Source organism: Lygodium microphyllum, chromosome 18 (genome assembly GCF_053477565.2).
Source record: "Lygodium microphyllum isolate KBCC chromosome 18, Lygodium_microphyllum_v1.1.10, whole genome shotgun sequence".
Lineage (NCBI taxonomy): Eukaryota > Viridiplantae > Streptophyta > Polypodiopsida > Schizaeales > Lygodiaceae > Lygodium > Lygodium microphyllum.
The window spans coordinates 41,287,566-41,431,744 of record NC_141152.1 but is presented as its reverse complement, the minus strand read 5'-3'; the positions used below and the strand labels follow the sequence as shown (position 1 = coordinate 41,431,744).

The following is a 144,179-nucleotide window of genomic DNA, read 5'->3' as shown; positions in this document are numbered from 1 at the left end:
GGTGCCAGGGGGCTATGGCCATAAATTCCTCGCCTTTTGGGCCTTGCACAAGAGGCTAAAGTGACTCGAGATTGGATCTCGAGGCCCACATACTAGTCTATGGGCGGAATCTTGGATTAGTGATCCCTATGGATTGCTGGATAGCCTTTGGGCGGATTGTGGATAAGCCTACGGGCTGGAATTTTATGTATTTTCAAAGATAAATATGATAACCTGTTAAAAAGGAACTTGTTTGACATTGCTTTTCTATATCAAGTGCTGTGATTACATGAAGGAACCAGTGCCTAACAGGCTAATTAAGGAAGCTGATTGATACATGTCCAACTAAATGTGTTAGGTAATTAAATAACTAAAACAACTTGAGGAAAGTGAGGTGGATGTGGCCATAGGTCCGTCCTACGGATGGGTGGTCCCGGTTGGCTGGGAACTTTTCTCAATCAAGATGGACAGCACGAAGATCGTTCAAAGAACACGAACAACAAGAGCGTTGACCTAGAGTTATAACTGATTCCGATTTATGCTGTTTTAGGGGAACGGAATGGGACTATGCCTTATGGCAGAGAGGTTGAGCTTCGCATTCCTCTCAGTTCCCATTCTCCTTGAACCAAGTGCAGCGTGAATCCGCTTCGGACCTGGCGTTTCTGCGTAAAGTAGTTTGCTCAGATTCGACGCTAGTTGCCGTTAGGAAATGACCAATAGACAAAACCCTAATTCAGGTCGGTCCTAAGTGGGAATGGCCAAAATTCTTTCACTACTACGTGGCAAATGCGGAAAGTCCTAGATCGCAAACCCCATAACATTCCATGGGAGTGCCAGGCGGAGCTTTCTAGACATCCTTTTTGATGGACTGCTAAGACGTGTCCTGAAGATAACAAATGGATACGTTACACAATACTTTCTATATGGGGTCAAAATGATAAGAATTTTATAGGTTATGAAGAGGAATTTTTAGCAACTCTTGATGTTGAGGGAGAGAATTTTGAAGACACCTCTGTAACCTTGCATTATTATATGAATCAGATTGTGAAATATGAAAATGAGGGGATACCTACAGAGGAAGAGTACTTGCAAATTCAATAGAGACTTGGTATTGATAACATGGGGTATGAAGAGAAATTGAAGTCTACATTAGAGGAGAAACCAAAAATTTCAATAAATCTATATGATGATAGTCTTCTTGAAGAAGATGAAAACCCTAAGGTATGAAAGATAATTCTAAGATATCCATTGTGATTTATATTAGAGTATGTTATGCATTAAAGACAAATATTATTGGATATTTATCTATTGACTTTTTATACTATTGTGGTTTATTATGCAGATAGAAATTGAAGATGCAAACAACTTTCTTGGAAGAGCCAAGGACTCAAGGCCATTGAGGCAGTCCTTGGTCATTATATTGGAAGCTTAAATAATCAAACAGTTGCAATTTATCATAGCAGGTTGTCAAGCTCTCCAAGCTTACCAGTAATAGCTTTAAAAGCTATCTCCAAGGTGATTGGATCCCAAGCTTTCAATAGAGGATCAGACAAGATAATTTTGGTAGAGAAGGAAGAAGATGTAAGAGTTTTTGGCTTCATGCCTAGATACCGTGGATCTAGGGCATGATAGTTTGGAGTTATTGCCTCTTATTTGCTCTCCCATGTAGGAGATGCTAAGAATTTGAAGCTCCTTCCAGGCTATAGGAAACAAGATTTCCTAAAATGTAGAGATCTCATTGAGTGGAATGAAACAAAAGATTCCTTTAGAGGATCTAGAGAATTCCCTGAAACTAAAGACTCTTCTATAGTAGAGCCAAACTAAAAGATGATAAGGGTTTCTTGAAACCCATATTTTTCCATCTCTTTGTCTAGTTTGTAACCATTCAAAATATATTTGCTTTGCACAAGAGTTTAAATATCCCTTTTTTCTTCTTTGGGTAACAGTGGATATAGTCCTTGCCAAAGATTATGTATTATATTATGCAATTGTGTCTTTGAGCTTGAATTTGTGCCGAATTTGTTTGTAGAACCATTGAAAGACCTCTAATAAACTGTTTGCTTTGTATATTCCACCTCCATGTCTTGTATGTCTAAAGTATTTTGTTCTTGCTTGATAATGTGATTTTTCCATACCTCGGGTTGACCAAATAGATAGAGATCCATATTTCTTGATAAAATATGGAGCATGGTTGTATAAAATATGCTGCATAGTTAACAAATAGAGAAATTCAATTAGAAAACCCTATATGAGTCAGACAATAAAGAGACGTACATATGCAAACTTATTACCATATTGTGAGTGAAGTGTTGATTACCCCAATCTTCTATCATTGTCTTTTTAAAAAGGTTCAATTGGTTTTTGAAGTCTTTGAGATCATCATCATTCAACTTTGTTTTATCACAATAAAATAATACTTTGTCTAGTGTTTCCTAAACATTGGCTTTTCTATTTTGAGCTTGTCCATTATTAGCATGATTCTTAACTGCATTATGTAGGCACTTCCATTGATTGTATCTAATAGTTGAGCCACCATTCCTAGAGTTTATCTTACCAAGTCTCCTATGAAAGTCTAGGAACCTTTTAGCCTTCACTCCACCAATAGATAGCTTTTTGGGGACACAATTTCTATCCTTAGACTTTTGAAGATCTGGTTCAATAACAACATTACCACCTTGCAAACCAATTGTAGATAAGACTTTTTCAATCTTCGTTATAGCATATGTTCCAGTTGATAATGGCTTCAGCCTCCATGCAAATCATATATAAAGATGAACAATATTTTCAATTATCCTACAAAGCGCATGAAGTGTACAGATATGGACATTCACTAAAGGAATATCTAGGACTGGCTTAAATTGTGGATCCTTGTTGTGCCTAACGGGTGCTCTATTCCAATTTCTTGAGTTCAACTCTATGGCTGAGGACATGCAATATAGGCAAGGAGATCTAGAGTTGGCTCCCTTTGATACATTGTACATACATTTAAGTGTCTTTAAGTCAACACCTATGTGCCACTCAATCTTATAATTCCCAAATCCTTCAACAAATAGCTCTTCTCTTGCTTGTTGTTTCTTAATAACATCAAATATTGGTGTTCAATGAAAAACCCAATACAATATATAAAAATCCTATGTATCTACTTCGAATGCTCCTAGCCACCAGATGTTGTGTTCCGATTGAATACTAAATGACATCGAGTGATTGTAATGATGTGATGAAAGTGCTCTATTCATCAAGGTAATAGAGACCCTCTCTAGTTTTGTACATTTTAGAATCTCACTTTCATCAAGTTTAACCACAAATCTAGTCACTCCTTGTGCCTCTTCTAGTGACAAGTCATAGAATCTAATCATTAAGCATTGTAGGGTAGGCAAGTCGAGGAAAATATTGTTAAATTCATTGAATAAAACTTCAAATTTCTTGCCTTTGAAGCTCGCCTTGATATGGAAAGGCTCACCCAAAATCTCCATTACTTTTTTATTCACTCTCTGTCTAATAGTTCTAATCACAGATGGCCTTGGAAGTATGCAATTACATACTTGTCCTTGTTTCATATTTGACTGTAAAAGCTAGAAAAGTTGTATATAAGCATCTCTACTGATACCAATATTATCTAATGTCTTTTGCACTAATTGAGTATCCAAAGAGAGATCATTTATACATGAATCCAAGCATTGTTTCTTTGCCTTTTTAATTTTCTTCTTCTCCAAAATATCTTTTGATGAAGGAAGAAGATGATGAGATGCTTTCAAAGAATCTCTTTCACTTGCATTCGGTTGAAGAAGAGACCTAAACAAAATCAACATCACAAATCAATATAACTAATTATAAAAAAAGTCATATTTCATATTTTTAAAGTGTAAAAAAATATACCTTGCTGCTTGGATTCTTTTACTACAACCACCTCCTCCTAGTCTAAGACTCTCAATATTTCTAAGAGCCTTTTATCGATTTCAAAGTCCTAAAATAGTTTGCTTTCATTGATAAGATTTGATGCGTTTCTCCAACAAATGAATCCTCTATTGATAGCGTTCTAGCTTCTGCAATAACTCGTTGTTATGTTTTGATAAAAGATGGTTTTCCAATTTGAGACATCCTTTTCTGTAACCAAGTTAAGTGTATAGCCTAAAAACCCATTATAACCATCACTAATGAACCTTAACATTGAAGAGCTATTATAGAAAGGCAAAGTGCTATTTTTGCTAGGATCTTTGAGATATAGCCTGCCATCTAACCAAAGTTCAAGTTTTTTCTTTTCTTCAAACCTGAGTATATGTTTTGTAGAATATGTAATAGTAATGGGTTTTGTTCTCTTCCTTATTGGTTCATACTCATTATCCAACTCAATATGAAGATAATAGAGAGGCCTTTTACTAGAGCTACTGAGATCATTGGATGACTAATCCATAGTTAAGGATGTGATTATAAGATTGGATTGAAAAAGTATGCGGATTAGAAACACGAAGGGAAATGAAGAAGAAACTAGTAAGGATGGAAAAGAAAGAAGAGAGTGAGAATGGAGGGAAGTAATCAAATGTCGAACAAAATTCAAATTGAATATTATTTTTCACTTTCATGGGGATGAGTAAGATCTTCATTATGACAATCATTGTCACCTTTATGGTGGCCTAGCTTTTTAGGTTTGATGTGACCACGAAAATATCACGACAATGATTTATTAATAATTTTTTATATAACTACTTATCAAAATATAAAAAAATTTAAACATCTGAAAAATGATTTTATTTCTTAAAATATTTTCTCTCTCTAGGATTGCTTATAGGGCATTTTTGAGACCTCAAAACTCCTCTAATGCAAGTCCCCAAACATGGCCCTCGCCATGTATAGGTCCATTGAGCAACAGTCTAGGTAGGACGAACCGAAACAACCCATGAGCCCAATCAGAGACAAAGGGCCGAGCTCAAGTGCCCATGTGCCAGAGTTTGTGCCACTTGTAATACAAGAAGACAAGGGTAAAGCCCCAATCACCCCCATTCCCACCCTCCTGACGCCCGCTATCTCCACTCCTAGTTCTACAACCTAGGTGGATGCCAGAAACTTAATAGCTTGGGTTCAGTACTTTGTGAACAAAGAAATGGACCAAGAAGCAAGAGAAGGAACCCCCCTGGTGGTAGGAACCAAAAGGCTGGCTATACCGGCAGACGCCAAGTCGAGGCAAGACCCTAAAAGGCAAAAGGTGGCAAGCTCCACAACCTCCATCCCCGCAATAGAGAGGCCACACGAAGAATATGACGAGTATGTCAAGGAGCTTCTCTCTCAATTAGAGAAAGCAAAGGAGGAGAAAAAAATCGTGGTAGCTGAGCTCAAAGCCAAAAAAGAGGCCATGGCTACATCCCAGTTGGAGAAAACATGCCAAATAGCCATGGCCCAAAGGAAGGTTCACGAGCTGAAGGAGCAGCTACAAGCCAATGACAGATGATTTTTTATGCTGAGAAGTGCTTAAAAATAGCCAAAAAAAATTATTTCAAGAGAAAAATAGACTTCGTCGAAGAAAACGGTTGCAATCAGTACGATTTTAAGCGGCAATGCTCGAAAGTGCTTAAAAGACCCACTAGACAACAGTTGGTGAATTTTCATAAATTTTTGGCATGTCAGACAAGACCCTGGGAGATGCCCGGCAGTGTAGGACTTCAAGACAAACTACTAAAAATTTTCAGACTTCAAATTGGACGTCGGACATGGGAGATAGTCCGGACGGGAGGCTAAGACCCAAGGTCAAGTGGAAATGGACTTTAAAAGTCCCAAAAGTCATGAATTTTGGGGGCTCCCTTTGGGCCCCCTAAATTTTTGGAAATCATGGGTGGTGGGGGGGCGTTTTTTTTCACGCACATGCAGAATGAGGGCACCATGGCCACGTTTGATGGAGAGGGGTGTTGGAGAGCCTAAAAGTAAACCCCCTAACTGATCTCATGCCTGAGATGCACTCTATCTTCGCTCCCTATTGCTTGCTTCCATGCGTGGAATGGCTGCCCGATTGTGGAGATGGAGAGCTAGTCTTTGTCTCTCCTATTTCTCTCTCCCACATAGAGGCACTTCATGTGGCAAGAATCAAGAAGAGAATCGGGAGATGGATGCTTGTCCGGGAGGCACCGGATTGTTCCAAGAGGCTGAGGAGGTTGAAGGTTGAAGATCTATGTTGAAATCCATGGCTGGTGGGTTGATACACACTCCCAATTAAATATTCCAAAAACCCAAAACACGCAAAAAGGCGGTATGCTCTATTTTATGAAAGAATTTTGCTTGTTTTTTATCGTTCATGGTCTAAATGGTGTGCACATGGATTGAAATTTTATTTGAACATTCCTTGCATTATGTTTGAGGGCTGCAATCACTGTTATGTAGAACCCATATTGATTTACAGCAATTATAAATTTTTAAAATCTGAAAAAGCACTAATTTTGATGGAAATTGATAGTTTCTTTGATTTTGAGTGGGAAAAAATGAGTGAAAATGGGATAAAATAAGAAAAAATACTGAGTTTTAGTTCCAATGATAAGTCATTAGTAAAAGACCAAAAAATATCTATTTTTTATTTGAAATAAATAAGAAAAATAGGAAAAACGAGTTTCTTGCGTTTAAAAAAATGAAAAAAAAGATCTATGTATGTGAATGCTTGACGGGGTTAAAACATGAGGTTAAGCCTCAGTTTGGCCCTTGTCCTTTGTATTAAAGTGCGCATTTATTGCTTTTACATACAAAAAAGGGCATAAAAGAACCCTCTACACCTATGCACCACAGCAAAATTTAAACGGTGAGGGGGCGGATGATGTTATACCATAGTTTAAATGCTGAAATAACACAAAGTCTAATTGTTCTCTTTATGCATAACATTTAGGATGTGGTTTATTTAGAAATAATGGATCTAGCAACATGAGGTTCGCCTTGGTGCTAGGTTCTTATAATGAAGCATTGCGTATTAGCGGAAATCCATTAAAGGGGTTGTTTTTGCATGACACATAGGCTTATTTTATACCATAATTATTTGTGCACAATAAGGCATCCACCATTGCATGAATCATACACATGGTATCTATTCCTGGCATGCATAGCAATTGGTTGAATGATAAATGATCCATGCTAGAGAGAATAAGGCACCCAAGTTGTAGGTCTAGACGGTGGGTCCAAGGGGACAAGTAAGTGAGGATTGATACATTCTTGGAATGATATAATATTGGTACCATGAGGGGAGTCTATTTCGTATGTGTTATATGTGTTAGTGATGCATCGAGGGGGCAATCCCCAAGGTGTAGGAGGGTCGCAGTGGGGCCATGGCAATCAGCCAAGGGGTGTCTCCTATGTTGTTCTACATGGTGAATTACACCAAAATGTGTAGGGTCTCCCTTTGAGGAGTCTAGGAAGGTTAAGGGTTGGACTATAAACACGATACAAACGCAAAATGTATATACAATGGCAGGCCAATGTGTCCTATAGATACTCCTGACCACGAGGCCATGGGGTTGTCTTGTGCATGTCAGAGGTCCGACTAGTGTTATAGCCAATGCCAGCCCATTTTAGTGTCAAGATTGTGGGAGAGAAGGAAGGAGTCTCACTTGTAGCTTTCTTGCTTGCACAATGGGGGAATACACACAAGGGTGGAGGCTGAAAACAGTTTTCCTCTTCTTAGTTGTGTAAGCCAAAAGAACTCTCTTACAAAGAAATAGAAGAACCCTATATATGGGTCTCAAACCAAACTCAACTAACTAAGGCGGCATACTAACTGAGCCATGAACTAGAGTAGATAAGGATAGCTATCATGGAGCTATTATTCATGGGCGGTGTACCAACCGCATCTACAACTAACACGTCGGCGACATAAATGCACAACGGTCACCCTGGCATATCATGAGTGGAGCTCGATATCTCAACACTCCCCCTCGAGCTCAATCCCAATTCCTGCACACCAAGCAGGTCTCTGAACTTGTGCAGCTTCTCTGCGCCCAATGCCTTCGTAAATATGTCAGCTACCTGATCCTCTGTACTGACATAAACTAGATCAATAAGACCTAGTAAAACCCTCTCCCGCACATAGTGATAATGCACCTCAATGTGCTTTGTTCTTGCATGATAGACTAGGTTATTTGCCAAGTGTATACTACTCATGTTGTCACAATAAATGACAACTGGTCCATCTGTAGGCTGATGCATATCATAAAGTAGCTTATGCAACCAAGCTACCTCACATGCAGCCATTGCTGCACCCCTGTACTCGGCCTCTGTGCTCGACAAGGCAACTGTAGGCTGTTTCTTGCTACTCCAAGTGACTGCAACACTCCCAAAAGAGAACACATATCCACTGGTAGATCGTCTATCAGAAATGCTACCAGCCCAATCAGCATCAGTGTATCCATGCAACTGTATCTGAACCCCAGTCTCATAAAATAGTCCATACTGCAATGTGGACTTCACATACCCGAATATGCGTCTAGCCGCATCCAAATGCAGTTTTCTTGGAGCCTGCATAAACTGACTTACCAATCCAACAACATAGCTCAAATCTGGCCTGGTAATAGTCATATAAATCAAACTTCCTACTATGCGTCTGTACATAGTAGGGTCTTCCAGAAGCTCACCTGCATCTGCGCTCAGCTTCACATTCTGCTCCAAAGGAACTGAAATAGGCTTACAGCCTGTCATCCCATATTTGGACAGCATGTCCAATCCATACTGCCTCTGCAAGAGCTGTATCCCACTTGGTGATCTAATCACCTCAATGCCCAAGAAATAACGCAGCTCTCCTAAATCCTTCATCTCAAACTTTTGCTTCAATAGCATTTTCACATGAAGGATATCTTTATCACTGTCACCTGTCATAATCAAATCATCAACATAAATGACAAGTAGCATAATACCTTTCTTTGTTTTTCTCACATAAAGTGAGAAATCTACCTTGGAAATCTGAAAGCCAATAGTGACAAGATACTGTCCTATCTTGTCAGACCATGCTCTAGGTGCTTGCTTCAAGCCATACAAGGCTTTCTTCAACCTGCAAACAAACTCAGGATGAACATCATGCACATAACCTGGTGGCTGCTCCATATAGACCTCTTCTTGCAAGTCACCATGCAAGAAGGCATTCTTTACATCCATCTGATGTAAAGACCATTCCTTTGATGCAGCCATAAAGATGACTGCTCTTACGGTTGCCATCCTTGCAACCGGACTGAATGTTTCTTCATAGTCAATGCCATATGTTTGTGCATACCCCTTGACTACTAATCTTGCCTTGTATCTGTTCACAGAACCATCTGCATTGTGCTTCACCTTATAAACCCACTTACAGCCAATTGCATTCTTACCTTTAGGCAAAGGTACCAATTCCCATGTAGCATTTGCTTCCAAGGCATCCATTTCTTCATCCATGGCTTTCTCCCATTTTTCTTTTCCCATGGCTTGCTCAAAAGAAGTGGGTTCTGGTTCCTGTATCACTTTGACCATATATGCATAGTGAATGGTTGTAAATCCATCATATTTTAGCCTATCCACAGGATACCTAGCTCTCGTAGACCTGTGCAAAGTAGGTTCACTCCCAGGTGCTCTCAAAACATCCCTGGTCTTCCTTACTCCATGTGTAACAATAGAAGGAATGCCCAACTCATCATCAATGCTCTGTTCTGAGCCACTGGATTCACCATCCGCATAAGAGTAACCTGCATTCACATCAAACATGGGCTGATCAACCTTCTCTTTTCCTTTTCGTGATACCTGCATACCACTATCTGCATTGCTTTGAGAAGATTCTCCTAATCTCAATCTACCTGTCCATGGTGAAGAATGTGAACCACTACTAGAGGACGCTCCAGGTCCACTAATATTTTGTGACTGCTGCTGTGAATTCTGTGTAGCATTACCATTTTGTGCATCTACATCATCAATCACATTTACTGGTTTATACCAGCTACTCATCTCATCAAAAACAACATCTCTGCTCGATGTAAACTTACGAGTAGAAGGGTTATAGCATCTATACCCTTTTTGCTGCAGAGAGTAACCAATAAAGATGCACTTCTCAGCTTTTGGATCCAACTTGGATCTCAACTCATCTGGCACATGTACATAGGCAATGCAACCAAAAATTTTCAAATGAGAAATATCTGGTTTCCTACCAGTATACCTCTCCTCTGGAGTCACCCCATGTATTGCTGTAGTGGGAGTCCTGTTCATTATATAGACTGCTGTAGCAACTGCTTCAGCCCAATAAAAATCTGGCAGGTCTTTTTCATTGAGCATGGCACGAGATACCTCTCCAATATGCCTGTTTTTCCTTTCTGCAATTCCATTTTGTTGTGGGGTATGACTGCATGAATATTGCTGCTTTATGCCATGCTCCTGCAGGAACCTTGCAAACTCATTTGAGAGGTACTCTCCCCCTCCATCTGACCTTAGGCATTTTATTTGCAGGCCTGTTTCTTTTTCAACCATAGCTTTAAGAGTTTTGAAATGCCCAAAAACTTCACTTTTCTTTTTCATAAAATACACCCAAACTTTTTTGCTATAGTCATCTATAAAACTGACAAAATAATGACAGCCTCAAAGAGATGCAGCTTTAGTAGTCCACACATCAGAGTGGATTAATTCCAATGGCTTCTTACTCTCTTGAACATGTCTAGGAAATGGTTTCCTTGCCTGTTTTCCAAACTGACAGGCTTCACATACCTTATGCATTTCTGCAACCTTGAATTTAGGCAATCCTGCAACAATGTTTTGGGCCTGCATTGATTTAAGTCGCTGTACATTAACATGACCAATGCATTTATGCAAAATATCAATATTTGCAACTACACCGGTCCCATGTGCAAACATTGCTGCACTCAATTCAGGCATGTCTGCCCTTCTTCTTTCCTTTTGCTATCAAGCGACCTTTATTTTTCATATCCTCAACAAAGCATCCATGAGGATTAAATCTGACCCGCAAGCCCTGCTCAACCATTTGACCAACAGAAACCAGATTCTTGGTGATATTCGGGACATGAAATACATCGGACAGGTATTTCTTTTTCCCATCCTGCATAGACAAGGGAATTTTTCCATTCTGCACAATAGGATGTGCAGTATCATCACCAGTCTCCACAAATCCTGGTTTTTCCATTTTCCTTGCATCCTCCATCTATTCTGTATGACCTGTCATGTGGTTTGATGCACCTGAGTCAACATACCATACATCATTGCTTTCTTTTGCACTTGTCACAGAATTGTTCATGTGCTGCACCATGAACAAATGCTCATTTCTGTCATCACCCTATCTACTAGAAGATGCATAATTCCCTTGCAGTTTTCCATTCATGATGTCATTCTACTTTTTATAGCAGTCTTTAGCCATATGACCCATTTTACCATAGTAGTAGCATTCAACATTACTGTTTGCATTTTGACCTCTTTGCCATCCACCACGACCTCTTTGGCTCCCCCTGCCTCTAGAGTTACCACGTCCTCCTCCATAGGACTGGTTTTCTTGAGTTTGCTGCATATTCTGATTTCTACCACGGCCTCCAAATCGGCCTTCTCTACCTCTGCCTCTATCTCTTCCAGCATTTGAGCAGAAGACAGCTTCTTTTGAAGTTCCCCTGAAGAAGTTGCACCACCATTTCTCTGCTCCTCAGAAATTAGAAGAGCAATCAACTCCTCAAAATCAGGAAATCTTTCACGGACGGAAATGGATGTTCAAAACTGTGCATAATCCTTTCCTAGACCATTCAAGGTCACAGAAACTAAATCATCATCTTCCACTGGCGACCCAATGGAAGCAAGTGCATCTGCAATCTTCTTCACCTTCATGTGGTAGTCATTGATGCTCATATTTTCTCTTTGCACATTATGCAACTCTTGCTTGAGCTGCATTTTCCTGGCTTGAGTATTTGTACTATACATTTTTGACAAAGTATCCCATGCCTCCTTTGGCGTACTTGCATCCTGAATATGCACAATCATAGAGTCTGAAATACTGATAGACAGCCAGTACATAACTTTTCTGGCTCTCTCATGCCATGCTTTAAATGCTTGCATTTGTTGTTGATTGGGAACATCAGGAAGAACTGGTTCTTCTTCATTTCCTGCAACAAATTCCCAATATCCTTTTCCCATAAGGGAATTCGTCATTCTAAACTTCCATGCTTGGAAGTTGTTCTTGTCAAGCTTTTCAGTGACAATCTGTGAGAGAGAATCAGATGCCATTACAGAATACTGCAAAAAAATTCTGTCACTGCAAAAAACACAGCTTCACCCTCACAAGGGCAAATTTGCAAAACTGGCGAAAGTGGTATTTGACCACACAGTCACTTCCTAGTGACGATTTTGCATCAACAGGCAACAGGGATGATTCTGTAACTCCCAATGTCTCTGCACACAAGCATACGATGCAATCTCTGTGGTAACTTTTCACCGACCTGTAGAGCAGTGGTCGCAGAGCATAAAATAGGGCCTTTTCCTGAGTGCGTGCAGAAGACTTCCGCCTTCAAAACAGGCCCCGAAATGGCCTCAAATCCAAAAAACATGGTCGCCAAGAGCTAATGCTCTTACCCGCAGCATATACTGCCCTCTTGCTTCACCGCGAAGGGAGTCTCAACCTGAGACAATGCACTCTTGCAATTTCCGGCTGTGCTACCTGCAGAGATCTGCTCCCGAAACAGAAAATGAAAGCAACACTGCTCCTCTTACCAGAACACCGCGAGCTTGGCTTGCTTTCTTGAGCTCCTTACCACGAACAAGGCTCTGATACCATGTCAAGATTGTGGGAGAGAAGGAAGGAGTCTCACTTGTAGCTTTCTTGCTTGCACAATGGGGGAATACACACAAGGGTGGAGGCTGAAAACAGTTTTCCTCTTCTTAGTTGTGTAAGCCAAAAGAACTCTCTTACAAAGAAATAGAAGAACCCTATATATGGGTCTCAAACCAAACTCAACTAACTAAGGTGGCATACTAACTGAGCCACGAAATAGAGTAGATAAGGATAGCTATCATGTAGCTATTATTCATGGGCGGTGTACCAACCGCATCTGCAACTAACACGTCGGTGACATAAATGCACAATGGTCACCTTGGCATATCATGAGTGGAGCTCGATATCTCAACATTTAGGTCCCATTAGCTATGGAAGAGATAGAAGTGGAATGGCAAGTACAATTGAATGAAGAAACGGAGGTCATATGATGCCTACGACAACACAATGAAGAGATTGTGGCATGCTATGAATATCTGCAAGTTGAAATGGAGAAAATCACTAAAGCCATAGAAGAACTAGAGGAGCTAAGGGAGGAAAGAGCTTGCAAGTACAAAAGAGAGGTGGAGAAACTAACCCAAGAGGCTGCCTCAACACAGGAACAACAACAAACACTAAGAACAGAAATGGAAGATCAAAAACCAAAGCAAGAAAGCCATCTTGACATCCATTTGATATAAGTCCAAGTCAAGCTTGGCAACTAAGGCAAAAACCAAGTGAAGGATGGCTATCTTAACCACAAGAGAAAAAAATTCGGCAAAATCAACTCCATGCTCCTGTTTAAAACCCTTAGCAACAAGTCTTGTCTTATAAGTTGGCTTGGGGTGTCCAAGAGTACTCTTCAACTTGTACACCCATTTGCATGGCAGAGCCTTATTGCCACTAGGCAAGGAAACCAAATCCCAAGTCTCATTCTTATGCAAGGAGTCTATCTCAAACTGCATAGCCCTCTCCCAAGAGTGACTGTCACCCCTACACATAGCCTCATCATAAGTAAAAGTCTCTCCTGCATCTGTAACCAAGACACAATGCATCGAGGGTTGAAACCTATCAGGGGGCGTCTATCTCTAGTAGAAGACTGCATTGCAAGCTCTACTGCCTGCTCAACATTCTGTCCAATACCTTGGCCATGAGTACTTGTTGCTACTGCAAGCTATCCAGTTGGTTGTACAGGAGCTCGTGGCTCCTCCTGAAATATAACCCTTCATATCTCCATGACTCTCTCAGATTGCCTATACATCTTGTCTTCTTGGAAGACTACATCATGTCTGCGGATGACTTTCCATACCTGTGGATCCCATAGACAGTAACCCATCTCTCCTGCATCTCCATAGACAAGGAATATGCATTTAACACTCTTAGGATCCAACTTGTTACACTTGTCCTTGGGCACATAGCAAAATGCCTCACATCCAAAGGCACATAAATGCACATAAGAGGAAGGCTATCCTATCCATACCTCCTCTATAACCTGGAAATCAATGGCACTACAAGGTGATCTATTAATGATATGCACGACAGTTGTAATGCCTCAGTCCAAAAGTGTTGGATTAGGCCTGCATGGCTAAGCATACTACAAATATTCTCATGGATGGTCCTATTCATCCACTCAGCTCTACCATTTTGGGGAGGGGTGTAGGGGGCGGTCAACTAATGCTTAATACCCCTGTCATCACATAACCCCCATTATCTTGTTGAGAAGTAAGCATGGGAACTCTCCTTACACTGGAGGAGAGGATAAGGGTAACTAGGTGTAAATGGACTAGAGCATAGGGGAGCAAGGGAAAACCCTAACCCTAACTTCTCCAGTGGCTATATAAATAGCCTAAAGTACACACTCACAATTATGGAGAGTGTACTAGTTGTACCTTGAATAACTAACTAAGAAAGATCTTGTTCTTTTACTTGAGCTCTCTCTCTCTCCCTCTTGTGGACAATCTCTCATGCTTTCAACTATGATTTGCAACATGGTATCAGAGCCATCTCTGATCTTTTAGCTTCCCTCAGCTTCCCTACATCATTAAGTACACATGAGCCTTCATTTTCTACCTCTTACCTCTTGACCACCATATCCCCTACCAGACCCACCTCTGATGGAGAACTTAGGGGAAACAAAGGAGGAGGTTTAAGCTCAAGGTCTATTCTAAGGAACTCTTCCCTAGCTCAAGGCGCAGTAGTCCAACACCACAAATCCCCACATTAGCCACGTAGAAGGATGACATTGTAGCAAACATAGATTCAACACAGTTTTTGCAGGTGGCCTGATACAAGCTAAAGCATGACCTGTAGAAGGTGCAATCAAGGCGGCCACCATAGGGCTTTCATAGCTCCCCTAGTGGAGTATCTCCCTCTAAGAGGGTTTGGAGAAATTCCTCCTGTGGTAGTTGCAATCACTCAAACCCTAACTGTGGGTTTTTGGTAGCCATAGCTAGTGAGCTTCAAGCTCACTTGTTTTCAACTTTTCTCAACCTAGGCATTATCCACAGTTAGTTGCAATCACTCAAACCCTAACTATGGGTTTTTGGTAGCCATATCTAGGGAGCTTCAAGCTCACTCATTTTCAACTTTTCTCAACCTAGGTATTATCCACTGTTAGTTGCAATCACTCAAAACCTAACTATGGGTTTTTGGCAGCCATAGCCAGTGAGCTTCAAGCTCACTCATTTTCAACTTTTCTCAACCTAGGCATTATCCACATTGATTTTCATCACTTAAAAACACTTTTTAAGATTTTTTCCTACCCTATATAGCTTAAAAGCAAAGTTCTTCTCAATCCATGGGCAATTGTAACATGCCCACCTATCGGTTGTCCAGGCATGCTTTTAGCAGTCCATTGACACGATGCCTCCCAGCACTCCCACGGAATGTCACAGGGTTTGTCGCCTAGGGTTTCCTGAGTCCGCCTTGCAACGGAACATCTACGGGCCGAATCCACTAGGATCGACTTGAAATATGGGTTCCCAATGGACAAGGTTTCCTAATAGCATCCTAGCATCAGATTCTAGACATCCTATGTTACGTAGAGATACCCAATCCGAAGCAGATCGATACCGCTTTTGGTTCAAAGAGAATGGGAAACGAGAGGGATGCACCACTCAACCTCTCTGTCCATAGGGCATAGTCCCATTCGAGTCCCCTAAAACAATATGAATTGAGTTTTAATTTAACAATATCTAAAGTTGAATGATAGTAAAACCTTGTGAGAAGCCTCCCAGTTCTCTAGGACCACCCTACCGTAGGACAGACCCATCGGGGGTTCCACCCTTCTACTTCCCTCAGTAGGTGTTCTTTAGTTATTTAATTAGGTCTTATCACATTTATGAGTGACATTTAAAATCAACATCATTAATTAAGCCTTTTAGGGAACATGGCTTATTCACATTATTTATGGCACAGACACGAATACAGAGCAAGCAATCCTTTGACAAAAAAGTTCAAACAAATTCCTTAACTTATTTTCACATTAATCTTTGTCTCCTACACATATAGGAGAAATGATGTATCCCTTTTGTCCAACAAAAGTACCCGGTCCAAATCACATGGCACCATAATTTTTTTAAAATTCAGTATCTAGAATAGGATCTTTCAATGCCCTAGACGTTGGACTCACAATAGTTTACAACTCCGTTCCGGACTAGGCAAGGGGTGTCCAGAGCTCCACTAACCCCAAGCGATCTAGGAGAGACACAACATCCATGGTTGGCCTTTTCACCACTCGACCTTTGGCCCGTGAATCGAGGAGTTCCCTCTTGGGGTAATCCATAGTGCGATCTTAGAGATGGTCCACATGTGCAAAATTCACTCGTAGGTTTCTTGGGGTCAGTGGAGCTCTGGACACCCCTTGCCTAGTCCGAAACGAAGTTGTAAATTGCCATGAGCGCAATGTCTAGGGCATTGGAAGATCCTATTCTAGATATTGGATTTTAAAAAAATTATGGTGCCATGTGATTTGGACTAGGTACTTTTGTTAAATAGAAGGGATACATAATTTTTTGTGTATTGGTAGGAGACAAAAATTAATGTGAAGGTAAGTTAAGGAATTTGTTTGAACTTGTTTGTCAAAGGATTTCTTGCTCTGTATTTGTGTCTATTCTTAAAATTACGTGAACGAACCCTATTCCCTAAAAGGATTAATTAATGAAGCTGATTTTAAATGTCACTCATAAATGTGATAAGACCTAATTAAATAACTAAAGAACACCTACTGAGGGAAGTGGAAGGGCGGAACCCCCGATGGGTCTGTCCTATGGTAGGGTGGTCCTAGAGAACTGGGAGGCTTCTCACAAGGTTTTACCATCATTCAACTTTAGATATTGTTAAATTAGAACTCGATTCATGCCATTTTAGGGGACTCAAATGGGAGTATTCCCTATGGGTAGAGAGGTTGAGTGGTGCATCCCTCTCTTTTCCCATTCTCTTTGAACCAAGTGCAGTATGGATCTGCTTCGGATTGGGTATCTCTGCATAAAGTAGGATGTCCAAAATCCGACTCTAAGATGTTGTCGGAGACCTTGTCCACTAGGAACCCAAATTTTAGGTCAATCCTAGTGGGTTCCACAGACGTTCCATTGCGATGGGAGTGCCGGGTGGCATCACTTAGACTCATTTGGACCACTAAAAGCGTGCTTAGATAGCTGATAATAGGCGGGCATGTTACAATAATATTAAGCTTGTAAAGATTAACCTACATTATGAGTATTAGAATGGGTGTTGGTAAGAGTTCTTCTTAGCACTATTGATGCATTCTATTGATGCTCCATATTGTTTGTTGCTGGTAAATCAAAGATATGAGTGTTATTGTACTCTCCTTTGATTCATCCCATAGCATTGAGTTGATTGATAAGCTATGCTCCACCATGAACTCCTCTAATGGGCCACATTATCAAGAGGAGCCTAAAGTCCAGCCAAAGCTCACCTCATTGAAACCTAGGAAAATAGTAAAGCTTAAATCAAGAGTTGTTCGAAGAATAGGACCTCCAAAATTCTATCTTGAGATATTACATATGTATGATTTTCAAGTCTCTACAGCTTTAAAGTTAGTTTTCATTTGTAGGGATATTAGTCTTGCTGTTTGGTTGTACTTGGCGACCTGTAAAGGACTAGACACTGCCATTGCTCAAGATAATAGGTAAGACCTTCCTATAATGGCCATGACCTACAGATATGTAAGGCCCCAAATTCGCAAGTTCAATGGAAAAGATTTCCATCCTTGGCAAGACCTAGTAAAATATAAAATGATGGAACGAGGTTACTGGCCCTTCATAAAAGGGACCAAAGTTATTGACCCATCCAGTCCTCTTAATATAGAAGATGATAAAAGGACTTAGGCCATCATCATGCTTCATTTGGATGAATCTTTAATTCATCATATTGACCAACTATCCACTGTCAATGAAAAGTAGAATGAGCTTGAAAGGCTCTGTGGGGCTATAGGGAAGAACTCCAAGATCTTTCTAAAGATTGAGTTTTTTAGCTTGGAGTACAAACAGGGAGAAGATCTAAGCAAGTTTATTTCACATATGAAGGGGCTCATGGCACAACTAGCCTCCGTTCAAGCACCAATTCACGATGAAGATGCCATTGCCATCCTTCTAAGGTCTGTGAAGAAGGCCTTTCCGACTCTTGTGACTACCCTAACTAATATCCCGAACCCAGCCTTGGCAAGTACCATCTAGTCATGCGTGGATGAAGAGAAGAAAAATCATATTGAAGGGACTTCAGCATTTACTTCTCGTGAGCAAGTGTTAGTCCATACAGCTTCTACTAAGTACTCATTCTGTTACAAAAAAGGGCATATTGTAAGTAATTTCTAGAAGAAATATCTTGAAAAAATGAAGTGCAATAAATGCAAAAAGACCGAGCATATTGTTGAGATATTTGCAATCACACCTACTTTAGTCCCTTTGTGAGAAGCAGTGAGGGCTCAGGACTAGAATCACATATGCACAGTAGGAGAAAGTACTACCACTCAATTTCTATAAAGTATTGTACTTGCACTCTTTTTCTAATGCAATGATAGTACTCTTTTCTTTCTAGTAAAGTATCATGTCACTATCAATACACAAGATTGTGTTTATGAGTCCAAGTCTCAATCTTGGAACCTAATTCACTTGTGTAACAATTTGTCCTAGTCAGGGTCAATGTCTTCATGAGTTTCTTTTTCCTCTTTCAACCTCCATAGCTTTCGCATATGCCATGCTCTAGATCCCGCATATTTCACATGGTATTAGAGCTCAGTTGAGCATGGCCCAACTCTCCTTTCACTCCTCTTAGCTCCTTTCCATCTCTGCTCTTCTTAGTTTGAGTACTAGACCCTATCTCCAACTTCATTTGCGTTCCTACCTTCAATGAAGCTACCATGGCAGCAATAGCCAGCAGCACCCTGTCAGCTTGAAGCTTTCATAGCTCTCTCCACATGCCAAATCTCTTTGACCTTCGTTCTAGAGAAGTGTTTCTCTACTTCTAGAGCTCCTCCTCCTTAGCACCTCAATCATTGAGATTGGGCAACTATGGCTTCAGTAGCATTGCCTCTTTTCAGAGTTACTACCATAATTGTGTCTATGGTGGATAGCACCTACCTACCTATGTTGGAGCAACCATATCTCATCAACTAGGGGATATCTCTTTAATATTTCTTCTTGAGAGTTGTTCTTCAGGTCAAGGCGTAACTTTTTGGTACAAAAATTAAGGAGATTGATGCACACCATGCCTAGCATTTGCATTTTCCCAAATCTAGGCATGGTTTTGACAACAACCACTTTGAAGGCTTAGATCTCTCAACTCAGGAAAAATGAGTACAAACCCTCTTAGCGGGAGTTAGAACCATTAGTGAGGGTCTTGCATCTCAAAGGGTTTGAGCAAATTTGACCTATGGAGCTCGTGGGAGCTCATTTACCAGTCGCTCGTTGGTCCCTATTTTGACAAGACAGGCATAACCACTTACCTTCAAGCTCATTTTTCCTTCATTTTCTCTCTCCTACCACCTAGAGCAACACACTACCACTCTGATCTATTGTCCTAGCATCAAATCAAGGAGGGGCTGGAAAGATTGAAGAAGGATTGACGACCCTGAACAAAGAAGATTCAAGCTCAACATCAACACAAACATAGTCTCTGCATAGTGTGTTTTCACACTGTCATTACTTGTGTCTCTTGAGACATTGTAATCTGCTCTTCCACTGATAAATATCAAAAATTTGAATTTGATTTGCTACTATTCCCATAATTCTAACATGGAAAAATACTCTCCAACTTCTCACTTCAAAGGAGTCGAGTTTCACACCTGGCAGATCCGCATCAAGTTCATCCTGATGAAGAAGGGCCTCTAGGCCATTACCACTGGAAAAGAAAAGAAGCCTTGTGATGCGGATCTTTCTGTAACTTGGGAAAAGAATGATGATAAGGCCTAGGCCATTATCAAACTGGAGCTAGACGAGAGCTATGTCCACCATGTGGATAACTGTGAGACCTCACAGGATACATGGAAGAGACTTGACACCTTGCTCGGTGCACAGTCTAAATCATCAAAGTATGGTCTCCTGATTGAGTTTTTCAAGCTTGAAATGAAGTCCAACACATCAGTTTCCACACATCTAAATTACATGGAAGGACTTCTAACCCAACTTACAAGAATCAACATTAAAATGAAAGAAGATGTTTGCATCGGTGTTCTACTTAAAAGTTTGCCTCCTGAATATAATAATGTATCAACAACTTTAATCAACATGCCAAATCTTGAACTTATTGATATCTAGGCATCACTGTTAGAAGTGGAAAAGAAGCTAAAAACTAAGGAAGAACCAAGTACCTCTAGAGATGAGCATGCATTATATGTTGGCAACAGGTACAAAGGCAAGAAGGATCAGCTCTTCTAAGACTTCTGCAAAAGGACCGGACACACCGAGAAGTTCTGCCACGCCAGAAAGAGGTCCCAAAAGGCCTATCTAGTTGCAGTCAAAGAAGAAGAAGAAAATGGAGCAAAGGAAGAAGAAGAAGAAGCAGAACACCAGGAGAAGGAAAAACCTCATCAGTCCTTCTATTCAAATATAATTTTTTAGTTTTGTATTTCCTAACCCTAATGCCTCAAACATAAACTTGTAAACTCCTCAGTTATCCTTGTACTATATCTCTGTACACTTTTTGAGGTCCCTGCTATTATAGCCTTTGGATGTCCATCATGTTTGTGGTACCCACACTTAGCCTTTTCTGCAACAACCTCTAGTGTTTTTGCCATGTTTATGGTGTGCCCACACTTCGTAGGTGTTGCTTTCACTAAAGCCTCTACACACTTTGTACTTTTGGTTGTGATTGAGGAGGGGTGTTGAGATATTTTCAATCACACCTACTTTAGTCCCTTTGTGAGAAGCAGTGAGGGCTCAGGACCAGAATCCCATATGCACAGTAGGAGAAAGTACTACCACTCAATTCCTATAAAGCATTGTACTTACACTTTTTTTCTAATGCAATGATAGTAATCTTTTCTTTCGAGTAAAGTGTCATGTCACTATCAATACACAAGATTGTGTTTATGAGTCCAAGTCTCAATCTTGGAACCTAATTCACTTGTGTTACAATTTGTCCTAATCAGGGTCAATGTCTTCATGAGTTTCTTTTTCCTCTTTCAACCTCCATAGCCTCCGCATCTGCCATGCTCTGGATCCCGCATATTTCACACATATCACCAATAAGTAACCTACTGTTCCAGAAGTACCTAAGGAATTGAAGGCCAAATTTGCCTCCCAATCCACAAATGACCGACTCTTTTGAGTCTTGTAACACTCTTTACCTATAACCGTCTTTTGTAGCTTGATTTATAAAGGCATCTCATTGTGGATTAAGGAGGGGCATCCTATCATGCTTTATCCAATGCCACTTGGCATTGAGGGGGGTGTTGATAAGTAAGCATGGGAACTCTCCTTACACTAGAGAGGATAAGGCTATCTAGGTGTAAAAGGAATGGAGGATAAGGGAGCAAGGGAAAACCAAACCCTAACTTCTCTAGAGGCTATATAAACAACCTAAAGTACACACTCATAGTTGAGGAGAGTGTACTAGTTGTACCTTGAACAACTAACTAAGCAAGATCTTGTTCTTGTACTTGAGCTCTCTCTCTTCCTCTTGTGCACAATGTTAAGATAAAGTTGTGGATAAGGATAAAAGTTGGATAAGATAAGGACAAGTCAGTATGTGGAAAAAAGGATCTCATAGATATCCACTTTGTAAATATCTCAGATATTTAGAGATAAGGCTCACCTACCTCATTTAATGTACCTTGTATCTATACAACCACTAGCAATGAAATGCTGAACTGCACTTCACTACCTTTTCTATATTGTCTCTATCTCTATCTCTTATTGTGCACATTATCATCTTATCTTCAAGTTCCTGGTTTTCACTACATGGTATCAGAGCACCAGGTCCTATCTTTCTAGCTTATCATATTCTCCTAAAATTCACAAACTACTCGTCCTTCTTTACTCTCATTCTTCCAATGGCTCTCATTAATGCCACCACTTCCTACAATTGACACATCAAGATCGACAAACTCAATGGCAACAACTATCAAGTGTGGAAGCTAAGGATGGAACTTTACCTATCTCAAGCAAATCTATGGAATATTATCAATGGCAAGGAAGACTACCCTGAACAAGGATGAGCAGATAAGGAAGATTGGATGCAAAGAGATGCAGCCGTGAGAATGGAAATACTTGTCCATTGTGGAGATCATCAAGTACAACTAGTAAGAACAATACCCACTACAAAAGGTATTTGGGAATTCTTCAACAATACATATGAACACACAGATATTGTTTATCAAATGATCATGTTTAGAAAACTATCTACTGCTACTATGCATGAAGATCAATCTACCACTAAGTTCTTAGAACAGTTGCAATCTTTGCTAGATGACACCATAATATCTAGTCTAGTCATCTTAGAAGAATTACAAGCCATGTTTCTACTCTCTTCTTTGCCTCTATCTTGGAGAGCCTTTATTACTACTCAAATTTGCACTGAAAAACTTAAGCTTCAACCACCACTGATCAATAGAATCAAGCAAGAGCAAGTCATGAGAGATACCCTTTCTACTTCCTCAAATCAAGAATCCAAGGCTCTAGTTGTAATTGCTTATAACCCAAAAAATTTTCACAAAAGAGGTCAACACTTTCAACAAAAGCCTAAGTTTTCTTCTTGATCTAACTTCAAAGGGATTCTTGGTAATCCACAACATCAGCCCAACTCTTATCAGTCTTCTCAATCACTATCCTTAACAAGAAACCCTCATTATCATCTATATGTAATGTTTGCAAAAGACAAGGTCATATTGAAAAGGATTGTCGTCAAAAAAATAGATTCAATAAATATCAATCAAAAGGTTAGGCTCACTTTGTTAGCATTGGCAATTATGACATAGAAGATGAACCTGAAACAATCATCAGCCTAGCCACCAGTATTTGGGCAAGTTCATCAAACTCCAAAGAAGAATATACATGGTTTCTAGATTCTCAAGCTACTCATCATATGAATTTTCATAAGGAATGACTAGTCGAATTCAAAGAGATCTCTACTCCACTCCATGTTGCCATGGGGGACAACAACATTCAACAAGGTGAGGGCTACAACACAATTCAAGTGGAGCTTTCCTCCAATCATATAATCAAGGTAGATAGAGCCTATTATGTTCCCAATCTCAAGAAAAATCTCTTAAGTATCAGTGAGCTCACTTCTCAATCCTCTCTAACTGCTCACTTCTATAAAGACCATTGCATCTTACAGTTACTCTCACCCTCTCTCAAACTTACGTGCCCCAAAGAAGGTCGGCTTTATACACTTGGTAATTCACTACTACAACCTTCTTCAAATGCTTCAGCTAACTCTACTTCACTCACAAGTCTACCATAGAATGCTCTCCTATGGCACTCTAGGCTTGGTCATGCCTCTCAGATTATTCTCCAACAACTTATTCACAAACAACTTGTCCACGGCATTCCACCTTCTCTCTCTCAACTTCCATTTTGTCAAGCTTGTGCTCTCAGTAAGGCCACAAATCTTCCTTATCCCAAATCTTACACCATTACGACTCAACCACTTCAATTAGTACACTCAGACATTTGTGGTCCAATAAATCCTATATCTCTCATTGGAGTTCAAGATATATTGTTGTATATTTTCTCACGAGGAAGTCGAAAGTCTTCTCCAAGTTTCAAGAATATAAGGAAGCAATTGAAAATAAGAACGAGTTATGACTCAAAGCTCTGACAACTGAGGAGAATATACTTCAAATGAATTCAAAGATTATTGCAAGGCCTTTGGCATTCAACATGAGCTTACCATACTACATCACCCACAACAAAATGGAGTTACCAAAAGAAAGAATCGTACACTTCTCAATGCTTTGAGAGCTATGCTATCACTAGCTCGTCTGGGAAAATACTATTGGGAGGAAGCAATTGCTACTGCAACATATCTCCAAAATAGGTTGTATTCCAACTCCCTACCAAATAACACTCCTTACGGGTTGTGGTTTGGTCACTCTCCTGACTTATCACATCTTAAAGTCTTTGGATGCATTGCATTTCTAGTCAATCAAGATCACAAATCCAAGTTTTCTCCTAGATCCACACAACTGATCTTTACATGATATGGAGAGCCACATGGTCACAAGGCCTATCGCTTCTATGATCCAACTGATAAAATCTTTATTTATGGCCGTAGTGCCATCTTTTATGAAGAAAATCTTGTGATGAATAACACCAAAACATGTCCATCTCTCACACTTATTCCAGTCATAGAATCTCCAACATTAGATACGCCCTATGTAGATCCAAACTTCACTTCTACAAACTCCTCTCCATCCAGTTCTAGTCACAATCACTCTTCACCACCTTCATCGGCTTCTACTTCTCATACAAAATGTAAATCTCTTAGCATGTGTGAACACCCCTTATCTAAAAGACATTCAAACCTTAAATCTTTGAGTATTACAATGGATAAAGCTTAAAAGGCTGTAGATAATCCATTGGCACATTTTTCGCCAACTCACGACTCCAGGTATACCTCTGAATTCGGCACAGTACAGACGACTGTACCATCATGTTTGACAGCTGCTGCTCACAATAAAAGACAACCATTATCCATGGCTTTGAAGTTGATTGCAGCAGGCCATCACTCAATGCATTTGACGATTGCTACAAATGACAACCATTAGATCCCACCTCTTGCCACACAGCTGGCCCATGCTGCCCCTGCAGATAATGCACAGCAGCAAATACGTCATCATACACAGCTGCCCAATCATGGACCTGCAAACAAGGCCGCAAAGCCACAAGAGCTGAAGGATTCACTTAATGAAGGATAACATGCACCATTAATCAAAAGCAAACAACCAACTATCACTGCCAATATTAGATCCAAATTTGATACTCTTAATACTCCACAATTTGAAAATTCCCAAGGCCATCTATATAAAGGTCAAGCTTTCATTAAAAAATTCTCATTCCCTCATGATCACTTGCCTCTTCTCCATGCTCCTACTCACAACTTAGCCCCATCCACCAATGAAAAAAAACCCTAAAGGTCTGCTCGCATAGCCGCAATGTTGTCGACATCAAGCAATACTTCTCTTATGGCTCTCATTATTACGACTCTACGGCCTCCATCTCCAATTTCTCCATCAATGCCAATTACTCTATTCAGTACATCCAACTCCAATAGTGAAGATGTACAATCACAATCAATTCTGTGCTTTAAGAACTTACATGATCTTCATCTTCAAGCCAACATTCTCTTGGCCAAGCTCGAAACTCACCTCCAATCACTATTCCCAAAGCTCCAATTTGTCCTACTGTTACTCAAGCACTTCAAAGTACTGAAGCATCTCAATGGCAAGCTGCAATGCTTGAAGAATACAAAGCTCTACTTCAAAATAACACTGAAAATTGGTACCCCTTCCTCTTGGAGAGTCTACAATAAGCTGCAAATGGGTACTTTGCAAAAAGCTCAAACCAAACAGCTCCATCGACAAGTACAAAGCTCGACTTGTGGTTCGTGGTTTTGAAGAAGTTGAAGGCCTCCATTACAGAAGTACATTCTCTCCCATACTTTCTTTGTCATCTTTACGGGTATTACTCTCCATGGCAGCTCATTTTAAATTAATTCTTCATCACATTGATGTTAAGACTGCCTTCTTGCATGTCCACTTAGAAGAAAAAAATCTATATGTCTCAACCACCAAACTTTGTTGATCCCAAATATCCTACACACATCTCTCTATTGCATAAAGCTCTTTATGGTTTAAAACAAGCATCTAGGCAATGGTACACTTGTATTCATTCTCACTTACTACACCATGGCTTTCGGAGGCTCGACATAGATCACAACATTTATACTCTTCTTCAAGGAAACATTATCATTATCTTAGGTCTCTATGTTGATGACATTCCTATTATTTCCAACACTCCTCATGCAATGTCCAAAGTCAAATCTATCATATCTTCACAGTTTGCTATAACAGACTATGGTCCTATGCATTATTGTCTTGGCATAGAAATTGAACAATCAACTACATTCATCAAAATGCATTAGCATAGCTACATTATGTCTATTCTCTCCCGTTATTCCATGCTAAAATGTAATCCCATGGTCACTCCACTTGCCCAAAATCTACAATTGAATCCATCCTCCTCCCATTCTCTTTCTATTGATCAAGCTCGTGAAATGGAGACTATTCCTTACATGGAAGCACTTGGATATCTCCGATATCTAATCACTTGTACCCGTCTAGACTTATCTTATGCAGTACACATTCTCTCCAAGGCCATGCATCAACCCACTTATGAACATTGGAAGCAACTCAAACGAGCCTTGTGATATCTAGAGGCAACATCACATGTGGGAATTTGTTTTACAAAAGATAGCAATGATTTTCTCTTACGAGCCTATTCCGATGCAGATTGGGGTGGTGATCTTGCTACCTAAAAATCTCTCACTAGTTTTATCATTACTTTAGCAAGAGGTCCTATCTCTTGGAGTACCAAACAGCAACACTCCGTTGCGCTTTCTAATACTAAAGCCGAATATGTGGCATGCAACATGGCTACCCATGAAATAATTTATTTGTAGAAACTCTTGGAAGACATCAGTTTTGGGTATCAACCTCAGCAAATTCCAATCTTCACCGACAATAAAGCATCAGTCTCTGTCATTCAAGGACCAAAATTAAGCATTAAACTCCGCCATATTGATATGAGATATCATTTTGTACATGATTTAGTTGAAAGTTCACATATCATCCTTCAATATGTACCATCATGTGACAATGCTGCTTATTTCCACACCAAATCAGTTCCTCACTTGAAGCACAAAATTGCCATGCAAATCCTTTGCATGATCTGATCGGGAGGGGAAAAAATTTAGCTGAATTGATGAATTGAATGTTTTTTTTTTAATTTCTCTATAGATACCTATGGAATCCTTTTGAGGGGGGATGTTAAGATAAAGTTGTGGATAAGGATAAAAGTTAGATAAGATAAGGACAATTCAATATGTGGACAAAAGGATCTCATAGATATCCACTTTGTAAATATCTCAGATATTTAGAGATAAGGCTCACCTACCTCATTTAATGTACCTTGTATATATACAACCAGTAGCAATGAAATGCTCAATTGTAGTTCACTACCTTTTCTATATTGTCTCTATCTCTTCTCTTATTGTGCACATTATCCTCTTATCTTCAAGTTCTTGGTTTTCACTACACACAATATCTCATGCTTCCAACTATGATTTGCAACATATCTGTCCATAGGCATTTCAGCCTATGCCCAGACTAGTTTTCTGCCAAAGCAAGCCATCTCTAAGAAACTACCAATACATCAAAATTCTGCTTTATGGGATAAGACCATACTTTACTTAAATAATCATCTATGAAAGTAACAAAATACTTTGTAGCACCCATAGACTGACAAGGCATGGGCCCATAGACATCAGAATGTACTAAAGCTGAGGGCTCACTCATGCGTGACATACCACAATTCTCATGCGTAGACCTAGTTTGCCTACCATAAAGACAATGATCATAAGAATCAAAATGAGAATAGTCAAGGGGCGGTAAGTAGTGCAAGCCAGAAAGCATTTTCATTCCTTTAATAGACATATGCCCCAAATGAGCATACCAAAGAGATATATGAGGTAAAGACCCCATAGACAGAACATGATCAACTGTAGATCTAGAAACAAGTAAGGGGTAGAGGTTGCTAGCCTTGGCACCCCTCATAAGCATAAGCTTGCCATGAGTAATCTTCCGTGTAGAGTCTCCAAAAGATACATGATATCCTGCATCATCAAGTTGTCCAAGTGGACATGAGATTTCGTGTCAATGCAAGTACATGACATACATCATGCATAACAAAACTGTTGACAGAAGGAAGCTGCAGCCTAACATCACCGATGCTGATAATCTCAAGAGACTTGTCATCACCCAAGTGTACAGAACCCGAAACAGGACGGTATGAATGGAACCACTCTCAGCAAGGTGTCACATGAAAGGATGCACCTGAGTCCAAGAGCCAGCACTATGCATACATAGAGTGTATCTCTATCATTTGCAAAGCACTAGATGATGTTGCTGCATGGATATAATCCCCATCACTATCCTCAAGCTGCATAACATTGATCTCTTCAATTTTAACACTTGAATTAGCAGATACTATGCTGCGATCAAAAGACTTTTCCTGTACTTTATCTTTTCCCTTGTCTTTGCACCTTTCATTGTGCAATTCATGACATAGTGGCCTTATGTGGCCTTTCTTCCTACAATGATGACAAGTCTGATTTGCATTTCTCCCATGAGACTTACTGCGCAACTTGCCACATGACTTGGATTGAGATTTCTGTGAATCCTGTCCACGGACATTTTTTTCATTTCCATCATTTCTACCTCTAACTATCAAAGCATGAGACACATGAGAGGCATCCAAATTCTTATGGTTTATCTCTTCTTGTAGAAGAGAGCTCTCAACATTAGATAGCTTCAAAGTAGTGGCAAAAGCACATAAGGCAGTGCGGAATACATCCCAAGACTCATTAAGAGTTCCAAGAAAGAACAACGGAGTGACATCCTCTTTGAAATCAATGTTCTACGAAACCAAGTTCTTAAGAATAACATGAAACTAGCTTAGATGAGTTGAAATGGTCACATTCTCTTTCATGCAAAGATCCATAAGCTGTTTCAACCAATACATTTGACTTGTAGGACTTTGCTTGTCATAGAGGTTCTTGATCTTATCCCAAAGCTGCCAAGCACTCTAAGCTTCCTCAACCACATTGTAATGCACCTATTCAGTGAGAGACAATATAAGGGTGGACTTGCATAACCCATCAAGCTCCATCCATTCGTCATTAGTCATAGTTTCAGGCTACTCTCTACTCAACCTTAGTGGCTTTATCTGCAATTTCTACACAAATACCTACCAAGCTTGGCTCTTCCAATAGGCATAATTCATACCATCAAGCTTAGTGATGTTGAAGATAGCACTATTAGTGGAAGAAGATGCCATATTGCAAGCTGAAACAGTGTAGATAGTTCAAAACTACTTGTTGTAAACTGCAAAAAATGACCAAAAACCACTAAAACCAAGGCAAAATGGCAAGAAACGAGTATTTAATGATGCTACCAATCAAGTACCATCAAAATTACATTTAAAAAATATGATTCAACATAAAAAATACATGAAAATCCATAGATATATGCTTGCTGTAATTTATGACAACAATGTACAATGAGAGCTCATAGTAGGTAAAACCCAATATTCAAAGTCAATCACTAATTGTCAATGCAAAAATAGCATCAACTGGGCATAAACAAGCATGTAACAGTCAAATTGACATGAGCCAATGTAGGAGCTTTCACTCAATCACCAAGACCCATGGACTGCTTACTGCTTCAAGCGTTCCAAGCCAAGCACTAATGGCTACCTCTCACATAGCTGACGCGTCATCCATATCTACGGGTGTAGTGAGCTTACCTCCATGCCGATCGAGTTACCTCCTCTCCCACGCACTCCTGTAGCTCCAAGATCCAAGTGCAAGATTCAAGCAAGCTCCATCCTCAAGCTCTACGATCCAAGCTCCATAGCCACGAGCAAGAGAAGAGAAGAGAAGAGAAGAAGAGAGGAGAAGATGAAGAGCTTCTCCTCCCTGGTCCCTCGCCCTCACACACTCACTCCCTCTTACTCTCACACTCTCACACTCTCACACTCCCTCTCTCAAGCACAAGCTCAAGCAAGAAAGAACAAGAAGAAGAAGAAGAAGAAGAGGAGAGCCACTTTTGGTCACACACAAGAATGAGCTTCTCATCCACTTTTCAACTTTATATACAAAACCCTAAATCCCTTTTGGGCGGTCATCCCCTTATCCCCTTTTTTACATGGCCGGCCATGGCCTAGGCCCTTTTTCCCATTGTCTTTCTATCTTCCTGGCTTCCTTTCCACCGCCAGTCTACATTTACAAATTGCACTGGTGAGAGCCCGGTGCTCCTTAAATTAAATCATGATGCGCTTGCGCTCTTTTACAAAAGTATTGACTTGCACTTTTCCTTGTGCACCTTTTTCCCTTATTTAGGGCTTTTCTGTGCTTCTTGTGTTTCTAGATTTTTCTTGGTGTGCCTTCGTCTTTCATTTCACTTTGCCTTGGCCTTTGTCTTCTGCTTTAGCTTTTTCAGATTTTCCACCTTGTTCGTCTAACGGTTAACATTACCCCCCTCCTAGACGAGTGCCAATCCCATGGCACTCACTGTCGTAGGTAGCAGGCTTTGCCATGCACTGAAGACGTGGGTGAAAGGAACATCGATGGTTGCTGTGGAGGAGTGTTGGTGGTGGTGTGGAGGAAGGTCGTTGGTGGCACGTTGGTGGCCTAGGTGGCTGGTGGTAGGGTTGTTGGAGTTAGTGGTAGGGCTATTCTTTGTTGGGGATTGCACTGATTGCCGACACAAGTGTTGGTTTGTTGGGGATTCTGCACATGACGATTCTTGGCGGGCTTGTAGGAGGATAAAGGATAAGAATTCAGAGTTGAGTGTCGATGAAGAGCGAATGACACTTTTGTTGGAGTCTTCACTACCTGCAATTGAAAACCTCTCATAGGTGGTCTCTCCCTAGGGGTAGTGCAAGTCTTCTCTATCGTGCACAAGACATAGTTCAACTATTTTGGGAGACTGGTCAAACTCTAAGCAAGCTGAGAGTATTATCTTGCACTTGAGGACCCAAACTGTGTATATATTTTGGTGCAGATATTATGTGAGTGCTCGTGCATACTTAGATATTACGTAGTTAGGAGACCACGGGATGGTTTCTTGTAACAATGTGTGGATAAAGAAAAGTTGTCCATGTTGAGAAGAAGTACATGTGAAGGTGTACGAGACATCCTTTGCATTGTGACTGCACGACGTAGCATAATTGAACATAGGGACACCGCACTTTCTGTATAGCTGGGAGCTATTGGACTTGCTTAATGAGGACAATGTACTTTTCATGGCCATTCATGCGGTGCTTACCACAATTGATTGCAATGGTATTAAGGTAGAGTGCAAGAGGGAATCATGCGAATGGGTCAGGGTGATAGGTCTAACCATAGGCAAGACAAGCTCCCTAGATATGTCCTGCCCTTGATGTGCCATGAACAATTGTGGGTGATGCTAAAGGGCTAGGGGACTAGGGATGGAGCCACCCGACCAAGGTCACTGGACATACCTAATTTGAGGACCCCTAGGTGCTGTGTTGTGATCGTGGGTGCTTCGTTTCTTTTCGTTCTTTTCTTTTCTTTTCTTTTCATTTTTCCTTTTCCATTTTTTGTTTCATTTTTTTTCTTGTTCTTTTTTCTTTCTTTCTTTCTTTTTGTTTTTTTTGAACTTGCATGAGTACAACCATTGCAATATGTTGAGGCTATCAGCCTTTCAATGGGTTGGGAAATGTCAAGCTTCGAAGGCTTAGGAAATGGACATTACAGTGATGATTGTGCCTTAGCCTCATTGTTAGAGAAGTAGTTGTTGAGATGGGGAGATACACTTGAGATATTGCAACCCTCTTTGGATCGTGTGACTGTGGTACAACTAGGGTAACAGCTGCCATGAGTGTCTGGTGTAGAGTGTAACCCAGAAAGAAGAAATGGTTAAGATCATGCTTTGGGCCATGCGATGTGGGCACTCGCAAGGGCAATTTTCACTTTCGGCCAGCGTGGCTTTGTCGCAGCTCTTTGTGGGGTTGGCGGTCTTGTGGTGTCTTGGGTATTGAACACTTTCGCACAAAGACCTGTGTCATCCTGCATCCACTTGCCATTTCATGAGAGTACATGCACGGCACATGCCGCAACTATAATAAACCAGTGCAACACAAGGAGACATCACTTATCTAAATTCCATGGTGTTGACTTAAATACTTATCACCTGCGCTTGATTATCTTTTTCTTTTGCTAAAGACGTGAAACATAGTAAATGCAGATATGAAAAGTTTGTACAATTGGGGAACATGTCAGCACATAACCATTTAGAGACAAAAAGTCATGGGCATGTAGCATTTGATAAGCCTTTTACATAACGTGGGGCTACTTTATTTGTACGAGGCAGAGCGAGTCTGGGTGGCCGGGTGACTGAGGCTCTACTGGTGAGGGGCTCCTGTGAGGCTAGGCGGGGAAGATGTCGGTTGGGACCCGGATGGTGTAGTCCCTGGCCGCAACTGTTTCCCGAATGCTTTTAAACAATGAGTCAAATTCCTGCTTGTCCCGAGCTTCCCTCTCCTCTTTTGAGCACCTAGTGCCCGAGCATCTCGTGGGAGCCTGCACAGCTAGTGTTGCCACACCCTGTGTGCTTCCTTGAGCCCTCATCCTCTTGGCTTGGGGGTTTTTGGCCTGCATCCTGGGAGGTGCCATTTAGGACCTCTTTTCAGCGCGTACCTCTTTAGAGTAGGCACGTAGCATTCTGGTGGGGGTGCTAGTGCCTTATGCTCTTTCCGACGGCGGAGAGCTTCCTTGCATGCTAGCTGCACTACGTGGTCTATGGTTGCTACTGTAGGGGGATCTACAAAATACGAACCAAGGATTAGGCCCTAAGGCAGGATAAAACTATTCACATGGAAGGGATTACACAATGGGTTATCAAGCGCATATGACGAGGAGGGGAGAGGTGAGGCATGCAGTGTTTGTTGTAGAGGGATGCCCCCCTGATGATGTTTGTTTTGCCTCCAGCCATTAGCAGATCTTGGCTTATGCTAAGTTGCGTGGACTGGTTGTCATGGAGTGGGGTAGGGCTCATCCTCGGAAGGATAGATCGGAAAGGGGGAAAGGTGTATAGAAGGGGATGGTACCCTATCTACACCATCAGAGATGTTGGTCACGGCTTCATATGGCAGTAATGAGGGTTGCATGCCCTCCACTGGAGGCCAGAATAGTCACACAACTTCTAAATGTGTGGTGAGAGGAGGACCTGAGGAGCTTAGCCTGTCAAACCCAACTCTTCTCCCTGCGCTTGACTATCATTGCTTGTGTGTGTTGATATTGTCTATGCAGGGTCACAAAATTCATTGTTTATTTATGTGCATATTTATGAATCCAAGTCACTTTGTGAGGATAAAAACCAATTGTAGAACTCAGGATTGTACTGGAGTGTGGCACACGCATCTAGTACCCGCGATAGCCTTCTTAATAACATCAGGTATTTTGCAACATCAAGTATCATATTACCTTGTCCGAGTCTACTTGCAACACGTAGCTCCTCCTCAGTGAGAACCTTATCAGCTTGAGAGTTCTCTTGGCTAGTTCCGACTAAGTACACTCGAAAGGAAGTTGGTGCCACATAGGTTGGGTCTCTTTGAGACCGCCATTTGGCCAATCACTCCTCTAAGACTGTCATAATCTAGGCTCCTAGTTCGGCCATTGCAACACTATTTTTAAACCAACATTTTTCAAATTGACTTCGACCCTTTGATTGTTGCTTTAGTTACTCTATCTCTAAGAGATTTGGTTGGCAGAGCACATAATTGAATGTTATAGTTAAGCGTAGTTTCTCGTCAGAGGAGTCGCATGCGTTCATGCAAGAGCCTGTAATAGTGCTCGTCAAGATGTTCTTGCTCTTCCCAGGATAGGGAAAATGGCAAGTATTCTTCAAGCTGATCTTTAGGGAATGCGCCCATGTCTGCCAGGACATAGACGCGTGCGAGCATTGGGCGCTTAGCATCCAACTCAATTAAGCATTTTGCAACACTTATATGTTCAACAAGGGCTTGCTCGGTTGCTATCTCATGTAAGGTTCTAGGAGTTTACCTAGACTTTAGCATAGCTAAGGGCTCAACCCTAGATTCGCAAGATTGGTCAGCGCTAGGATTGCTTATGCTCTTGGGGTTTCCATGTTTCTCCTGAGGCTTTGTTATTGCATCATGGTTCTCCTTGGATGTGACTGGTATAAATTTGTCACCTTGTTGTGACAGCGTTGTATCCACTCTTGATTGGTCAATGCGAGTTCTGTTTGCTGGTGGATTGAGTGTTGCAAGCAACCATTGATGGTAACGGCTTCTTTGATTTTTCAGAGCACACGGATGTGTCTGAGGTTTCATTGCTATTAGGAGAGACATCAATGGGTTCATTGGTGGATGGACTCGATGATTTATTCCTCAGCTCTTCGGCACTCTTGGTTTCAATGTCCTTGGGGTTCACAACCATCTATAACTACTGTTGTTTTCATTGTTTTCTCCTCTTTTTCTTGGTTAATGAAGGTGCATAACTTAACGACTCAAGACCCTGAACTAGGACAGCCGCCGTTGATGTGCTTGGTTGGGCCTCAGCATTCTCTTTCTCTAGTGTGCCTTCATGGGACATAGCCATGGACTACTAAATAGCCTTGCTAGGTTGTGAGGGTACAACTACCTCCCTTTTTGAAGAGTAGAGCTCTTCAGCCAATTCCCTTCTGTTTAACTCCTCTAGCCTAGGCTTTAGGAGCTTTGGAAGTGCTGGAGTTGTCAAGGAAGTTGGTTGCGACACCTCCTCCACAGGTAAACTACTAAGGACACGTTTCGCAAGGGGCATTCTCACAGCCAAGGGCTGCGACTACTGTGATCCCTAATTGGAAGTAGTAGTAGCTAGTTTAGTGGACTTGCTACTATTGGTGGATTGCGGTGTCAAGTCCTTAGGTCGATTGGAAGTGGTAGTGTCTTTTGTTGCCATTAGAGCATTTACTTGTGTATATCGAGCATCAGTGGAGCTAGCCATGGTGGATGGCACATGCATATCCTTAGGTTGAGAGCTAAGGGTGGTGTCATGTCGTGCCTTTTGGACATTTTGAAGCTCAGATGTAGGTAGAGATTGGGATTGAGTAGCCACACTTGACGACTATTGTGCTTCCTGTGTCCATTTAGGGAAAGAGGGTGTAGGAGACTTGGGACTCCTAAGTGGCTTTGACACTGGCTGGGAGATTTGCTCGTGGCTTAGATGGTTTTGCTATTTGCTTTGTTGAGCATTTAACCTTGCCATGAGCAATGTTGTGCCTATGATGCCTGTTATCCTCTTGGGAAATCAAAGGCTTTTTGGGCACTAATGGATTTTGCATATCTTCAACGATTATATATTATATCTGCTTGTCAAGCATGCTAGGTTGAGGATCTATCCTCCGATTGGTCCCATTTGGTTTCTTGATTTTGATCGTGGAGGGGCTCGGTCACTCCACTATTGTTGGCTCGAGACTTGGTTTTTCATTTAGATCTCCTCCTACTCTTCTTTGCTCTTGATACGATCTGGCCTTCAGTCGACAAGGTTGTACTGACCCTCCATCGATGCCTTCGTCTATAAGGCTTGGGGTTCTTTTGGGGTCTTCTATGATATTTGTAAGTCCAAAGCCCATCCTTGGCATTGTCACTTGACCCTCTTGTTTCAGGCATGGCCTCACTCACTAGTTCTCGTTGTCTAACTTGTGCTTGTATCAACTCTTCCAACAAGTCCTTGCTCTCGTTAGTAGGCTTGACTTTTATGTTAGCACCTTCCTTGCCTTTCGCTCGAGGTTCGATGAGGTCACCCTTACTAAAGATTGTGACTATCCTCACACCCGGTAGTGTCAAGTGCATTCTCTATGCTACATAGTCGGCCTCACACTTGGTCGCCCTTTTGAAGGGTCTTCCTAGGAGGGTTTCCTTCCCGCAATTAGCACTATTTGGAGAAACATGAAATAGGATAGGCAAGCTTTCAGTTTCAATTGTCGCAAGGATTTTGCACTTCCCTATGAGTGCTTGTGGGTGTTCCCCATAAAGGGCTAAGAGTTGCATTAGTCGGTGTGAGCTCTGGTTGGCCCAGTAGGGTCCATGATTCATAGGTCAAGATATTAAAATCTACTCCTTCATCAATCAGAGCATCGATAGTGTGCTCTCTTTTTGCGGTGAGTTTGACCCTAAGATAAGCACGCGGTACTATGTCTTCATCTTTCAGGTCTTGGCTCACAAATTTAAGCCTTTTGAAAAATGCCCTTGAGTCCCCAACTGCACGACCAGATGTGAATTCTCCACTGATGTCTTGGATCGCCTATGCAGTGCTATTCAAGGTGCATCTATCATTAGGGCAGTCATATCTAGTCATTCTCACTCTTGTAGCTTAATGTTGTTGCTTTCCACTTTGACCAAATGTAGTCTGAATGCAACACATACGTGTTTTTGCAGTGTGGCCTTTTTGCCCTTTTGTTGGCTAGATTGGCCCATTGAGGTTCTAGGGTCTTTGTTTGTCTCTGTTCGAGTATGGGCTTTTGGTTGCTCTAAATTTCAGTCCAAGGATCAATCTACGATATGGTTTCACCTCTAAATGGTCTCTTGGTCAATTTTAGGGTGTACAGGTTAAAATTTTGACAAATCCAAATTCGGCCCAACAGGTCCGAATTGCAGGGGCTGAATGCCCAATTCGGCCTATTTGAGAGCCGAGTAGAAAGGGTTGAATGTAACTGGTCCGATTGTCAAATTCGGCCAATTCAAGTTTAGTTGTCCGAGGGCTAAGTGACTGAGTGGGCCGCGGGCCGAGTCAAGTGGGCCAAGGGCCAAGTGGTGAATTCGGCCAGGCCGAATGTCAACTTGTCTGAGTGGGGTTGGGCTGAGTCAGCAGGGCCGAGGGCCGAATGGCCGAGTGGTCAGGGGGTCGATTTTGGGACTTGGCCTAGAATCGCGGTCACTCAGACAGGCCAAATGCAACACGATTTTTCATCGGACTTCAAAAAATTTGTCGCGCCGAGCGATGGAGGCCATCCTACTGGTTGAGCAGCTCCAGATCCAACCTACTCATGCAGTGGAAGGTGTGGAATTACTTGGGCTGGGTAAATAACTCTCGGATGGCTAGATCAAAGCGAATCCACTCAATGAAGCTTTCTTCCTTTCTCCTGCTCTCCTGAAACCCTGCAATGCACAATGTGGCCTTTCTTGTACTCTTGGCCCCTTATCACATTGTCCATGCCTGCACTCACCTTAATCTTGCTTCCCTTACTAACATTTAACCCAAAATTTTATTTCTTACCCTTCTTTTCTCTGTTTCAACTTGTTATATAGCAACAAAAAACCCTACTGTTTGCTCCAACATTTTTCTCATATCCTTTCTAAATGCAAGAAAAAACTATAAGGAAAATACATACACTACTCCATCATTCTTTCCCAAGTCCAAAACAACAAAAATCTACTTGCTAAGGACATCGAATACCTCTTCAAATTCCCTCGCTTCCTACCTATCTACCTCAAGCACCGGTTTGGAAAAAACCCTACTTCAATGCTCGATTCGAAGCGCGCAAGCGCTGAAAGCTTGAATCCAATGTGGGAGCTTTCGCTCAACCGTCAAGACCCACGGACTGCTTATTGCTTCAAGCGTTCCAAGCCAAGCACTAATGGCTACCTCTCACATAGCCGACGTGCCATCCATATCTACGGGTGTAGTGAGATTACCTCCATGCTGATCGAGTTACCTCCTCTCCCGTATAGTGCGGTAGCTCCATGATCCAAGTGCAAGCTTCAAGCAAGCTCCATCCTCAAGCTCCATGATCCAAGCTCCATAGCCATGAGCAAGATAAGAGAAGAGAAGAGAAGAGGAAGAGAGAAGAAGATGGGGAGCTTCTCCACCCCGACCCTCGCGCTCACACATTCACTCCCTCACACTCTCACACTCCCTCTCTCAAGCACAAGCTCAAGCAAGCAAGAAGAAGAAGAAGAAGAAGAAGAAGAGGAGGAGGAGGAGAGCCACTTTTGGCCACACACAAGAATGAGCTTCTCATTCACTTTTTAACTTTATATACAAAACCCTAAATCCCTTTTGGGCAGTCATCATCTTATCCCCTTTTTTACATGGCTGGCCGTGGCCTAGGCCATTTTTCCCATTGTCCTTCTATCTTCCTAGCTTCCTTTCCATCACCCGTCTACATTTACAAATTGCACGGGTGAGAGCCCGGCCGGTGCTCCTAAAAGAAAATCATGATGCGCTTGCGCTCTTTTACAAAAGTATTGACTTGCACTTTTCCTTGTGCACCTTTTTCCCTTATTTAGGACTTTTCTGGGCTTCTTGTGTTTCTAGATTTTTCTTGGTGCACCTTCGTCTTCCATTTTACTTTGCCGTGGCCTTTGTATTCTACTTTAGCTTTTCCAGATTTTCCACCTTGTTCATCTAACGGTTAACAGCCAATAACCAAGCATGTCAGACAAAGTCCATCTAAAAAGTCGATACACCCCCAATCAACAAGGAAAAATGTACATACCACTACCAAGATTTGACACACGTCGGTGTCTACTCAGTGAATACAAAGCAGAATCAACCCAAGTACATCGACACATGGACCAAGGCATATCAACCATACATCATCCACAACGAGATCTCAGTCTCAAGTATCCAAAAGCTCAATATGCATAACCCACACTACTCAATGTCTGATAAGCATATAAAGATTCTCCCACTCATACAAAAGCTATAAGTGTCAGGCAAATAAGCTCAAAAAAAGTATGTAAGAGCACCAGTGATGGAGTGTCCAAGATCATACATCAGTAAGACACCGGGAGCATATGAGCAGTCAAGTATCCAATGATAACATCCAATGTCATGAACACAATCCCAATCAATTCCTGATGAGCCAAGGAAATACCAAAATAAGCTCTAGAATATCCAAAGTAAAGCCCAAACAAAGCTCTAGTAGCTTTCAAGTCCAAACAATGTAACTAGAATGTGTAGTTAACATAAGCATTAAGCATTTACCAACGGGTCATACATAGACCATATGTATAAACTCTGTTTCACAAAGCGCACCAGTGTAGACCAATGCCAAGTAAATGCCAACCAATACGGAGCTCAAACTAAAAGGGATGCAATGGTAGTGGAAAATGAGAAGAGGAAGATGCGGGAGAGAAAAGCACACACAATGTAGGTGCTATCCAAAAGTGTGTAGACAGCCATATTGCACTATCATATATATATGAATAAAGAATATGGGCGGTCACTATACATGGGAAACAAGCCCAAGGGCCCTTTACCCCAACAACCTCCCACTAAAAGGCCAATGGTCCAGGGAGTGAAAAAAATAAGAAAAAGGAAAAGAGACAAGGTGAGGAATCATGGCATCTCACCCAACGCCCAATCGGAAAGCAAGCTATGCAATAAGCAGGAACCTCTATACGAAAGAAGAGTCAAGCATCTGTGAGTCCATGGCATCCAGGAGACAAGTGATCCATTATAGTGGAGCAATCCAAGAATGCTTCTCATGAAGCAAGCACAACTCATGAGTGCAAGGCTGTAATGCATAAGCATCAAAGTAGCGCATAGCATCAACGTGGCGCAAAGAAGACAGTTGAGAGCACATAGACTCTCCAAAGTCAATCATAGATGAAGGTCCAGCATCCCAGATACATGTTAGATGGGGTCTCAAGATATTATGCGGCCTCAGTGAAGTGGAAGGCTGACATACAGATGTAGCATCAACCATAAAGCGCACTAAATGTGCATCAAGAGGCTTGAGAGATGTCTGTGTCTCATAAAAGACAATATGACGGCTATGTATAACCTACTGGGCATCCAAACGCCATAACCTATAAGCTTGAAAGTCACCATCTCCATAACCAAGGAGGATACATCTGCGTGACATAGGCATATCTGGCATACATATAAATGCTTGGTAGCCAAACATCCTCAAGTAATCATAGGAGGGTCTCATGCCACTCCATGCCTTGTGTGGTATAATACCATCCAAAGTTAGACATGACATCCTATTAAGCAATTAGACTGCCATCATAAGGGCGTCAGCCCAAAAGCCATAAGATTACCTAGTTATGGTAAGCATAGAAGCAACCTTTACCTGTAGAGTCATGCACATGCCATGAGCAATCCCATAATACCATGGGCATAGGAAATCAATGCCAGATTGCTGACAATAGGAGAAATATGGGAGAGATATCATGACTCTCATAATCCATTTCCAAGCACCTAGGCCTGCAACCGGCATAATCCATAAATCTTTCAAGCATAAATGCAACGTCCTCAATCTGTACCAAGGGAAAATCCCAAACACGGTGGGTAGCATGATCCACAAAGGTCACAAAATGTGAAGCTCCACCAAGTGACAAGGGAGGCATAGGTCCATAAACTGCACAATGGACAAGATCTAGAGAATCATGCCTCTCACAATCACCATGAGCCAAAGGGACTCCACAAGGACCATAAGAACAATCAGGGCAAGCATCAAGGTCTGCATGTGACATGGGAGGCATCAATGAGTCTCTGAACAAGACAAGATCTCCATCTCTCTGTGTGGTGCATATGGCCTAGGCGATAATGCCATAACAATGCATGTGGTATCCGAATAATTGCAACCATAGAATCTTCCACATGAGAGACATGCACTGGGTAATGAGAACCAACTCTAGAACCTCTGGCAAAAACCAAGCATCCACGACATATCTTCCATGACCTATCCTGAAGAGAAATAGAGTAACCTGCATCATGCAACTAATGGATAGACATCAAGCTCTTACCAAGCATAGGAATATGTAATACATCATGGAGAACAAGAGAAGCTCCATCAGGCAAAGCTAGGTGTATGTCCCTTGCACCAACAATAGCATATGTCTGCTCAAGGCCCAAATCAATACATTTTTCAACCTCCCTATAAGAAGAGAACCATGCTCTATGAGGGGTAACATGACAAGATGCCATAGAGTCCAATAGCCAATCTAAGGCGTAGGGCATATCATTGAGCAAGAAAGTTGTAGGGAAACTAGATGATAGGAGTACATGCTCAACTGCATCATCATGGGTAACAACATGTACCTCACCACTAATAAGAGTGGTAACACCCGCTACATCTCCTGTATCTCTAACTCTCTGCTCATGTCGAGTCTGTCTCTGTCTCTACTGCTCTCTAATCCATCTGAAAATTTTTCTTTTAACATGCCCAAGCTTCCCACAATGGAAGCATACATCTGTAGAAGAAGGATCTATAGAAGACGATAAGGAATCCAAGTCATCATGAATAGGGCCATCCATAGCATCCACAGAGCTCAAGGAGCTGAGGGATGTCCCAATAGAGGGAACCTATTCATAAAGATAATCGTCTGCAAGTACATCAATGGTAGAAGCATACTGCAAAGGCTCATGAAGCCTCAACAGATGGGAGGACATAAAGGCATCAACCAAGGATGCAACAGATCCCACATGAAGAAGAGTCATAGCCAACTGTATAACATAACCAACCACAGTATGGTAAAGCATAAGACATCATATCATAAGAGCATACGGTATTCAGCCATGAAATCAGCCCATAACCATATGCATAAGCATAGCTCTGCAATACATAATGCCATTTGGGAAAAGCCAAGTCAACGGCAAGAGGCAAAAAATCATGCAAGAGTCAAGCTCTAGGAAAACCCAAGTATTTGTAACCAATACATAATGCATTGAGGGCTAAAATCTATCTGGTGGATGTCTGTCTCTAGTAGACCATCTCACGGTGGCAGGCTCTGCTACCTGCCCAGCTACCTGTCCAACGCCCTGACCATGAGCATCTACTGCAGCTGTAGGCTATCCAACTGGCTGTGAGGGAGCTCTCGGCTCCTGAAATATGACCTTGCAGATCTCAACAACTCTCTCAAGCTACCTATGCATCTTGTCTTCATGGAAGACTACATCATGACTGCGGATGACTTTCTGCACGCCTGCGGATCCCAGAGACGGTAACCCATCTCGCTTGCATCCCCATAACCAAGGAAAATGCATTTGACACTCTTGGGATCCAACTTACTTCTCTTGTCCCTGGGCACATGGCAAAATGTCTCACATCCAAAGACACGGAGATGTGCATAAGAGGGGGGTTTTCCAGTACATACCTCCTCTGCAACTTGGAGATCCAAACCAGTAGAAGGTGATCTGTTTATGTCATGCACAGTTGTACTAATTGCCTCAGTCCAAAAGCTTTGTGGTAGGCTTGCATGGCTAAGCATACTGCGTACACACTCTGGGATGGTTCTATTCATTCGCTCAGCCAAACTATTCTTGGGGGGGAGGGTGTAGGGGGTGGTCAACTGACGCTTAATACCCCTCTCATCACATAACTGCTCAAAAGCACGTGAGACATACTCACCCCCATTATCTGTCTTGAGGCATTTTAGCCTATACCCAGATTGGTTCTCAACCAATGCAAGCCATCTCTGAAACACAGCCAAGACATCAGATTTCAGCTTAATGGGATAAGCCCAAACTTTCTGTGAAAAATCATCTATGAAAGTAACAAAATACTTTGCACCACCCATAGACTGACAAGGCATGGGCCCACACACATCCAAATGTACCAATGCCAAGGGCTCACTCATGTGTGACCTATCAAACTTCTTATGCGTAGACCTAGTCTGCCTACCATAAAGATAATGCTCACATGAATCAAAACATGCGTAATCAAGGGGCGGTACTGCAAACCAGAAAGCATTTTCATTCCCTTCAAAGACATATGGCCCAAATGAGCATGCCAAAGAGATACATGTGGGATAGAACCCACAAACAAAACATGATCAAGGGAAGAAGCTGATACAATCAAGGGGTAGAGACTGCCAGCCTTGGCACCTCTCGCAATCACAAGTCTGCCATGAGTGATCTTCCATGCAGAGTCTCCAAAAGATACATGATAACCTGTGTCATCAAGCTGTCCAGCTAACATGAGACTGCGTGTCAAAGCAGGTACATGACGTACATCCTGCATAACAAAACTACTGCCAGAAGGAAACTACAACCTAACATCACCAATGCCCACAATATCAAGAGAGCTATCATCACCCAAGCACACAGAACCCAAAATAGTATCGTATGAATGAAACCACTCTTGGCAAGGTGTCACATGAAAGGACGCACTTGAGTCCAAGAGCCAACACTATGCATACATAGAGTGTATCTTTGTCATCTGCGAAGCACTAAAAGAAGCTACGAGGATATACTAGGATATAATCATCATCATCAACATTCTCAGGCTGCATAACATTGATCTCTTCAATTTTAACAGTGGACTTTGCAGGTACTATGCTGCAATCTTGCACTTTGTCTTTTCCCTTATCTTTGTGCCTTTCATTGTGTAATTCATGGCATTGTGGCCTAATATGGCCCTTTTTCTCACAATGGTAACAAGTAACATCTGCATTCCTGCCACGGGATTTGCTATGTGACTTCCCACGAGACTTGGACCGAGATTTTTGAGAATCCCGTCCACGGCCACTACCACTTCCATGCTTTCCATATCCATCATTCTTGCCTCTAACTGTCATAGCATGAGACACACGAGAGGCATCCAAATTCTTACGGTTAACCTCTTCCTGCAGAAGAGCACTCTCAACATCAGATAATTTCAAGGTAGTAGTAGAGGCACATAACGCAGTGCGGAATACATCCCATGACTCATTAAGAGTACCAAGCAAGAAAAGAGGAGTGACATCCTCTGCAAAATTGATGTCGTGCAAAGTCAAGTTCTTGAGTATAGCATGGAATTGGCTCAAGTGAGCAGACATAGTCACATTCTCCTTCATGCGCAGATCCATAAGCTGCTTCAGCCAATATATATAACTTGCTAGGCTTTTCTTGTTATAGAGATTTTTTATCTTTTCCCACAACTATCATGCACTCTATTCTTCCTCAAAGACATTATAGCGAGCCTGTTCTGTGAGAGACAATACAATAGTGGACTTGCATAACTCATCAAGCTCAAGCCATTCCTCATCTAGCAGAGTTGCAGGCGGATGCTCGCTTAACCTCAAAGGTTTAATCTGTGATTTCTGTACCAACACCTGCCAAATCTGGCTCTTCCAATAAGAGTAATTTGTACCATCAAGCTTAGTGATGTTGAAAATAGAATGATCAATGGACGAACTTGCCATAATGCAGGTTGGAAGACTGTAGATAGTTCAAAACTGCTTGTTGTTTACTATAGAAAATGACCAAAAAATCACCAAAATCGAGGAAAAATGGCGAAGAAAGTGAAACCAAAGCTGCTGCCCACCAAGTACTAGTGAAAGTACATAATTTCAGAGTGTTTAGCATGAAAAATCCATGTCATTCCATACATATATGCTTGATGTAATAAATTTTAGATTTCAGTAAAAGAGAGCTAACAGTGCCAAAATCGGATCCCAAGGCAATCAGATACTGCCAAGACCAAAGCCGGCATCATCCGGGCATAGCATAAGCATATAACCATCGATAAGCATGAATCCAACACCCAAACATGTCATACAAACATTTGCCAGTGAGTAGGCACACCCCCAGTCGAGGCAAAGTGTTCCTACCACTACCAAAACTTGACACAAGTAGGTGTCAGTTCACAAAGATACGGATCCAAAACTGAGACTTAGCTCATAAGTATGCATGAACCAAGACATATGATGTATCATCCCAAAGGGTAAGAAGTCCCAAAGTCTCAAGTGTCTGTAATAACTACTCAATAGCATGTAACGGCTCAATGCATAAAAGTACCACTTGCTCAATGCTGATAAGCATTCAAGAATGCTCCCACTGGCACAAAAGTCATATGTACAAGCTCAAGAGTTCAAGCCAAGGCAAGACACAGTGCCAATGACATAAGTCCAAGACAATACATCAATAGTACATCCCAAACGTGTAGGCGGTAGAGCATCCGTAAGCATGTAAGACATCAAATACATCCCAATCCAAAATCTGACAAGCCAAGTAATATCCAAGACTACTCCAGATAATCCAAAATGCATCCAAGGTGGAGCTTCAATGAGCACTCAAGCTCAATGTATGCATAGGGTAATCAACCGTGACATGAGCATCAAGCCGTAGGCAATGGGTATGCATAAACTCAAGAAGCATCACTGTCAAAGCATATACCAATGTCAATAAGTGTGGGCTGAAATAAGCTCAAGCTTTCAAAAGCATCTGGATTCAATGACAAGCTCAAAGTCATCCCTCGATGATCAATACATCATAGCATAACCCAAGACATACATCCGAAACCAATAGGCATATGTCAAAGCATGAAAGATAGCTTCAGCCCAAGAGTATTCAGCATGCATTTACTATTATAAACTGTGTATTTCTAGCCCCAAAATCGGGCCAAAATCATAGCATTACATGTAGCTTCAATCCCCCAATCAATCTGGTTGCAATAGACATCAAACCAGTTATGACAAATGCTCTTGCTACCTTCAATAGGTTAATGGAGGATATCTTTAGGCCCTATTTTGATGACTTTGTACTCGTCTTATTTGACGATACCCTAGTCTACTCCAAACAGGAAGAAGATCATGAACCCCAGCTTCGCATCATCCTTGAGACAATGAGGGCACACAAGCTTTATGCCAAGAAGAAGAAGTGTGTAGTTTTCAAGTGACAGATTGAATATCTAGGATTCATTGTATCAGCGGAAGGAATTCCAATAGATCTGGCCAAGGTCAGAGACGTCCTGGAGTGGTCAACACCAACTTATGTCAAAGAAATACGTAGTTTTCTTGGATTGACAGGATGGTATAGGGTCTTTATCAAAAACTATGCTTTGATTGCAGCACCGCTGACTGATCTACTAAAGAAGCAAGTATCAATTGTATGGTCACCTGCTGAACAAACCAGCTTTGACAAACTAAAGCAAAGCTTGGTATCAGCACCCATCTTGAAACTTCCGGATCTTAGTAAGAAATTTGAAGTGATAACTGATGCTAGCACACTTGCCTTAGAATGTGTGCTTATGCAAGAAGGTCATCCGTAGCATACTCTTCAAGGAAACTGAAGAGCCATGAAAGGAACTATGCTACCCACGATCTGGAGCTGTTGGTTGTCATCCATGCTCTCAAACTTTGGAGACATTACTTGATGGGTAATAAATTTACCTCAGTAACGGACCACAAGAGTCTTAAATGGATTTTAACCCAGAATGAGCTCAATATGAGAAAACATCGATGGATTGAAGTGCTAGAAGAATATGATTTTGAAATCAAATACCTACCTGGAAAGGAGAATGTAGTTGCCAATGCACTCAGTCACAAGGCATTTCTGAATTCTCTGATTTTGCAAGATCCATCAACAGCAGGATCTCTAGCCACAAAGGTATCCATGCCAAACAACCCAATTCTTGAGCTAGCTAGAGATGAGGCATGTCATGACTCAACCTATTAGAAAATGCTAAGGGAGATTCCCATCAAGGATCAAGACTCGAAGCTACAAACAATGTATCAAGAATTCTCTATCAATAGTGGACTTGTCTACTATAGGACGAGATTATGTAAAACGGAAAGCTAATCACTCAAGTAGAAGATACTTTGGGAAGCCCCATGACTCCCCTTTCTCAGGACATCATGGCTATGCCAAGACCCTTAATGCAGTCAGAAAGAGCTATTATTGGGATAGGCTTAAAGGTGACGTTCTCAAATATGTCACTGAATGTTTGTCTTGTCAACGCATTAAAGCCGAACATGTCAAAATGCTAGGGAAATTGCAACCACTTGACATTCCCCAAATGAAATGGGAATTCATTAGTATGGACTTTGTCGTTGGCCTGCCCGAATTTCAGGGAGGATACAACTCCATTATGGTCATAGTGGATATGCTCACCAAGGTTGAACATATTATCCCTGTTAAGACAAACTATAAATCCTCAAAAATTGCAAGGTTATTCATCAAGGAAATTTTCAAACTACATGGGTTACCCAGAAGAATCATTAGTGATCGTGACTCACTCTTCACATCACATTTCTGGAGGGCTATCTTCGAAACCATTGGGACCCAACTCTGTTTCAGTACAGCTTACCATCCCCAAACCGATGGTCAAACAGAACGAATCAACCAAGTCATTGAGGATATGCTTAGGGCACACTGATGTCGCGAACCCAAAAAGTGGATTTAATATTTGCCACTGGTTGAGTTTGCCTACAATGCTTCTTACCAACAAAGCATTCAGATGACCCCTTTTTAAGCATTGTATGGGCACCATTGTCGTAGTCCTTTAAGATTTTCGGATCCAACCTTGAGGGTTGAAGCTTCAAAGAAGATGCTGGAAGACATGGATGACCAAGTCAAATCAATAAGATAGGACATCCAAGCCGCTAAAGACAGACAGAAGGCTTACGTGGACCTAAAACGGCAAGACAAATCCTTCATTGAAGGTGATATGGTCTTCATTCGCATACGTTCAAAGAAGAGTTCCCTATCCTTGGGTGAATGCAAAAAGCTGAGTCTAAGGTATTGTGGGACCTACAAGATTCTCAAGTGCCTAGGGCCTAATGCTTACAGACTTCAACTCCCTGAGAACCTAAAAGTTCATAATGTATTCCATATCAGTCTATTGAAAAAGTATGTGCCTAGCTCTAGTAACGTTCTTGATGATCAACAAGTTGTAATGCCTAGCCAAGGAGTCCTTGAGCTACGGCCTGATAGGATCTCAGATGTTAGGGAGAGGAATTTGAGATCCAAGACCTTGAGATAATACCTCATCCAGTGGAAAGATTATCCCAAAGAGGATGCCACTTGGATGGATGAAAGTACCCTCAACCAACAGTACCCCCATATTTTCTCGAGATGAGGACATCTCGATTCCTCTAAGGGGGAGAGAATGTAATATTTCCGCAATGAAATATTGAAGATCCTAAATCTCACGCAAAAGTGGTTCAAAGTAATCTCCTGCAATGAAGATACCCTGGGCTAAGTGCTTCACCCTCGCGCAATAGCAAACTCCAACTCCGTGTTGTGTATAGGAAGTCGTGGCTTGAAAACTGCGAGCCACCGTAGGCCTATGCGGGAACACCCCTTCAAAGGGGAAAAGGGATAATGGATGAATTTTTGGCAAAATTTTTTATGGATAAACTCCCCTCCCCTTCAGTTGTTGCATGGCAGGGGAGAGGGAGTGTGAGAAGAGCTTGAGTGTGGAGTAGGAGAGCATGGGGGGAGGAGGCATGCAACTTGCCATGTGTGTGGCTGCTCCCCCCCTTCTACCTATATGAACCCCTCCCTCTCAAGCTTGAAGGGAGGAGAGAGGGAATCGAGCTGCTGCCCAGAATGTGGTGCTGCCCGCCATAGCTGCAGCCGCCGTCCATTTGCTGCCGCTAGGCTGCTGTGCCATCGCCTCCACCTTCCCCATCATCATCAACATCATAATCATCATTGTCGTCATCTTCACCTCCATCTTCATCCTCCCGATCATTTTCTCTCTCCACGTCATCTGTGACAGAAGCTTAGAAGCTTCTATTAAGGCTTTCATAAGCCTTGTTCTCCCGCGCCTTCCCCGGTTTTTAAAAACAGGTCTTGCAAGGCCCAAGTTCTGCGCAGGGGGGGGGGGAGAAAATTATCGGCCTAGTAGGCAATTTTGGATTCGGGAAAAAGGGCAAGGAGAGTTCGCGGAGTCCAAGTCCACTACGCTAATGGCTCCTAAACTAAAGGCAAGAGGAACACAGGCGGGAGCTTCCACCCCGCGTACGCGAGTGGATAACGCCCCGAATCTTAATGCCCAGGTTCCAATAAAATTCTTGCATGAAAAGAATACACTAAGCATGTTTAATTCTCGTAGGAAAGTTTAAATACATTGGGAAATTTATTTGCTCGCCCAATTTACAAAAATTAATTGCATGTTGTGCATTTGCAATTGCTTGCGCTTCCGTGGTCAAGATGCAATCCTGAACGCATGATGCATAAGTAAAAATACGAAATTGTGCAAAGGCATCTTTGTTGCACCTTGCAACAGATAGGACATATAACTCGTATCGCATTTATGTAATTAATTCTTGGTTGTGCCTTGCGATTAAGGTAATCATAGATGGTCATTAAATGATGTTTGAATAGTTGCAATGCATGTAAAGGATTTATGTACTTTGCAATTTGCATGCGATGATAATTACATTTTAGGTTGGGTTAAGTGCTAAAGGAAGGATTAAGTCAATGATGGACTCATGGCATTTGCTCATGCGTGGAGTTCTTTATCAAAGTTTGAATGCATCTTCATTAAAAATATTAAAGCTTTGATTTTGTCGCATCATTATAGTTTAGGGCAAGGAAAAGAAAAGATCATTGTAGATCTTATAGCTGCATAGAAGGAAAAGGTTTATAGTCTTGAAATTGCAAGTTTGCATGGAATGATACATCGCATACATATTCGAGTTACTTACATCTTTTAGGGAAAAGTACTTGCTAATTTAGAAGTAAGTATTTGAATCTTTAAAAGGTATGATCGTCTCTAATCGTGGATTAGTTAAATCAACTAAGTAATTCGCGTATAGTTGAGTTGCTCACATGAAAATCATAAAGGTACGATTAGACTGCATATGACGATCACCTCAAAGCGCTAGGTAGGGTTAAGTTACGTTAATATTCTACCTAGTATTGCACTTGGGATGCCGATTTAAGACTTTCGATCTCAAAGATCCTACACACATTCTCAAAAATGTTAGGGTTATCTAAATGCCCATGCAAGAATGATCTAGGGTTCTCACCCCAAGGATCAGTTGACCAAATACTAAACCTCCGTATAAATTTAGGATCCCTAGGGCCAAAGCATTACCGGCCTAGTAGGGTTAGGGTTGGATTGGGTCAATAGGACTCCCAAACCCTATATCTTGGTCAAAGGTATTCTTGACCAAGGAATGCCGTGTGATGGGAGAAATAATCCCACAAGTTAGGTGCGACACTTATCTCGTGCAACAAGTTGCAACGTCACATGGTTCTGTGCCTAAATCAAAATAGTATTGTCACTCCTTAGAACAAGGTTGGCAAGTTCTAAGTACAAGTCTAATTTTCTAGAGGATGAGTAGTCATCTTGCTACATAACCCTTCCTTGGGGCTGATTTGCCAAAGTTAGGGGAGTTACGAATTTGCCAAGAAAGCAGTTGACCAACCAAGTTAGGGCAACGAGGTTTTCCATGACCTTAATATAAGGAAACCTAAGGTATTGACAATTTGAGATAACAGGGTATAAACCCTAACCCAAGAATAAAGAGTAAACAAGCAACTCAGCTTACGAAACCCTTGGGATCTTGCCAAGTTGCGATTGATCCTGGACCGAATGTTGGATGTATTCGGAGAGAAGGATTCACACCTTAGCAGTTGGCCATATAAACGACCATAGGAGTGCTTGTGTTTGTACACTTAGGAGCACTGCTTGTTCTTCTTTGCTCAAGAAACTAATGCTCGAAAATAACTAATGCTTCAGGTTGAAAGCCTGGAGAGAGATGCAGCATCAGTTACCCCCGACTGTCTACCTGACCCTATCCAAGGGGATTGTTAGCCGCGTTGGGTACGTGAACCAAGCCAGGAACAACTCTTAAGCAAGATCAAGACCAAATGAAAACAATGCATACCCTGTGTGAGCAATGGTGAGAAATGACAGGTAGCCCTCCTCTCTTTTCAACCTTGGTAGGTCAGTCTTCAGGTCTTCTTCCCACATGCACTCCACAGAGCCCAGTCATGGGTGCTCTTATACCATGTTAACAATTAGAGACAGAGACAAGAGTGAAGAGCTGAGTGCTCTCTACTTCTTCCATTATGTCATTGACCACACATATAACATAAGTGTATACAATAGTACTAAGGTCCCTAGGACCATTCACACTGGGTCTAAGACCACTGACTTATCTAATGTCCCACACTTGCTGATACAGCTGGACACAGCTAATGTCAGTCATACATACTGACAGGAGAATAATGGGAGCTTGATATTCTAACAGGGTATAAACCCTAACCCAAGAATAAAGGGTAAACAAGAAACTTAGCTTACGAAACCCTTGGGATCTTGCCAAGTTGCAATTGATCCCATATCGAATGCTGGATATATTTAGAGAGAAGGATTCACACCTTAGCAGTTGGCTGTATAAATGAGCACTAGAGTGCTTGTGTTTGTACACTTAGGAGCATTTTTTGTTCTTCTTTGCTCAAGGAACTAATGCTAGAAAATAACTAATGCTTCAAGTTGAAAGCTTGGAGGGAGAGGCAGCATTAGTTACCCTTTACTATCTGCCTGACCCAATCCAAGGGGGTTGTTAGCCGTGCCGGGTATGTGGACCGAACCCGTCGCGAGAGGAATATCCATGGGTGCTACTTGAAGCAGGAGGATGCTTGGGTCCCAGGGGGGCTTTGGCCGTAAATCTCTTGCCTCTGAATCCTGCACAAGAGGCCGAGGTGACTCGAGATGGGATCTCGAGGCCCGCATACTAGTCAATGGGTGAAACTTGGAATAGCGATCCCTGAGGATTGCTGGAATAGCCTTCGGGCGGAATAGCCTTCGGGCTAGATTATATGATGTATTCCAAATACTAATAAATAAAGATTAAATGTTGAAAAGAAACTTGCTTGACATTGTTTTTCTATGTCTGTGCCTAGGTTACGCGAAGGAACCAGTGATTAATTGGTTAATTAAAGAAGCTATTTTTGCTTGTCAAACTAAATGTGGTAGGTAATCAGATAACTAAAGAAACCCGAGGAAAGTGCGGTGGATGTGACCCTGGGTCCGTCCTATGAAAGGGTGGTCCCAGTTGGCTGGGAACTTTTCTCAAAGGATTTGACAACGAAGTAACAATGACCTAGAATCGTTAGGCTAGAGTCCCAATTTATGCTGTTTTAGGGGAACAGAATGGGACTATGCCTTACGGGTAGAGAGGTCGAGCTTCGCATCCCTCTCGTTTCCCATTCTCCTTGAACCAAGTGCAGTATAAATCCACTTCGACCTTGATGTTTCTGCGTAAAGTAGTTTGTCTGGGGCTGGACGCTAGTTACTTTCCAGGAACTTGACCAATAGGAAAACTTTGATTCAGGTCGGTCCTAAGTGGGAACGGCCAGAATGCTTCTACTTTGTGGCAGACTTGGAAAGACCTGGATCACAAACCCCGTGACATTCCTTGGGAGTTTCAAGTGGCACTTTCTAGACTCTCTTCCTGATGGGCTGCTAAGAGGTGTCCTGGAAGTGGACAGGGGGACACATTTCAACTTCATGAGGGAATAAAAACAAGCATCTATTAATTTGGAAATACATCACTTATGATTGGTACCACAGTTGGATTGGTAGTGATGTCCTTGCTCAAGGCTCTGTTGCTCGTTGAGGGATTGCCATCCGAGTGCCTCAATTTCTGCTTGGGGGCCATTCTCAAACTTTGTCTCCCTTAGACGCGAGTTGCACAAGACTTTCCCACCTTGTGCTCAACTAGTGGGGCTAAATGGGGGGAAGAATTAGGCTTATGGGTGGATGGTTGGGTTATCGATCAATGTAAATGATTAATAGAACTTATGTCTTGTATAGTGTTTGAAACCTTAACACATGCCTTAGTCGAAAGAAGGGTGTGTTAAGTAAATTTTACATGGGACCACTTGTGATCCAAGGGGAGAGAAAATACATGACGGGAAGGTTATCATGTCTATTCCTGCAATGTTTGGAAAAGGGTACCATTGTTTTTGTGATTGATTGAATAACATCGTAAATGCTTCTGTATTAAACTAATTGTGGGATGTGATTTGGATGATTATTCCAAGTGCTTGTGTTTGATGGTAAATGCATGGCAGGGGTCAGTGATGACAAGTTGCCATGGGGAAATAAATGAATGTTTCATTGGAAGATGATATTAGGCTGATTGCCTTGATTGTGCTTGATTCTTAATTGGGTTAATTAAGTAAGGACATTTTGCGTAGGTGAATTATCTCCAAGGTCACGCCATGTTTCACCCGAGAGGGCACTGCTCGATTCACGGGCCGAAGGTTGAGTGGTGAAAAGGCCAACCACAGAAGTTGTGTCTCACTCCCAAGTTCCTTGGGGTCAGTGAAGATTTGGACACCCTTTGCTTAGTCTGGAATGGAGTTGTAGACTATAGTGAGCCTAATGTCTAGCACATTGGAAGATCCTATTCTAGATACTGGATGGAAATTATGGTGCCATGTGATTTGGACCCTGGTACTTCTGTTGGATAGAAGGGATACATAATTTCTCATGTATGGGCAGAGATGAAGATTAACCCAAAGATAATTTAAGGGACTTGTTTATCAAAAGAATTGCATGCTCTGTTTTCGTGTTTGTGCCGTATATTATGCAAACAAACCATATTCCCTAAAAAGTCCTAATTATAGAAATTGATTTTGAATGTCACTCATAAATGTGATAAGATCTAATTAGAAAACTAAAGCTATCAAGGGAAGTAGATGGGCCGAACCTCGACGGGTCTATCCTACAACAGGGTGGTCCTAGAGAACTGGGAGGCTTCTCACAAAGTTTTAACGACGTTCAACCCTAAGTTAGGTTAGAAACCCGATTCATACCATTTCAGGGGACCGGAATGGGGCTATGTGGTACGGGCAGAGAGGTTGCGTGGTGCATCCCTCTCAATTTCCATTCTCTTTGAACCAAGTGTGGCATGGGTAAGCTTCGGCTTGGGTATATTTGCATAAAGTAGGATGTCCATGACCCTCGACGCTAGAATGCTATCAGGAAAACTTGACCAGTAGGAACCCAGATTTTAGGTCGATCCTAGTGGGTTCAACTGCAAACGTTTCATTGTGAGGTGGCTCAGGAAACCCTAGGCAATAAAACTCGTGACATTCCATGGGAGTGCCGGGCAGCGTCGCTTAGATTCGTCTTGCGATGGACCACTAAAAACGTGGTTGGGTAGCCGATAGGCGGGCACGTTACATTGTGGCATCATGGAGCCATTCAAAGGATTAAAATGTGTATGTTAGAGCCTTTATAAGTGACCATTTGCTTGAAGAATACAAGAAGCAGCTCATGTGATGAGTTTTTCAGCCTGCATCTATTTTTGAAGGGAGAGAATGAAGAGCATTAAAGCCATGCTAAATCAACATAGTTGTGGTCAACATGGACAGCACAAGAGGCGCAGTCTTCAGTTGGATACGTGATGGCTATGGTTGATACTATTCATTAGCTACTATAGAGTAGCACCTCTACAACACACAGAATATATATGGTTGAATACATTGGATAATAACTAGTAGTAAAAAGTAATGTGGACAGCAGGTAAAATGTGCCAGAACCTTGAAGACAGTTTCAGTAAGTCAAATCAAGAAGGTATCTTACTGAGATATTAAGCAGCAGCAGGGAATGAATCAAGAGGGCCTGAAGGTCACAAAGCTAGGATTGAAATGTACTTGATGCTCTCTTTGCATTGGCAATGATTAAGGTATCCCATTGTTGATGAATGTCATACCTGCAAAAGGTACCATGACTGATAAGTGATCATGCCATTACCTTTGGTTGGTTATCTTCAGGGATGCTTGGCAAAGTATATGGGCTATCCATCATGCATTTAAGCATTGGTTTGGGATGTTAAATGATCATATTTGAAATGCTCTAACAGTCTGAAATCTATCTTGGAATTTCCAGCACCAATATAGGGCACCATTTGATCCATAAATGCTTTGGAATGATGGATATGACTATCTAGAATGTTGGGTGAATGTCTCGGTAATACCTATGTACACTTGGGCATGATTAAAAGGGATTAAAAACTCAATTTTTGTGTGCATTTATAGATCTAAAATTATAGACAAAAATATGTAATTTGAATATATGACAGTTATCACTCAAGGTTGAAACATATTGATATCCATTTGGTATCTATCAAGCTTTAATCATGCCATTGATACTATAGGTATGTTTGTGGGATATTGTGGGTATTAAATGCCCAAATTTGGAATGGTTTACTATTGGTTATAATAGGGTATTAACTAGTTTTATTAGTTGGAAGAATATTTACTTCTATAATTGATGTATATGCATTGAACTATGCCTGCATGATCATGTATGGACTCCTACATGTACTAGCAAATGTCTGAGAGTTTTTAGAGCATGTATGACCTGTATACATCTCACTTTTGGTCTTGAATTAGTTGCTGGTTATTGATAGTCTACAAATTTCAGACTGCATGTTTGATTGACTATAGTAACGTTGCATGAGACAGTGTTAAAGCATCTGCATGGTCTATGTGTTGACTGATGTAATTACAGGTTATGCCACATGTTTGTGGATGGAATTGGGATGTTAAGGGGCTGAAATACTTTGGTTTCGGTAGTGAATTTGTTGCAAAAAATTGTCATAAACAGTCAAGGACTACAGTTAGTAAGTTAGACTTGTTGCCTTGCAAGCAGTCATACAGTGACTAGATATTTTCTGGTACAATATGGCTAACCTAGATAGGATGGACAACATAACACAAATAGTGGGGGAAAAGCTTGATAGTAACAATTATGACAAATGGAAGTTTCACATGTAGAACTTCTTGATAGTCCAAGGATACTGGGAGTTGGTAATTAGAGCAGAAGCTGAACTTGAGCTCCTAGAGACAACTGATCAAAGACGAGCACACCGTGCTTGGACAGAAAGAGCTTGCAATGTTTTACATTGGCTATCTCTATGTATCTCGGATGTTATGGTGATGCAAATCATGAACTGCAAGTCACCAAAAGATGCATGGAACATTCTGATCAAATATTATGGAACAACTACAATCACCAAGAAGATACAATTAAAGCAAAAATTTAACAACATGGACAGAAAAGGAAGATCTATATAGGATTATGTCATAGAGATTAAAACCATTGCAGATTAGCTGGCATCCATTGGCACACAGGTTGCAGATGAAGACATGGTTGCATTGACATTAAATGGTTTGGGGCCTAAATATAAGTCATTCGATACCTCCATCTCTGTGCAGGCTACAATGCAGTATTTTAATGAGCTAGTTGCATTTCTCATTCATGAGGAACTTAAATTTGGTTTGGCTACAGGTTTTAGCAACTCTAGGAACAAGGATGTTGTCTTTTATTCCAATCAATGTGACCGTGGCAGCCGTGGTAGAGGTTATGCTTCTAGGTAGAGGAGGCCATCAAAATGTATCGTATGGAAATAATAACCAACAAGGTTCAAATGCATGAGGAGGTGGAAATTTTAGAGGCAGGGGGAGATCTAGCCCTAGAGGTAGAGGCTCTTGGCAGCATTAGCGCCCATGTGACAATCCTAATAAGGATAAGGATTGTCACTATTGTGAAAATTACGATCATATTGCTAAGGACTACTGGAAGAAGCAGGCCAATCAAAGAGGCAAACAACATGGACATTAAGTATCGTCTAGTTAGGTAGAAGATGCATCTAGGGATAGATTGTTTGGTATGACATATGTGAAAGAAAGGATTACTCTGAGAAGTCTCATGAGGATGAAGTTTGGTACATTGAGTCAGGGGCATCAAATCATATGACACCTCATGGTGACTTGTTTATAGATATGGTGCCTGAGAAGAATGGCTATGTATGCATAGGTGATGACATGCTGCATAGCATAGAACATAAAGGTAAAGTACCTTTGGTAATCCATGTGTAACGTGTCCGCTTGTCCGCTTGTGGGACGTGTCTTAGTAGCCCATCAGGAGGAGTGTCTAGAAGGCTCTGCCTGGCACTTGAAGGGAATGACACAGGGCTTGCGATCTAGGTCTTCCCAAGTTTGCCCCGAGCAGAAGTGTCCAGCCATTTCCACTTGGGATAGACATGAGGTCAGGGATCCTTTCCTATAAGCAAAGTATCTAGGAAGAAGCTGGAGTCAAGCTCTAGATGTACCATTTTTAATAGGAACAACAGATTCAAAGCAGATTCATGCTGCACTTGGTTCATGGAGAATGGGAAACGAGAGGGATGCGAAGGTCAACCTCTCTCCCATATGGCATAGTCCCATTTCTTTCCCCTAAAACAGAATAAACCGGAAATTCTACTTCTACTAATACTAGCTCTTCATTGTCTTATTATCTCATCATTTGAGAAAAGCTCCCAACTAATTGGGACCACCCTTCCATAGGATGGACCTAAATCACGTCCACCACTGCACTTTCCTCAGTTTGCTTTAGTTATCTAATTACCTAACACATTACGTTTTGACATGCAAAACCAGCTTCCTTAATTAAACAAATTAATTATGGGTTCCTTCACGTAACTTAGGCATTGACACAAAGACAATGCCAAGCAAGTTCCTTTTTCTCTAATAACTGCTCTTTATTTATAAAAATCCTAGAGTACATCCAATATCATGTCCAAAGGCTATCCCAGCAATCTACCGGATTGCTGCTCCAAGTTTTGCCCATTGACTAGTACATGGGCCTCGAGATCCTATCTCAAGTCACGTCGGCCTCTTGTGCGAGATCCGGAGGCAAGGGATTTACAGCCAGAGCCTCCCCTAGCACCCAAGCATCCTCCCACTCCAAGCAACACCCACGGAGAGACCTCTCGTGGCGGGTTAGGTCCATATACCGGGCGCGGCTAACAACCCCCTTGGATACGGCTAGGCAGACAGTCCAAGGTAACTGTTCCTGCCTCTCCCTCCATCTTTCAACCTAAAGCATTAAGTGATTTCCTTGAATTAGTTCCTTGAGCAAAGAGATCAATTAATGTACCTAACTATAAGCACGAACATTTCGGAGGTCGTTTGTACGACCGACTGCTAAGGTGTGATCTCCTTTTTTCTCGGATGCTCCCACCATCCCATCCTGGGTTTTTTCGCGACTTGACAAGATCCCAATAATTTCAAACAAGATATGCAAGCAAATGGTCTTGGTAAGTTGACTTATACTTGCCCTTTTTCCCTTGGGTTTTATCCTTAGGGTATCTTAGTCCCTAACTCAAGCATTAGTTGGTCAGTCAAGGCAATGGACATGCCTTATTCACAACCCAACCAATGGTCTTTTAATCTCTAATTCCAACCAAGCTCAGTTTAACACACATGGCAACACAAGATTCTCCATTTAGACTTTCAAGATGCAGTCTAGATTCATGCAATCCTTCCAATTGTCTTAGTGCACTTCTGTGCAAGATTTCCCAATCAACCTTAACCATCATGCACATTGTGTGTTTAGTATAGTTAAACCTCTAAATGACTTTTATCTCTCTTTATTCCTAGCAACGAGTACTTATTTCTAATGCATCGGATCACATGTGACTTGCGTCTATGAAAGTCTAGGGTTTTGTCTAACGATGCAAGTGTATCTCATGAACAAAAATTAACATTTCATGTGTTTCTTTTAACCATGATCGCTAAACGTGAATTCTAAATGACTATTCATGTACTCAACTGGTTAAAAAGCTATCATTTTATGTGAAGTAAGGCGATAACCTTATCATTTTATGTGAGTAAGAGCCATCATTTCATGCATAAAATCTTATGCGAACTCCAAACTCTACCGTTTCGCGCATGCAACTTAGTACTTAGAGTAAACAAAACCCTAAGACTTGTTCTTGTTCCATGCACATCACCAATCCTTTCGTCTCTTCCATGAGAAATAATACCTGATTAATTTTTAAAGCTTAGAACCTGGGCTTGATTTGTGTGTGCTGCATTGGTCGTTCCGCTCGCCCCTCCAGCATTACTGGTGGCTTGGGTGCCTACGCTTCCTGCGACTTTCTTATTGGGAGCCATTTGCCTCACGGAGATTTGGCAGTCCGGACCTTACCGGGTTTCGGTTGACATGTTCGGTAGGAAAGACCGTTGGATGGGGTCCTTTGTCGAGGGAGTGGTTTGGGTGACTTTTTGCGGTTACTTACCAACTCCCACTCCCTCTCCTTCCTTCTTTCTCTCTCTCTCTCTCTTCTTCTTCTTCTTTTTCTCCTCTTCTCCATCTTTCTCTCTCTCTCTCCTTCTCTTCTTCTCCTTCTCTCTTATTTCTCTACTCTCTCTCTCTCTCTCCTTCTCCCTCTCCCACTTCTTTTCTCCTCCTTCCCTTTCTTTCTCTTCTTCTTCTCCTCCTCTACTACTTCCCTCCTCTCTCCCTCTACCTCTTCTTCTTCTTCTTCTTCTTCAACCTCTCTCCTTCCCCTTCTTCTTCTCCTCTCCTCCCTTCTACCCCTTTTTTTCCCTCTTCCTTCTACTTCTCTCTCCCTCTTCCTTCTACTTCTCTCTCCTTCTCTTCTTATCCTTCTACTTCTCTCCACTTCTTCTCTTCTCTCTCACACTCCTTCTTCTTCTCTCCTTCTCCTTCTCTCCTCCCCGTTCTCTCCCTCTTCTTCTTTTCTCTCTTCCACTCCTTTTCTCTCCTTCTCCTTCTCCTTCTCTCCCTCTTCTTCACTCTCCCACTCCTTTTCCTCTCTCCTTCTTCTAATGTCCTTCTCCTTCTCTCCCTCTTCTTCCTCTTCCTCTACCTCTCTCCTCTACTTCCCTTCTTCACACTCTCCCTCAATCTCTCTCTCCCTCCTTCTTTCTCTTCCCACTTCCTCACATACTTCTCCTCTCTCACACGTCGGCCTACAGAACACGTCAGGGAAGGGTGGCATCGCCAGCTATAGCATGAGGGGGAAAGCGGGCTGAGTCGTCAGCCAAGGTGGCAAAGCAGTGACTAGTACGTTGGTCTAGCAGCCTAGGTGGTAGAGTAGTGGCTAGTGTTAGATATGATCAATGCCCCACCCTCATTAGGTGCTACCAATGATCCATGGTGCTCAAAGTTGTAAGGTCCCCATTATGAGGGGAAGCCAAATGTGAGCCCGGATATTGGTTGAGTCCTGACTTGTATATCAGATTAGGTCTATGTGACTGGATGGCAAAAAGGTGACTATTGTGGGTCTAATCTTTGGGTTAGATGGAGTGGTTAAGCTGGTAGCAACTCGAGGTGCATCATCGAGTTGCGGTGTAAGGGAGTTAAAAGGGGCCCCTATTGTGGGGTCCGGGGGCCGCGGAAGCGGCCCCTGGCTGGGGGGTCCCAGGGGGGCCAGCAGCCCCCCTGGCGGGGGTCCGAAGGTAGCACCCCTGACCCGATGGTAAAGGGAATATTCCTTGGAATATTCCCTGGCCGACTAATGGAGGCTCATATGTGGTAGGTCGGGTCAGCAGGCCGACCTAACGACCTTCGCGGGCTATAAAAGCTAAACCCCTTTGCAGCCATCTCTCACTCATCTTTCACCCAGTCAGAGTTGTTGTTCTAGCTAGCCTTAAGCTCTTCACCTATCTTCTGTCTAGATTGCCATCTAAGCTTCACACAATGGAAGCGCACGGGTGGACAAATCCATCTTTGTATCAATTGTTTGAAGCTAAAGAATTTACTGATTCTCCTCTTATCTGTTGTGTACTCTCTATCTCTTTCTCAGATTCTGTTCGTTGCGCTGTGTAATATTTTACATGGTATCAGAGCCCAGGGGGCTCTAGAGATCGGAGAGCATGCAAGAGGCAAAGGCTTCAACAGCAAAGAGAAACTATGTCAACTTCCAGAAGTGGTGCAAGAGGTGGTGTTGCTTTACCGGCTATTCAAACACTGAGGATTCATCCACCAACCTTTAGCGAAGGCAAGTTAGATGGTACAAACTACAACTTGTGGAAGTTCAAAATTACAACTATCCTTGATTCTTATGAGTTTCTGGAGACTGTGCTGGGGACTAACGCAGAACCACAGCCTACCCCCGACCCATCAAATCCTAGTGTGATGATTTCTCCAAATGCAGATCTTCTACGAGCTTGGAAACGAAGGAATGGAGATGCATTGTGTGCCTTAGTTACAAGCTATTCAGACAGTGTTTTGACTCTGATTCAGCATACAACCAAAGCGTCAGAGGCTTGGAATGTACTAAGAAGTCAGTATGAAACACGAAACCAAACAAGGATTCAAAACTTGGAGAATCAACTAGCAACGGAGAAGTTTGCTGAAGGAGAGACGGTTGAAGCATTCATCACTCGGATTAAGAATCTACGCAACCAGATGGCTGGCACTGGGATACAAAAGACTAGCGAAGAGCTAGCTCGAAGGTGTCTTCAGATTTGTCCACAAAAGTTTGATGGACTAGTAACTGCCCTTAATACTCAGGTGAGACCTCAAGCTTTGACTTTTGAGGAGTTTTGTGCATTATTAATGGAGGAGGAGTTGAGGCTGAAAGCCCGAGAAGAAAGCAACAATGGAGATGCTGCATTCTCTGCCAATGCAAAAGGCAAAGGTGTTTCCTCCACCAAAAATGATGGTGTTGAGTGTTGAAATGACTTGTTTTTTGGCTGATTTTTGTTGTTTTTGGAGAGCCGAATGGTTGATTTTATGAGATGATTGATTGATTTGGAAGTGGTTTGAGAATGTTTTGGATGGTAATGATTGAGTTTTGGAAGATCATGATGTTTGTTGGTGGTTCTGTGATGTTTTGATAGGTTCTGATTGGTTCTGTATACCTTCTGTTTTGTTCTGTTTTGCTCTGTTTTGCTCTGTTTTGTTCTGATTGTCTTCTGTAAGGAGGAATAGAGTATTGATTGATGAAGATTGAGATCTTGAGAAAGCTTATTGAATGGTTTGTGAGAGTTTGGAATGGTTTGAGAGTGAGTTATGTGGTTTTGATGACCTTCTGTAACCTTCTGTAGGTCTTCTGTAGAGCTTCTGCTTCTGTTCTGTCTCTGTTCTGTTCTGTACTGTAGCTGTTCTGGTACTGTTCTGTAGACTGTTCTGAATGCTTCTGTATGTGTTCTGATGGATGAGAGTGTAGCTTGGGAAAGTTTTCTATCCTTGAAAAGAGGTGAATACAAGTGCAAAAGAGCTGAAAGAAGTGGAAGAAGTAGCTGCTGAAGACTCAAGTAAAGACTAGAGTGAAGTGACAGTAGTGAGCTATGAAAGGACACTGTAGTGGCTCTAGTGACTCTTCATATCAGACATACCTTTTGGGAGGGGTATCCACGACCTAAGAAGGATTATTGAGGGTGATTTTTGAGAGATTGTAGTGAGGATATGATGCATTATTGATAGAGTGAGAGAGAGAGAGTCAGAGATAGCCAATTCTACTCAACCAGAGTGATTGTATATGAGAGATTGAGAGAGAAGACTATGAAGATATTGAAGATGAATACTATGTGATATTTTTCCATTCAAAGATGGTGTACTTCTTTGCTTTCTTTGTTCTATTGATGGATTTTGTGAAGATGTTGAAGAATATGGTTGATTCTATTAAAAACCGTGGGAGATTTACATGATGCTGCATGAAGATTTGTTGTGCCTCGTGTTCTTTTCTTCATTGTGATCATATGAAACAATGATAAACAAGCTTGTTGATGTTACAAGATAGATTTTATTGCAAGAGAATTCTCTTTTCCTTGGTGTTCCTCTCGGGGCTCCATGTTTTTGGTGCGCAGCCGGGGAATCTTGCCATCAACAAGCACCGGAAGAGGCTGAAAATGAAGGAAATGGCATTGCCAAGAAGAGAAGAATTCAATGGATGTTTGTAAAGTTCCTTCTTCCACTGAAGAGTTGGAATTTCTCATAATCAAAGCCACTTTCCACAAGAAGTTCATCCCACAATGGCAGAAACACATCACCATCATGATGCATGCTCTATGTAGTGGACAATTTCCTCTTCTTGTTGAAGCAGCAGAAACTTGCATCTTGGTGGCAAACTGTTTGGGAACAAACTGAAGAGCAGAAACAGAGAGGATGACCATCCATGGAAGATTTGGCATTCATTGAGAAGTTTCCAGACAACATCAAGTGGGAGATTGTGAAGAAGCTTCAGGAGTCTTGGTCTGTAGAGGTTCACAGGGACAAGAAGGAAAAGAGTTGGAATTTGTTCGTGGATGCTCAACAGCAAGATACATGGGATGCTTGGTGTACTGATAATCTTCTGTTTGTTCAATTAGCAACCCACTGGAAGTTGGTAGACAGAGTGTTTTTCACAACATACACTGTTGAAACCATCAGAAGTTGGCATTACTATGATGATGGTACCACCACAATGCTCAGACGTATGCATTTTGACACCTTCAGAACCGAATACCTTCCTCTGTGCAGTGGCATGAAAGCCGAATTTAGGGACGTTGAAAAGAAAGAAGTAGAAGAAATGTTGGCAAGAGAGTCCTCCAGAGACTGAAGTCTTCTGTTAACCCTCTGTGGAGCACTAACAACATAGTCGAGTCAACCCCCTGATGAATGACGCAATAAAAAGGCAAGTGTTAGAACGAGTCCAGAGGTACGTGAGAAGAGAGAAAGCAAAAATCAAGGCTGAGAACGAGCTAGCAGCAGAAGCCGCCTTTGACGCCCTTGCGGAACTCTTTACAGAAGTCCCAATGGCACATCAAGCCCTTCCTCCTCCTGCTGGAGTTCCACTTCCAAGCCAGATCCGTCCTGGAAATATTGATGACAGGCCAGCAAATGTAGTCTCATTGCCAGTTTTTAAGGGAGAGTACAATGAAGACCCCGATCTTCATGTAGCAGAGTTTATGGTAGCGTGCGTGGCTAACAATGCCAGAACCCCTGAGCATTGGTTAGCAATATTTCCCGCCACTTTCAAGGGCGCGGTGTTTCAGTGGTATGAGAGACAAGCAGCAGGAACTTTTGGCACATGGGACGACCTGAAGTTGGCCTTCCTCACTAAATTCAGGCGTGAAGGTTTTGAAGAGCGGATGAGAGAGGAATTTATGAACCTAAGTCAAACCTCTGGAGAAAGAGTAGAAGCCTGTGTCTCACGAATGGAATCCATCCTGAAGAGATGGACTAACCATAATCTAGATGATGGCATTCAGAAGGGAGTGTTTCTCAGAGGATTACAACCAGAAGTCCGTAAGTTTGTGGAGCTACAAAGACCAGCCACCCTGCAAGCTGCAACAGAAGGTGCAAGACTGTACGATGAAGTGGAAGCTAGATTAGCGATGAATACAGGAAAAGAATTCCTACCTCCTCTGATGCCAGGAATGATGTACCCACCAAATGCAGTTCCAGGGACTGTTCCCTACCCTTACCAACAAATGTCCCCGGTATCACAGTACAGTGCACCAAATCCACAGTGGCCACAATCCATGCCTCAAATGGTGGTTCACCCACAACAACAATGGTCCCAACCAATTTCCTCAATGACAAATCAGCAGCAACAGTGGAATCCTACCAACTGGAGCCAACAGCCAACAGTTCAAATAGGAGCACTGAATCAGAACCAGAACAGAGACCCCTCTGTACCAGCCCAACCAGTTTATGCAGTGATTACAGAAACTCCTCAAAACCCTCCTGCCAGTACATCAGGAGGAGAAAGCTTGAAGGATTATTTATCCAATTCAGTTGCAAACATCAAAAAGGAGTTGATGGATGTGATTACAGAACAACTACAGACGTTGAAAGTGAATACCGCAAGCATATCCAATGTTGCGGGAGCAGGAAGAGATGTGATGTGGTCAAATACTTGGTGTGGTAAGTGTCACCAAGCAGGCCATTTAGCCACTGAATGTACACGAAAACCAACCATCCCTGGAGCCTTCTGTTCCTACTATTTGCGGAAGAATCATACAGAGGACATTTGCTCTCTGAAGGAGATGCATGATAGGAGAAGGAAGGAAGAAGACGCAAGATTCAACTTGCTGGAATCCAAAATGACAACACAAGATATTGGACCCAAGCCTAGAGAGTTTGGTCCTAATTTTGGACCCAGAAGATTTCCCTCTCAAAGTTACAGAGGAAGACAGTTTGGCGGTGGTCAGAGATCAGAAGTGGAATGTTACAGATGCGGAGAAAAGGGACACATTTCACCAAATTGTCCAAATCCTCGAAGGTCAGTGGATTACAAGCCCTTATGCAGTCGATGCAAAGGAGAAGGCCACACTGCAAAAGACTATCCAAGTCCAGCCCCAGTGAAAAACAGTGCTACTGATAGTCCGTCCAAGGCCCAAGAGCCTACCTCCAATTTAGTGGAATTGGAAGTTGCTGCCATCACGCGTGCAAAGCAGAAGGAACCACCTATCCAGAAAGAAAATAACCCTCCTGCCAGAACATTGAAGCTCAATCTTCCACCAGAAGAACAGAACAGAACAGAGCATAACAGTGCCGTACAGAGCCCTACAGTGCCACAGAGAGTTACAGAGACAGTTACAGAGACAGGACCAGAGGTCTAGGATACAGAAGAGGAGGAAGTGCCACAAGTGGCAGAAGAAGTTCCTGTAATCCCTCTGATGGAAGAAAGAGGGAAAATGAAAATGGGTGTTGCCCCATTCCCTAATCGGTTAGAGAAGCCAGTGGATCCTATTAAGGAATACGATCTGGTCAGAGATCTAGATACCTTTAGACCAAACCTCACATTCCGACAATTATTGATGTTGTCTCCCAGTTGCCGGAAAAGGTTCAAAAGTATACTGACAAGAAGACGTGGCTTAAGGATTGCTCCCTCAACAGCAACAAAGCCCAACAAGGCTCCAGAGCCTGTAAAAGAAGTGGATGTGGCTAATGCTTTTCTAGATCCGGGTACTCCAGAGACTGGTGTGTGGATAGAAGGCTGCTTCATTGCAAATGCACTGATTGATGGTGGTTCATCAGTGAACATTATGACGGATGTGACAATGAAGGATCTAGGCCTACAAGGTGTGCAACCAACCCAATGGCTCATCAGACTGGCGGATCAGAGTAGAATCAAGCCTTTGGGCATTCTCCCATATGTGAAGACTACAGTGGCTGGAAAAGATTATTGGCTAACCTATCTGGTGGTGAAGCCAAACTCTTATGGTACATCCTATCCTCTGTTACTGGGCAGACCATGGCTTTTTGAAGCCAGAGCAAGGACGGATTGGTTCAAAGGAACCTTGACCTTGGGCAGAGGACCCAATAAAGTGGTGATGAAACTGTATGGTTCTCAAAAAGGACATGGATCCACCTCCTTGGAATTATCTTCTGACTCCCCTAATGAGGTTACGGATGGAACATCAGCAGACGAAGATGCTGTCAAACAGATCCTTCCCAAGAAAACAGTGGCACATTCCTTAACAGTGGATACTGTAAGCCGACTTCCAAAAGAGGCAAAGCCATTATCAATGGGTGAATACTTCCTGCCTGAACCAGAAATGACTTCGGAAATCACTTCTGACAGTGAGATAGAAGCATGGATGTACTGCTCTCCCTATTACATGGTCACAGCAGGAACATAAGCAGAAGCAGAGACAGAGGCAGGAGAGGAAACAGAGAATCTGTTCTTCTGTTACAGAGCTCCTATAGAAGCAGAAGCAGAAGCAGAGACAGAAGCAGACGCAGAGACAGAGACAGAGACAGAAGAGGATGGATATGATATGGACGAAGAAGATTATGAAAGTGAGCCAGAAGAATCTATCCCACCTGAAGAGGATACATTTGAGGAAGAAGTTCCAGAAGTATCAGAAGCCGATGAGCTCATGCTATGGGACAGAATGGCGATGGTACCATTTGGTCTGGTAAATGGATCTTCTCATATGCAAAACCTTTATAAGACGTGGATTAAGAAGAACAAGCCGTCTTTCAGCAGTGGCTCATGCCGTCCTAACCCATTTTTGCCAAAGAAAGATGATGATGATGCACCGTGCCAACAAGCACCAGTCCGACAAACCCAACAGAAATCAGAGGGTCCCTGTTATGTGACGTTCCTGGATGTGTCATCATCAGAAGATGAGTCTTCAAGCCAAGAGATACTTAATTTTGAAACCAAACCCAAAACAGCTCTAATCCCATTCCAACGTCTTAAGGAGCAACCTAAGTCTCCACCAAAAGAAGAAGTGGGTTCTAGTGGGACATCAGAAGAGGACACCACTCCCTTGAAGGAGTCGGATCTCTACCCAGAAGCAGTCCACGGGACCTTCATCCATGAAGTAGAAGGTGAAAGGCAGTTAACCTTTGTGGATGCAGAAGGCACTGAACGCCACTTGAAGGTGGGTAGCAGTCTCCCAGAAGAGGAGTTGTCAACCTTGTACAACTTGTTGAAAGAAAATTTGGACGTGTTTGCATGGTCTTACAAAGACCTAAAGGGGATTGATCCCACAATATGTCAACATCATATTGACTTGGAGCCTGATGCCAAGCCAGTACGGCAACGACAGAGGCGAATGAACCCGAATTATTCCACATTGGTGAAACCAGAGCTACTGAAGCTTCTGGAAGCCGAGTTCATCTATCCAGTGGCAAATAGTGAATGGGTTTCACCCATCGTGGTTGTACCCAAGAAGAATGGCAAATTGCGAATATGTGTGGATTTCCGAAAGCTTAATTCCAAGACAAAGAAGGATCACTTTCCTATCCCTTTCACAGATCAATTGTTGGACAGAGTGGCAGGACATGAACTTTATTCTCTTTTGGATGGATTCAGTGGATACAATCAAGTGCAAATCGCAGAAGAAGACCAATCCAAAACAACCTTCACCATAGAATGGGGGACCTACGCTTATCGAGTGATGCCATTTGGGCTCTGCAATGCCCCTGCTACTTTCCAACGAGTTATGATGGCCGCATTTCAAAATCATCTACATGACTTCATTGAGGTATATTTGGATGACTTCTGTGTCTATAGTTTGATCCGTGAACACTGGGAACACCTGGAACAATGCTTTGACCGATGCCGGGAGTATGGGATTTCCCTCAACCCCAACAAATGCATCTTTGGGGTCTCTTCTGGAGTTCTGTTGGGCCACATTGTCTCTGCATAAGGGATATCAACAGACCCTGCAAAGATTGAAAAGATTGCAGCTCTGACAGCACCCACCAACCTCAAACAGTTGAGGGGATTCTTAGGTCATGTGGGTTACTACAGAAGGTTTATAGCCCATTTTGTGACAAAGGCAACTTCGTTGCACAAGCTTCTGAGGAAAGATGCAGAGTTTACTTGGACAGAAGAATGTGACAAAGCCTTCCACACTTTGAAGCAGTGTCTGATAGAGGCCCCCATTCTTCAACCTCCTGATTGGACGAAAGAGTTCCATGTACACACTGATGCATCAATTGAAGGCTTAGGTGCTGTCCTCTGCCAAAAGGGCTCCTCGAAGTTGGATCAACCGATCTATTATGCAAGTCGAAAAGTCACTGATAGGGAATGGAACTATACAGTGACCGAGCTAGAGTGCTTGGCAATGGTGTTTGCCCTGGAGAAGTTTCGCCATTACCTCCTATCTACCCATTTTAAATTTTATGTGGATCATGAGGCCCTGTCCTTCTTGATGAACAAAGCAGATGTGAAAGGACGAATGATGAGATGGCTCCTTCTATTCCAGGAGTTTGACTTTGAGGTGATTACTAAGCCTGGTCGTTCCCATGTTCTGGCTGATCATTTGTCGCGTATCCCACAAACTGCAGACGAGAAGCAGGATGATCCAGACCTCCCTGATGCTTCCCTATTCTTGGTAGATACTGTAACTCCTTGGTATGCAGACATTGCCAATCTGCTGGCAACTCAACAGTACCCTCCTGGTATTTCTAGTCGGGAAAGGAAGAAGCTCATGTTAGAATCAGCCCCCTACACCCTGCTAGGCGGTGCACTGTACAAGAAAGGCAAAGATGAAGTGCTCAGAAGATGTGTTGCAGGAGATGAGATTGGGATTGTTCTAAAGGCTTGCCACGACGAGCCATGTGGAGGTCACTTTGCAGGAGAAGCTATAGCCAGGAAGGCTCTGCTAGCAGGTTATTGGTGGCCTACCATCCACAAAGATTCCTATGATTACTGTAAAAGATGTGATGCTTGTCAAAGAATGGGGAAACCCACGAAGACAAGTGCCATGCCATTGCAACCTATCCTTCTGTTGAAGCCGTTTGAGAAGTGGGGCATTGACTTCGTAGGTCCAATCGATCCTCCTACCAGAAGAAAATAGAACCGATACATCCTCGTATGTACGGATTATGTCACAAAGTGGTGTGAAGCTAAAGCCCTAAAGCGGGACGATGGTAACAGCGTGGCCCTGTTCATGTACGAGAATATCATCACCCATTTTGGTAGTCCCTTAGAGCTGGTAAGTGATAGAGGCACTCATTTCCTCAACAAAGTCATGGAAGAGTTGACAAAGTTGTATAAGATCCGCCATCGCAAGTCCACTCCTTATTACCCCAGAGCCAACGGCCAAGTCGAAGTCACCAATCGCATCCTCTGCTCGATTCTGACAAGAACAATTGCCGCACATCGTCGTGATTGGGACGATCGACTTACAGAGGCCCTCTGGGTGTACAGAACCTCCCATAAAGCAGCAACGGGACAGACACCTTTCCAGTTGGTGTATGGTACAGAAGCTGTTTTTCCTGTTGAACTGGAACTACCCTCTTTGAGAGTGGCTATCAAAGAGTGTTTGGGGGACGATGATTCACTGCAACGCCGTCTTCTGCACTTGGAATGTTTGGACGAAATTCGCAGGATGGCTCTACAGTGCATGGAAGCCACGCAAGCTCGACGTAAGGCTTACCATGACAGTTTCATCAAGCACAAGGAGTTCAAAGAAGGTGATTTGGTCCTAGCCTATGATTCACGCTTTGGCAAGTTTCCTGGCAAGCTTCAACAGCGGTGGATGGGCCCCTATAAGGTACTTGCCGTCAACCCTAATGGTTCTGTCCAAGTATAGACCGTTGATGCCTCTGATGATCCCTTTCTGATCAATGGATATCGCCTGAAGAAGTACTTCCCTCCTTGGGGATCTTGACAATTACGGGCACTTGATCCTTTCCCTCGTTGGCACGGCATTGTACTTGTTATGATGCTACTTCTGATAGCCGTTCTTCAATCATTTCTGATGAAGAGGGCGCAACCCTCTGTCCCCTCAAAACCCCCTTCCAGCCTTGATCTCTTATCCTCTATTTTCCACCAGCGACAGTGGCGAGGTTGGTTTTGACACATGGTTTTTCTACCATTCCCTTGCTCAATATTGAAAAGAAAAAAAAAAACATATCGGTCATGGGAGAAAAGGACTTAGGTCCCTGTCATGCCGACCTCTTCTTCGAGAAAAGGTGGAAACACCCTCGGGAATAGGGGAAAATAAGAAAAAGAAAAAAAAAACCAAAGAAGAAAGAAAGAAAAAAACAAATAAACAAGTCTGTTATGAGAGAAAAGGAAGCAATTCCCTGTCATAGCAGGCCTCGTTCCAAGAAAAGGTGATAAACACCCTTGGGCGAGAAGCAGGCTATGGAAAAGGTGGTAACACCCAGCAGTCCGGAAAGTGGATTCATTGATTGATATCCCTCGGATCCAATTCCGAAGCTGCCTCCCTTGGTACGCTGTGTCCTGGGTCTTTTCGCAAAGTGATTACCTGTCCTCTAGCAGACGCTATGTTCCTGTCCAATACAACGTTCGATTTGATGGCTACCTCCCTGGGTACGCCTCTTTAACAATTGATGACGCGATCTTCATCGACAAACAATAGAGTGCTGTGAGCTTTCATCCTAACCGGATGGGGAAGTGAGTACGGTTGCCCTCTTATAACTATCAACAGAGAGTGAGACAGAGGGTGGGTCGAGAGACCAGTCTTTTCCCTTTCAAATCAAATGAGAGGTGAGTAGTGTGAATGAAGTGTTGCACGCACGGGATGGGCCTCTCAAAGCACAAAGCACAATTTGTTTTTGTGCACTGCACCATAAGGCTCCCTTGCCTTCCTTCTTGCACCGTATGCCGGCACAGGGCGGGATGCACAGTTGCACCATCAAATGCGCACAAGGCATACAATCTTTGCACAAGTGACTGTGAGGATTACATCAATGGGTTTCAGGACAAGGCTGCCCTCCTGTATCTATCCACAGAGCGTGAGACAGAGGGTGGGATGAGTGTGACTGGAGTTTCTTCAATCAATTACCGAGAGGTGAGATTGAGGGACGTTACGACACTTGGAGTCAGGTATGTTCCCGTTTCCCTGTGTACCCACGGGATGGGTCTTTACCGTCATCACAAGACACATCACCCTGTTCTGTACACTGCACTGTAAGGCTCCCTTGCCTTTCTCCTTGCACTTATGCCAGACGGGTTAGACGCACTAATGCACCATCAACTGTGCACCCTGGCATACTCCCTTCGCACCATTTCCCCCTTGTTGATTCCTCAACCGGGTATGAGATGTGGGTTTTAATCATTCTTCCGCGAGTGATATTAGTCATGGGGCGAGTGACTGTTCTTTCATTCCAATTGAGTGATTGTGAGTTGAGTGTAGTATCCCTCATCATCGACGAATTTCCTGCGATTCCTTCCATCAGCTACCTCCCTGGGTGCTGTCGCGTGGTCCCTGCCATGACGGACGTGTGCCGAGAAGCTGCCTTGGTTCCTCCAGCGCCGACAACCACACTGGACGTGCCATCGATACTCAACCTTGATTCTTGACGAAACGGGCCAAGTTTTTCTAACCCTACACTTTGGTTTCTTTGTGCCGGTCATGTTTTAAGTGTGGGGAAGTTAGTGGATGATCTGTGGCGTGGTCCTAGGTCCCTGTTGCTCGGTTAACCCTATCCGTTAAGGTCTTAAGTGTGGGGAGGCGTCCCTGCGCGTCTATATTGCATACCCCTCTGCATATGCCTTACCCTGCTCATGCATGTATACCGTGACTTGCTTTTACCTAATGGGATCCCTTTCCACCCTTCCGGTTATGTTCCACCCACCCTTGGGGCTGTTTCCTTGCAGTTTTCCTTCATTCCCTGATTTTGAGGTCATGCCATGTGAATGCACCCTACGTTCACCAAAGTCCCCATCCAACCTTATAGCCCTATTCCTCCCTTTGAACTGATCATTTTTCCTTTTTACCTACCTTTGTTCCGATGCACGGTTTTTGAGTTATTAATTTTTGAAGCATTTTACGCAATTTAGACAGTTTTCCATGTGAATGCGCTTTTCTTGCTTCGGAACCGTGATCTGACATCCTAGCCCTGACCACCACTTTTTCCCTGACATTTTTCCTTTTTATTCTGCATCATTCCGATACACGGTTTGTCCGTTATTCATTTTTCGGGTTTTTTACACCTTTTTCGTGCGTATTTTTGACATTTTTCCATGTGAACCTGCCCTGTTTGCATCGGAACTCCAATTTGATTTGACAGCCGTGTCCCCTGTGCCTTCCCTGACCTTTTTCCTTTTTCCTCCACCCTTTTTCGACTTCTGGATTTTTACTTATTAAATTTTAAATGAGTTTTCGGGAGTATTTTTGGAGTTTTTCACATGTGAACCCCTCTTACTTCCACCGGAATTGCGGTTTAACATGATAACCCTGTGCCACCCCTTCCTGCGGACATTTTTCCTTCTTAGTGCATGTCATTCCGGTGAATGGGTTGTCCGATATTAATTTCTGATTCCATTTTCGGGTTTGTTTTTTGGGTTTTTCCTATGTGAACGCGTCTTATCTCAGTCGGAATAATGTTTTGAGGTGATAGGATTGTCGGGCACATCTTTCTGCACAGTTTTCCTTTTTTCTGCACCTCATTCCGATGCAGGGATCTTTCGATATTAATTTTTAAATTGCGTTTTTGGTTTGTTTTTTGTGTTTTTTGCACGTGACCGCCCTTTACCCCTCCCGGAACCCCCGTCCCGTATTTTCCTTATTTTCCCCCTGTCGTCCTGCCCACTTTTCGTTTTTACGCTATTTCGTTTTGACGTCCGGATTGGGAGTTATTAATTTTTCTTTATTTTTACGTTTTTTCTCACGCCCGTTTTGCGCGTGAACGCGCTCTTTTTCGATTTTACGCGTCTCCACGTGCCCCGGTCGTGTCCGCGTAACCTGTACCGTCTTCCCCGCGCCATTTCAATCCCGTCACGGCAAATTTTTTTACCCCGCCCCGCGCACGCGCGCGGGACGGGGGTACGCGCCCTTGCCCCCCACCCCTTCCCCCCACCTGCCCACCCCATGGCCCCCCCCATGGGCCCCCTACCCCTTCCCCCCAACTGCCCACCCCTTCCCCCCAACCGCCCTTCTCCCTCTCTTTCTCTCTCCCTTTCTTTCTCTCTCTCCTCCTGCGTGCCCAGCCCCTCCTTCTCCACCTCTTCCCTCCTTTCTTCTCTTCTTCTCCCCTCCTCCACCTGCCAGCGCCCCCCCGACGGCGTCTTCTTCCCCCCCGTCTGCCTCCTTCTCAGCGCCCTCCTGCTCCTCGCCTCCTCCCCACCCTCCTGCTCCTCGCCTTCTCAGTGCCCTCCTGCTCCTCGCCTTCCCCCGCCCTCGTGCTCTTCCCCCGCAACCCCGCCCTTCTGCCACCGTCGTCTTCTTCCCTACCCCCCCCCCCCAGCGCCTCCCTTCGCCTCCTCGCCTTCCTCCTACCCCCCGCCGTCCTGCTCTTCCCCCGCAACCCCACCCTTCTGCCACCGTCGCCTTCTTTTTCCCTCCCCCACGCCATCGCCTTCTTCTTCCCTACCCCCCCCGCCAGCACCTCCGCCCTCCCCTCCTTTGTCTTCTTCCCTACCCCCCCCGCCAGTAGCCCCGCCCTCTCCTCCTTCGCCCTCCCCCCTCCCTCCTCCTCCTCCTCCTTCCTTTCTTTTCCCCTCCTCCTCGTAGCCGCCGCCACTCGACGGAGTCGCCGCCGCCGCCATCGGACGAAGCCGCCACTGGACGGAGCCGCCGCACTGCCTGCTGCCTCTCTCCACGCCGCCACCACCACCTCCACGCCACCACCACCACTAACCCTAACTGCCTCCTCCACTAACCCTATTCTGGTTAGTACACTAACCTTAGTTAGTTTTAACCTAACCAACCTAACTAAGAACACTAACCTTAGTTAGTTTTAACCTAACTAACCTAACTAAGAACACTAACCTTAGTTAGTTCAAACCTAACTAACCTAACTTAACTTAGTTGACTAACCCCAACCTAGTTAACTTACCTTAGTTGACTAACCTAACTTAGTTAGTTAACCTAGCCTAGTTGACTAACCTAAGCAACCTAGACTTACCTGACTTGACTTAGGTGGACTAACATGACTTACCCCACTAACCAGACTTAATTGACTTATGCCTAACTGACTTTATTTGATTAATGTGATTTAGGTGACTTAATTAATCACTACATTAATTTTTCCATAAAAAAATTTCAGAAAAATTTCTAAAAATTTCTTTTGCCTTTTGTCAATTTTTGGGAATTTGTCTGCTGGCAATTGCCTATCCTAAAATTTCTGAAAATTAAATATTTCCTCATTTCACCCCCAAATTGCCAATACATGTAGAAAATTCATTTAAAAATTCTAAAAAATACTAAAAAAATTCTCAAAAATTCCCCTCACCTCCCTTCATCATTTTCCCTTTATTCCACCATAAATAATCACAACTTAACACCCAAAAATAATATAAATAAATAAATAAATAAAAAACTACTAACAAATAATAAAAATAAAAATAACTAACCACAATCAAATCCACACATCCGCTAAGGTGTTGTTTGTTGTTTCATCAGTGATCTTTACTTTTCCTTTACTAGATTCCCTTCTTTTGGTGGACTCTTCCGTGCGCATTCCTGCATTACATACACACCCCTTCCAGGTATTTATTTTATGTGCTTTATTTTTTATTTTCCCCCTTAATCACAAATTAATTGTTAAAATGAACCCTTTAATTCACCCACAATTTCCATACGCATTCGCGCTAAAACACACATACTTTTTAAATTAAAATAAACCAGCCGTTCACTTAGCACGCGCTACGTGCGCTACGTGCGCTACAGAGGCACTTTAAATTTTAAATTAAATAAACCCGCCGTCACATGAGCACGCGCTGGCAAAAAAGCGCTCCACATCACCTTAATTTGTAATCAATGAACTTGCATTTAGAGACCCAGTCGGGTATCGAAGTCCGGGAATCGAATAACTGCACCGCTTCACCTAATAATTGGTAATTTAATTTATAATAAGGAACCGCCGTTTTCTTGTTAAGGTTTATCACCTAATAAAAATTCACCCATTCTTATTAATTTATTAAAATCAACCCTTCATTAAATTAATTCCCCCCTCACTGCACTTACTTCCTCTTTTTAATGAACCGTTTCGTGGTATGGGTGTGCGCAGTCATTAGAGTTGTTTTCCATGGTCCAGTCTTGGTTTATCACCGATATAGTTTTGATATGTGTCGGATGTGTTATTATTTTGGTTTCCTGTCTTTGTTACGGTTACGGGTACGGTATGCAGTTTTTTTCTTTTGTTGCCTGATACGGGGTTCAGGGTGTTTGTCTGATGCATCGCATGAAGCTTTCGGTCGCATTTGTCTCGAGGTCATGTCAAATTTTTTCTAGGATGTGGTTTGCTTGGGGTTAGTAGGTCGTGTCACGTTTTATTGGTAATTCTCTTATCCTTGGTTTTTTGTCTGTTGCTTTGCAGGCATTCTCCTTGATTGTCTGTGTTTGTGGTGTGTGTGTAACCATCTGAATGGCGCCTTCTCATGCTCCTCCCCCTATCCAGTGCGTCCCATTAGTTAGTAGGGATTACTCTTCCCTACTTACTTTTGAGCCTCTTACGAAGGCGGGACTTGCTGCTTTTGTGGCCACTCCTTTTCCATTGCTTCCAGAAGATCCGTCGTTATGTGATGAGTTCCTGGCCTCTTACAGCAAGAAGACAGGCGTAGTCCAAGGCCTGTCTATGACATTGACATCTCGAGGCTTAGGGAAGGCTCTGTCTCTTCCCTTCAAAGGAGAACCTTTTGTGACCACTCGTCAGCTCTTCTCTAATGAAGAGATTCTGAAGCTATTGCAGAAGTAGACAAGGGAAGTCCTTGATGTTAAGAAGGCGATAAACTCTTCAGGAGTTTCGTTTTCTATGATTACTGATCCCGTATGGAAGACGATGTGTCAGTTCCTTCAAGACAGGTTCATGCCTGCCAAAACGCCATCCCACTATTTGTCCAAAGAGCTTTTCACAGCTTCTAGGATGGTGCTAAAAGGAGTTGCTATTGATTGGAGCACTTACCTCCTTACTAAAATGGATCAGCATTTTGTTAAAGTCACGAGGGGTAATGTTACCAATGTTACCTATGGATCATATTTGTCTGCCTTCTTGACCTATTCAGGTTTACAGAAGACTGTGCCTCCACCTCCTCCATCAGATCCAGTACCTCCTCCTCCACCTTCAGACGAGTCAGCACCCATTGACATTGAGGATGATGATTCTCCGCCTCCCCTGGTCACACAGCGCAAACGCTTGAAGAGGGTAGCGGATAAAGCCCCTGCTGTACTTCCCTCAGTGCCTATCCCTGCTACTTCTAGCAGTGAACTCCCTGGGTATCTCACTTGCAATAACCTATTCAGAGCACATCAAGAAGGATCCTTGGAGATCTCAGTTCCTTCCCTGAACAGTCTCGTTTCAGGAGATGCCATTCCTTTCCTCTGCAAGGATATTCAAAGTTCCATTGAGTTGTCAGTGACAGCCTGTGTTCAACAGCTGTACGCATCTTTCTATGAAGAGCTCATGCAGTCCAAAGACCAGTTGCATAAGGCAACATCTGAGTTAGCTTCTGCTAAGGATACCCTAGCAGATCTATTTAAGCAAATGGAACAGCAAACCCAACTGGTTGCCACTCAAAGCGATGAGATTTCTTCATTGAAGACCCAGTTATTCGAGGCTCAGTCACAGGTTACTAACCTTTCAGCAGAGAAGGAGAGGATGTCCAGCGAAGCGAAGGAATTCCAAGCTCTCTTAGATGACAAGCTTTCAGCTTTACAGACTGCTAATGACACAGTGGCCAACCAAGCCTCCCAAATCAAGCAGTTGCGAGATCAACTTGCAAAGTCCCGCTCTGTTCCTCCAAGCCCTCATATTCCATTGATTCCTTCTCTTTCACAGCAGGACTTGGCTGCTCTTCAGAGACAGGCTACTTTGTGCCCTCTATTTCAAGATAAAGTGGAACGATTGCAGTCCAGAATGGACTTGTTATGGTCTACCTTTGAGCAGTTTCAGGAATATGTCTTACCTGACCATTCTTTCTTTGTCCACTACCACTTACAGAAGATGGTTTTCTATATGAAGCTTTCCACGATGGATTTGCCTTTTCCAGAGGATGGCTGGAGTGGGGCTTGGTCTGCTGAGTTGTTAACAGAGGTAGTCAGAATGGTCTTTGAAGATTCTGTCACGCCAGATACCCTATTGATGTCATACATGTATCTCCGAGGAGATTTGTTAATCCCAAATGAGGTAGATATGGCATGGTATGTGGGGGATGTGGTCTTACAGGCTGTTTTATATGTCAATCATTTGGAGTTGCGCATAGCTGATATGTTCCAGGGTTATTCCTCCAAAGTGGCTGATTGTCATGATAATTCGTGGCATCCCATGATTGATTCGGTGGTCCTCAATCAAAGACAAAACACAGCTCCTACCTTTTCCCAAAGTACTAAACAACTGAGGATGGATCTCTTAACCTATCTTTCCAAACATAATCCATTTGATGCTACCTTCTTTGATGCCTATCATAGACGATCTCTTTTAGGACCTTCTGTTCCTACCCTCCTCTATTATCAACAAATGGCTCATCGCTATGCTATATATATTTCCCTTTGTCAATCTAATTCCACTATTTTACCACTTCTTTTCCAACCTTCATCTTTCCCTCAAATTCCTATTTTCACTTACTGTTCCTTTATTGAGGATAGGGTATTTTTCCCCTTCTCCACCCTGTTCTTCACCCCTCATAAATGTACCCTCCATATTTCCTATTTATCAGTTAACACCTTTCCTTAGTGATTCCTTACAAATTTCTGCCACTCCTTCTTTAACCTTTTCTTCCTTTTATGATTTTTCCTATCCTTCCCTTCATCCACTTTCCCTTATTCCATTACCCTCTCCTAACACTTCCATATCTCAACCACCTCAGTTGGTTAGTGACTGTGACGGGTTTGATAATCAGATTTCCAGAAGAAGGGGATGGAGTTTGGATGATTGCCTTACAGGACCGCAGATTAATTGGCCAGTAATTCCAGGAGAATGGACAGCTTCTAGTCAAGCTTATCAAAACTATGTTCATTTTGCCCAACAATATTCACAGTCTGCAGATCCCTCAGTGAGATTAACTGCTCACTTTGCTTGGTACCTGGCATATATGCATAGGTACTCTCATACTGATTCAAAGCCTATTCCAAAGTTGTGCATGAATGTCAATGTTAGCATTGATTCCCAACAGCTGGACATACTGTATTTTCATGCCCTTTGTTTGCCTAGCAGATACCTCGTCCTGTTGGAAAGGATGTGCTGTCTCCAATTTTTTCAAAATCCTCCTAAAAACTTTGTAGATGAATCCTTATCTATGGATCGATTCCGACAACATCAATCTTTTAAGAGGGATCATCTTCATTGATACCTTTCCAATGTATGGTGGAAGCTTTCTAATGAACAACTTTCTTTTTTGAAGAAGTCATTCAGATGGTTGTGTTGTGTATTAGTGTTTGTGTTGTGAGTTCATTTATGTCAAACGAACGTGGTGGTTTCCTATTGGATTTCGTGTACGAGCTATGTTTTGGAGATTTGTAGAGATGGGGTCGTGGTTGGAGAGTTGAAGTAGATGCAGATGACGAAGAAGAAAACTCTTATATCCTTTACAAATTTGTGGTGATTTTTAGTTTGATAAGAGGTGTTAATGTATAAAGAGTTTTCCTTTCTTTGTATTTTTATATCAGAAACAGGTTATAAGTTGGGGTCGTGGTGGATGGATTATTTGTGAAAAGATATTGACGATCAAAGTTGAGCTTTTCAACTGAACTTGTATTCCCTTTTTCCTGGGTCGCGAGGACGCTTCCTTATTAAGTGTGGGGATATGTTGAGTGTTGAAATGACTTGTTTTTTGGCTGATTTTTGTTGTTTTTGGAGAGCTGAATGGTTGATTTTATGAGATGATTGATTGATTTGGAAGTGGTTTGAGAATGTTTTGGATGGTAATGATTGAGTTTTGGAAGATCATGATGTTTATTGGTGGTTCTGTGATGTTCTGATAGGTTCTGATTGGTTCTGTATACCTTCTATTTTGTTCTGTTTTGCTCTGTTTTGTTCTGATTGTCTTCTGTAAGGAGGAATAGAGTATTGATTGATGAAGATTGAGATCTTGAGAAAGCTTATTGAATGGTTTGTGAGAGTTTGGAATGGTTTGAGAGTGAGTTATGTGGTTTTGATGACCTTCTGTAACCTTCTGTAGGTCTTCTGTAGAGCTTCTGCTTCTGTTCTGTCTCTGTTCTGTTCTGTACTGTAGCTGTTCTGGTACTGTTCTGTAGTCTGTTCTGAATGCTTCTGTATGTGTTCTGATGGATGAGAGTGTAGCTTGGGAAAGTTTTCTAGCCTTGGAAAGAGGTGAATACAAGTGCAAAAGAGCTGAAAGAAGTGGAAGAAGTAGCTGCTGAAGACTCAAGTAAAGACTAGAGTGAAGTGACAGTAGTGAGCTATGAAAGGACACTGTAGTGGCTCTAGTGACTCTTCATATCAGACATACCTTTTGGGAGGGGTATCCACGACCTAAGAAGGATTATTGAGGGTGATTTTTGAGAGATTGTAGTGAGGATATGATGTATTATTGATAGAGTGAGAGAGAGAGAGTCAGAGATAGCCAATTCTACTCAACCAGAGTGATTGTATATGAGAGATTGAGAGAGAAGACTATGAAGATATTGAAGATGAATACTATGTGATATTTTTCCATTCAAAGATGGTGTACTTCTTTGCTTTCTTTGTTCTATTGATGGATTTTGTGAAGATGTTGAAGAATATGGTTGATTCTATTAAAAATCGTGGGAGATTTACATGATGCTGCATGAAGATTTGTTGTGCCTGGTGTTCTTTTCTTCATTGTGATCATATGAAACATGATAAACAAGCTTGTTAATGTTACAAGATAGATTTTCTTGCAAGAGAATTCCATTTTCCTTGGTGTTCCTCTCGGGGCTCCAGATGGTGACAAAAAGAAGAAGGGCGGCAAGAAGAAGTTTCAAGGAGAGTGCTTCTACTACAAGAAGAAAGGACATGCAATTGCAGATTGTCGTGTCAAGAAGGTAGATGAAAAGAATGGTACCCTTAAAAGTAAAGGGAAAGAGATAGCCGATACGACTGAAGCAGAGTTGGAATTATTCATGGCGACCACTGAGGAAGTGTGCTCCTCGGCACAAGAAGAATCTACCACTGACTCATGGGTGTTGGATAGTGGGGTCTCCTGTCACATGACCAACAAGAAAGGTCTATACAATTCTATGCAGCCTCTACAAGAATCCATCACTGTGACGGTTGGAAATGATGCTAAATGCCCTGCTGCGGGCACAAGTACTATTTCTTTTGTTGCTACAAATGGTGAAGTCAAAAAGCTTTCAAATGTGTTGTTTGTTCTCGAAATCAGGAGAAATCTCTTATTAGTTGCCATAACTGATCTTGGTCATGAAGTGAGGTTCAAGAAGACAGGTGCAGAAATTATTGATAGTGCTGGCACAATTGTTGGCAAAGGAGAAAGAAGGAACAACCTGTATGAGCTAAGTGCTCTTACAGCCACCGCTGGAGTGGGCACAAGTAAGCTTTGGAATGAAAGGTTTGGACACATCGGATTTGTAGTATTGAAGGAGATGCAAAAGCAAGGTATGGTTGCTCATCTACCTACAATAACTGAATTGAAGGAACCATGTGAAGCTTGTATGATGGGCAAGCAATAGAGAAAGGCATTTCCACAAGAAAGCAAGAATAGAGCACAGGCTCCTCTAGAGTTGGTGCATGTTGAATTGTGTGGTAAGATGCCTACACAGGCCTTGGGGGGATCTTCTTATTTTATGTTGATTGTCGACGACTACAATAGGAAGATGTGGGTGTACTTCCTTTGTGATAAGGCTCAAGCTTTTGGTAAGTTTAAAGAATGGCTAATACTTGTTGAGAATGAAACAGGGAAAAGTGTGAAGAAATTTAGAATAGATGGTGGTGGTGAGTTCAACTCAAAGGAGTTTGAAGGCTTTTGCAAGAGCAAAGGGATCAAGCGTCAATTGACGATGCCTCACTTACCCCAGCAGAATGGTGTTGTGGAACGCAGGAATCGCACCATTGTGGAGATGGCAAGATGCATGCTAAAGGGCAAGGGATTGCCTAACCATTTTTGGGCTGAAGCTATTAATACTATAGTCTGCATTCTAAATCGGAGCTATACAAAGGCTCTCAAGGGAAAAACACCTCATGAGGCTTACACTGGTAAGAAACCATTTGTCTCACATTTCAAAAATTTTGGATGTGAATGTTATGCACATGTTCCAGATGAGAAGCGAAACAAGTTACAACCAAAAAGCAGAAAATGTATCTTCTTGGGTTATAGTGATGAGCAGAAGGCTTACAAATTATATGACCAAGAGGCAAAGAAGATCATCGCGAGCCGTGATGTGGTGTTCAAGGAGGAGCCGCATACAGTGGAGGAGGAGAAGGCAAGTTCTTCCACTTTATCATCAAGCAAAGAAGTAGTCCACTATGAACCTATCTCGAGAGCTTTCCCTATCCTTAAGGAGGAGGAAGCATCATCTTCAGATGATGAGGAAAAAGTTCACTAACCTGACATCACCCCACCGGAAAAGCCATTGCCGCACTGGGTGAAGTAGCTCTATGACCACAATAATCCTATGCCTGCATCTGTTGAGGAGAAGGTAGACGGACCAAGGAGGTCTCAGAGAATAGAGGAGAAAAGGAGGGCTTCTGCTCACATAGTCAATATGGCCTTGATGGTTGAGATTATGAGAGAAGTAAACGAGCCAACTGACTTAGAAGAAGCACTTGCAAATCCATCATGGAAGGCTACTATGCAGGCGGAGTATGACAGCATAATGAAGAATGACACTTGGGCGCTAGTGGATCGACCAGCAAAGCGGAAGGTTATTGGCACCAAGTGGATCTGGAAGGTAAAGTACAAGGCTAATGGTACCTTAGAAAAGTACAAAGCTAGACTGGTTGCCCAGGGATTTTCACAAGTTGAAGGGTTTGATTTTCAAGAGTCATTTGCCCCAACTTCCAGAATGACCATTATTCGCATGGTACTTGCAGTGGCTACCCACAAGAAGTGGCCAGTGTACCAAATGGATGTTAAGTCAGCGTTCTTAAATGGTGACCTCAAGGAGGAGGTGTACGTGGCTCAGCCACTAGGGTTTGAGGCCCCCCATTCTGAGAACAAAGTGTGTAAACTCAAGAAGGCATTGTATGGGCTGAAACAAGCCCCCAGAGCATGGTACCAGCGGATAGATAGGTTCTTTTTAAACCTAAACTTCAAAAGATGTGCCTCAGATGCTAACTTGTATGTTTAGAGGGATGGTAAAAAGTCTGTAGTGATTGTCCTATATGTGGACGACCTTCTTATTACAGGTGACTATGAAGATATGATCAACCAAACTCAAAAGGCTTTGAGTTCTGAGTTTGAAATGATAGACTTAGGCTTGCTGCACTATTGTTTGGGGATTGAAGTCTGGCAAGAGCCAGGAAAGAACTTCATCTCTCAGAAGAAGTATGCATGGGAGATCTTGAAGGCATTTGGCATGACCGAGTGCAAGGAGATAGCTACACCTATGGAGGTGAATGCAAAGTTATCCGTCAAGGATACATCAGCACTAGTAGACATTGGGAGGTATAGGAGGTTGGTCGGCAGTCTGATCTACTTGTGTAACACCCAGACCAGATATCAGTTTTGCTGTTGGTGTTTTGAGCAGGTTCTCAAACAAACCTCATGAGAGTCATTGGAAGGCTGGGATGCGGGTGCTCAGATACTTGAAGAAAACTCTTGACTATGGTATCACATACAGTTTCGGAACTTCTCTTGTGGGGAACTGTGACTCAGATTGGGCAGGAGACATTGATTCCAGGAAGTCAGTTTCTGGTTATTGTTTCTCTTTGGGTTTCAGGAATTTTCTCTTGGATTAGTAAGAAGCAACAAACAGTGGCATTGTCTTCTACCGAAGCAGAGTACAAGGCAGCTTGTTTTGCTGCATGTGAGGCCGTATGGTTGAGAAGGATTCTATGGCATATGGGAGTGCAGGATGAAGAACCAACTGTGTTGAGATGTGACAATCAGAGTTGCATCGCCATTGCCAAAAATCCAGTGTTTCATGCACACACCAAACATATAGAGATCCAGTATCACTATGTGCGTGATTTGATGGAGGATGGGATAGTGGAATTGGTCTACTGTCCAACAGAGGAGAATGGAGCAGATATCTTCACCAAAGCACTTACGAAGGATCTACTTCAAGTTCATCTTCAGAGACTCGGCATTGGGCCGAGGAGACAGTTCACCTATGGGTGGACATTGAGGGGGGGTGTTAGATATGATCAATGCCCCACCCTCATTAGGTGCTACCAATGATCCATGGTGCTCAAAGTTGTAAGGCCCCGATTATGAGGAGAAGCCAAATGTGAGCCCGGACATTGGTTGAGTCCTGACTTGTATATCAGATGAGGTCTATGTGACCGGATGGCAAAAAGGTGACTGTTGTGGGTCTAATCTTTGGATTAGACAGAGTGGTTAAGCTGGTAGCAACTCGAGGCGCATTGCATCGAGTTGCGCCCGATGGTAAAGGGAATATTCCCTGGCCGACTAGTGGAGGCTCATATGGTAGGTTGGGTCAGCAGGCCGACCTAACGACCTTCGCGGGCTATAAAAGCTAAACCCCTTCGCAGCCATCTCTCACTCATCTTTCACCCAGTCAGAGTTGTTGTTCCAGCTAGCCTTAAGCTCTTCACCTATCTTCTGTCTAGATCGCCATCTAAGCTTCACACAATGGAAGTGCACCGGTGGACAGAGCCATCTTTGTATCAGTTGTTTGAAGTTAAAGAATTTACTGATTCTCCTCTTATCTGTTGTGTACTCTCTATCTCTTTCTCAGATTCTGTTCGCTGCGCCGTGTAATATTTTATAGCTAGCAAATCGGTCCAGTAGCCTGGCATTGCAGCAGGTCGCAGAGGGGAAAACTCCAATCGGCCGGCCATGGGGGGTGATACAGCAACTACCGGCGGGGTGGCTATAGCCGAGAGCCCCAGGGGGGACGGCAGTCACTGTGGTAATATATTTACCATCAAGGTTGGATCCGAGAAGCTCAAAGGAGTACGACAATTGTGCCCATACAATGCTTGAAAAGGGGTCATCTAAATACTTTGTTGGTAAGAAGCATTATAGGCAAACTCAACCAGTGGCAAATATTGAATCCACTTTTTGGGTTCGTGACAACAGTATGCCCTAAGCATATCTTCAATGACTTGGTTGACTCGTTCCATTTGACCATTAGTTTGGGGATGGTAAGATGTACTGAAATAGAGTTGAGTCCCAATGGCCTCAAAGATAGCCCTCCAAAAGTGTGATGTGAAGAGAGAGTCACGATCACTAATGATTCTTCTAAGTAACCCATGCAGTTTGAATATTTCCTTGATGAATAATCTTGCGATGTCTGAGGCTTTATAGTTTGTCTAGACAGGGATGAGATGTGCAACCTTGGTGAGCATATCTACTACAACCATAATAGAGTTGTATCCTCCTTGAACTTGGGTTAGGCCAACAACAAAGTCCATACTAATGAATTGCCATTTCATTTGGGGAATGTCAAGTGGTTGCAATTTCCCCGGCATTTTGACATATTCTGCCTTAATGCATTGACAAGAAAAACATTCCGTGACATATTTGAGAATGTCACCCTTGAGCCTATCCAAATAATAGCTCTTCCTGATCTCATTAAGGGTCTTGGCATAGCCAGGATGTCCTGAGAAAGGGGAGTCATGGGCTTCCTAGAGTATCTTCTGCTTGAGAGATTGACTTGCGGGGATACATAATCTTGTCCTAAAGTAGACAAGTCCAAACTGATAGAGAATTCTTGATACTTCATTTTTAGCTTTGGGTCTTGATCCTTGATGGGGATCTCCCTTAGCAATTTCTGATAGACTGGGTCATAACATGCCTCTTCTCTAGCTAGCTCAAGAATTGGGTTGTTTGGCATTGATACCTTTGTGGTAATGACCTTGCTGTTGATGGATCTTGCAAAATACGAGAGTTTAGAAATGCTTTGCGACTGAGTGCATCAGCAAGTACATTCTCTTTTCCAGGCATGTATTTGATTTCAAAGTCATATTTTTCCAGCACTTCGATCCATCGACGTTGCCTCATGTTGAGCTCATTCTGGGTGAAGATCCGTTTAAGACTCTTGTGGTCTGTCACTAAGGGAAATTTGTTACCTAGAAAGTAATGTCTCCAAAGTTTGAGAGCATGGATGACAACCAACAGCTCCAGATCGTGGGTAGCATAATTCCTTTCATGGCTCTTCAATTTTCTTGAAGAATATGCTACGGGATGATCTTCTTGCGTAAGCACACATCCTAAGGCAAGTGCGCTAGCATCAATTACCACTTCAAACTCCTTACTAAGATCAAGAAGTTTTAGGATGGGTGCTGATACTAAGCTTTGCTTTAGCTTGTCAAAGCTAGTCTGTTCGGCAGGTGACCATACAATTGCTACTTGCTTCTTTAGTAGATTAGTTAGACGTGCTGCAATCAAAGCATAATCTTTGATGAAGATCATGTACCATCCTATCAATCCAAGAAAGCTACGTATTTATTTGACAGAAGTTGGTGTTGGCCATTCCAGAACGTCTCTGACCTTGGCTGGATCTACTGAAATTCCTTCCACTGATATAATGAATCCCAGATATTCAATCAGTCGCTTGAAAAATGCACACTTCTTCTTCTCAGCATAAAGCTTGTGTGCTCTCATTGTTTCAAGAACAATGCAAAGATGGGGTTCATGATCTTTTTCCTGTTTAGAGTAGACTAGGGTATCGTCAAAGAAGACGAGTACGAAGTCATTAGGATAGGGCCTAAAGATATCCTACATTAACCTGTTGAAGGTAGGAGGAGCATTTGTTAGCCCAAATGAGAGCACTAAAAATTCAAAGTGTCCATACCTTGTGCTGAGTGCAGTCTTCGGGATATCTTCTTCCTTGATCCTTATCTGATAATATCCAGATTTGAGATCTATTTTAGAGAAGATCTTCGTAGCTTGAAGAGGGTCAAGTAATTCATCTATTCTTGGAATGGGGTATTTATTTTTGATGGTTGATTAATTCAACCCTTTGTGGTCAATGCATAGCCAAAACGTTCCATCTTTCTTCTTTTGGAATAGCATTGGAGCTCCCCATGGCGAACTGCTAGGACAGATGTAGCCTTGGTCTAACAGTTGTTTGAGTTGCTCTTTTAGTTTGATAGCTTTCCGGATGGACATCCTATATGGCCTCTTTGCGATTGGTGCAGCTCTTGGCGCCAGCTTGATTTCGTGGTTGACTTTCCTTTGAGGAGGAAGTTATGTTAGCTCCTCAAGAAATATGTCTACGTATTCCTTTAACCATGAAGGTTCTTCCCCAAATTCTTGATTCTGATCTAGCTTATTCAGTTTAATCAGATAGACATGTAGGCCCTTTCTAACTCCTTTTATTATTTGTGTTGCTTTTGCCAGCTGTATTTTTGGCTTACCAGCCTCTCCTTGAGTTGTAACTACTTCCCCTTCAGAATTTGGGAAGGAGATTTGGCCCTTTCCTTAGTAGATGTGGGCATCATTGGGTATTAACCAATCCATTCCAAGTAAACATTTGTGGTTGGACACCTAGATTCATTACCTTGAATCTCACTGAAGTTGGCTTCCCACCCAGTAGGAATTTCACCTTAGTAGTTTGCCTAGTACAAGAGACCTAATGACCATTGGCCAATTCCATAAGTAAAGTAGATGCATCTATTGTGGCTATCCCTAGCCTTTTTGCATAGATCGGTGAAATGAAGGAATGTGTACTGCCACAATCAATTAGGGTTTTGAAGCTTTTACCTTCATAATCCGATGGAGTTTGGATCATCGAGAATTGGCGATTAGGATCCTTCTTGTGAAGAGTGGTGTGAATTGTTGCCCTCTCAATGTCAGCATCCATGGATGGATCTTCTTCGTCGCCAGCTCATTGTTGGAAACAATGGAGGTTCTCCCTCTAGCCATGAATATGGCTCCTTGGCAATGGGCAGCTCCTTGGAATTTCCCTTGGCGATGTCCTCTGCTAAGCTTGGGACACTGCCTCTTGAAGTGTCCAAGCTCGTTGCAATGGAAGCAACGTAGATTGCAGTCATTACCTTGTGTAGGAACAAAGTTGTTGACAGCATTAGTCCTAGCTTTCTTCCTTTGTCCATGATTCTGACCCCGCGTATTCTTAGTTTGAGCCCTATACATTCCCTTATTCTGATCCCTATAAGGCCAAGTCTTATTTTTCCTTGGCTTGGTCTGTACCTCCTGTATTATTGGTGCAGCTCAAATGAGTGCATCTTGTTGGGCGCATTGATTCCAAGTGGGTGTTTATGGGGGGATTTAACCTAGCATAAAACTTTGACACCTGTTGTGTCATATCCATTGGAGGCGCATACTTTAGGAGAGAACCGAACTTTGAATAATATGCATCAAGGGATAGTCCAAGCTACTTCAAATCATAGAATTCATTCATCTTCTATGTGTGGTAGGCAGGTGGTAGATACCTCCCTTGCAATGCTTCCCTAAACTTCTCCCAAGTGACTGTCCCTTCCAAGATTGCTTGGTCTCCGCACCACTGTTTCCACCAAAGTCTTGCTTTGCCTGTAAGCTTAAGTTTGGCGAGCATGGCTTGGTTAGCAGGTGCAGTTCTTGCTGCCTCAAAATAGTCATCCATGGACTCGATCCAGATCTCAGCGTCAACTTGAACAGTCCTTTCCTTGCCATCGAACTCAGGTGGCTTAATTTGTTTGAGAAGGAGCTTCTTCTCTTGAATCACAGATGTACTTAGTGCAGGGATTGGACTTGGAACCTCCACTTGGGGTTGCACCTGTGCAATAAGATTCTTTATGTTAAAAACTTATCAAACGTTTCCCATATTACGTAAATATGACCAGCACAACTTTTAGCCAAGTGACCTAATCACTTAACTCCTTTTCCAAAATTTACAATCAGGATAGACAATAGTAAAATTCTTATTCATTCATGCCTTTGAGTTAATTTATTTTGGGAAAGTAGAACAAGCTGATTGGTACATCACTTTAGGAAAAATAGGATTGTGTTACAATCGGTTACAGGGACCGAGTAATAATATGGAGTGGGGTCATGGATTTTCACAAAATGATAAGTCATAGGAAGCATGGGGTATCCCTTCCTTTGATACCTGTTCTTCTCATAGCACCCTAGCACTTTGATTCTGTCGGCAGGGATCACCCGAGTCACTTCTTCATACACATACTTGTTCTACTTGACTTGCCGACCACCAATATGCAGGGTTGTATTTGCGTGAGCTTCGACAAAGATGAACAACTTCATGATCTTTAAATCCTCCATCCACTTGATTCTCTTCAAGTTAGTATGGAGGTACGCAAGTTGGTGGGTTGCTATGTAGTATATTCCTAATTCTCCTATCCATCTCCATTCCGCATACAGGGATGAAGGGTTGTAGATGCGGTCTAGAATATTCATCATGCCTAGCCTCTATCGATAATCCAAAGCACGCATTGCAGTCATAAACATGACCTAAAACACCAAGAACTTGCTCCATGCTTTGTGACTCTGCAACCCAGCATCCATAAGTGAGTAAGGAAATGTTTTCAATAGAAAACACTACTCTATTCCACTCGTCTTCCCTTGGCTATCCCCTTATTCCCTTTATTTTCCTCCATTAAGTTCCCTTGTAAATCTTAGATTCCATTGGTTTGCTCTGATACCAACTGTAACGTGTCCACTTGTCCACTTGTGGGACATGTCTTAATAGCCCATTAGAAGGAGTGTCTAGAAGGCTCCGCTTGGCATTCACAGGGACTGACACAGGGTTTGCAATTTAGGTCTTCCCGAGTCTACCCCGAGCGCGAAAGTGTCTAGCCGTTTCCACTTGGGATCGACCTGAGGTCAGTGTTCCTTTCCTATCAGTAAAGTCTCTAGGAAGAAGCTGGCGTCGAGCTCCAGATGTACCATTTTGCATAGGAACAACAGAGTCGAAGAGGATTCATGCTGCACTTGGTTCATGGAGAATGGTGTCAAGATTGTGGGAGAGAAGGAAGGAGTCTCACTTGTAGCTTTCTTGCTTGCACAATGGGGGAATACACACAAGGGTGGAGGCTGAAAACAGTTTTCCTCTTCTTAGTTGTGGAAGCCAAAAGAACTCAAGTACAAAGAAATAGAAGAACCCTAGATATGGGTCTCAAACCAAACTCAACTAACTAAGGTGGCACACTAACTGAGCCACGAACTAGAGTAGATAAGGATAGCTATCATGTAGCTATTATTCAGGGGCGGTGTACCAACCGCATCTGCAACTGACAAGTCGGTGACATAAATACACAACGGTCACCCTGGCGTATCACGAGTGGAGCTTGATATCTCAACACTCCCCCTCGAGCTCAATCCCAATTCCTGCACACCAAGCAGGTCTCTGAACTTGCGCAGCTTCTCTGCGCCCAATGCCTTCGTGAATATGTCAGCTACCTGATCCTCTGTGCTGACATAAACTAGATCAATAAGACCTAGTAAAACCCTCTCTCGCACATAGTGAAAATGCACCTCAATGTGCTTTGTTCTAGCATGATAGACTGGGTTATTTGCCAAGTGTATACTACTCATGTTGTCACAATAAATGACAACTGGCCCATCTGTAGACTGATGCATATCATAAAGTAGCTTATGCAACCAAGCTACCTCACATGCAGCCATTGCTTGCACCCCTGTACTCAGCCTTTGTGCTCGACAAGGCAACTATAGGCTGTTTCTTGCTGCTCCAAGTGATCGCAGTACTCCCAAAAGAGAACACATATCCACTGGTAGATCGTCTATCAGAAATACTACCAGCCCAATCAGCATCAGTGTATCCATGCAACTGTATCTGAACCCCAGTCTCATAACATAGTCCATACTGCAATGTAGACTTCACATACCTGAGTATGCCTCTAGCCACATCCAAATGTGGTTTCCTTGGAGCCTGCATAAACTGACTTACCAATCTAACAGCATAGCTCAAATCTGGCCTGGTAATAGTCATATAAATCAAACTTCCTACTATGTGTCTGTACATAGTAGGGTCTTCTAGAAGCTCACCTGCATCTGTGCTCAGCTTCACATTCTGCTCCAAAGGAACTGAAATAGGCTTACAGCCTGTCATCCCATATTTGGACAGCATGTCCAATCCATACTGCCTCTGCAAGAGCTGTATCCCACTTGGTGATCTAATCACCTCAATGCCCAAGAAATAACGCAGCTCTCCCAAATCCTTCATCTCAAACTTCTGCTTCAATAGCATTTTCACATGAAGGATATCTTCATCACTGTCACCTGTCATAATCAAATCATCAACATAAATGACAAGCAGCATAATACCTTTCTCTGTTTTTCTCACATAAAGTGAGAAATCTGCCTTGGAAATCTGAAAGACAATAGTGACAAGATACTGTCCTATCTTGTCAGACCATACTCTAGGTGCTTGCTTCAAGCCATACAAAGCTTTCTTCAACCTGCAAACAAACTCAGGATGAACAGCATGTACATAACTTGGTGGCTGCTCCATATAGACCTCTTCTTGCAAATCACCATGCAAGAAGGCATTCTTTACATCCATCTGATGTAAAGACCATCCCTTTGATGCAGCCATAGCAATGACTGATCTTATGGTTGCCATTCTTGCAACCGGACTGAATGTTTCTTCATAGTCAATGCCATATGTTTGTGCATACCCCTTGACTACTAATCTTGCCTTGTATCTGTTCACAGAACCATCTGCATTGTGCTTCACCTTATAAACCCACTTACAGCCAATTGCATTCTTACCTTTAGGCAAAGGTACCAATTTCCATGTAGCATTTGCTTCTAAGGCATCCATTTCTTCACCCATGGCTTTCTCCCATTTTTCTTTTCCCATGGCTTGCTCAAAAGAAGTGGTTTCTGGTTCCTGTACCACTTTGACCATATATGCATAGTGAATGGCTATAAATCCATCATATTTCAGCCTATCCACAGGATACCTAACTCTGGTAGACCTGCGTAAAGTGGGTTCACTCCCAGGTGCTCTCAAAACATCCCTGGTCTTCCTTACTCCAGGTGTAACAATAGAAGGAATACCCAACTCATCATCAATGCTCTGTTCTGAGCCACTGGATTCACCATCCACATAAGAGTGACTTGCATTCACATCAAACATGGGCTGATCAACCTTCTCTTTTCCTTTTCGTGATACCTGCATACCACTATTTGCATTACTTTGAGAAGATTCTCCTGATCTCAATCTGCCTGTCCATGGTGAAGAGTGTGAACCACTGCTAGAGGACGCTCCAGGTCCACTAATATTTTGTGACTGCTGCTGTGAATTCTATGCAGCATTACCATTTTGTGCATCTACATCATCAATCACATTTACTGGTTTATACCAGCTACTCATCTCATCAAAAACAACATCTCTGCTCACTGTAAACTTACGAGTAGAAGGGTTATAGCATCTATACCCTTTTTGCTGTAGAGAGTAACCAATAAAGATGCACTTCTCAGCTTTTGGATCCGACTTGGATCTCAGCTCATCTGGCACATGTACATAGGCAATGCAACCAAAAATTTTCAAATGAGAAATATCTGGTTTCCTACCAGTATACCTCTCCTCTGGAGTCATTCCATGTATTGCTGCAGTGGGAGTCCTGTTCATTATGTAGACTGCTGTAGCAACTGCTTCAGCCCAATAAAAATCTGGCAAGTCTTTTTCATTGAGCATGGCACGAGATACCTCTCCAATATGCCTGTTTTTCCTTTCTGCAATTCCATTTTGTTGTGGGGTATAACTGCATGAATATTGCTGCTTTAAGCCATGCTCCTGCAAGAACTTTGCAAACTCATTTGAGAGGTACTCTCCCCCTCCATTTGACCTTAGGCATTTTATTTGCAGACCTGTTTCTTTTTCAGCCATAGCTTTAAGGGTTTTGAAATGCCCAAAAACTTCACTTTTCTTTTTCATAAAATACACCCAAACTTTTCTGCTATAGTCATCAATAAAAGTGACAAAATAATGACAGCCTCCAAGAGATGCAGCTTTAGTAGTCCACACATCAGAGTGGATTAATTCCAATGGCTTCTCACTCTCTTGAACATGTCTAGGAAATGGTTTCCTTGCCTGTTTTCCAAACTGACAGGCTTCACATACCTTATGCATTTCTGCAACCTTGAATTTTGGCAATCCTGCAATAATATTTTGGACCTACATTGATTTAAGTCGCTGTACATTAACATGACCAATGCGTTTATGCCAGATATCAATATCTGCAACTACACCGGTCCCATGTGCAAACATTGCTGCACTCAATTCAGACATGTCTGCATCCAACGTAAACATTCTGCCCTTCTTATTTCCTTTTGCTATCAAGCGACCTTTATTTTTCATATCCTCAACAAAGCATCCATGAGGATTAAATCTGACCTGCAAGCCCTGCTCAACCATTTGACCGACAGAAACCAGATTCTTGGTGATATTCAGGACATGAAATACATCGGACAGGTATTTCTTTTTCCCATCCTGCATAGACAAGGGAATTTTTCCAATCTGCACAATAGGATGTGTAGTATCATCACCAGTCTCCACAAATCGTGGTTTTTCCATTTTCCTTGCATCCTCCATCCATTCTACATGACCTGTCATGTGGTTTGATGCACCTGAGTCAACATACCATACATCATTGCTTTCTTCTGCACTTGTCACAGAATTGTTCATGTGCTGCACCATAAATAAATGCTCATTTCTGTCATCACCCTGTCTGCTAGAAGATGCATAATTCCCTTGTTGCAGTTTTCCATTCATGATGTCATTTTGCTTTTTATAGCAGTCTTTAGCCATATGACCCATTTTACCACAGTAGTAGCATTCAACATTACTGTTTGCATTTTGACCTCTTTGCCATCCACCACGACCTCTTTGGCTCCCCCTGCCTCTAGAGTTACCACGTCCTCCTCCATAGGACTGGTTTTCTTGAGTTTGCAGCATATTCTGATTTCTACCACGGCCTCCAAATCGGCCTCCTCTACCTCTGCCTCTACCTCTTCCAGCATTTGAGTAGAAGACAGCTTCTTTTGAAGTTCCTCCTGAAGAAGATGCACCACCATTTCTCTGCTCCTCAGAAATTAGAATAGCAATCAACTCCTCAAAATCAGGAAATCTTTCATGAACTGAAATGGATGTTCGGAACTGTGCATAATCCTTTCCTAGACCATTCAAGGTCACGGAAACTAAATCATCATCTTCCACTGGCGACCCAATGGAAGCAAGTGCATCTGCAATCTTCTTCACCTTCATGTGGTAGTCATTGATGCTCATATTTTCTCTTTGCACATTGTGCAACTCTTGCTTGAGCTGCATTTTCCTGGCTTGTGTATTTGTGCTATACATCTTTGACAGAGTATCCCATGCCTCCTTTGGCGTACTTGCATCTTGAATATGCACAATCATAGAGTCTGAAATGCTGATAGACAGCCAATACATAACTTTCCTGGCTCTCTCATGCCATGCTTTAAATGCCTGTATTTGCTGTTGATTGGAAACATCAGGAAGAACTGGTTCTTCTTCATTTCCTGCAACAAATTCCCAATATCCTTTTCCCATAAGGAAATTCGTCATTCTAAACTTCCATGCTTGGAAGTTGTTCTTGTCAAGCTTTTCAGTGACAATATGTGAAAGAGAATCAGATGCCATTACAGAAGACTGCAAAAAATTCTGTCACTGCAAAAACCACAGCTTCACCCTCACAAGGGAAAATCTGCAAAACTGGCGAAAGTGGTATTTGACCACACAGTCACTTCCTAGTGACGATTTTGCATCAACAGGCAACAAGGATGATTCTGTAACTCCCAATGTCTCTGCGCACAAGCATACAATGCAATTTTTACAGTAACTATTCACCGACCTGTAGAAAAGTGGCTGCACAGCATAAAACTAGGCCTTTTCCTGAGTGCGTGTAGAAAACTTCCGCCTCCAAAACAGGCCCCGAAATGGCCTCAAATAAAAAAAACAAGGTCGCCAAGGGCTAAAGCCCTTGCCCGCAGCATATACTGCCCTCTTGCTTCACCGCGAAGGGCGTCTCAACCTGAGACAATGCACTCCTGCACTTTCCGGCTGTGCTACCTGCAGAGATCTGCTCCCAAAATAGAAAATGAAAGCAACACTGCTCCTCTTACCAGAACACCGCGATCTTGGCTTGCTTTCTTGAGCTCCTTACCACGAACAAGGCTCTGATACCATGTCAAGATTTTGGGAGAGAAGGAAGGAGTCTCACTTGTAGCTTTCTTGCTTGCACAATGGGGGAATACACACAAGGGTGGAGGCTGAAAATAGTTTTCCTCTTCTTAGTTGTGGAAGCCAAAAGAACTCAAGTACAAAGAAATAGAAGAACCCTAGATATGGGTCTCAAACCAAACTCAACAAACTAAGGTGGCATACTAACTGAGCCACGAACTAGAGTAGATAAGGATAGCTATCATGTAGCTATTATTCAGGGGCGGTGTACCAACCACATTTGCAACTGACAAGTCGGTGAAATAAATACACAACGGTCACCCTGGCGTATCACGAGTGGAGCTCGATATCTCAACAAATGGGAAATGACAGGGATGCGAAGGTCAACATCTCTGCCATATGGCATAGTCCCATTCCTTTTCCCTAAAACAAAATAAACTGGAAATTCTACATTTAGTGTCACTAGCTCTTCATTGTCTTATTATCTCATCATTTGAGAAAAGTTCCCAGCTAATCGGGACCACCCTTAGATAGGATGGACCTAAATCACGTCCACCGCACTTTCCTTAGTTTTCTTTAGTTATGTAATTACCTAACACATTACGTTTTGACATGCAAAATTAGCTTCCTTAATTAAACAAATTAATCACGGGTTCCTTCACGTAACTTAGGCACTAACACAAAAACAATGCCAAGCAAGTTTCTTTTTTCTCTAATAACTGCTCTTTATTTATAAAAATCCTGGAGTACATCCAATATCACGCCCGAAGGCTATCCCAGCAATCTACAGGATTGTTGCTTTAAGTTTCGCCCATTGACTAGTACACGGGCCTCGAGATCCCATCTCGAGTCACATCAGCCTCTTCTGTGGGATCCGAAGGCAAGGGATTTACAGCCAAAGCCTCCCCTTGCACCCAAGTGTCCTCCCACTCTAAGCAGCACCCACGAAGAGACCTCTCGCGATGGGTTAGGTCCATATACCCAGCGTGGCTAACAACCCCCTTGGATAGGGCCAGACAGAGAGTCCAAGGTAACTATTCCTGCCTCTCCCTCCAAGCTTTCAACTTGAAGCATTAAGTGATTTCCTTGAATTAGTTCCTTGAGCAAAGAGACCATTTAATGTACCTAACTACAATCACGAACATTTCGGTGGTCGTTTGTACGACCGACTGCTAAGGTGTGATCTTCTTTTTTCTCAGATGCTCTGAGCATCCGATCCTGGGTTTTTTCACAACTTGACGAGGTCCCAATAATTTCAAACAAGATACGCAAGAAAATGGTCTTGGTAAGTTGACTTATACTTGCCCTTTTTCCCTTGGGTTTTACCTTAGGGTATCTTAGTCCCTAACTCAAGCATTACCTGGTCAGTCAAGGCAATGGACATGCCTTATTTGCAACCCAACCAAGGGTCTTTTAATCTCTAATTCCAACCAAGCTCAGTTAACACACATGGAAACACATGATTCTTCGTTTAGACTTTGAAGATATAGTCTAGATGCATGCGATCCTTCCAATTGTCTTAGTGCGGTTCTATGCAAGATTTCCCAATCAACCTTAACCATCATGCACATTGTGCGTCTAGTATAGTTGTATCTCCTAAATAGCTTTTATCTCTCTTTATTTCTAGCAACAAGTACTCATTCTAATGCACCAGATCACATGTGACTTGCATCTATGAAAGTCTAGGGTTTTCTCTAACAATGCAAGTGTATCTCATGAATAGAAATTAACATTTCATGTGTTTCTTTTAACCATGATTGCGAAACATGAATTCAAAATGACTATTCATGCACTGAACTGGTTAAAAAGGTTATCATTTTATGTGAAGTAAGGCGATAACCTTATCATTTTATGTGAGTAAAAGCTATCATTTCATGCATAAAATCTTATGCAAATTCCAAAATCTACCGTTTCGCGCATGCAACTTAGTACTTAGAGTAAACATAACCCTAAGACTCATTCTTATTCCGTGCACGTCACCAATCCTTTCATCTTATCCATGAGAAATAATATCTAATTATTTCTTTTAAAGCTTAGAACCTGGGCTTGATTTGTGTGTGCAATGTTGGTCGCTCCGCTCACCTCTCCACCATTACTTGTAGCTTGGGCACCAACGCTTCCCGCATCTTTCTTCTTGGGAGCCATTTTCCTCACGGAGATTGGGCAGTCCGGACCTTAACAGGTTTTGGGTTGACACGTTCAGGTGGGAAAGACCGCTGGATGGGGTCCTTTTCCAAGAGAGTGGTTTGGGTGTGGCTTGTTGCAGTTACTCACCCTCACACTCCCTCTCCTTCTTTCTTTCTCCCTCTCTCTCTGCCTCTTCTCTTATTTTCTCCTTCTACTTTTCTTCTTCTTCTTTTTCTACTACTTCTCTTCTCTTTCCTTCTACCTCTTCTTCTTTCTCCTCTACCTCTCTCCTTCTACCTCTCTTCTTCTCCTTCTTCTTCTCCTCTCCTCTTATTCCTCTACTCTCTCTCTCTCTCCTTGTCCCTCTCCCACTTCTTTTCTCCTCCTTCCCTCTCTTTCTCTTCTTCTCTTCTTCTACTACTCTCCTCTCTTCTCTCTTCTCTCTACCTCTTCTTCTTCTTCTTCTTCTACCTCTCTCCTTCCCCTTCTTCTTCTCCTCTCCTCCCTTCTACCCCCTTTTTTCCCTCTTCTTTCTACTTCTCTCTCTCCTTCTCTTCTTCTCCTTCTACTTCCCTCCCCTTCTTCTCTTCTCTTTCTCACTCCTTTTTCTTCTCTCCTTCTCCTTCTCCCACCTCTTCTCTTCTCTCTTCCACTCCTTTTCTCCCCTTCTCCTTCTCTCCCTCTTCTTCACTCTCCCACTCCTTCTTTTCCTCTATCCTTCTCCTTCTCTCCCTCCTCTTTTCTCTCCTGGCTCCTTCTTCTTCTCTCCTTCTCCTTCTCTCCCTCTTCTTCCTCTTCCTCTACCTCTCTCCTACTCGTCTTCTTCTACTTCTCTCCCTCTACTTCCCTTCTTCACACTCTACCTCACACACACTCTCTCTCCTTCTTTATCTTCCCACTTTGTCACCTACTCCTCCCTCACACGTCAGCCCGCAAAACACATCAGAGGAGGGCGTTGCTGCCAGCTAGCATGGGGGGGGGGGAAGAGTCGTCAACCAGGGTGGTGGCTAGCGGCTAGCACGTCGGTCCAGCAATCTGACATTGCGGTAGGTCACAGGGGGGAGAATTCTGTTCGGACGGCTGGGGGTGGTACATTGACTAACAACGGGGTGGCTATAGACGAAGTCCCAGGGCCCGTTTCAATAGGATGGTGGGGGGGAAAGAGAGCCCAAACGGAAGGCCTAGGGGTGGGGGTGCAGCATTGCCAAGCGAGGAGGGGGGAAGCCTTCAGTCGGCAGCCCTAAGGGCCCTATAGTAGCTGACGGGGGGCAGTGACGTGCGTGGAAGGGGGGCGTAGCCTCCTATCTCACCTGGGGAGGGGAGAAGCCTCCCCTTATATAGGGGAGGGGAGGAGGTAGGTGGCATGGCCACCCTCCCACCTGGGGGCTGCGTGCCCCCCAGCACCATCACTCCCTCTCTCTCTCTCTCCCCGACATGCTGTCGGCGGGGAGAGAGGGGGGAGTAAAAAATTTTGAACTAATGATTTTTAAAAAATTCTTTTTCTTTTAAAATTTCAGGGGAGGGTTCCTATGGCCCGTTACATTCTCTCCTCCTTAGAGGAATCGAGATGTCCTCATCTCGAGAGGACCTAGGGGTATTGTTGGTTGAGAGTATCTTTATCCATCCAGGTGGCATCCTCTTCGGGATAATATTTCCACTGGATGAGGTATTCTCTCGAGGTCCTTCACCTCAAATGCCTCTCCCTGACATCTAGGACTCTATCAAGCCGTAGCTCAAGGACTCCTTGACTAGGCATTACAATTATCTAATCATCAAGTATATGATTCGAATTAGGTAGATACTTTTTCAATAGGCTAACGTGGGATACATTATGAACCTTTAGGGTTGTGGGTAGCTATAGTCTATAAGCATTAGGTCCTAGGCACTTAGTGATCTTATGAGGTCCACAATACCTTGGACTTAGCTTCTTGTATTCTCCTAAGGACAGCAAGCTCTTTTTAGGGCATACGCAGATGAAGACCATATCACCTTCAACGAAGGATTGATATTGCCTTTTCAAGTTCACGTAAGCCTTCTGTCTATCCTTGGCAGCTTGGATATCTTGTCTTATTGATTTGATTTGATCATCCATGTCTTCCAACATCTGCCTTGAAGCTTCTACCCTCATAGTTGGAACCAAGAAGCTCAAAGGGGTACAAAAATCGTGCCTATACAATGCTTAAAAAGCGATCATCTGAATACTCTTTTGGTCAGAAGCATTGTAGGCAAACTCCACCAGTGGCATATATTGAATCCACTTTTTGGGTTTGCGACAGCAATATGCCCTAGGCATATCTTCAATGATTTGGTTGATTCGTTCTATTTGACCATCAGTTTGGGGATGGTAAGCAGTACTGAAATAGAGTTGAGTGCCAATGGCCTCGAAGATAGCCCTCCAGAAGTGTGATGTGAAGATAGAGTCACGATCACTAATGATTCTTATGGGTAACCCATACAGTTTGAATATTTCCTTGATGAATAGCCTTGCAATGTCTGAGGATTTATAGTTTGTTTTGACAGGGATGAGATGTGCAACCTTGGTGAGGATATCTACTACAACCATAATAGATTTTTATCCTCCCTGAACTTGGAGTAGGCCAACAACTAAGTCCATACTAATGAATTGCCATTTCATTTGGGGAATGTCAAGTGGTTGCAATTTCCCTAGCATTTTGACATGCTCTGCCTTAATGCGTTGACAAGACAAACATTCCGTGACATACTTGAGGACGTCACCCTTGAGCCTATCCCAATAATAGCTCTTTTTGACTGCATTAAGGGTCTTGGCATAGCCAAGATGTCCTGAGAAAGGGGAGTCATGGGCTTCCCAAAGTATCTTTTACTTGAGAGTTTGGCTTGCAAGGATACATAATCTTGTCCTAAAGTAGACAAGTCCACCACTGAGAGAGAATTATCGATACTTCGTCTTTAGCTTCGGGTGTTGATCCTTGACGGGGAACTCCCTTAGCAATTTCTGATAGACTAGGTCATGACATGCCTCTTCTCTAGCTAGCTCAAGAATTGGGTTGTTTGGCATTGATACCTTTGTGGCTAGAGATCTTGCTGTTGATGGATCCTGCAAAATAAGAGAATTTAGAAATGCCTTGCGAGACTGAGTGCATTGGCAACTACATTCTCTTTTCCAAGCCTGTATTTGATTTTAAAGTCATATTCTTCCAGCACTTCGATCCATTGACGTTGCCTCATATTAAGCTAATTCTGGGTGAAGATCCATTTAAGACTCTTGTGGTCCGTCACTAGGGAAAATTTGTTACCTAGCAAGTAATGTCTCCAAGGTTTGAGAGCATGGCTGACAGCCAACAGCTCCAAATCATGGGTAGCATAATTCCTTTCATGGCTCTTCAATTTCCTTGAAGAATATGCTACAGGATGACCTTATTGCATAAGCACCCATCCTAAGGCAAGTGCGCTAGCATCAGTTACCACTTCAAACTCCTTACTAAGATCAAGAAGTTTCAGGATGGGTATTGATACCAAGCTTTGCTTTAGCTTGTCAAAGTTGGTCTGTTCGATAGGTGACCATACAATTGCTACTTGCTTCTTTAGTAGATCAGTCAGAGGTGCTGCAATCAAAGCATAATCTTTGACGAAGATCATGTACCATCCTGTCAATCCAAGAAAGCTACATATTTCTTTGACAGAAGTTGGTATTGGCCATTCCAGAATGTCTCTAACCTTGGCTGGATATACTGAAATTCCTTCCGCTGATACAATGAATCCCAGATATTCAATCAGTCGCTTGAAAAATGCACACTTCTTCTTCTCGGCATAAAGCTTGTGTGCTCTCATTGTTTCAAGAACAATGCAAAGATGGGGTTCATGATCCTTTCCCTATTTAGAGTAGACTAGGGTATCGTCAAAGAAGACGAGTACGAAGTCATCAAGATAGGGCCTAAAGATATCCTGCATTAACTTGTTGAAGGTAGCAGGAACATTTGTCAGCCCGAATGACATCACTAGGAATTCAAAGTGTCCATACCTTTTGTGCTAAATGCAGTCTTCATGATATCTTCTTCCTTGATCCTTATCTGATAATATCCAGATCTGAGATCTATTTTAGAGAAGATCTTCACAGCTTGAAGACGGTCAAGTAATTCATCTATTCTTGGAATGGGGTATTTATTTTTTATGGTTGATTAATTCAACCCTTTGTGGCCGAAACGTTCTATCTTTCTTCTTTTGGAACATCATTGGAGCTCCCCATGGTGAACTACTAGGACGGATGTAGCCTTGTTCTAACAATTGCTTGAGTTGCTCTTTCAGTTCGATAGCTTCCAGGATGGACATCCTATACGCCCTCTTTGCGACTGGTGTAGCTCTTGGCGCTAGCTTGATTTCGTGGTCGACTTTCCTTTGAGGAGGAAGTTCTGTCAGCTCCTCAAGAAATACATCTATGTATTTCTTTAACCATGAAGGTTCTTCCCCAGATTCCTGATTCTGATCTAGCTTATTCAGTTTAATCAGATAGACATGTAGGCCCTTTCTAACTCCTTTAATTATCCGTGTTGCTTTTGCCAGCTGAATTATTGGCTTACCAGCCTCTCCTTGAGTTGTAACAAGTTCCCCTTCAGAATTTCAGAAGGAGACTTGGCCCTTTCCACAGTGGATGTGGGCATCATTGGGTATTAGCCAATCCATTCCAAGCAAACATTCGTGGACACCTAGGCTCATTACCCTGAATCTCACCAAAGTCAACTTCCCACCTAGTAGGAATTTCACCTTAGCAGTTTTTCTAGTACAAGAGACCTCACGACCATTGGCCAATTCCACAAGTAAAGTAGGTATTGTTGAGATATTGAGCTCCACTCGTGATATGCCAGGGTGACCGTTGTGCATTTATGTCACCGACGTGTCAGTTGTAGATGCGGTTGATACATCGCCCATGAATAATAGCTACATGACAGCTATCCTTATCTACTCTAGTTCGTGGCTTAGTTAGTATGCCACCTTAGTTAGTTGAGTTTGGTTTGAGACCCATATATAGGGTTCTTCTATTTCTTTGTATGAGAGTTCTTTTAGCTTACACAACTAAGAAGAGGAAAACTGTTTTCAGCCTCCACCCTTGTGTGTATTCCCCCATTGTGCAAGCAAGAAAGCTACAAGTGAGACTCCTTCCTTCTCTCCCACAATCTTGACATGGTATCAGAGCCTTGTTCGTGGTAAGGAGCTCAAGAAAGCAAGCCAAGCTCGCGGTGTTCTGGCAAGAGGAGCAGTGTTGCTTTCATTTTCTGTTTTGGGAGCAGATCTCTGCAGGTAGCACAGCCGGAAATTGCAAGAGTGCATTGTCTCAGGTTGAGACGCCCTTCGCGGTGAAGCAAGAGGGCAGTATATGCTGCGGGAGAAGGCTTTAGCCCATGGCGACCCTATTTTTTTGATTTGAGGCCATTTCGGGGCCTGTTTTGGAGGTAGAAGTTTTCTGCACGCACTAAGGAAAAGGCCCTGTTTTATGCTGTGCGACCAGTGTTCTACAAGTCGGTGAAAAGATACCATAGAAATTGCATCGTATGCTTGTGTGTAGAGACATTGGGAGTTACAGAATCATCCTTGGTTCCTGTTTATGCAAAATCGTCACTAGGAAGTGACTGTGTGGTTAAATACCACTTTCGTCAGTTTTGCAGATTTGCCCTTGTGAGGCTGAAGCTGTGTTCTCTGCAGTGAAAGAATTTTTTGCAGTATTCTGTAATGGCGTCTGATTCTCTTTCACAGATTGTAACCGAAAAGCTTGACAAGAACAACTTCCAAGCATGGAAGTTTAGAATGACGAATTTCCTTATGGGAAAAGGATATTGGGAATTTGTTGCAGGAAATGAAGAAGAACCAGTTCTTCCTGATGTTCCCAATCAACAGCAAATGCAGGCATTCAAAGCATGGCATGAGAGAGCCAAGAAAGTTATGTACTGGCTATCTATCAGTATTTCAGACTCTATGATTGTGCATATTCAGGATGCAAGTACGCCAAAGGAGGCATGGGATACTTTGTCAAAAATGTATAGCACAAATACGCAAGCCAGGAAAATGCAGCTCAAGCAAGAGTTGCATAATGTGCAAAGAGAAAGTATGAGCATCAATGACTGCCACATGAAGGTGAAGAAGATTGCAGATGCACTTGCTTCCATTGGGTCACCAATGGAAGATGATGATTTAGTTTTCGTGACCTTGAATGGTCTAGGAAAGGATTATGCACAGTTCCGAACATCCATTTCCATCCGTGAAAGATTTGCTGATTTTGAGGAGTTGATTGCTCTTCTAATTTCTGAGGAGTAGAGAAATGGTGGTGAATCTTCTTCAGGAGGAACTTCAAAAGAAACTGTCTTCTACTCAAATGCTGGAAGAGGTAGAGGCAGAGGTAGAGGAGGCCGATTTGGAGGCCGTGGTAGAAATCAGAATATGCAGCAAACTCAAGAAAACCAGTCCTATGGAGGAGGACGTGGTAACTCTAGAGGCAGGGGGAGCCAAAGAGGTCGTGGTGGATGGCAAAGAGGCCAAAATGCAAACAGTAATGTTGAATGCTACTACTGTGGTAAAATGGGTCATATGGCTAAAGACTGCTATAAAAAGCAGAATGACATCATGAATGGAAAACTGCAACAAGGGAATTATGCATCTTCTAGTAGACAGGGTGATGACAGAAATGAGCATTTGTTTATGGTGCAGCACATGAACAATTCTCTGACAAGTGCAGAAGAAAGCAATGATGTATGGTATGTTGACTCAGGTGCATCAAACCACATGACAGGTCATGCAGAATGTATGGAGGATGCAAGGAAAATGGAAAAACCAGGATTTGTGGAGACTGGTGATGATACTACACATCCTATTGTGCAAATTGGAAAAATTCCTTTGTCTTTGCAGGATTGGAAAAAGAAATACATGTCTGATGTATTTCATATCTTGAATATCACCAAGAATCTGGTTTCTGTTGGTCAAATGGTTGAGCAGGGCTTGCAAGTTAGATTTAATCCTCATGGATACTTTGTTGAGGATATAAAAAATAAAGGTCGCTTGATAGCAAAAGGAACGAAGAAGGGCAGAATGTTTACGTTGGATGCAGACATGTCTGAATTGAGTGCAGCAATGTTTGCACATGGGAGCGGTGTAGTTGCAGATATTGATATCTGGCATAAATGCATTGGTCATGTTAATGTACCGCGACTTAAATCAATGCAAGTCCAAAATATTGTTGCAGGATTGCCAAAATTCAAGGTTGCAGAAATGCATAAGGTATGTGAAGCCTGTCAATTTGGAAAACAGGCAAGGAAACCATTTCCTAGACATGTTCAAGAGAGTGAGAAGCCATTGGAATTAATCCACTCTGATGTGTGGACTACTAAAGCTGCATCTCTTGGAGGCTATCATTATTTTGTCACTTTTGTTGATGACTATAGCAGAAAAGTTTGGGTGTATTTTATGAAAAAGAAAAGTGAAGTTTTTGGGCATTTCAAAACTCTTAAAGCTATGGTTGAAAAAGAAACAGGCCTGCAAATAAAATGCCTAAGGTCAGATGGAGGGGGAGAGTACCTCTCAAATGAGTTTGCAAGGTTCCTGCAGGAGCATGGCATAAAGCAACAATATTCATGCAGTCATACCCCACAACAAAATGGAATTGCAGAAAGGAAAAACAGGCATATTGGAGAGGTATCTCGTGCCATGCTCAACGAAAAAGACTTGCCAGATTTTTACTGGGCTGAAGCAGTTGCTACAACAGTCTATATAATGAACAGGACTCCCACTGCAGCAATACATGGGATGACTCCAGAGGAGAGGTATACTGGTAGGAAACCAGATATTTCTAATTTGAAAATTTTTGGTTGCATTGCCTATGTACATGTGCCAGATGAGTTGAGATCCAAGTTGGATCAAAAAGCCTGAGAAGTGCATCTTTATTGGTTACTCTCTGCAACAAAAAGGGTATAGATGCTATAACCCTTCTACTCGTAAGTTTACAGTGAGCAAAGATGTTGTTTTTGATGAGATGAGTAGCTGGTATAAACCATAAATGTGATTGATGATGTAGATGCACAAAATGGTAATGCTGCACAGAATTCACAGCAGCAGTCACAAAATATTAGTGGACTTGGAGCGTCCTCTAGCAGTGGTTCACATTCTTCGCCATGGATAGGCAGATTGAGATCAGGAGAATCTTCTCAAAGCAATGTAGATAGTGGTATGCAGGTATCACGAAAAGGAAAAGAGAAGGTTGATCAGCCCATGTTTGATGTGAATGCAGGTCACTCTTATGTGGATGGTGAATCCAGTGGCTCAGAACAGAGCATTGATGATGAGTTGGGTATTCCTTCTATTGTTACACCTGGAGTAAGGAAGACCAGGGATGTTTTGAGAGCACTTGGGAGTGAATCTAATTTGCCAAGTCTACGAGAGCTAGGTATCCTATGGATAGGCTGGAATATGATGGATTTACAGCCATTCACTATGCATATATGGTCAAAGTGATACAGGAACCAGAACCCACTTCTTTTGAGCAAGCCATGGGAAAAGAAAAATGGGAGAAAGCCATGGATGAAGAAATGGATGCCTTGGAAGTAAATGCTACATGGGAATTGGTACCTTTGCCTAAAGGTAAGAATGCAATTAGCTGTAAGTGGGTTTATAAGGTGAAGCACAATGCAGATGGTTTTGTGAATAGATACAAGGCAAGATTAGTAGTCAAGAGGTATGCACAAACATATGGCATTGACTATGAAGAAACATTCAGTCCGGTTGCAAGGATGGCAACCGTAAGAGCAGTCATTGCTATGGCTGCATCAAAGGGATGGTCTTTACATCAGATGGATGTAAAGAATGCCTTCTTGCATGGTGATTTGCAAGAAGAGGTCTATATGGAGCAGCCACTAGGTTATGTGCATGCTGTTCATCCTGAGTTTGTTTGCAGGTTGAAGAAAGCCTTGTATGGCTTGAAGCAAGCACCTAGAGCATAGTCTGACAAGATAGGACAGTATCTTGTCACTATTGGCTTTCAGATTTTCAAGGAAGATTTCTCACTTTATGTGAGAAAAACAGAGAAAGGTATTATGCTACTTGTCATTTATGTTGATGATTTGATTATGACAGGTGACAGTGATGAAGATATCCTTCATGTAAAAATGCTATTGAAGCAGAAGTTTGAGATGAAGGATTTGGGAGAGCTGCATTATTTCTTGGGCATTGAGGTGATTAGATCACCAAGTGGGATACAGCTCTTGCAGAGGCAGTATGAATTGGACATGCTATCCAAATATGGGATGACAGGCTGTAAGCCTATTTCAGTTCCTTTGGAGCAGAATGTGAAGCTGAGCACAGATGCAGGTGAGCTTCTGGAAGACCCTACTATATACATACGCATAGTAGGAAGCTTGATTTATATGACTATTACCAGGCGAGATTTGAGCTATGCTGTTGGATTGGTAAGTCAGTTTATGCAGGCTCCAAGGAAACCACATTTGGATGCGGCTAGACGCATCCTCAGGTATGTGAAGTCCACATTGCAGTATGGACTATTTTATGAGACTGGGGTTCAGATACAGTTGCATGGATACACTGATGTTGATTGGGTTGGTAGCATTTCTGATAGACGATCTACGAGTGGATATGTGTTCTCTTTTGGGAGTGCTGCAATCACTTGGAGCAACAAGAAACAGCCTACAGTTGCCTTGTCCAGCACAGAGGCTGAGTACAGGGGTGCAGCAATGGCTGCATGTGAGGTAGCTTGGTTGCATAAGCTACTTTATGATATGCATCAGCCTATAGATGGACCAGTTGTCATTTATTGTGACAACATGAGTAGTATACACTTGGCAAATAACCCAGTCTATTATGCTAGAACAAAGCACATTGAGGTGCATTATCACTATGTGCGGGAGAGGGTTTTACTAGGTCTTATTGATCTAGTTTATGTCAGCACAGAGGATCAGGTAGCTGACATATTCACGAAGGCATTGGGCGCAGAGAAGCTACGCAAGTTCAGAGACCTGCTTGGTGTGCAGGAATTGGGATTGAGCTTGAGGGGGAGTGTTGAGATATCGAGCTCCACTCGTGATATGTCAGGGTGACCGTTGTGCATTTATGTCACCGACGTGTCAGTTGCAGATGCGGTTGGTACACCGCCCATGAATAATAGCTACATGACAGCTATCCTTATCTACTCTAGTTTGTGGCTCAGTTAGTATGCCATCTTAGTTAGTTGAGTTTGCTTTGAGACCCATATATAGGGTTCTTCTATTTCTTTGTATGAGAGTTCTTTTGGCTTACACAACTAAGAAGAGGTAAACTGTTTTCAGCCTCCACCCTTGTGTGTATTCCCCCATTGTGCAAGCAAGAGACCTACAAGTGGGACTCCTTCCTTCTCTCCCACAATCGTGACAGGTGCGTCTATTGTGGCTATCCCTAACCTTTTTGCACAAATCGGTGAAATGAAGGAATCTTTTACCTTCATAATCCGATGGAGTTTGGATCACCAAGAATTGGCAATTCGGACCCTTCTTGTGAAGAGCGGCGTGAACCGTTGCCCTCTCAATGTCAGCATCCATGGATGGATGTTCTTCATCACCTAGCTTCTTGTTGAAAGCACTGGAGGTTCTCCCTCTGGCCATAATGGTGGCTCCTTGGCCATGGGTGGCTCCTTGGAATGGCCCTTGGCAATGTCCTTTGCTAAGCTTGGGACATTGCCTCTTGAAGTGTCCAGGATTGTTGCAATGGAAGCAATGTAGATTGCGGTCATTATCCTGTGTAGGAACAAAGTTGTTGACATCATTGGTCTTAGCTTTCTTCCTTTGTCCCTGATTTTGACCCTGCACTCTCTTAGTTTGAGCCCTATACATTCCCTTGTTTTGATCCCTGTAAGGCCAAGTCTTGTTGTTCCTTGGCTTGGTCTGCACCTCCTGTATTATTGGTGTAGCTTGAATGAGTGGGTCTTGTAGGTCCGTTGGGTGCATTGATTCCAAGCGAGTGTTTATGGGGGGATTTAACCCAACAAAAAACTTTGACACCTGTTGTTTCATATCCATTGGAGGTGCGTACTTTAAGAGAGAGGCGAACTTTGAATAATATGCATCAAGGGACAGTCCAAGCTACTTCAATTCATAGAATTCATTCATCTTCTGTGTGCACTAGACAGGTGGCAAATACCTCTCTCACACAGCTTCCTTAAGCTTCTCCCAAGTGACTGTCCCTTCCAAGATCACTTGGTCTCTGCACCACTGTTTCCACCAAAGTCTTGCTTCACCTGTAAGCTTAAGTTTGATGAGCATAGCTTGGTTAGCAGGTGCAGTTCCTGCTGCCTCAAAATAGTCCTCCATGGACTCGATCCAAATGTCGACATCAGTTTGAATAGTCCTTCCCTTGCCATCGAACTCAGGTGGCTTGATTTGTTTGAGAAGGAACTTCTTTTCTTGAATCACAGCTATACTTAGTGCAGGGGTCGGACTTGGAATCTGCACTTGGGGTTGCGCCTGGGCAATAAGATTATTTATGTTAACAACTTATGACTCGTTCCTCCTATCACATTATTATGACTTGCATAGCTTTTAGCCAAGTGACTTAATCACTTAAAACCTTTGAAAAAAAATTCAATCAGGATAGACAATAGTAAAAATCTTGTTCATTCATGAGGGCATAGCCTTTTGAGTATATTTATTTTTGGAAAGTAGAACAAGCTGATTGGTACATCAATTTAGGGAAAATAGGATTGTGTTACAATCGGCTACAGGGACTGAGTAGTAGTATGGAGTGGGATCATGGATTTTAAGAAACGATAAGCCATAGGAAGCTTGGAGTATCCCTTCCTTTGATACCCATTCTTCTCATAGGGCCCTAGCATTTTGATTCTGTTGGCAGGGATCACCCAAGTCATTTCTTCATACACATACTTGTTCTGCTTGACCTGCCGACCGCCAACATGCAGGGTTGCATTTGCATGAGCTTCGACAAAGATGAAAAGCTTTACGATCTTTAAATCCTCCATCCACTTGATTCTCTTCAAGTTGGTTTGAAGGTATGCAAGGTGGTGGGCTGCTATGTAGTATATTCCTGATTCTCCCAATTCATCTCCGTTCCGTATACAGGGGTGAAGGATTATAGATGCGGTCTAGAATATTCATCATGCCTAGCCTCTGATGATAATCCGAAGCACGCATTACAGTCATGAACATAACCTGGAACACTAAGAACTTTCTCCATGCTTCGTGACTCTGCAACCCATCATCCATAAGTGAGTAAGGAAATGTTTTCAACAGAAAACACTGCTCCATTCCACTCGCCTTTCCTTGGCTGTCCCCTTATTCCCTTTACTTTCCTCCATTAAGTTCCCTTGTAAATCTTAGATTCTGTTGGTTCGCTCTGATACCAACTGTAATGTGTTCGCTTATCCGCTTGTGGGACATGCCTTAGCAGCCCGTCGAGAGGAGTGTCTAGAAGGCTCCGCCTAGCACTCGCAGGGAATGACACAGGGTTTGCAATCTAGGTCTTCCCAAGTCTTCCCCGAGTGGAAGTGTCCAGCCGTTCCCACTTGGGATCGACCTAAGGTGAGGGTTCCTCTCTTATAAGTAAAGTCTCTAGGAAGGAGCTAGTGTCTAGCTCCAGATGTACCACTTTGCATAGGAACAATAGAGTCAAAGCGGATTCATGCTGTACTTGGTTCATGGAGAATGGGAAATGAGAGGGATGCAAAGATCAACCTCTTTGCCATACGGCATAGTCCCATTCCTTTCCCCTAAAATGAATTAAATCGGAAATTTTACATCTACTATCACTAGGTCTTCATTGTCTTATTATCTCATCATTTGAGAAATTTTCCCAACTAACTAGGATCACCCTTCCATAGGACGGACTTAAATTGCGTCCACCGCACTTTCCTCAGTTTGCTTTAGTTATCTAATTACCTATCACATTACGTTTTGACATGCAAAATCAGCTTCCTTAATTAAACAAATTAATCATGGGTTCCTTCACATAAATTAGGCACTGACACAAAACAATGCCAAGTAATTTTCTTTTTCTCTAATAACTGCTCTTTATTTATAAAAATCTTGGAGTAGATCCAATATCACGTTCAAAGGCTATCCCAGCAATCTACAAGATTGCTGCTCTAAGTTTTGCCCGTTGACTAGTACACGGCCTCGAGATCCCATCTCGAGTCACGTTAGTGTCTTGTGCAGGATTCGAAGGCAAGGGATTTACATCCAAAGCCTCCCCTGCAGCACCCAAGTGTCCTACCACTCCAAGCAATACCCATGGAGAGACCTCTCGCGGCGGGTTAGGTCCATATACCCGGCGTGGCTATCAACCCCCTTGGATAGGGCCAGGTAGATAATTGGAGGTAACTATTCTTGCCTCTCCCTCCAGGCTTTCAACCTGAAGCATTAAGTGTTTTCCCTAAATTAGTTCCTTGAGCAGAGAGATCAATTAATGTACCTAAGTACAAGCATGAACATTTCAGAGGTTGTTTGTACGACCGCCGACTGCTAAGGTGTGACTCCTTTTTTCCCTGGATGCTCCCAACATCCGATCTTGGGTCTTTTTGTGACTTAGTGAGAACCCAATAATTTCAAACAAGATTACACAAGCAAATGGTCTTGGTATGTTGACTTATAATTTCCCTTTTCCCTTGGGTTTTACCTTAGGGTATCTTAGTCCCTAACTCAAGCATTAGCTGGTCAGTCAAGGCAACGGACATGCCTTATTCGCAACCCAACCAAGGGTCTTTTAATCTCTAATTCCAACCAAGCTCAGTTAACACACATGGCAACACATGATTTTTCATTTAGACTTTGAAGATGCAGTCTAGATGTATGCAATCCTTCCAATTGTCTTAGTGCGGTTCTATGCAGGATTTTCCAATCAACCTTAACCATCATGCACATTGGGCATTTAGTATAGTTGTATCTCCTAAATGACTTTTATCTCTCTTTATTCCTGGCAACAAGTACTCATTCTAATGCACCGAATCACATGTGACTTGCGTCTATGAAAGTCTAGGGTTTCGTCTAACGATGCAAGTGTATCTCATGAACAGAAATTAACATTTCATGTGTTTCTTTTAACCATGATTGCGAAACGTGAATTCAAAATGACTATTCATGCACTGAACTGGTTAAAAAGCTATCATTTTATGTGAAGTAAGGTGATAACCTTATCATTTTATGTGAGTAAAAGCTATAATTTCATGCATAAAATCTTATGCAAATTCCAAACACTACCGTTTCACACATGCAACTTAGTACTTAGAGTAAATAGAACCCTAAGACTCGTTCTTATTCCATGCACGTCACCAATCCTTTCATCTCTTCCATGAGAAATAATACCTAATTAATTGTTTTGAAGCTTAGAACCTTGGCTTGATTTGTGTGTGAGGCGTTGGTCGCGATCCGCTCGCCTCTCCAACATTACCGGTAGCTTGGGCACGTACGCTTCCCACGACTTTCTTCTTGCGAGCCATTCGCCTCGCAGAGATTGGGCAGTCCGGACCTATACGGGTTTTGGGTTGACACGTTTGGGTGGAAAAGACCGCTAGATGGGGTCCTTTGCTGAGAGAGTGGTTTGGGTGTGGCTTATTGCAGTGACATGACTGTTCATATGATTAGATGCACCTGAATTGACATACCATACATCATCATGTGTCCCCTTTCTTGTAATTGCATTCATCATATGTTGCATAACAAACAGACACTCATTTTTATCTTCATTCTGTCGTGAAGATGATGCATAGTTTCCTTACTATAATTTACCACTACGAATATCATATTTCTTAGCATAACAATTGGTTGCGATATGTCTTGTTTTGCCACAATAATGGCAAACAATAGCACAATTTCCAGAGCCTCTGTTCTGCCATCCACCTCTTTCTCTAGAGCTCCCCCAGTCTCTAAATTTTCCTTTGCCTCCAGAAACCTGCATTTCACCAAACTATTGATTGAACGTGTTTTGCTGATTATCACCAGCACGTCCCATACCACGGCCTCTCGAAGAGGATCTACCACGTCACCTTCCTGAACTCGAGTAAAATTCTTGGACCTATTCACCATTTCTTTCAGACGAATCACCCTGCATATTGATCTTTTCAGTAATCATGAGAGAGATCAGCTCATCAAAATCCGGAAATGGCTTCCGTACAAATACTGAAGTAACAAATGATTTCCATCCCTTCTCATTGTTAAGGCCACTCAGAGTGGATGAAACCAAATCATCATCATCATCCGGCATTGCATCAATCATTGCTAAAGCATTTGCAATGCTCCTCACCTTCAACACATACTCATTAACATACATTTTTCCTTTCTTCAAGGCATTCAACTCTTGCTTGAGTTGAATCTTTCGTGCCTTTGTATTTACTGAAAACATGCTCTCAAAAATTGCCCAAGCTACATGTGAAGTTTCTGCATTTTTTATATGTCCCATCATAGTATTATCAATGATTGCAAATAGCCAGGACATCACCTTTTTGTCCTTTGCATTTCACTCTTTCCATGCTTTTAACTCATTTGCAGAGCTCTGGCTCCTTTTCTTCACCTAAAACAAACTCATAAAGGCCCTTTCCAATGAGGAAGTTCGTCACACGAAACTTCCATGAAGGGTAGTTGTTCTTGTCGAGCTTCTCAATAATAGGATTTCCACTGTTCTATGTCATTATCACAAACAAGGATACACCACAACAAGCTAGTCTTCTGCTATCTTTCACAACACGTGCACAACAATATACCAAGCAACCTTTTTCAATGATTCCTCAATAGTACATGTAATTTGCAACCTATTTTCAGATAAACCTTAAATTTCTTCCTACAAACACCTCAAAAATTACAAATTCGCAATCTGTAACCTGTGCATCCACTTTCGGTCAATACAACCAAAATCACAGTGTACCCTAAAACTGTTGTCCGCATGCTCCAAGCAATTGTCATGATTCAGGAAACTTTCAACCTTGCGACTCTAAAACGGGGCCTAAAAGGGCCTCAGACACCCAACATAACTGCAAATAGCGCTAAAGGGCTGATCTGCAAAATACACAATGATCTGCTCACACATAAAATCTCATGGCAATCTGAGATTTTTACTCGACCTTGCTTCTAGTGCCTCCACAAGCACTATCCAAGAGAGAGAGTGGAAGAATGGGAGAGCTTCTTACCTGTTGCTTGCTTGCTCAAACCTTGCTTCTTCTCCTTCACTTCAGCCTTCAAAATCAGCCTTTCTCAGTGGCACGGCTCTGATACCATGTCAAGAATCGTGTGATAGGGGGATGTGCTTAAGCTGCTGCGCCAAACACACACTGTATACACAAGAGGAAGCTCACTCAAGAACACAAGAAGAGAGATGGAGGCCAAAAAATTTTCTTGCTGGTTTCTTCCTCTTCTTCTATATGCTATATAATGTACACAAAGTATAGATAAAATACAACATAAAGGAAAGTAGCCTTCTAAGTCAAACAGTGCATAACCAACTATACTAATCTACTGGCATTATATCTTTGCCAGCTGTAGGTAGGTGTAATAAACTAAATATAATAAGTGATAAGTTAGTGGCCATGTGAATATCATAATGATCACCAATGGGCTAAGTGTAGACATGGGGACTCATCTAGCCAGGTGGTCCATCATCAATGTCCACATGTGTTGAGCTTGCCATCTATACATTGAATAGAAAAGGGTATTTTACTTTTGTTAAAGCATGCTACATGGAAAAAGAAAATGCTTGCATTGATTGCTACTTGGTGCAATCACTTGAATGATAGTGCTTAGCCTACTCTACAATATGTGGTTACTTCTTTGGAGCATTTTAATGTTGGTCTTACGTCTAAATCTGCAAAATTAAACCATCAACAACAAGTATCGTTTGTGCAAAGCCATGATAAAGAGGAATATTCCATTGACCTAGGACAACAAATCAATGGGAATTGGCCAAATGGAGTGCTGAATTCTGTGTTTATTCAAGGTAATAATGATGAAGTGGACAATGGGTTTTATGATGGGTAAGAGAAAGAGCATGAAGAGGCTAATGACCAAGATGAAGATCATGAAGACTAACCGTATATGAAGAAGACCAAGATGATCAGCAAAGGATCCTCTAGTAGAAGACAATGTATATGAAGATCACTTGGTAAGTGATCAGCCTTATGGAACATTTGAGGAAGGATATGAGCATGCTAAAAATGAAGACCCTAAAGTTCTTGATTATACTTATGATGGATTAGTTGAGAGTACACATCAACTCACACTCAATCAAGGTCTACACCAATTAGAAGATGAGTGATATGCATATGATTATGGTTATGAAGACTTGGATAATGATTTTGATGAAGACTGGTATGCTGATAATGGGGATCTACATGAGATCCATGATGGCTATAATCACATGGATGATGAATATGATTATGGTTATGATTATAAGGATCTTTTCTCCTACCTACCCATTTGACCCAAGTGATCAAGATTATGAGTTTGATGACAATTTTCCTCCTCTTGATCATTATTATGAGAGTATACCTTCTGATCTAAGAGGTTATGGGATGGATTTTCCACCTTCATTAGGCTAGCATCTATATTAGGGTCCAAATCTTTATCTTTCAAAGGTTTACTTAGTTGAAAACTAGTCAATTTATCTCTTGTTCTACTACAAATAGTTTATGGATAGCTCTTTGTTTTCAAGAAAAATTCACAGATAAGGATATTTATAAATAGGCCTTTGAATGCACGTGATGTAGAGGATATACATATAATAACTTCCTCGAGATTATAATACATACTATCTTAATATAATATGATATTACATACTAATATATCATACATATTAATATTATGTAAGGTATGATTATATATATATATATATATAATTTAATATATATTAATATTTTATATATAATATATTAATATTTAATATTTAAATATAGTATTTTATTTATATTTTGTGTGTGTGTATGTGTGGATATGCATTTTATAATGATATTGTATGTATATATTTATAAAATATAATTGCATTGTGACAATCTCAATAATGTGATACTAGCTAGCAACCCCCCTATCATGCTAGATCCAAACACATAGAGATTCATTACCATTTCATCAGGGAAATGGTACTTACAGGACAAATTGATCTACTTTGTGTGAAGATAGAAGACCAGCTAGCAAACATCTTTACAAAATCACTTGGTAAAGAGAAACTCATTCATTTCAGGGAGCTACTTGGAAAATGGCAACTATTCTGAGCTCAAGAAATGGACTTTGAGAAGGGGGAGGATGAGCTTGATTCTCTTGATATTGAAAAAACTCCATCCATTGATATCGAGGGTGAGGCCAAGAAAGAAGAGATAGAATATGACTTATACAAGAATATTTAGTGCATATAGCTAGAAGGGTGGCAGGGATGCATGCCCTACCACCTGATTTTTTTCCCCTTTGTAGCCATCACTATTTGCATCAGAAATTTACTTTGCAATCATTGCTATTTGCCTAGCTATTTTTCCACCAAAATTAGCTCCAAATGGTTGCCAAAAAAGAGGCATATATTCCCCTAACATTCGGGCATCAAACGGGACCAACCGGGCATCAAATGACAATGCCAAACAAGCTGTAGCATCAAACGTCAATGTAACACTGTCATAAACTGCCTATGGACTGTTATGACAGTCCCAAAACAATGTTAAATCAGTCCAAATGCTATGCCACCACATCAACCATCAAAACCAAGCATCAAAGCATGTTCATATGTCCGAAATAGAGCCTTAATTAGGATTCATACGCCTTTGTCTTTGCCTTACAGGTTTGGCATCAGGCTCTAGGTCAATGTGATGTTGACATACTTATATATGTGATCATACTAGATATATAATAGATTTATGTAATATCATAATAGTATACATATCATACATGTATATTATATAATGTTAATGAATAACTAAATAAATAAAATTATTTATTTTTGTGTGTGTATGATATGCATGATAGTATATTTAAATAATATATATTAATTTCATATGTATGTATGTATCAAATAAAAAGATAATAGTATTACGTACACACACACACACACACCATATCATATATAATACATGATGATATCATATTGTAAATCATCTGATTCATATCATATATAATAATATGACAATATATATCAAATTGTGTAATTAGATGTGGGTGGCATGAGAGAGAGAGAGAGAGAGAGAGAGAGAGAGAGAGAGAGAGAGAGAGAGAGAGAGAGAGAGAGAGAGAGAAGGCCCTCCTCAAGGGTGACACATGGCACCCCTATGGAAGCTTTTCAAGAGGCAAAATTCTGACACCTGACCCCCCACAAAGCTTCTCTTTTAATAATAGTAAGAGATATACTAACGTATATCTAATAGCTATTTAATAGTAAATATACTTTTAGTCTTGAGCTCATAATTTAGTAAATATAATGATATAGTTAAGTTCATAGTTATACATTAACATTAGTTGTTATAGTAGTACTAATATTAGCTAGCACTTATTAATATTAGTTAGGTTAATAAGTAATCAATATTAATTGGTTAATTAGTTAACCATGTCAAAAAGAGAATTGGAGAGAGAGAAAGAGGAGAGAGAGTGTGCAGAAGAGAGAGATAAAGAGAGTGATGAGGAGAGAGAAAGACTAGAATTAGAGAAAGAAAGACAGGAAAGAGGAAGAAGCCATGGAAGCTGTGAGCAAGGTGAGAGGAGAAGGATAGTAATTGTATTAATGTGTCAAAAAGGTGAGAAAAATTACATGTCCTCTCCTTTTATACCAATGTCAGTGTGACATGGCATAATATCAATATTATTTACACACTAAATCCTTATTCTTCCCAGCTTCTTACAATCCATCCCGTCCCAAAGATTTTTGCCCTAAAAAACAAACTTAAAAGACTAGAAAAGGATGGATAGAACAGAGTACTACTATGTTTTTACAGCTTTACAAATGGGAAAATGAATGAAAAATGAACAACATATGGACTAGAATAGAAGAACAAGAGTAAGCCTCGGCTATATACATGATCAAGAATGCTTCAAAAGTATATGGAGCCATAAAATCTTCAAGTGATGAACTCAAAATGAAGTAGACAGCTTGTTGTGATAATAGACCCTGTTGGACCAAATTTGCCATAACTTCTACTAGAAGTGTCCAAATGAGGCGTAACATATGTCAAAACATAGCTCTTGAAGATTACTTTAACCCTATGTAAGTGGCTTAATTTTGAAAATTAGGCACAATAAAAACTGTTCTAAAATAGTGTGCAGTCCTGACCCGATTTGTACCAAAACTAGCTCCATAATCAATAGGCTTCAGCCCCACTAATGTATCCCTTAAGAAAGGAAAGTCATCCAATATAGAATCAGGCCTCCAAGAAGCTTCCTCAGGTGGTAAACCTATCCATTTGATCAAATATTCCATGATAGAATGAGATCGAAGCTTCTTCTCAAGCTGCAGCCTCAGGGATGTACTGAATAAGATCTTCTTCATCGATAGGTGGCAACTCATCAATTGTATCAACTGGATCACCATAGAAGGGTTTGAGTTGACTAAAATGAAAAACATTATGAATCTTTGTGAAAGAGAGTAGCTCCAATCTATATGCTAAGTCTCCAATGTGCTTTAAGGTCTGGTAGGGGGGTCATAAAATCGGTGAGCAAGCTTGTTACTAGATCCATCTTTCAAAGTAGAGTACCTAGACTTGGGCATCTTTAGTAAGACCGATTCCCCTTCTTGGAACTCTAAAGGCCGCCTCTTCTCATCAGCATACATCTTCATTTGGTCTTGAGCTTTCCTAAGATTCATCTTACACTACTGAAAAAGGGTTTGCATTTTTTCCAACTCTTCTTTCCCATGAGGATTGATTTGCTCATTAAAGATGATAGTGGGTAAGGGCACCTTATAGCCGTACATAGCCTCAAAGGGTGAAACTCTAATGCTAGCATGAGTAGAGTTGTTGTAGGAGAACTCAACCAAGTGTAACCAAGAATCCCATGAATTTTGGACATCATAACAAAAATGGCAAAGATAAGTCTCTAACCATTTATTTACCATTTCTATCTATCCATCAGTTTGCGGATGATAGGCCATAGAAGGAGCCAATTTAGTGCCCATAGATGTGAATACCGCATGCCAAAAGTTACTCATGAATTTTGGGTCTCTATCATGAACAATCACCTGCAGTAATCCATGTAGTCTAAAATTCTGCTCCATGAACTGACTAGCCACTTGAGAGGCAGTAAATTGGGTCTTGGTTGAAATGAAATGGGCTACCTTGGTGAGTCTATCTACCACCACATATATACTATTCCATCCCTTCTTGGTAGTAGGTAAGCCAGTAATAGAGTCCATGGTAATGTGAATCCATTTGCATGTAGGAATGGGTAATGGCTATAACAAACCACTTGGCTTATGGGTGCTATCCTTATTCTGTTGACAAGGCATACACTTCATGACAAAGTCCTTGACATCTTTCCACAGTCCTTTCCAATACAAACTTTTGTTGATCTTGTCATAGGTCTTAAAAACTCTAAGGTGTCCAGCTAAAGGTGAAGAATGTAGTTCCTCCATAATTTTCCGTGTAAGGAGAGGTAGAAGGAATGAATATCCATTTAACCAAATAAGGCCATTTTTAAGTTGATAGTGCAAGTTTTCTTCCATTAAACCTTGCTTGATTTTCTGAAAAGTATGGCTGAGCTCTTCATCCAAAAGATAAGCCTCCTATAGTTCTTCAATCCAATCACTATGTAATTCAGTTATTTACTGAAGCAAGCCCACATATGAGAAAGAGAATCAGCCACCACTATATTGTCTTTACCCCTCGTATGAGTGATGTCAAAGTCATAATTTTGTAGTGTAGCTACCCACCTATGCTACTTAGGAGTAAGATTGGACTGGGTAAGGAAATACTTAAGAACCCTTTGGTCACTTTGGACCTTGAATCGGCTACCATACAAATAATGGTGTCATTTCTTTATTGCATGCAAGATATTGAGTAATATCAAAGTCATAATTTTGTAGTGTAGCTATCCACCTATGCTGCTTAGTAGTAAGATTGGACTGGATAAGGAAATACTTAAGAACCCTTTGGTCACTCTGGACCCTGAATCGACTACCATACAAATAATGGTGCCATTTCTTTATTGCATGCAAGATAGCGAACATCTCTTGATCATAAATATTCATGGCCATTTCTTTATCTGTCAACTTACGACTTTCAAAGGCAATCACTCCATGCTCCTGTAACAAAATAGCCCCAATGCCATGACCACTGGCATCACACTAAATGGTAAATTCATTGGAGAAGTCTAGGCATACTAAGATAGGAGCAAAAGTGAGGAGTCCATTTAACTGGTTGAAGCTACTATCTGCAAGAGCATCCCAAAAGAAACCCTCCTTCTTCAACCTGTCAATCAAAGGAGCTGCAATAGCTACATAATGCTTGATGAATCGGCAATAGAATGAAGATATACCAAGGAATCCTCTAAGAGAAGTAGTAGTAGTGGGTGTTGGCCAATCTTTGATACATTGCATCTTCTTGGGATCAACCTGTATTCCTTTTTCACTAACAATATGTCCCAAGTATTCCACTTCAGTCTACATGAAAGAACATTTCTTCTCCTTAGTAAAAAGCTAGTGATGTCTCAATACATAAAAAACCCTCTTTATATGTGCTAAGTGATCGTGTAAAGTCTTACTGTAAATCAAAATGTCATCAAAGAACACCAAGACAAAATAAAAGAGGAAAAACTGCAAAATCTTATTCATCAGGCTCTGGAAGTTAGCTAGAGCATTTGTAAGTCCAAATGGCATCACTAAGAAATGATAGAGCCCACGATCAGTCTTGAAAGCAGTCTTGACTTCATCACCCTCTCACATGCGGATCTGATGATACCCTGACCTCAAATCAATCTTCATAATGAATCGAGACCCCTTGAGCTCATCAAGAAAATCCTCAATCTTGGGTATCACTGTGATCTTATTAAGATCCCTATAATTAATGCACATCCTGAAAGATCCATCTTTCTTTTTTACTAACAAAATTGGAGAAGATGCATAAGGTGAAAAATTTGGTTATATGAATCCCATCTCAAGAAGTTCCTTGATTTGCTTGGCTACTTCCTCCCACTCACATTTGGATAATCTGTAAGGTGTCTTATTGATTGTCTTTGAGTTGGGCTCCAAATCAATAGGGTGATCTACTGCTCTCTTGGGAGGCAATGAAGTAGGCACCTCAAAAAAATCCCTATACTCCTCAAAAAGAGTTGTCAAGGCTGGATGACTTGCTGAATTCAAGGCTGGATGACTTGCTGAATTATTGGGCTGATCATCCATCTCTTTATTCAAATGCAAAACAAATATTTTTGAATGCCTCTTGTAATCCCTTTTGAGTTGTTGAATGGTGATAAGCTGAAAATCTGATCTACTAGGAAATCCATGTAAATGGATGAGTTGTCCATTGAAGATAAACTCCACATACAACTGTGAGAAATCCATAGTGATTTTGCCTAATGCCATCAACCAATCACAACTGAGTACAATGTCTATAGGCCTCATTTCCAAAGTAATTAGGTTTACTTTTGCTTCAAAAATTTTAGCCAACTGTAAGGAAACCTATGGGCATATTTGTGTGTTGATTTCTTCTTCACCATTGGCCACTTGAACTCTAATGGGCTGCTGTAAATCAGGGGGAATACAATTCATCTTGTCCATAATGGACTTATTCACAAAACTATGTGTACTACCACTATCTATCAAGATGAATACTACATTTTCATGAATGTTACCCTTCATACGGAGTGTATTAGGGCTCTTAAAACCTGTCTAAGCATCCATGGAAATGGAACAACTAGTGGCAGCAAGTGGCTCATGACAAGTCCTACCTGGGTCAAAATAAACACTCCCACTTGGATCAAAAGGAAAAGACTCGGCTCGATCATAAAAATACTCTTGCCCAACTTCTTCCTCAAGATCATCATTTTCAGCATTAGGTTTGATTGCATTAGCTTCATCAATCTCATCTTCAAGATCCTCAAAGACTAACATACTCTGAAGCTTGGGTTTGACATTTTTGTATATACACTTTGTGGCATGATCAAGTGTATACTTTTCCCCACACTTGAAACATTTTGCCTTTTTCCTTTCTTTTCTTATAAGGATCCATAGGGATAGATTTAAGATTCATGTTGGCTGAAATGGATTTAGGCCTGCTATCCCTTGTTTGAAGTCAACTCTAGGACTACTTGCTGTCTTGAAATTACTTTAATGTCTTAAAGCATTGAACAATGGATAAGTTGGCACCCTTAAGCCTCTAGTTGGCACATGATTGCTGCCATAAATGTTACCAAGTTGTTCCTATTTTAAAAAAATCCTTAGTTGTCCAAAACTAGGTTGAAATGAAGATTCTCTTCTATATTTCCTTCCATAGCACTCCGCAAGTTCAATAGCATTAAAGAGAGAAGTAAGGTTTTGTGCCATGACATCAGCTAAAGATATCTCTAATCCATACATATACTTGTGGAGCTTAGCCTCATCACTGATGCTCTCTGCATGCATGGTTAGGTTGAGAAATTGATTAATGTACTCTCTTACACTTAGGCCACTTTGTTCCAAACCATACCATCTCCGTGCCAATTTCTCTTTTTCAAGAGGAGAGACAAAGACTTCATCCATGAGTGTCTTAAAAGCTTCCCAAATCTCTACAAGTATGTTCTCTTTTTTAATATATGTCCACCAAGTATGTGCAAATCCCTCCAAGTGCAAGGAAGCAAAATGAATCTTCATGTCATCAGTTCTAGGAAATATGTCAAAGTAAGATTCCATTTTAGAGATCCACTCCTCTAAATTAGATGGTAAAGATGATTGACCATTGAACTTGGCCAAAATTATTTTATCTTTTAGTTCCCTTTCATGGAATAGTTGATTTCCCAAAATAGATTGATCATGATTGCCAGGCATTAAACCCCCAAAGTGAGATGAAAATCTCCTAATAGGTGGCTGAGAATCACTATGCAATCTTCCCATTGGTAGAGGACCCCTAGGAAGTTGAGTATTCAGCCCAAAAGCTTGAGAGTTGGCTCCATTCAAATTGCCCAAATAGTCATCATGCCTTTGTGAAGTCCCACCTACTTCATATTGGCTATTTGGGATGTCTCTTTGTCTAATAATTCCAGGACCATGACCATTTTGGTTAGGTTGCTAAAGTGGAATTGAAGGCTCATTGTTTGAATAAGCTTTCTCCTTTGTTTCTTTAGATCCATAATTTGAGCATTGGATTCCACCAATTTATCAATAGAATCCTTTGTTTGAGTCATTGAATCCACTAACTTCTCAATGGAAGACTTCATTTGATTAGTAAATAAAACCATCTGCTCCATTCTTGATAATAGGGCCTCATGACGTTCTCTATGCCTTTGTTCATGTGCACTCAAGGTATCATTGAGTACACTGACTTACCCTTGTTGTTGAGGCTCTTCAAGGCTCTCTTGGGGTATGTTCTCCAACATGGAATCTCTAATTTGCTGAGCATAATCATCTTGGACATTATTTTTGCCTTTATGCCCTACCATAATAGTGCGGTTCTGTAGTACCCTCAGTCAAAAAAATGGCTATAACTTGAGCTAAGAAAATTTGATTCCCAAAACTTTTTAGTTCAAATCAAATCTAAGAATGCCCTCTTCAAGATGAGCTATAGCATGCTATAACATATTTTGGATACAAAATTCTGCAACTCAATCTTTAAGTCCAAGCGTGCACCTTGTTTTAACGAGTGAATGCCCTGTTTACACCCTGTAAGATAAAATAGTAACCCCAAATGGCTACCAAACCCTATAGAAGTCTGAGTAGGATTTGTGGGTACCCTGTAGTATACCTACATCTGTACTTCAGTAATGAATTTTGTACCTGTATGGACCTGTAAATGCATTATAGTGTCCTGTAAAATCTTTGTTTTACCTTGTTTTGATTTTGAAGGTACTTGAGCCTTTGGAAACTCTTCAATCTTCAATTCTCCACTCATTGTACATGTGTGAGGGATAAAATGGCATGATACGCTCCCTACACGGGCTCCGAATTATTGAGAGGTGGGCACAGTTTCCCCTGGGTCAATTGGTTGCACCCCTTTGGGATCTTTGATAATGAGGGAGGGTCACCTCTCTTTTGTCCTAATACTTACCCTTTTATAATATTTTAGCTTGGGTAAAAGAATTCAGTCAATCAATGGATTAGAGTGAGAAAACTCATCAATCAATAGATTTAATCAATTGGATTCAAATGTTATGTTGGAAATTTCAGATTGAAGCCTCTAATTCACTGATTGGAACTAATATTCATAGAGCAAACATTGCATTACATGAATGGATTGATTCAAGAAAGGGTTGGTTGAAATTTAATGGAGATTATTCAATTCTTTAATCTCTCAATCAAGTGGATTAAGCTCAGCAAATGGATTAATGAGAGAGATTAAGAATTGAAGAAGAGTACCTTTGACATGGTTGATGATGACTTGATCAATCCTCATATGCTTGATAAAGCCTCTAGTGGTCCAATACTGCCAAAATAATCTTCAAGACTTGTGTATTTAATGCTTAAGAACAATCTTGAAGCTTTAGATGATTAAGATTGAAGCACTAAACCCGTTTTTCCCAAACTTTGGCTCCATGGAAGCTCTTGAGCTTCAATCTTTGACCAATCATGCTTAATCATTGCAATTTGTTGAAGAATCCTTATTGAAATGATCCCACGGGCTGAAAAGATGAAGAATCTTCAAGAAATTGTTGAGAAATGAAAGCTTGGGCTGAAGCTTTCATCGTTGCCATGGACTGTTCATCTAGGGTTTACAAAAAGGCTGAAAGTTCACAAATGGAGTTCAATCTGGTGAGTTTGCTGAAGGATTTCATTTGCCAAAGATCAGAGAGAGTGCCAGAGGTTGGAGTTGAAGCACATGATGTAGAGAATAGGCTTGAATCAGCCTGAAAATTGCACTGCAATTTTTGGAAATGTTCTTGGCTCTATAGATGAGCTACTCTCTTACAAATGGGTAATCAACTTGAAGAACTTGAAGCAGGGAAGTTATTCCATATGGTGCTTGGCCAAGAAGATCAGGGGTTTGAGAGAGATGAACACATTTTGATGGTAAAATTCCATGAAACCTATAGGAAAATCCAAGAAAGGGGAAAGAGAACTCTCTCTTTTCAACGTAACCATAGTTTGTTCCCAAACTAAGCCCGATTAACCCTCCTTTACCCTATTTACCTCCAAATTGCATGAAATTTTGATGATGACTTGCTACTTTAGCTTCCTCCCGCCATATCTAACCTTGGAGATCTCCAGATGTAGTCTCTTACTAATTGTAGAAGGTCTGCAACCCTCCACTATCTTTTCTGAAATTGATTTTGATGGAGAAAAATAGGACTGAAAATAGAAGGAAAAATGGATCAAAGACCAATGTTCTGATACCACTTGTCAAGAAGAGAACTAGAGAGAGAGAAAGAGGAGAAAGAGAGTGCAAAAGAGAGAGAAAGAGAGTGGCGAGGAGAAAGACTAGAATTGGAGAGAGAAAGACAAGAAAGAGGAAGAAGCCATGGAAGCTGTGAGCAAGGTGAGAGGAGAAGGACAGTAATTGTATTAATGTGTCAAAAAGATGAGAAAAATTACATGTCCTCTCCTTTTATACCAATGTCAGTGTGACATGGCATAGTAAAAAAAGCTGGTTATTCTGGGAAGAATAAGGATTTAGTGTGTAAATAATATTGATACTATGCCATGTCACACTGACATTGGTATAAAAGGAGAGCACATGTAATTTTTCTCATCTTTTTGACACATTAATACAATTACTGTCCTTCTCCTCTCACCTTGCTCACAGCTTCCATTCCTCTCTCCAATTCTAGTCTTTCTCTCTCCTCGTCACTCTCTTTCTCTCTCTCTTCTGCACTCTCTCTCTCCTCTTTCTCTCTCTCAAGTTCTCTTCTTAACAAACCATACTTAGTTGACTAAGGAAGGGTTATTTTTACATTCATAGGTTAATTTAATTTTATTTATTTGCATACTTTTGTACTTAGTTTGATAATAATAGTAATATGAGTTTGATTAGTTGCGTAGTACTTACTTCAAGGAGTTTTCAAGGCCAACTTAATGACTTTTCTATTTAGAATTAATGTGGTTTGTTCAATCTTTTTCTTTCTTATGATCACATTCTTGACTATAACAAAGGCAATTGCAATCTCGTACATACGGCCTTTGCTACCTATAGGCTTCACGTCCATTAGTCCTAGTGTCGATTAGGGACTATTGCTAGCCAAGTAGTAGAAGGTTTTGTGAGCCAACTAAAGGTGGAAGGTATGATTTGAGGTATGTTACACTTGAGTTTGGCTTTTATGAAAGTCCTTACAATCTATGGATTGGTTGTCACTCTAACATTACAATTTGGAAATCTCTTCATTTGATTTTATTCTTAAAAAAGAAACAATGTTTTTTGCTAATTTCTTTTTTCCTCCAAGAAAACATCAAGTAAAAGATGATCATTCAATATCATTGATTGATTCAAGCTTTTAGTATCTCCATCCCCAAACTCTATCCTTTTGAGAACTTACACTTTGATAATTTGGAAGTGATAATGGATTTTGAATTATAATTAATTTCGAGCTTGACTATAGGAAGGGAAAAAGTGATCTTGATAAGTACCATATTTGCAAAGGTTAAAATCTACTTTCAAACTTATGTCTTTTGTTGGAACTTACCTTTGCGATATTGAATAAATAATATCAAAGCAAAACAAAGAAAATCACATATCTTATTAAAAGATAGCATGTTTATGTGTGTTTTTTTGTTATTTATATGCTTTTATGAAGTTAAAAGTTATTTTTTGAGTGAAAAGATCATAAAGTGTCAAAGGTATTCTATCTTAGGCTTTGGCCAAGTTACTTGATTGATTTAGGTTTTGTGATTTGCAAGGTACTCTTCACCAAGAGACTGTCTCAAGATGTATGATAGCTTTCTGATCAAAACTTGTTAGCTTTAGAAACCTCTAAGTGTTGTTCAATCCCTCACGCATATTTTGAAAGATACACATTCAATTTGCATAGATATGGCTAAGTTCACAATGCAAATAGTTATAGTAATTAGATTAAGTTGCTACATTCATATCATGCATAATTTGCAACACACATTTCATTTGCCTAGATATGACTAAAAGAAAACACCATAAAGATTTTTTTTAAAAGGAAAAACATGCAAGCCTATCAATCATATAAGGAAGATTTTGAGGTCAAGATAGAAGCAACAATCAATAACATATAGAGAGCTATGAGCTTAAACAAAAAATGAACCTTCAAAAAGGATGCAACTATTGCACACAGAAATAACTTGCTTGGACACATAGTGTGATGTAAAAGATATTACTTTCTAAAGAGAGGAAACTTCATTTAGCACACGAATAAGTTGTACTCAATCTAATCTACATTTTTTGACTTCCAATAAATAAACAAGGTTGCACTGTCGTACGTGAGAGCATAATTTGCCCTTTTTTGCACATGAGAGAGAGAGAGAGAGAGAGAGAGAGAGAGAGAGAGAGAGAGAGAGAGAGAGAGAGAGAGAGAGAGAGAGAGAGAGAGAGAGAGAGAGAGAGAGAGAGAGAGAGAGAACACATTTCTTTAATTTTCTAGAATAACTTCTTCTTTCTTGAAAAGAAAAATATCTACATATTTCAAGACTAAGTGAATCACTTAATTGAAGTTAATAGTGGGTGATTTTTCTAGGGCCTACACTACCTTGTCATCGCACCATTGTATAGGCATATGCTCTTAAGGGCATTGCTAACTTGCAAAATGAGTTATTTGATTATATGTGGTTTAGAAAATGTGAGTGTTACCAAACAAAATTGTAATGTAGTGGATTTAGTTCTAGGGGTGTGTGCATTTAATCCCTATGTCCTGCATCCCCTCTGGCACATTAAAAATTTGTGAAAAAGAAAATATGAATGTTAAGGATACAAATTATTTCCTAAACTCAAGTTAAATATTCAAGAATGAAGGGGGTGAGCCTTGAAGGGAAGTACAAAGTGAAAGCAAGAGATATGTTGGAAGGAGCAAGAGCAAGAAACAGAGAGACACAAACTGGAAGCAAGAGCTATGGTGGAAGGAGCAAGAGCAAGAGAGAGAAAGAGACACAAGATTTGGGAACTCCAATAGTCACAATGTGTGATCGGCCTTCCCTTTATTCAAATGTCACTGAAAGAATAAAGAATGAAGTGACAGTGATGGGCACCTACCACCTACAATGTGCAAGCGCGCAAGTATGCGAGTACTATCAATGTAGCTAATACATAGGTGACTAGGCACAAGTGCCTTCACCCCAAATAATCTTCCACTTAAAGACGTCCCCAGTGAGGAGAGAACAAGAAAAAGTGACAAATTACAAATGTACATAAGTACAACAGGATGAGGAAAGATGTTATCTCATCCAACATCCATCAACTTCCTAAGGAAGACAAAACACTTAGCTGAGAAACTTTTAGTAAGTAGATCTGCAAGATTTTGGTCAATCTTGACAAGTTCAATGGACTTGTCCTCAACAACCTCTCAAATAAAGTCATAACACACCTCAATGTGCTTCGTCTTCACATGGAAGACAATGGATTCTTGGCCAATTTAATAGCACTCATAGAATCCAAATATAGTGTACGGACCACATCAGTAATGCCAAGCTTTAACCACAAAGCCTTCTTGCAATCCTTAGTGACTAAAACATACTATGTCTCTGTAGTAGTAGATAGGATAATGCATTTTTGCACCGTGGACATCCAAGAAATAGCACCTCCAACAAAGGTGAAGATGTAGCCAAAGATGGGCTTCCTACTGTCTATATGTCTTGCATAATAAGAGTTAGTGTACCCCATGACTCCTATATCCTATCCATCATAATACATTCACATAGGTTCTATGCCCTTTAGGCACATTGTGATACCCTTGACAACTTCTCAATGCCATCTTCCAAGTGTAGCCATATAGCATGCCACAACTCCCACTATAAATGGTATATTAGGACAAGTGGCTATCATGGCATACATCAAACTATCCAATGTGGATGAATAAGAGATCTTGTCCATCTCGGCCTTCTACTCGTCAAATTGTGGACAATTGTTCTAAGTAACCTTTACGTGAGAAGGTAAAGGATAGCTAATAGGCTTAATATCTTACAAATAAAACGGCTCAAGGACCTTCTGGATGTACTCCTTTTGTGACAAGTAAATGAGTTCCTTAGAGAGATCACGCGTATTGCATACCCCAAGAATATGTGAGGCCTATCCTATGTCCTTCATCTCAAACCTCTTCTTGAGCTAACCTTTCAAGAGGCATCCAACTCATCATGAGCATTCCCAGCAATCAACATATCATCTGCATAGAGGATCAAAATCATAAGGTTGCCATCACGAGCCTTCTTCATGTATAAACATGGATCCATATCATTGTGAGAATATCCCTATGAATGCACAAAGGCATCAAAATTGTGATACCATTCCCTAGGTTCTTGATTAAGGCCATAAAGAATCTTGCACAATCTACATACTAGGTGTCCCTCACCAAGGTCTGCAAAGCCCTTAGGCTACTCCATATAAATCTCATTATGCAAGTTCCCATGAAGAAAATTCAACTTGACATCCATATGATAATAAAGATCCAAGTCAAGCTAAGCAACTAAATCCAATAGCAAGCATAGACTAGTCATCTTCACAATGGGAGAAAAGACTTCATCAAATTCTACACCATGTTCGTGCTTGAAGCACTTAGCAACCAACTTGTCCTTGTAGCCCACTAGCTTGGGGTATCTAGTGGTACTTTTCAACTTGTAAACCCACTTGCATGGCAAGGTATGCTTGCTACTAGGCAAAGGAACCAAATCCCACATATGATTTTTCTACAATGAGTCATATTCTAACTACATGGCCCTCTCCCAAGAGTGACTATTACCTCTGTGCCGCATGGCCTCATCATATGTAAGAGACTCACTAGCATCTGCCACCATAACATAATCCATAAAGGGCTCAAACCATGTGTAAATTGTCATCTATCTCTAGTAGACCACCTCAAAGCTAGCTATGGGTCTTGTACATCCTGTGGAGCATCAGGTACCTGGGCCAATGGGTCATTATTGCTATAGGTTGTCTAGCTAGCTATACAATAGCAAGAGGCTCCTCTTGAAATATCACCCTGCATACCTCAATGATATGCTCAAGCTGCTTATACATTTTCTCCTCATGGAAAACAACATCATGGCTACATATAACTTTTTGAGCCTATGGATCCCATAGGCAATAGCCCATCTCACCTACATCCCAATAACCAAGAAAGATGCATTTTTTAAGACTTAGGATCCAACTTATTGCACTTATCCTTGGGTACATGGCAAAAAGCCTCACAACCAAAGACATGAAAATAAGCATATGAGGTAGGTTTTCTTGACCATACCTCCTCTACAACTTGATAGTCAAGAGCAGTACATGGGAACCGATTTAGCAAGTATACAACAGTAGTAACTGCCTCAATCCAAAAATGTTGTGGTAAGCCTATCTTGCTAAGCATACTATGAACTCGCTCTTAAATTGTCATATTCATGCACTTGGCCATACCATTCTAGGGTGGGGTGTACAAGGTGGTCAACTGACGCTTAATATCTCTCTCATCACAAAACTGCTCAAAGGCTTTAGAGACATACTCACCCCCATTATTTAACTTTAGGTACTTTAGCCTATACCTAGACTAGTTCTCAATCAAAGCAAGCTAACATTGAAATGTAGCAAAGAATTTCAATTTTTGCTTAATAAAATATGCCCAAACCTTATATGTATAGTTATCAATGAACTTGATGAAATACTTCGTGCCACTAATGACTTGCATGGCATTGAACCACATACATGTGAATGAACAATAGTCAATGGCTCACCCATGTGTGTCATACTAGACTTTTCATGCATACTACATTTTGCCTGCCATATAAACAATGATCACAAGACTCAAAGCACTTATAGTCAAGGGATAGAAGATACTACAAATGGGTAAGCACTTTCATTCATTTCATAGACATGTGCTCAAGGGGACGATGCCAAAGAGATACATGTGGCACTACATCCACTACCAAAATATGGTCAATTGACCTAGATACAAGTAAGGGATAGAGAATATTGGACTTAGCACCGTGTGCAATGATAAGATTTTCACAGGGAAACTTCCATGAGAAATCACCAAAAGGAACTACATAACCTACATTATCCAAAGTGTTAGTAGAGATAAGGCTCTTCATGAGAGCTAGTACACGACGTACATCATGAAGAGTAAACATATAACAACTTGAACCATGGAAATCACCAATACCAACTATCTGTAATGCCAGGTCATTACCCAAATGAGCTAATCCAATCATATTGCGAGAGGAGTGAAACCATTCTCTATAAGGGGTCACATAAAAGGAAGCCCCTGAATCTATAAGCCAATACTGAGTATACCCTAATAAGGCATTAGTAGCTGTGAAATATCAAAAGAAGAAGCTACAAGTATGAAATCATCATCAAAATTAGTGTGCACAACATTAATATCTTCAATCTTAATGCGTGCCGAGCTTGATAGGGATAATGCTATGATTATCATTGTTGTCCTATAATTTACCCTTGTCCTTTTCCTTGGACTTTTCTTTACACATTTTATGGCACTGTGATCAAATGTGACTTGTTTTTCCACAATAATGACAACTCAATGAGGACCGATGACCATGAGACTTACTGTGAGACTATCCACGTGAATAAGAGTGAGGCTATTGAGAGTCTCTTCCATGGCGGGCATTAGTACCTTTATCATTATTGTCTCTAACTGTCAAAGCATGAGAGATACGAGAAGCATCCACATTTTTTTTGTTAAGCTCTTTAGTCAAGAGTGCACCCTCTACATCCTACAACTGTACCACATCAGTAGGCATGTTGGCACACATAGCATAACAAAATGCATCCCATGATTCAAGAACTATTATTAAGAGGAACAAGAGGAGTAGAGGACCCTTGAATTCAATCCCCTTGAAGACAATTTATTGATAAGCTCTTTAGTCAAGAGTTCACCCTCTACATCCTGCAACTGTACCACATCAGTAGGCATGTTGGCACACATAGCATTACAAAATGCATCCCATGATTCAAGCACTATTACTAAGAGGAACAAAAGGAGTAGAGGACCCTTGAATTCAATCCCCTTGAAGACAAATTATTGATAATGGAGTGAAACTCATTTAAGTGAGTTGACATAGAAGTGCCCTCCTTCATCATGCGAAGGTCCATGAGTTACTTCAACCAATATATTTGAGAAGCAAGACTCTACTGGTCATAGACATTGCAAATATTTATCCATAAGTCCCATTCTGATTGCCAATCAGAGAATAGAATACCTACTTAGAGATGGACAATATGATGGTGGACTTACATAGCTCATCTAATTCAACACAATCCTCTGCATTAATAGTTTCGGCCCTAACACACTTATGTTTCAAAGGCCTAACCTACATTTTTTGCACTAAAACTTGATAAATTTGGGTCTTTCAGTAGATGTAGTTGGTGCCATCCATCTTGTCAATATTAAACATAGCACTATCACTCAAGCCACTAGCCATAGTGAAGGAAAACAAGTGCATAAACTATCAAAGAAAGCTACTATAATTACTACAAACATTCCTAAAACTACTCCAAAATCAAGCTAAAAACAAGGGATACTAACCAAGTAATGAACTGTCCACAAACTCAATGCAAAGAAGAGGTGATTATTTGCATAAATAGTGTAGTAAACTACAATTACAACATGCAAAAAATGAATTAAACAATAATAAATCAATGCCAAAGATGTGCAATCACTAATATAAGATAAATTACAAATGCCATGGAATATCTCCAACCAGCAGTGAGTGAATATGTGATTGACACTGAGAACTATCAAGAGCTAGCGTGTTAGACTAAGATACATCCCATAGGACTAACCATCATGCATAGATTGGCGCTCTCATTGGTATAACAAAAGAGGCCAACTAAAGGCACAATGGACTGAGCAATGTAGCAAAATCTCAATACATAACCAACCAAGATGCATACATCACTGACAACATCATGATAGAGATAGGTGCTAGCCCAAGAGTAATGTTAGATCAACCCACTAAGCATTTATTGCGTACATAAAACATAAGAAGAGCATTTACATATGACCAAGTTCCACTATCTCACTAGAAGCCCCTTAAGCTCAATTGCGTACCCAAATGCTCAATGTAATATCCAAGTTTCAAGTAGTGGCTCCCACTGGAACAAAAATCAAATTCCAGATGATCAAACAAAGATCAAAACATCATGTAGAAGGCATCTAGACATCTAAGATCCAAGTAGTATGTATCCAAGAGCATTCAACCAAAGTAACTTGCAAACCTCTTATTGGAGCATCAAATAGCCATATATAATAGCGAATGACAATGTTAAGATTCAAAGCTCCAATCTTAGCCCAAAAGCAATCCAAAAGCATAACCAAGCATGTAACTTCAATGGTATACCCCAATGTAGTATCCAAACTACTTGGGAAGCATCAACAAACAATAGACATGAAGTCTCTCTAATAAATTAGCATTCAGCCCTACTTATTATAGCAATAAAAAACTTGTGTATGAAACTTAGCAAAAAATTACTCAAATCTATCCCATAGCATTCCAATACATTAGCATAACATCTCTAGATGATCTAACATCAAATAGACATCCCGTGAAGCATAAGTAACCTCCAAATAATTGAAGCCCACACAAAGGTGTCAGATACACTGCCACAATGATTGCCCAAAGACCAAGAGCAATGCTAGAAGCTGGAAATGAGGTGGGATGAAGAAGGCTGATTAGGGAAGGAAGGGTAGAAAATATGTGCAATTCATGTTGAATTGTTGACCACTCTTACTGCCTTTGTTGAGTGGAAGGTGGGACTGGGAAAGCTCTAGTAGATCCCAAGGAATCCTTGGGACACAAGCCTCATGTAAAAGAAAGAAGTTAGGAAAAAGGGAGCTCAATGCATAGCTCAGGGTGAAGAATCCATGCACACCATTGAAATTATGAACTGAAGCATTTCTCTACAAGTGAGGTCAAGCTTGATGTCTTTGGGAAGATGGCTCTGATACCAATTGAAGGGGGTGATCCTTGAAGCAGAAGCAAGAGCTAAGGTGGAAAGAGCAAGAGTAAGACAAAGAGAGACAAGATGTGGGAACTCCAAAAGTCACAATGTGTCCTTCCCTTTATTCAAGTTTCACTAAAAGAATAAATAATGAAGTGATGGGCGCCCACCACCTAAAGTGTACAAGTGTGTAGGTATACGGGTACTATCAGCATAACTAATACAAGAGTAGCTAAGCATAGACACCTTTACCCCCCCAACAAAGAATACGTATTTGGATAATCTAGAGTCAAAATCCATTGCCTACACTAGATTGTGCGTGTCTCAAAGGCCATGCAAATGACCAATTGACATGGCACAAAATATACCAGGATCTGCCATTCGCTGAGCTCACCTTGATAATTGTTGTAGGGAGAGGCAGTGTTCATGGCCTCCCACCAATGTAACTCGGCTTTCCATGGACATGTGTCATCCTATCATGTGCTATCTTGCAAATTGCCCGATGCACCTCCTCTAGACCTTGGCTCTATGGCATGATTTCACCATGGATGGTGAGACCATAGCACTATTATAGCCTTATCTTTTTCCCATAGCATGCACTTATCTCCTTTTCTATTTGTTGCATCTCGGGCATGTTTGGATTGCTAGTGCTGCAAGATAGAAGTGTTGTTTTTTAATCGACTACAAACATGCTATCAAGTGAGAGTAATTGCACACACTCCTACATTATCATCCTCCTACTACACTTTTTTGCCTTTGTAAGGAAGCATCAATCTCACCTCTACTACTTGCTCATTGAAATATAGGAATTCCTCAATGCTAGAAAGCATCAATCTCACCCCCTGTTGCATTTTTCACTACATCGACTGCCTCCTCCTCTCCAAATTGGTGTAGTTGCAATAGATGAGGCATATGAAATTATCAATTTCAGTCATGCACCTCCCCATTCGGCAACAACAAGGTAAGTCAACCGTGCCACATTAACAATATATTCCAAACCCTTCTCGAGCATGGATGGATGGTGACCATGGTTGCATGATGTGCAACAGGTTATAACCTATGTTTCCTACAATACCCTCCAACTCTAGGATGTGCCAATCTATCCATTTTGCAAGTGCGTATACTCCTACATTTTTTGCGGTTGCCTCATCACCTTTGAACTCTATAATTTTTGTTGCTTGCCTTAGCAATAACTTGGTGTATTTCCTATGTGATTTGTACATGCGTGACAAGACAATCAAGGACATGGAGGATTGTTCCCATGCATGGAGCAAAGCTTGTAGGCATCACACTTCCAAGTAATTTGTTGCACTATGCAATGTGGATGCAATTAATTTTCCTACAACCCAAGCATTGAAAGTTCTTCTATATAATGGCATTGATTGCTTGTGGGTGCCTCGTCATATTTGAAGTATGTGATTTCTACTACTTGCCTTGCCAATGATTTTTGTACCTACCTCTATTATTTGTAAATATGTGATAGGATAACGAAGGATGTGGATTGTGCCTATGCATAAAACGAAGCTTGTAGGCATCACACTTACAGGTAATTTACTACACCATGCAATGTGCATGTAGTTAATTTTCATGCAAGCCAAACATTGTTAGTTCTTCTAAATAATGATATTGATAATCTCATTGGGCAAAGTGAAAATGTTCCATTGATTGAATGTGTATCTCTGCTATGTTTTTCTTTACTTAGATCTTTCAAGTTTTGAATTTATGAAATAAACCATGGGCTTGCATTAAAAAATGTAGGTTTTTTATAGGAGCCTTGCCCTAATTATTATTTAATTAAAAATATTACATGCAACACCACAATGAAATAGCAGAATCCTTTTTTCCATCCACGTGCTTTTTTTCCTTTTCAGCCTCCATTGCCAAGAACCTCTCAAAACCACATGTACCTTGTTTCGATATTGTTGGGAGCACCAAATCTGAATCCCAAGGCTTTGCATTGGTATTTCAAGATGACATTGTGGAGAATCCCCACTATTTTATCACTCATTACCTTATAATCCATCATTTCAACCATTGATCTATGAAGCTCTATAAGAGCCACCTCTAGGATCCACTTCAATGTTGCCAGACATTGCCACATTTGAAACCCAATGTGTGCTCTCAATCCAACCACCATCTACCAATGTGGCTTGACTTGAACCTCAAATATTAGGAGGTTCAAGAACTTTCTCAATGGTGATGCAAAAATTGGCACCATCCCAACTAAGTGCTAGAAAGAGAGAACACTAAAATATCATCTCCATCATAGATAGGGGGGCTTCTTGACATGTACAAAGATAAGTGGATTTCTCTTAATAGGGGAAAGTTCAAAGCAAAGCATTAGGTAGACTGGCATGAGACTTGAATCATAGGTATGGCACAAATTTCTTTGACAATCACTGCAAATACAAATGGGAGAATTCGAAGAAAACATTTATGAAGGAGCAACAAAAGGAGTGTTCCTTCTTGGGCAGTGAGCCATACATATGGGAATAATTCTCTAGGATGTCAAACATGATTTGGGGACACCCTAAAGGTAAGTTGTTTGAATGCTGATTTTTCAAGAGATGACTTTGTTGCTCCTTATATAGTGCCCTTGGCAAAGAATGAGGACATGTCCATGGGTGATATAGATGGGGTTGTTGCTACCTTCCAAAGGGAGGGTGTGGATGATGATTTGGATACTTTAGGTGGAGATGCCAAGATGAACAATGATGAAGGGGTCCCTAGCCCTACAGTTGGATAGGCTATGTCCAAGGGTAGAGACCAAGAAACACAAGACAACTTTTGCACTCGAAGGGTTTGGAGATTTGTTGGAGCATAGCATGGGAGTGTTTGCGAAGGCCTTTGAGCATGTGGAGGTGCAACATATGGAGTTGAAACTGAAGCACTTGGAGATGCAATTACAAATTGCATAGCTCCTTGTGCCTTGGAAGAACATATTAGAGCAAAGCAATGAGGAGTAGGGAAACCCTTTGAAGTCCAAATAATTGCATGTATATGTGATTTGGGTTTTTTTCTACTTAGATTCAAGGGAGTGCATGGCTTTGTTATCATGAACCTTTCATGGTTCATTATCATTCATCTTCCATGCTTTGTTATCATGAGTCTTTCATATTTTGTATCATGAAACTATTACACTTTGCTATCATGAGCCTATCCCACTCTACTACCGTGAAGTTATAATGCTTTGTTATCATGATATCTCATAAAGTTAAAATGCTCAGTTATCATGCTATCATGAAGTTAAAATGTTTTGTTATCATGCTTTCATTGATCATGAATTTTCCATGATGATATCATGTTTTCTTCACACTATAAGATATAGGCCATATACCAACATCTAAAGCAACATAAATATTCATTAAAAAAGTTACCCCCATTGGTATTAAAACCATCAGTATATATGTTTCTACAAATGTGTCCTTACTTGCCTCAATCTATTGATGCATTTGCTAACATAAATAGCAACACATACAATAAATTTGTTACACTAATAGGGACCATTATAGAGAGAAAGAAAGAAAGAAAGTTATATTAACGTCTTCTAAAGACCAAAACTGGCCTATGAGACAAACTGTGATACAACTGATGAGGTCCAGCTATCCAAAATAAAAGTGCTGAATGAAAAGCTAAAAATTGGAAACTGAAAATACGGTGCTGTGAGTGTGATAAGTGTCGTGTATGTGTATGTGCGTATGTAGCTCTGGTACTCCAGATAATGGCTACAAAAGGGGAACAAATGTCAGCTGTGATAGGGGAACAACTGTCGGCTGTGATAAAGTGGTGCGATGTGTATATGTAACAGATGCAGGGAGATATACTATCCTGGGATGTAGTAGCAGTCGTCGAAGTCGAGAGAGAGAAAAAAGGTGGCAAGACATGCTACCCTACTACCCCTCCAGTCTTATGGGCGTAACAATGTTCCATAAAGCAATTATAAATTGAGTATAAAATTGTCATCAAAACACATGCATCATGAGATGCTAGGAAAAAAGATTCATTGATTCAATATTCAAATAAGTACAAACTCATATAACTACATGGAATGATAGTGAGGAGATTCCAAAACAAATAGGGAAATGTATTTATAAATATCACAAAATGTGATTCCATACAAAGGATGAGAAATATATCCAAGAAAAGCTACATAGAAAGAGTATGGATGGATTATAGGGCCAAAAAATGAAAGGATATGGGATCCACCAATCTAATTGACTACTATAGCTCCTCACCGTCTGAGAAATCATCCCAATGCAATTGAGTGTCAAATGAACTCTGCAGTATAAAAAACTAGAGATTAATCCACAATATATAATGCATTTAAAAAAAAGAATGAAAATAAGAAAGACGCATGACTTACTGGGCAGCAACTGTGCATTTATAATCTATTGATGAGTGCAGTAGGACCATGTCTCTCAGTATACCGAGTCTCCAAACCTGTAGGATTGCAGTTTGTGATTGAGTGCTGTAAGGAAAACAAAGTAATATTATTAAAAATAAAGTTATTAGCAAGTAGTATTCCAAATAAGAAAGTGAAAACAACCAAAAGAAAACTTACAAAATTCTCCAAATAATTTCTTTCTCCACCACTCCCCGAATGATATGCGACCCCTACCTCCAGCCATGCCTTTGCTGGCTCTCACTATTGCCATCATCGTCCCGAAGAGCCTCCTCCTTGAGTCTTTGCCAATACTCTGCATCTAACCACTTAGGCTTTGAAGTGTCACTCTTGATTGTCTTGCACATATCTGAGCACCTATGTGACATGTATGCACGCATATAATCCATCATCCATCCTATGGAAAACCTCACTGTCTCGTTGTATGTACTAGGAACTCCTAGTGTAAGGCTGCTACCACCTAGTCCTTGTTCCCCTCCATTATATTTTTCTAGTGGTCTAGAACATTGTTCCTAAATACTTGCTATGACACAACTCTCTTATGCACGCCAGCACCCTCCTCCCCTCATCATTCATGAGCATGGCACCTATTTTCTCATCCACTAGTAGGTATCCATACCTTGGTAGGATACACCTAAGGTGCACCCTTTCCCACCTATGTGTATGATCCTGGGCATAACCAAGAGACCCTTGTCCATTTGGTGCACCTAAGTGGCATCTCTAAGAGTAGTACCTGTAGGGGTGCCACCTAAAAATGATTGAGTGAAACCTAGAGTTATGGGAGTAGATGTCCCTCTACAGGTGTGACAAATCTGGGAGGTGATAAGTATCCATTCAAAGGATGAGATGGGGACACTGCATTGGTGCCTCCATAGCACCTACATGAACCATCCTCTCTCGAATAGATATGAGAGCAAGGAGTAGCAATAGATTGTGGGGTCACAACATCTGCATCTCTGTAGCACCCTCCTAGAACCACCACAACCACTCCCTTCACTAGTCAAGTGATACGTCCTTGAGTCTCCCTTTGCGGCCAGTATAGAGTGTCAACTTTGCCTACTAGAGATCAAATCATGAGAGCGTACTGAGGTAGAAAATGCAAAACACCTAGACGATGATCGAGACAACTCCTAGTCTTCCATATCTCTGAAGTGATCCAATTAATCTAGAGACATACGCATGAAGATCTCATGCAGCTCCTCATCTATCATCCCTCAGCTCATCCTACACTCAAGATATCGTCAATAATAACCTGCATGGTCAAAAAGCAATGTTAGCATAATCAATATACGAGTTTAGGTAAAGCACGATAGCATAACTTTACAAAAAGGGATATTAGCTAAAAATCATATATGCAAGTAACACAATTTTGGTGAGTTTGAGAAACTTTCAAGTTCTATTTTTTATTATTTAGAACATTGGGACTAAAAAAAGACGTCTTCAAATCACCTAAAGCTACCATCTAATACATAATTGGAGACCTGATGAAAAATGGAATATATTGAGCTATTGAACACCAAATTTGGAGCCATGATGTGAGACTTATTGAGAAATGTGCAATCACATCCACAATAACCCTTTGTGTAAGGAACAAACAAGGCAAATAAACACATTGCAAATAAAGCCTTAAACTAGGTCATGTATGCATGGTTTATTAAAACCATAGTTGGTGAATACCATGGTCATTTTTCACCTTTCTCCACCTACCAGTACCACCTCTACTGTAAGCCTATAAAAGGCACTCATCCCCACACTCATTCAGTCAGTCATTCTCATCAGTTGTACTTGCATTATGCTTGGATAATATCAGTTGTTCTTCTTTGTCAATGCTTATGCCTCATTATGATTGTTTATTTGCTCATTAGTAATCCTCCTTAGCATGCATCCTCAATATTTTAACATGGTATTAGAGCAGATTTCATGTTAATGAGTCATTAGGCCACTAATTGGGTCACTTTGGTTTGAAATTTTGGCTCCCTCCACTTTTCCATGAATCTCTCACCTACCTCCATAGGTACCCACCTTCAGTGGAGGACATGAATCTCTCTTCCCGGGCCATTTCAGCTCATGCTTCCTTCTAGGAAAACCTTTATTGACTCTAGGCACTCCTCCTTGTCACTTCAAAGCCCAACATTGTTGACTCTATGCTTCAACATTGTGCCATTTTTGAGTCGCTACCCAGATCTGTGCCATGTCTGTTTGTACCACTTAATCCACCTACGCACACCGCGATGTTGATGACAACCATGGGGCTTTAAAATTCCATGAGATAGACTCTCTATCCATATAATTTTTTTTGAAAATGATCTATTCTATGTGGTGCAATCAGCAAAAAATCAGACAACTGCTGAAACCCTAACCGAGAAGCCATAGCTCCTTCAACATCAAGCTTCTATTTCCCTTCATTTTCTCATTTTTTTTAGTCAATTGGATTTGTTTGCCACTTGAGTTAGAGTTATTACTTAGTTTACAGTAACATTTGAAGCATCAAACTAGCAAGAAGGGGATATTTTGAAAGATTCAAGTTCAATCCAAGAAGATACAAGGTCTGTGTCCATTGATACTCATCTAGTGCTTTTAGCACTTATGTCATCTAACACAATTAGCTTTGCCTCTGACCAAATCTAAATTTTTAAAGCTACTCTAGCATCAAATCAAGGAGGGGAAGACTTTGACCACAGACTTGTAAGACCTTGAATATCCCAAGCTCAAAGGGCATATTGGTCACCTAGTCACCTAGTATCTCTTGATACTAATCACCTAGTGCTTCTTGACACTTGTGCTCAACTCTTCTACTACTGAAATCTAACATTTTTGGAGCTGATTTGCTACTAATTGTGCAATCTCAAAATGAGAAAGGACTCACTGGCAACTCGATTCAATGGTGTCGGATTCCATACGTGGCAAACTAGGATCAAACTGATCCTGATGAAGAAAGGCTTGTGGTCAATCACAAGTAGTCAAGAGAAGAAACCAAGGGAATCTGCACTTTTAGTCATATGAGATAAAAATGATGATAAGGCTCAAGATATTATCAAGCTCAAACTTGATGACAGCTACATTCATCATGTTGATGATTATGAAACCTCTCACGCGACATGGGATCAATTAGAAACCCTGTTTGGAACTCATTCAAAATCCTCCAAATATGGCTTACTAATTGGATTTTTAGGCTTGACATGAAACGTAGTACCTCACTTGCAACTCATTTGAATTATATGGGAAGCTTTTTGACATAAATTTCACGAATCAACTTGAAGATGGATAAAGACATTTGCATTATTGGTCAAGAGTGTTCCACTGGAGTTTGATAATGTGTCTACCACATTAATCAATATTCCAAAGCCGAAGCTTGTGGATATCAAAGCCTCTCTCTCCTGGAAGAGGAAAAGAAGATCAAGAGCAAGGGAGAAACAAGAATCCCAAGAGGAGACCAACAACTCCTCTATGTGAAAGGGAAGAAGAGCATAGTCTATGATTCTTTGTAAGAAAACTCGGCATATTGAGAAGTTTTGCTATGCTAAGAAAAGGTCTCAAAGAGCATATCTTGCTACAATCAAAGAAGATGAGGACAACAATAAAGAAGAAGAAGAAGAAGACACCCAAGAAGAAAATGATAGGACTCACGAGTCCCTCTTTTGTAGCTCATTTTCTGATAGAGTTTTTTAAGTTTAAAATGTGGACTTGCCTAATGTTCCCACCATAAGCTCCTATACTCATGTAACTTTTGCACACTATAGTCTCTACACATAGTGAGGCCTTGTAATAGTCTATAGCTTTGCATGGGGTTGGTTGTAACGGGCCATAGGAACCCTCCCCTGAAATTTTAAAAGAAAAATATTTTTTTAAAAAATCATTAATTCAATTTTTTTTACTCCCCCCTCTCTCCCCGCCAACAGCACGTCGGGGCGAGAGAGAGAGAGAGAGAGTGATGGTGCTAGGGGGCATGCAGCCCCCAGGTGGGAGGGGTGGCCATGCCACCTACCTCCTCCCCTCCCCTATATAATGGGAGGTTTCTCCCCTCCCCAGGGGAGATAGGAGGCTATGCCTCCCTTCCACGCATGTCATTGCCCCTCGTCAGCTTGCTGTAGGGCCCTTAGGGCCGCCGACTAAAGACTTCCCCCCTCCTCGCTTTTGGCGACGCTGCACTCCCTCCCCTGGGCCTTCGGATTGGGCTCTCTTTCCCCCCCACCCCCCGCCATCTTGTTGAAATGGGCCCTGGGCCTTCGTCCATAGCCACCCCGCCATTAGTTGCTGTACCACCACGGCCATCCAAACAGAATTCTCCCCCTTGCGACCTACTGCAACGTTAGAATGCTCGACCGACATGCTAGCCGCCGCTGGCCGCCACCTTGGCTGATGACTCAGCCACTTCCCCACCCCCCGGGTGCTAGCTGGTGGCGACGCCCTCCTCTGACATGTTCTATCAACCGACGTGTGAGGGAGGAGGAGTAGGTGAGAAAGTGGGAAGAGAAAGAAGGACGGAGAGAGAGAGTGAGGGAGAGTGTGAAGAAGAAAAGTATAGGGAGAGAAGTAGAAGAAGAGAAGGAGTAGGAGAGAGGTAGAGGAAGAGGAAGAAGAGGGAGAGAAGGAGAAGGAGAAGGAGAGAAGAAGAAGTGAGGAGAGAAAAGAAGAAGTGAGGAGAGAAAAGAAGAGGGAGAGAAGGAGAATGAGAGAGGAAAAGGAGTGGGAGAGTGAAGAAGGAGAAGGAGAGAAAAGGAGTGGAAGAGAGAAGAGAAGAAGTGGGAGAAGGAGAAGGAGAAGGAGAGAAGAAGAAGGAGCGAGAAAGAGAAGAGAAGAAGGGGAGATAAGTAGAAGGAGAAGAAGAGAAGGGGAGAGAGAAGTAGAAGGAAGAAGGCAAAAAAGGGGTAGAAGGGAGGAGAGGAGAAGAAGAAGGGGAAGAAGAGAGGTAGAAGAAGAAGAAGAAGAAGAGGTAGAGAGAAGAGAGGAGAGAAGTAGTAGAAGAAGAGAAGAAGAGAAAGAGAGGGAAGGAGAAGAAAACAAGTGGGAGAGGGAGAAGGAGAGAGAGAGAGAGAGAGAGTAGAGGAATAAGAGGAGAGGAGAAGAAGAAGGAGAAGAAGAGAGGTAGAAGGAGAGAGGTAGAGGAGAAAGAAGAAGAGGTAGAAGGAAAGAGGAGAGAAGTAGAAGAAGAAGAAGAAGAAGAAGAGTAGAAGGAGAAAAGAAGAGAAGAGGCAGAGAGAGAGGGAGAAACAAAGAAGGAGAGGGAGTGTGAGGGTGATGGTTTTGAGAGATGCAGGACTTACAAAACCCAGGTTATGTGCAGATGGGTGATGATTCATGCCACCCAATTTCACACATTGGAAAGGTTCCCTTGTCCTTGTATGATGGCCAGACAAAGAGTCTGATAGATGTATTACATGTGCCATCAATAACAAAGAATATAGTGTCTATTGGTCAAATGGTAGAGCAAGGGTTGCATGTTCGATTCAATGCAAAAGGTTGTTTTATAAAAGACTTTAATGATAATTGCAAGTTGGTTGCAAAAGGAAGTAGAGTTGGACGAATGTTCACTTTAGATGTTAGAATTTGTGCAATGGATGCTGCTATGTATGTTAAAGGAAAAGGAGTAGTTGCAGATATTGAGATATGGCCTAAACATATTGGACATGCAAATGTGCAAAGGTTGAAATTAATGCAGTCCAAAGGATTGATTACAGGGTTGCCTTCTTTTAGAGTTGCAAAATTGCATAAAGTCTGTGAAGCATGCTAGTTTGGTAAGCAGGTGAGACAACCCTTCTCGCATGACAGAGAAGTGAGTAGAAAAATACTTGATGTAGTACATATAGATGTTTGGGGGCCTACACAGAATGTATCTCTTGGTGGCAGTAAATACTTTGTCACATTTATTGATGACCGTTCAAGGAAGCTATGGATATACTTCATGAAGGAAAAGAGTGATATATTTGAGCATTTTAAGGTAGCTATTGAAATAGAAATAGGCTTAAAAGTGAAGTGCTTGAGATCAGATGGAGGGGGAGAGTACCTCTCTAATGAGTTCAGTGGCTTCTTGAGGACTCATGGGATAAAGAGGCAATTTACTTGCAGGTATACCCCACAGAAAAATAGTGTTGCAGAAAGAAAAAACAGGCATATCACAGAAGTTGCACGGGCATTAATGGGTGAAAAGAATATGCCCAAACATTTTTGGTCTGAGGCTATCCATACTATTGTCTACATTATGGACAGAACTCCCACAGCTACAGTTCATGGGATGACTCCTGAAGAATTCTTTTACTGGAAAGAAGCTTGATGTATCTCAGTTGAATGTATTTGGCCGTGTTTCATACGTTCATGTGCCAGATGTGCTACGGAAGAAGCTTGATCCAAAGGCAAAAAAATGTGTTTTTATTGGATACTCTTTAGAGCAGAAAGGATATCGCTGTTATAACCTTGTCAACATGTGAGTTTAGAGTGAGTAGGGATGTTATCTTTGATGATATGGGAAGTTGGTATACACCTGCTGGTGATGTTTTGGATTATGATAATGATAAGGATAGCTATGTGCAGAAAGATAAACAAGAATCACGGAGTCTTAGTGGACCAGAAGCATCATCTGGTACTACACCTATAGTGAGCCCTTGGTCTGGGAGACTAAGGAGTAGCCCCACATCTTCAGGTGGATCTATAAGTGTTGCAGGGAAGGACAAAGGAAAGAAGAAAGTGCTAGATGGTAATGATTCATCTACCAATCATTTGGGATTTGATGGAGATTCTAGCAGTTCAGAGGGTTTGGATGATGAGCTTGGCATTCCTTCAGTTAGGACACCAGGTGTATAGAGAGCTCATAGTAATGTAAAGGCTCCATTGAGTGATCCGATGATACACAGATCTAGCAAGGTCAGATACCCTGTTAAAAGATTTGGTTTTGAAGGTTATGTAGCTCACCATTATGCTTATATGGTGAAACTAGTTGAGGACATTGAGCCCACTTGGTTTGAGGATGCTGTTGGTCATGCTCATTAGGATACAACAATGGATGAGGAGATGGCTGCATTAGAAGCCAATAAGACTTGGGATTTGATACCCTTACCTAAGGGTACGAAAGCTATTGGTTGTAAGTGGGTTTACAAAGTCAAGCATAATGCAGATGGTTCAGTTAGTAGGTATAAGGCTAGGCTGATTGCAAAAGGCTATGATCAAACATATGGCATAGATTATGAAGAGACATTCAGTCTAGTTGCTAGGATGGCAATTGTTAGGTGTGTGATTGCCTTGGCAGCAACCAAAGGTTGGATTTTGCAGCAAATGGATGTTAAGAATGCCTTCTTGCATGGTGAATTGCAAGAAGAAGTGTATATGGAGCAGCCAACAAGTTATGAGGATTTAGAGCATTCCACATATGTGTGTAGGTTAAAGAAGGCGCTCTATGGGCTGAAGCAAGCACCTAGAGCATGGTCTGACAAGATTGGAGAGTATCTTGTCAATATTTGATTTTGTATTTCTGATGCTGATTGCTCACTTTATGTGAGAAAGGGAGATGCAAGTTT

At 41.6% G+C, this 144,179-nt stretch overlaps 1 non-coding gene across 1 annotated transcript; it reads left to right on the top strand.

Moving 5' to 3' along the window:
- The first annotated feature begins 78,444 nt into the window (after positions 1-78,444).
- LOC148020790 (small nucleolar RNA SNORD36) lies at positions 78,445-78,513 on the top strand. Its single transcript, XR_015694785.1, has one exon. It is a non-coding gene; the product is annotated as a small nucleolar RNA SNORD36 (small nucleolar RNA).
- The last annotated feature ends 65,666 nt before the right edge of the window (positions 78,514-144,179 follow it).